This window comes from Leuciscus leuciscus (assembly GCF_965113295.1).
Source record: "Leuciscus leuciscus genome assembly, chromosome: 17".
Taxonomy (NCBI): domain Eukaryota; kingdom Metazoa; phylum Chordata; class Actinopteri; order Cypriniformes; family Leuciscidae; genus Leuciscus; species Leuciscus leuciscus.
Genome location: NC_138741.1, coordinates 39,367,455 through 39,511,633, shown reverse-complemented (window position 1 = coordinate 39,511,633; position 144,179 = coordinate 39,367,455). Strand labels below are relative to the sequence as shown.

Here is a 144,179-nt window from a genome sequence, read left to right as displayed (position 1 = left end):
TCTCCCCTTGTCATTCCTGACAATACTTTTTATAGTCCACACTCCCTCCGCACAGATTCAGTCCTTCACAGACGATCTATCCAATCCGAAGTCTTGAACTGTCCTCAGTTCTGGAAACCCCCTTACAAACTTCATATATAAATATCTTTCCTTTGTTCTCCTTTGCTTGCTGGCTCTGGATCCTCTGCCTTTCTCCTGCGCCTCATGCTCCTCATCAAACAGGTAATGCTTGCATTTTTTCTTCTTTCTTTGGCACAGCTCTTTCTAATACATTTTCAATTTCTCTCTACTCTGCTATAATAAATAAATGCTTACAACATTAAGTGTGGTATTTTTTTTTTTTATATAAATATCAATTAATGACTTTTCCACAAATGGTTTACAGTGTCTTTTTCTTTAACCAATCAGATTTATCAATAAAACAATGTCAAATAAAAACACGTCTCAGTGTCTTTACTATAAACCAATAATAAAGATTTCCATTATCAGAAATCTATTACAGTGTTTTCCTTTAAATAACGATTTCCCTCATAAGAAATCTATTACAGTGTTTTCCTTTACATAAAGGCATTATTATGACCGCCGCTAGCGTAGATAGCGAAAGCGGTCATATAGGGATTGTCAAAGTTTTTTTTTTTTTTTTTTTTTGTCACCTTACTGAATTTTTCGTCAACGATACCAGGGACACCGAAGCACCGGGGAACATGAAATTTGGTGGGCATGTAGCCCCACTAGACTTCTAAGGAAAAATTTCGTTTGGTCCCCGGGGGCCACTTCCCCCCCCGCGCTGGGGCCCCCTTAAATTTTTCGTCAACGATACCAGGGACACCGAAACACCGGGGAACATGAAATTTGGTGGGCATGTAGCCCCACTAGACTTCTAAGGAAAAATTTCGTTTGGTCCCCGGGGGCCACTCCCCCCCCGCGCTGGGCCCCCCCAAACCCAAAAAAATTCAGTTTTTTCTAAATAACTACCTGAACCGTGGCACCGAGGATGAAGAAATTTTTATGGTATGTTGGTATTCTAGACTTTTACGGAAAAATTTCGTTTGGTCCCCGGAGGCCACTTCCCCCCCCGCGCTGGGGCCCCCGTAAATTTTTCGTCAACGATACCAGGGACACCGAAGCACCGGGGAACATGAAATTTGGTGGGCATGTAGCCCCACTAGACTTCTACGGAAAAATTTCGTTTGGTCCCCGGGGGCCACTCCCCCCCCCGCGCTGGGCCCCCCCAAAACCAAAAAAATGCAGTTTTTCCTAAATAACTACCTGAACCGTGGCACCGAGGATGAAGAAATTTTTATGGTATGTTGGTCTACTAGACTTTTACGGAAAAATTTCATTTGGTCCCCGGGGGCCACTTCCCCCCCCCGCGCTGGGGCCCCCGTAAATTTTTCGTCAACGATACCAGGGACACCGAAGCACCGGGGAACATGAAATTTGGTGGGCATGTAGCCCCACTACACTTCTACGGAAAAATTTCGTTTGGTCCCTGGGGGCCACTCCCCCCCCGCGCTGGGCCCCCCCAAACCCAAAAAAATGCAGTTTTTCCTAAATAACTACCTGAACCGTGGCACCGAGGATGAAGACATTTTTATGGTATGTTGGTCTACTAGACTTTTACGGAAAAATTTCGTTTGGTCCCCGGGGGCCACTTCCCCCCCCTGCGCTGGGGCCCCCGTAAATTTTTCGTCAACGATACCAGGGACACCGAAACACCGGGGAACATGAAATTTGGTGGGCATGTAGCCCCACTAGACTTCTACGGAAAAATTTCGTTTGGTCCCCGGGGGCCATTCCAAGCCCTCCCCCTCCCCGCGCTGGGCCCCCCCAAACCCCAAAAAATGCAGTTTTTCCTAAATAACTACCTGAACCGTGGCACCGAGGATGAAGAAATTTTTATGGTATGTTGCTCTTAAGGGCCCACATCAACCTAGCCCATAATCACTCATTTGTGATTTGCGCCCCTCCCATAAAAAATGAAAATGCAATATTATTCTGCTTTAATCGCCCCTATCTGCAGTGGAGATGTTCAGAACTGCACCATATTTAATGTGTATGATTAACTTGACATCCTCTGGGGGTATCCTCTGCTAAGTTTTGTAGAATTTCATCCATGGGGGGGTATAAAATAAATTCATTTATGTGCACATTTAGTGACTGTACACTCATCGGCCTGTAGATGGTGCTGTTGAGCGAAAGGTTGCTGGTTTAGGATGATACTGTCACACACACACATGCAGGAATACAAACAAACGCAAGCATGCACACACACTGACATCCACACGCACAGACACACACCCATACACACACATACAAATCCACATGCACAGACACACACACACAAACACACACGCGCACACATGTACGCACACATACATACACACACACACAGACACACACATACACAACACACACACACACACACACACACACACACACACACACACACACACACACACACACACACACACACAGACATGCACATACTATTACTTTTTTTAGGTATATACATAAACACGCAATACAGCCAAATTACTCCACGTCATTTATTTTTGTGGAAAGCCAGTGCAGGCCTGAGCGGCGGTCATATTTTGTACCGCGATGCGGTACATCTAGTTATAGCCAATATAAGCCAGTTTATGTGAGTCATAACAGAATCAATTGCATGTTTCACACAACAATAGTAAAAAGGTTAAAACCCTATTATGGTTTTTCAAGCATTCCCTTTCATGCAGTGTGTAATACGGCTGTTTGTGAATGTAAACGTTCTGCAAAGTTGTAAAGTGGAAAGTGCATGATAAATGAAGTGGTCTCCCAAAAGAAAGAATCGAGTCAGAACTGCCTAAACGAGTCGTCAGTAACTCCAGTCTCACTGTCGTGACCTGCATATGTAACAGTGTAACACATTTGCATAATTAACGCCTATGGTCTTCATTGGCTGCCGGCGAACAACTTCTACTTTGCCCCGCCCTCAAAAGCTGTAGCTGTTCGTGTTCATGTTGTGTTCATGTCGAGAAGACCCTGTTTTCTGCTCTGCAACAGCAAACTGTCACATTTTGCTGATAAGAACCCAAGTGCAGACAGTACTTTCATAAAACACGGTTTATTTACAAACGGAAAACAAGGACCCACGATGGGGCAAACAAACATAAATAAACGGAACTAGTAACTTGACGATGACAAACAGGAACTCTGACGATAACTAGACTTGACAATAAATATGAACTGGAACTCACAGACAGATTACAAAGCTCACAGAACCAGATGATAACAAGACGAACAAGCCCTGAGAAACAAACACAGGGATCTTACATAGGACACATAATCACAAGAGTACAGGTGACACTGATGAACATCAATGGCAAGGCAAGGCAAGTTTATTTATAGTCAATGCTAACGAGGGACCAAGGGGTGTGGTAAGGACACATAATCACAAGTCACAGGTGACACTAATAAAACATTAACTGACAAGGAAACAAGGTAAGGACACAACACATAGCCCAAAACAACCGGCCATGTGCTTGCACACAAAACAAGAGATAAGTACATGACATAAAGTAAATTACCTTATTTTTGGGAGGGACAGGTCGGGGAAAAACAGAAACAGGGGTAATCGGGGAAACAACAGGGGACAAAACAGATGTTGCTGCAGCTAGCAGAGGAGACGAAACAGAACCCAAAACTGGGGGCGTTGCAGCCCGCAACGGAACTGGGACAGGGGGTACAACAGACGACTCAGCATGGACAGTCCTAGACTGCTTAGCTGGGACAGGGCTGGACTTGGTCACTCTCCCATCTAATTCAGCAAGGACAGGACTGACAGCAGCGGCCTGGAGAATCGGCACAGAGCCGGAAAGGGACTGAGACGGCGGACCTGAAGTTCTCTTCTTTCTCCTCCTTGACCGCGGGGCAGGAGCCATAGCCGGCCCTATGATCGGTACCGTGATCCCCGCAGTGGCCGTTGCTAAAGCCGGAGGACCCTTCGCAGGCGTTGAAGTGGAGAGAACATGGTTGCCAAGCGTTGCCATGGCTAAGACGCGACTCTCCGGGATCACTGGCAATACGGAAGATGGCAATGTCCTCGTGGGGTCCTGCCGCTCCTTTCGACACACATGGTCCACCACTTCACGGAACGGGCGTAGGATCAGCCCCTCCCGTTCAGTCAGCGGAGGAGGTACATTGAGCCCCGCGATGAAGTAGGAGTTTAAGAGGATCTCCGGTGTGAAATTGCTCCTCTCTTCTAGGCCCTGGGCATATCTCTCCAGGGACTTTTCTCCCTGGGGAGGAAACGGAATCTTGCCCCTCCTCATATCCTCGGTAGTCGACTGCCACCATCGTTCATGGTCATCCAACTGGCGTCCGGCGGAAAGAGACATACTGTCTGCTGGGTTCAAAAAATTGGCTTGTTCGTTCTGTCACGTTTTGCTGATAAGAACCCAAGTGCAGACAGTACTTTCATAAAATATGGTTTATTTACAAACGGAAAACAAGGACCCACGATGGGGCAAACAAACATAAATAAACGGAACTAGTAACTTGACGATGACAAACAGGAACTCTGACGATAACTAGACTTGACAATAAATATGAACTGGAACTCACAGACAGATTACAAAGCTCACAGAACCAGATGATAACAAGACAAACAAGCCCTGAAAAATAAACACAGGGATCTTACATAGGACACATAATCACAAGAGTACAGGTGACACTGATGAACATCAATGCTAACGAGGGACCAAGGGGTGTGGTAAGGACACATAATCACAAGTCACAGGTGACACTAATAAAACATTAACTGACAAGGAAACAAGGTAAGGACACAGACCATCTGGACATTTTTACAGCAGAAATGGTAGCAATAATTCTGGCTTTACAATGGGTGGAAGAAGTAAAACCCAATAAGGTGATCATCTGTTCAGACTCAATGTCCTCACTAGCATGCATTCAGAGTGGAAAGTCTACATGTAGACAGGATATACTAGATGAAATTAATCAACTCATTTTTACAATAAACCAACAGAGCATAAGCGTAGGATTTATATGGGTTCCTGCACACAGGGGAGTGAAGGGGAACGAGCAGGCAGACATGCTGGTGAAGGAAGCTGTTACATCAGAACTGGTTGAACTGGATATCAAATTAACCCTCTGAGGTCGGCAAACGCGCCTCCACGTTTTGCTGGATTTTCTTTACATTGTAGCACAATAAACTTAAATTACTCCGTCATTTATGGTTATACAGAAAAAAGAAATATAAAAAAAGAATCTGTGATATTTCTACTTTTGTATGTGTCCACTTACAATCAAATCAAAACATTGTGCTTTTGTAAAATAAAGAAAATAAACAGGGTGTGCGTTCTGCCTCTCCGTCGCGGTGAACTTTTTTTTCTTGAGCACGTCTATAAACTGAAACATAACTCTGCGAATACTTGTCACACATTTATGAGCCATATACCTTTATAAACATTTAAGTGTGTACTTTTAAATGATCGGATTCAAACTGAAAACAAATATTCTATGTTTAAGTAATTTGTATAAAACCAACAGCATGTCCAGTATCTCAAACGCTTGCTAATTATTTTTAATTTGACCACGCCCACTCGTGCAAAAGAGATTCACATGCAAATCTCCACATGGAACGCGAACGCCCTCGTTACCTCAAACACAAAACACCAAAACACTTCACAAGTCTCTGCTTTTCGTCGAGTTTGAAAGACGTGCCGTGAGCTTACATTGGATTTACCCCCAGAAGAAGAAGAACGTGTGTGTGTGTGTGTGTGTGTGTGTGTGTGTGTGTGTGTGTGTGTGTATTCTGTGAATTTTAAAAAGCAATTTTAACCAGAAAAATCTAAAATTTATTCCCAAAATCGTGCAGGCCTAGTTTCTCTTGATACCAGTATGATCACTTTTTTTCTTTTCTTTCAGGGACCAGATACAACTGAGTCCTGCTGACTTCAACATTCACATGAGTCTCTGTACATGAACATGGTAAAGTGAAAATCAAACACCTTGGAAATGAAAGGTATGTACAATGTTTTTAGGAATGGCACAAAGGTCTCTGTCTTTGGATCATTGTTTTCAATGTGCTCTTTTGTCATTTGTTGTGTATCTTTGGATTATGTTGTGTTGTAAATAAATCCAAACAATCTAAAAGCCATTCTTTTTTAAATCTCCTCATTCTTTGTGCAAGGTTGCTCTGAATGACAGGGCCTGATCGCTCCTAATAGGGCCGTTAGGGGAGTGTCTTTGTCTTTCTCAGGTGTTGAAGGCTTACATATTCATGAGATGATCACGCCTCTTCGTATATGGCTTTGTCACACAAAACACGTCTTAGAAATTTTAAATCAATATATTGTCTTATCTGAATGAGCAGTCAGGGTGATTTTCACATAGTTTTGGAGCAAATATTCTAGGCTACGTGATACAATTTTCAAAAGTCTTGTGAAGAAATAATCAGTATGGGTTTCATGGCCTTATTTCAGTGACAATTTTTTTTTGTATTTTCACAAACCACGCATAAATGTCATTATCTCAAAACTACAAACTTTTACACACATGCTGCTGATATATTATTGTAGCAGAGTTTGTGCTGAATACAGTGTAATCAGACTTTAGCCATGACAATGTCACAAGTAACAGAAATAAGCACAAATGTCAGAGCATGTCAGAACACCTCCAGAGCCCAGAAAACAGCTCAGACCCCAGAGGGTTAAGTAGGTCAGAAATTAAAAGTATTATTAAGGACAAAATTAACAGAATGTGGCAGGAGAGATGGGATAAGGAGGGAAAAGGCAGACATTTGTATAACAAACACAAAGAGGTTACAGCTAGTAAAATCAGTGGATTGGAAAGGCAGGAGGAAACATGGTTTACCAGACTGAGGATGAGACATACAAGTTTAAATAGTGGATTACATATTATAGGGAAACATCAGACTGGGGTATGCACAAATTGTGGAGTAATAGAAAATGTAAAACACATACTTCTAGATTGTATACAATACACCAGAGAAAGGGAAAATATGAAGAGAGCGGTAAAGAAAGACTTAACAATGGAAAATTTATTGAGTATAACCAGCACACAGTCTACAGTTAGGGCGGTTATAACTTTTTGTTATAACTTGGGTGACATCACATGCGGTTAGGGGAGGAGCCCTAATGGAGCATTTTGAATGTGTCTAGTCGAAATGGTATAATGATTTATTGTGTGGTGGGACATTGTGGACAAATGACATATAAGTACTTACACACCTTAAGAGTAAGGTGTGTGTTTGTGTGTTTGTGTGTGTGTGTGTGTGTGTGTGTGTGTGTGTGTTCGTGTGTGTGTGTGTGTGTGTGTGTGTGTACACAAGAGTACACACTCCAGTTTATGAAATGTGTTTTGTGTTGTAAGTGTTTGTTGCACATTTTGATGCCTTGATAACAGGGGTAGGGGGCTCCCTACATTACATCTAGTCAGAGCCGATCCTGACCTCCCTGGGGCCCTAAGCAAAAAAAAATTAAGGGGCCCTCCTACCTGACTCACACTAAATAAACAATAAGTAAAATTTACTTCTTTTTTTTTATTTCACACGCATATTTTTTAAGTTAATTTCACATATGGAATTAAGTATACGTTACTTAACTAAGTTAGGTGAAAGTATTTTAACTTGGCTAGTAAAAGGTTGGGTAGTATCAATTTAGTTGAAATTTCCTTTGCATTACATTTCACTCAAACAATATAATATTAAATTATACCACACATTTATGGTATGTGCTTTACTTGGGAAATCCATGTACTTTATACTACAGATATTTTTGCGAGACACCATATCTACATGTCAGATGTTAAGCATAATGTGAATGCAGGGACCTCAATACTTGTACAATACACAATGCCAATAACATTTGATAGAAAATGAACTCCAAATGTCACAAAATGGCAAGTTACTAATCCTGACAACAAAAGCAAAGATAAAACTGGAAATACAGCTGGAAAACAGTGAAGAATTAACCTTGTTAATTAATCAAGGCTCAGTGCATGATTGGAATGCCAATATCAGAATTTGTATTTTATTACGTAGATATTTACGCTTTTGTTTACTTGCTGAGTAATAATATTATAAAGGTAATATAATAAAGGTAATTCCTGATATCAGAAATAGACAGTGTTACTAGTAAAATATTAAGTATTCACACTTCAAATAGAACAAATTGAATTCTTGAAATCACAAATGCATCCTGTGCTGTGAATGAATAAAAGTAGCTAAAATTGCCACAGCATGTCACTGTGTTTTAAATGATAACAGCAATACTTAATACTTGAAGGTTATTATTTACTGAGGGATGTGCATCCATATTGACCAGTATGTCCAGTCAATCAGCATCTTAATTGCAATATAGACTATAAAGCCAATACATTGTTTTCCATCTGGCATGGCAGAGTTGTAACTTAACTTTGACTTGGAGAGTAGATGATCATTGTCTTGTTTTAAAAGTATGTGTGCCTACGCCTACAATGAGGATTGTCACCCCGCTATTGTAGTTTATTTTGGAAAGTGCGCGTTTCATTTCGTGCACGCGCATATGAGCGCATATGAACGCATGTTAACGTGCGACGCGGTTATCTTTTCCCAGCTGCAGTTTATAAACAAGCAAACTCAGTCTACCTGATTGCTGTTCCCACAATTCACTCGCATAGTGTTTTTTCCTCTTTCTTCGTGACCAGAAGGATAGTTCCGCTTCATTTTCTCACGTCTCAACGATGTTGTAATCTTTGATTGACGCGCTTTGACACGAGGGGGAGGCGGGGCCTTGAGTAATTTGCGGGGCCCTACGCAGCTTGCGTAGTGTGCGTATAGGGCGGATCGGCTCTGCATCTAGTTAATGTAACTAGAAAGACTATTAATACAGTATAATATATAATTTAAAATAAAATGAAGAAATACATCTTCATTCCTTCCCATACCCACTAACATTTCCCTTAGTTTCAGATAACGTAAGCTAGCCAAACTGAGCCAAAGCTTCTGCTGGTTGCAAAGTAGTTGTAGAGTTTTTGACTGCATCAATAATAATGTATACGATGGGCTATATATTACATGTTCTAGCCTAAAAAGTCTAGCCTGTTAGACGAGCTTTCTTCCAACTTACCTTCTCCATCACGACGTGTGTTCGCGCGATGTTGTTGGTTACCTAGTAACAAACATACGATGGCCGAGAATGTTCCGTCAACTTCCATGTGTCCCTGCATCGATGTTGCCTGGTAACGAACGCAATCTGGCCGAGATACATGCTGGCAGCAGGAAACTTCAACTTGGTTGGCATTGCCTTTTCAACGTGAGAAATACACGGTGTGGCGTGTGAGCGTGTGAACTGGTTGAATTGCGTGTGTCTCACGGCCAATGCGTGAGACTTGAGAACCCTGAACCTTCTGACGACTGCTTCTAAAATCTCTGTGAGGTCTAAATGAGATTTACAAAACGCAGATGGGTCAGTACCCACTTTATTTGGACCAACTCCTCAGAATCACAACCTGCAAGTATGATTAATTATTGATGCATATATTTTCTACTGGGTGTTCAGAATACATAGCTTTGTGTTTAATATTGTGTAAATTTCCGGCTAACTGGCTAACTTGCGTTATTACAGTCTTACTGAAATACTTCTGCTAATCAGCTGTGGGCCACTATTACCTAAAACGGTGTCTATTAATGCAGATTGTCTGTCGTTCTTACTACTTTGAGTAAAAATAAAGGATGGAGAAAGATTTGTTTTACAAACTTTAATGTTACATCAGTCATTCACGTTAGTGATTAGACCAGAGCAGAGTAGACCAATCACAACAGACTGGGCCATCTGACCAATCAGAGCAGAGTAGACCAGAGTTGACCTAAACAAAATTAGGAACCTTTAAAATAGCATAATAAGGGCACTTTAAACAGTAACACATTGGGCCCTATCTTGCACCCAGCGCAATTGACTTTGTACACCGACGCATGTATCATTCCTATTTTGCACCCGACGCACAGCGGACTTTTCCCTCCACAGCCGCACGTCGTTAAACTAGGAAATGTATGGAAGTAAAATAATGTCAAATGTTTTTGAAATAAAAAGCCTGTTGAATTGCACTACTTGAAAAAAAATTGGCATTGCATTAACCGTGCTTGCATTTTAATGCATTGTATTTTTAGGGCTTGCATTTTTATGGGCTGAAATTCCACATGGTTGAATATTTAAGCTGTGAATATTTCAATTAAAAACATTTCAAACACATTTTCATTATTAAAAATTCAATAATCCATATTCACCTTTCATATTTCACTTCCAAAATATTCAAACTGTTTAAAAATACAACCTATAATATTCAACAGGCAATTTTCGGTCTATTTTATTTCGCTTTGCAAATTCGCTTCCACAAATTCAGTGGTTCAAATTCGACAGTAAATTCAACATTGACATCCAGGAACTGCAGGAAAAGCAGTAGATTGCCGAGCATACTCTCCATCTGCTGTTAGTCAACCTCACCAGCAGATGGTGCAAAAGCGCGTGTTGTTGACGAAGACCAGCAACAGTTAGAGCAAGCCATTCATTCATAAAATGAAAATGATTATCTGTGTCAGTATATATGTGGAAAAGATGATAAAGACACAAAAGCTGTGTTTATGTTTCATTCAATAACTTCATTGTTACTTTCCCTGTGTAGCCTACATGTTATCAGCTTTCTCTACCATGAACAGGATTATAATCGGTTTCCCTCAATATAGGCTTCCTCATACTCGAGGATTCCCTTCCGTCGAGACAAAACGCTTAACGTAGCTTAATGGACTAATACAGTGAGTGATATAAAAGACCAAACTCGCAGGCAAGCAGATGGACTCAGAATATGATCTTAACGCGCAAAGCTTAATGCTGAGCATTTCCCAGTGATAGACTGGCATAAAGATGTCACGTGTCTGTTCTGTCTTGTGCTGCACATGGGTGTTTGTTGTTTTGTGCCATGTGCTCTCCTGTCTATTGTCTAGCCCCTCCCATCTTGTTATCTGATTATTGGTTAATTTGTCCCACCTGTCTGTCTCGTTACCCTCCTTTGTTGTTCCCCTATTTAGCCTCCTTGTGTTTGTAGTCTTGTGCTGGTTCGTTGTCCGAGTTACCTGTCTTTGATGTTCCTGTCTGTTGATTATCTGAGTTCTGAGTTTTCTGTATTTTTGTCTGTGTTTGTTAATTAAATCTCCTCTGCACTTGAATCCTAGTCTCTCGCTCACTCTCCCGTGACAGAACGAACCAGCCAAAATGTGGATTCAGCGGAGCGAGATTTTTTCTTCAGAGGAGAAGGGAAATTCCATTTCCCTATTTGAATATTTCTCCAGATGTGTTCAGAGGACTTTGGAGGAGGAGAGCACCATGTCAGACGGTGATCAGATCGGAGGAGGTGGTCTGGTGGTCCGGAGACGGAGGAGGAGAAGGAAGACCTCCTCTGTGACTATTCCGGTGGTCTCAGTTCCGGTGGTCCCGAGTCCGGTGGTCCCAATTCCGGTGGTCTCAAGACACAGGAGGAGGAGAAGGGTTCCCTCCATAATTGTTCCGGTGGTCCCAGTTCCGGTGGTGCCTGCCGAGCCTGTGTCTTCGGACAAGATGGCCGCCGCCGAGTCTGTTCACGTCACGTCTGCCGGGCCTGTGTCTTCGGACAAGATGGCCGCCGCCGAGTCTGTTCACGTCACGCCTGCCGAGCCTGTGTCCCCTGATAAGATGGCCGCCGCCGAGAGTGTCCACGTCACACCTGTCGAGCCTGTGTCCTCTGTCAAGATGGCCGCCGTCGAGCCTGTGTCTGTTCCTGAGCCTGAGCCGGTGGTGTCTGTTCCTGAGCCGGTGGTGTCTGTTCCTGAGCCTGAGCCGGTGGTGTCTGTTCCTGAGCCTGAGCCGGTGGTGTCTGTTCCTGTTCCTGAGCCGGTGGTGTCTGTTCCTGTTCCTGAGCCGGTGGTGTCTGTTCCTGTTCCTGAGCCGGTGGTGTCTGTTCCTGTTCCTGAGCCGGTGGTGTCTGTTCCTGTTCCTGAGCCGGTGGTGTCTGTTCCTGTTCCTGAGCCTGACCCAGTGTCTGTTCCTGAGCCGGAGCCAGTGTCTGTTCCTGTGTCTGTTCCTGAGCCGGAGCCAGTGTCTGTCCCTGTGTCTGTTCCTGAACCGGAGCTTGTGGTGCCAGTTCCAGTGCCTGAGCCGGTGGTGCCAGTTCCAGTGCCTGAGCCGGTGGTGCCAGTTCCAGTGCCTGAGCCGGTGGTGCCAGTTCCAGTGCCTGAGCCGGTGGTGCCAGTTCCAGTTCCAGTGCCTGAGCCGGTGGTGCCAGTTCCAGTTCCAGTCCCTGAGCCGGTGGTGCCAGTTCCAGTGCCTGAGCCGGTGGTGCCAGTTCCAGTTCCAGTGCCTGAGCCGGTGGTGCCAGTTCCAGTTCCAGTCCCTGAGCCGGTGGTGCCAGTTCCAGTGCCTGAGCCGGTGGTGCCAGTTCCAGTGCCTGTGTCTTTGTCTGTGTCTTTGTCTGTGTCTGTGTCTTTGTCTGTTCCTGAACCGGAGCTTGTGGTGCCAGTTCCAGTGCCTGAGCCGGTGGTGCCAGTTCCAGTGCCTGAGCCGGTGGTGCCAGTTCCAGTGCCTGAGCCGGTGGTGCCAGTTCCAGTGCCTGAGCCGGTGGTGCCAGTTCCAGTGCCTGAGCCGGTGGTGCCAGTTCCAGTGCCTGAGCCGGTGGTGCCAGTTCCAGTTCCAGTGCCTGAGCCGGTGGTGCCGGTTCCAGTGCCTGAGCCGGTGGTGCCGGTTCCAGTGCCTGAGCCGGTGGTGCCGGTTCCAGTGCCTGAGCCGGTGGTGCCGGTTCCAGTGCCTGAGCCGGTGGTGCCGGTTCCAGTGCCTGAGCCTGTGGTGCCGGTTCCAGTGCCTGAGCCGGTGGTGCCAGTTGCAGTGCCTGAGCCGGTGGTGCCAGTTCCAGTGCCTGAGCCGGTGGTTCCAGTTCCTGAGCCGTTGGCGTCTGTTCCAGTTCCTGCGCCGTGGGCGCCCGAGGGAAAGTCTCCGCCCTGGCCGGTCTCCGCCCTGGCCGCCCGAGGGAAAGTCTCCGCCCTGGCCGCCCGAGGGAAAGTCTCCGCCCTGGCCGCCCGAGGGAAAGTCTCCGCCCTGGCCGCCCGAGGGAAAGTCTCCGCCCTGGCCGCCGGATGGACTGTTCGCTTTGCCCCGGCCGCCCGACGGTCTGTTCGCTTCGCCCCGGCCACCCGATGTACTGCTTGTTTCGCCCCGGCCACCAGATGGACTGTTTGCTTCGCCCTGTTCCCCCGATGTACTGTCTGTGTCACCCTGGCCCCTTTGAGTCTGTTACCCCCTGTTTCTGTTTCCCTTCTTGGACCTGGCCCCCCGTCCCTCCCGTCCCGCCCTGGTCTGTCCCTCCCGTCCCTAGTGGAGCGTCTGGTAGCCGCTCCTTAAGGAGGGGGTAATGTCACGTGTCTGTTCTGTCTTGTGCTGCACATGGGTGTTTGTTGTTTTGTGCCATGTGCTCTCCTGTCTATTGTCTAGCCCCTCCCATCTTGTTATCTGATTATTGGTTAATTTGTCCCACCTGTCTGTCTCGTTACCCTCCTTTGTTGTTCCCCTATTTAGCCTCCTTGTGTTTGTAGTCTTGTGCTGGTTCGTTGTCCGAGTTACCTGTCTTTGATGTTCCTGTCTGTTGATTATCTGAGTTCTGAGTTTTCTGTATTTTTGTCTGTGTTTGTTAATTAAATCTCCTCTGCACTTGAATCCTAGTCTCTCGCTCACTCTCCCGTGACAAAAGATGGCTTGACGTTGGACTTTCGCACATTTAGGGACCGTCTCTAAAGTGTATACGACATTGGTATACATGTTTCTAACTTCGATAGCATTTGAATAGAACGACTTACAGTCATAAAAACAACTGTAAAGTGTTCATGTAGTGTCAGGCATAATGCGCACCCTTTGGATTTTTTATATTTATTCAAATAAATTTAAGTTTGCTATTGAAGTTAGAAACGTGTATGCCAAGGTTTTATGCAACTTTAGAGACGGTCCCTAAATGTGCGAATGTCCAATGTCAAGACAATTTTACATTTAGTCATTTAGCAGACGCTTTTATCCAAAGCGATTTTATCCAAAGCGATTAACACACACACACGCGTGTGTATAGAGAGAGAGAGAGAATAGAAGAGAAAGTGTTAGTATTAATTGATCAAGTGTTTATTTTATATGTGAGTATATCACTGGGAAACGCTCAGCATGAAACTTTGCGCGTTAAGTTCATATTCTGAGTCCATCTGCTTTGCCTGTAGCCTATATAGTAGCCTACAGCCTGAGCCTACATCCACAATAAGGTGCGAGTTTGGTCTTTTATATCACTCACTGTATTAGTCCATTAAGCTACGTTAAGCGTTTTGTCTCGACGGAAGGGAATCCTCGAGTATGAGGAAGCCTATATTGAGGGAAACCGATTATAATCCTGTTCATGGTAGAGAAAGCTGATAACATGTAGGCTACACAGGGAATTAAAGTAACAATTAAGTTATTGAATGAAACATAAACACAGCTTTTGTGTCTTTATCATCTTTTCCGCATATATATACTGACACAGATAATCATTTTCATTTTATGAATGAATGGCTTGCTCTAACTGTTGCTGGTCTTCGTCAACAACACGCGCTTTTGCACCCCCTGCTGGTCAGGTTGACTAACAGCAGATGGAGAGTATGCTCGGCAATCTACTGCTTTTCCTGCAGTTCCTGGATGTCTATGTTGAATTTACTGTCGAATTTGAACCACTGAATTTGTGGAAGCGAATTTGCAAAGCGAAATAAAATAGACCGAAAATTGCCTGTTGAATATTATAGGTTGTGTTTTTAAACAGTTTGAATATTTTGGAAGTGAAATATGAAAGGTGAATATGGATTATTGAATTTTTAATAATGGAAATGTGTTTGAAATGTTTTTAATTGAAATATTCACAGCTTAAATATTCAACCAGGTGGAATTTCAGCCCATAAAAATGCAAGCCCTAAAAATACAATGCATTAAAATGCAAGCACGGTTAGTGCAATGCCTATTTTTTTCAAGTAGTGCAATTCAACAGGCTTTTTATTTCAAAAACATTTGACATTATTTTACTTCCATAGAAATGCACTTGCGCTCCCGGGGGCGGTTCAGCGTAAAGAGGAGGCGTGTTCCACCGCACACGTTCCTTGGTGCTATTTTACAGGCTTAGAAAACAATTCCACGTTGCGTATGTTATTCATATGCTATTTTAATGGCGCATGCTTGGCCATAATGTAGCGTGTGCACAACGCGCATACACTTTGCTTCTCTCATTTACACAGACGCAGCAGTTCTCATTTTTAGAAAACCATACATTATTACAAGGAAAAATATTACCACACGAGGGAAATCATTGTTGTGTCCATGAAGATGTGAAAAAATAGGCATAAATCTAGCTTACACATTTACCCAAATTATCATACGCCTGTTTAACCGAAGCTAATTTGGGTGTGTTTCTCCATCCCCAATGTCACTTCTCTGTGTTTTACGGCCCTGACGAGAACGTCGGTCTCCTCGGCTGTGAACCGCTCCTGGCGTGCGTCTGGCAAATCCGCCGTTATAATAGCAACCCGCCATGGAACAAGCGTGCCTGCTCTTAAAGGGAATGTGAGATGACGCTCTGATTGGTTTATTTCACGTTACGCCCAAACCACACCTATGAGTAATGAAGCTACTTCAGACCAATACATTTTAGATTTGCGAGATCCACCCACAAAGTTACTTGCGTTTCGCGCTTGATACTTGCGTTTCAGATCGTTAAAATAGGGCCCACTATGCCAAAGGTGAAAGAAACTCCAGATATAATAAATGTGAGTGAAATACAGTGCTCGAATTGAGGGGGGGCTGGGGGGATCTGGGACCCCCCATAAGGTATTAGGGACCCCCATAAGAAGTAAAAAATAGACTTATGGGGGTCCCTCAGATATTTGTATTTTAGTAAAAATAATAATGACAAATCTGATTAAATGCATGCAATGGTTACTGTAAATTTTGCGAATTAACTATTTACAATACACTTTTGTGGACTTCAAAACAGACACAGCCATTCATTGCCATTATAAAGCTTGGAAGAGCCAGGACAATTTTTATATAACTCCGATTGTATTCGTCTCTAAGAAGAATATCATATACACCTAGGATGACTTGAGGGTGAGTAAATCATGGGCTAATTTTCATTTTTGGGTGAACTATTTCTTTAAGAAGCAACATGGAACCACAGAAGCAAGTAATTTCAAACACGACTGACGTGTATATTCGTAATTTCATATATAGTGATTTTGGAGCAAAACATTATATTAATCTCATAAATTGTCATGTTTGACACTATGCTAAGCAAACATACTAGCTATCCCTGTTGTTTTATTTCTAGTTTTGAAAAGTAAGTCAACGTAAGATCATTTGAATGTTTTTTAAATGGGCAAAAGCAAAGAATGGTAAGTGAGAGGTCTGATCAAAGAAATGTGGGATTAAAATGGTATGAATAAAAAAAGTGCTAGTAAAACAATAAAGTAGGGTATGGCGGGTTAACATGTTAAATGAAATGCTCTTTTTTTTTCGTTCTACCGAAAATGTGCCAGAAGCCCAATGTTGCTATAGTAATGAACTTCACTTTTATATACACTACCGTTCAAAAGTTTGGGGTCAGTAAGATTTTTTAATGTTTTTAGAAGAAGTATCTTCTGCTCACCAAGGCTGCATTTATTTGATAAAAACCAATAAAAATAAAAAAACAGTAATATTGTGAAATATTATGACAATTTAAAATGACTTTTCTATTTTAATATATTTTAAACTGTAATGTATTCCTGTGATCAAAGCTGAATTTTCAGCATCATTACTCCAGTCTTCAGTGTCACATTTGATGCTCAAGAAACATTCATTATTATTATCAATGTTGAAAACAGTTTTGTACAAATTTTTTTCTAAATGCTTTGATGAATTGAAAGTTCAAAAGAACAGCATTTATTTAAAATAGAATATTTTCTAACATTATAAATGTCCTTACTGTAACTTTTGATCAGTTTAAATGACAATTCCGGTGAAAAATGAACCTAGGGGTAATTAACACAAGAGTTTTATCTCTAAAAACAGATTAGCTTATAACGCTAGTATATGGGGCACAGAGTAAGTGAAAGTAAGGTCGCCCTCTGAGGTCGCCCCGCGTTTTGCTGGATTTTCTTCACATTGTAGCACAATAAACTTAAATTACTCCGTCATTTATGGTCATACAGAAAAAAAGAAATATAAAAAAAGAATCTGTGATATTTCTACTTTTGTATGTGTCCACTTAAAATCAAATCAAAACATTTTACTTTTGTAAAATAAAGAAAAATAAACAGGGTGTGCGTTCTGCCTCTCCATCGCGGTAAACTTTTTTTTCTTGAGCACGTCTATAAACTGAAACAAAACTCAGCGAATACTTGTCACACATTTATGAGCCATATACCTTTATACACATTTAAGTGTGTACTTTTAAATGATCGGATTCAAACTGAAAACAAATATTCTCTGTTTAAGTAATTTGTATAAAACCAACAGGATGTCCAGTATCTCAAACGCTTGCTAATTACTTTTAATTCGACCACGCCCACTCGCGCAAAAGAGATTCACATGCAAATCGTCCACATGGAACGCGAATGCCCTCCTTACCTCAAACACAAAACACCAAAACACTTCACAAGTCTCTGCTTTTCGTCGAGTTTGGAAGACACGCCTGAGCTTACATTGGATTTACCCCCAGAAGAAAAAGAACGCGATTTGAAGACAAGAAAGATGTAAGGTAAGAAATTCTTACTTATTAGTTTATGGTATTGTTGCATAAACTTCACACTGCAGTTGAACTGTTGCTAGATATATGGTGAATATTATACTATTTAGACCCGTGTTTACTGTTAAATACTGTTTGTGGATATCTGCTCAAAAATAGATATGTATAACCATAATGTTTAATATTTTGGAGCGCGATCGCGTTTGAATGTATCATTTTTTGGAGCGCGATCGCGTTTGAATGTATCATATTTTGGAGCGCGAACGCGTTTGAATGTATCATATTTTGGAGCGCGAACGCGTTTGAATGTATCATATTTTGGAGCGCGATCGCGTTTGAATGTATCATATTTTGGAGCGCGCTCTGGGTTTGAATGTATCATATTTTGGAGCGCGAACGCGTTTGAATGTATCATATTTTGGAGCGCGATCGCGTTTTAAAGGAAAAATGCACCAAACATTAGGCTTTATGTTTTTACTATCATGTCATTTCATATCATCATAACGAATGGAAACATTTGAAGTAACATAAGATAATCAATATATTTTTCTCTAGCATTGTTACTGAAATCTTTTGGAAGATTTATAGGCTGCTATAGGTTATTGTTATTATTATTTTATGCAGCACTGCGCATAGCCTATGCCTACAAGGCACAACAAACATGGTGTTCATTATATTATATATTGTTGGAAACATTTGTGTGTGTGTGTGTTTGTATTCTGTGAATTTTAAAAAGCAATTTTAACCAGAAAAATCTAAAATTTATTTCCAAAATCGTGCAGGCATAGTTTCTCTTGATACCAGTATGTTAACTTTTTTTCTTTTCTTTCAGGGACCAGATGCAACTGAGTCCTGCTGACTTCAACATTCACATGAGTCTCTGTATATGAACATGGTAAAGTGAAAATCAAACACCTTGGAAATGAAAGGTATGTACAATGTTTTAGGAATGGCACAAAGGTCTCTGTCTTTGGATCATTGTTTTCAATGTACTCTTTTGTCATTTGTTGTGTATCTTTGGATTATGTTGTGTTGTAAATAAATCCAAACAATCTAAAAGCCATTCTTTTTTAAATCTCCTCATTCTTTGTGCAAGGTTGCTCTGAATGACAGGGCCTGATCGCTCCTAATAGGGCCGTTAGGGGAGTGTCTTTGTCTTTCTCAGGTGTTGAAGGCTTACATATTCATGAGATGATCACGCCTCTTCGCATAAGGCTTTTTCACACAAAACACGTCTTAGAAATTTTAAATCAATATATTGTCTTATCTGAATGAGCGGTCAGGGTGATTTTCACAGTTTTGGAGCAAATATTCTAGGCTACGCGATACAATTTTCAAAAGTCTTGTGAAGAAATAATCAGTATGGGTTTCATGGCCTTATTTCAGTGACAATTTTTTTTTGTATTTTCACAAACCACGCATAAATGTCATTATCTCAAAACTACAAACTTTTACACACATGCTGCTGATATATTATTGTAGCAGAGTTTGTGCTAAATACAGTGTAATAAGACTTTAGCCATGACAATGTCACAAGTAACAGAAATAAGCACAAATATCAGAGCATGTCAGAACACCTCCAGAGCCAGAAAACAGCTCAGACCCCAGAGGGTTAATACCACTAACAAGGCTCAAAATAGCCTCACACTAACACGGTAGCATAATGAGGGTCCCCACATGCAAACCGAAGCATTGAGAACTTTGTAAGTGTACAGACAGTTTAATAAGAAGATACTTTATAAAGACAGTACATTATGCGTTTACAGGCAGTCGTCATCTTGGAAAACAGTCTCGACTAGTCGAGCCACGAACACCGTGCTACGTTAGATTTCACAAACGTAATTCCTATCGACCAGCTCACTTAGCACGGCGTTCGTGGTTCGACTAGTCGAGACTGTTTTCCAAGATGACGCCTGCCTGTAAACGCATAATGTACTGTGTTTATAAAGTATCTTCTTATTAAACTGTCTGTACACTTACAAAGTTCTCAATGCTTCGGTTTCGACGACCGAAAGGTGAGGAGTTTTCATGCCTGAAATCATGCCATCTTATTTCACTGTTGCTAATGTTGAGGTTATTTCAGCTTTGTCCGAATGTTGCTTTGTACATTTAGTTGAACTGCATTGTTAAAGAGGGCAAGCTAATGCATTAAACTCAACTGTGTGCATACATTTTAGACACTTACATTGTTCTTGCTCCATCCATGCAATAACTCCGTCCTTGTATGAGCTGAGTTTTTGATTTACTTCAGGTGCTCGGTGCTCTGGTAATATCAATGGTATGACCAACTTCAATTTAAAATAAGAATATGAGCAAAGCTCACTTACATTCACTAAAACATTGAAACGTTAGAGATACTGATTCAAAACGCGAGTGCCAGTATTGACTGTCAAAGCGCTGTTTGAACGCCCCGCCCACCAGCTGAACTGGAAGTTTTGATTGGTTTTGCACCCGAGTCAGACCTGTCTGTGATTGGCTAAAGCGCTTCAGTCCTGTCTGTGATTGGCTAAAGCGCTTCAGTCCTGTCTGTGATTGGCTCCACCACAGTAGTTTGAAAAGTTTGTAATTAGTTACTTTCCACCTCTGCACATGCATAACGTTAGCCTTTCTAAATTCCTAGGCTAAAGAAAAACTAGGCACACAATGTTAACATTTAGCCTACTTAACTTAAATTTGATGCAATAATAGAAGCCTACATTTGTTTCAGTTCTAAATTTGTACTTGAATTTCAGTATTGTGATAAGGACCTCTGCTTTAGCAGACACCGCCTGTCCCACACGGCTCCTCAGTGACACAGTCAGTCTGCAAAGGACCCTGTGAAGATTCATCTGACCCAGCAACCGAAGTTCAGCATCCTCCAGCCCAGCGTGGCAACAACTACTGGATCGCAACTATGCGCCCTTCCCACTGCCGTCTCTACTGCCAGCATCATCAGTGGAAGACGTCTCTACTGCCAAGCATCATCAGTGGGAGACGTCTCTACTACCAGCATCACCAGTGGAAGACGTCTCTACTACCAGCATCACCAGTGGGAGACGTCTCTACTGCCAGCATCACCAGTGGAAGACGTCTCTACTGCCAGCATCACCAGTGGAAGACGTCTCTACTGCCAGCATCATCAGTGGAAGACGTCTCTACTGCCAGACTGATCACCAGTGGAAGACGTCTCTACTGCCAGCATCACCAGTGGAAGACGTCTCTACTACCAGCATCACCAGTGGGAGACGTCTCTACTACCAGCATCACCAGTGGGAGACGTCTCTACTGCCAACATCATCAGTGGAAGACGTCTCTACTGCCAGCATCACCAGTGGAAGACGTCTCTACTGCCAGACTGATCACCAGTGGAAGACGTCTCTACTGCCAGCATCACCAGTGGAAGACGTCTCTACTGCCAGCATCACCAGTGGAAGACGTCTCTACTACCAGCATCACCACTGGGAGACGTCTCTACGGCCAACATCACCAGTGGAAGACGTCTTTACTGCCAGACTGATCACCCGACTGTGTGGAACGTAAATATAAACTTACCAAACCTCCTCCTAGAGACCTTGGCATTAGTTTATTCCTGCAGAATATGTTTTTCTAACTTACTTAGATAATAGTTACCTGAGGTCAGTTTGTTACAAACAATAGGAATATTATTTGTTTAATGATAAATAAGCTTTTATTTATCACCATTTTGCCAGGTGGTTTTCCAGAAGAAAGATTTCCATAAAATTCTCTTTCATCGCTACATTCAATTCAACAGCATTGCATTCATCCAGTCTGTGTTCGCATCATTTATTGTTTTACTGTTTAATTCTGTACATTCCTTTTTGGTTTTTAGTTTACTGTCCTCTAGCAGTGCATATTCATTATTAGCATTATTAATCTATTTACTCTTGCATATCTACTGGTAATACATTTTATTAATTTTATTACAACTGTCTTCAAAGACTCTACTAGTTGTCCAGACTCTCACAAATCCTTCAGATGAGTCAGCTGACTAACTCCCTTTAGTTTACATTAATTCTAAATTACTGAACTTTTGAACTTTTAGGGTTTTTAAATAGTTAAGATAGTATTCTTGACTGGTGCCCCATATTGCAAAGGGGGAGGGGTCATCTGATACACTCACAACAACACCTTAAAGGGGAACTATGCAGTTTTTTTAGTTTTATTTACCTAAACTGAACAGCTACGGAGTCATTGGAATGGTTATATGACTTTTTTCGGGTTGAATGGTGGCCGTCTCGCTTTCCCCTAGCGCCTGTGAGCGGAAAAAACATCCTTGCAACTTTGGGCCGGCGGGCCCAAAAGAAGCAGAAAGCTAGGAAAGCATTGTCGGAGGAACAGAGAAAGAAGAAACGGCAGACTGACCGAGATGGGAAGGGGGAGAGTCGCCAACAAGTTTTTACGACAGTGTAAAATATCTATTCCGAAGCAGTAGGGGGAGCGCTATAGAGAAACCTGCGAGCAAAAAACGTCTCGGGTTACTATTGTAACCCTCGTTCCCTGAGTGGGGAACGAGACGCTGCATCGATACTTGACGCTTTGGGAATGCCTTCGGCATGAAGCGTCTGAAGTCAACTATGGAATTATTCCAATCTCGATTGGTGTAGCGTCATTACGTCACTCGTGAAGTTGCATGTGACAGTGATCCGGAAGCTATAAAGGGTCACAGGAACCAGGAAATGTTAGCTTCTGATTGGTCAAAGCAAATCGTTCTCAGGAGCGCGAAAAGTGTGGCCGAGGGATGCAGCGTTACAATAGTAACCCGATTTACTCAGGGAACGAGGGTTACAATAGTAACCCGAGACGTTCCCTTTCGTGAGGGAACTCCCGCTGCATCGATACTCGACGCTTTGGGGAACGAATACCCACGCCGCCACACTGAGAGAAATACGCCCTGGTGTGAAGCATCTGGCATACTCACGGACGATAGGAATGAGTAGAGGGCAGATCCAACCTAGCTTGTCATAAGATTTGGTGTAAGAAGGGGAGGTCTGGAGCCAGAGGCTCAACTGACCCCATGGATGAGAACCCCAGACAGTAGAAAATATTAGATGAGGGGTGAAGGCAAAACGCACCTCGTACTTCAGATATGAGAGGTTTCTGCAGATAACCAACTGTCTAATTGATAAAGGGGAATAGCTCTTAACCCTTGATGCATAACTAGATGGATTGACTCCTCCCAGCCCAAGGCCTAACATAGGGACCTCCAAGGCTATGACCTTGACCATCCGACACATGCGATAGAGGATGGAATACCTGAATAATCATGATATTGCCTACAGGCACCTCAGTGCCGGGGCAAAAATAAGGTAGAGTGGCTCCCACACAAACAAGTAAGAGGGGGCAGCACCACCTCTCTTCCAGGGAGTAAGACGAGCAGGAAGCAGACTCAATAGATTCTTATATATACTGATATCTCATATATCTTATATATCTCATCCACAGGACATGATGGGTGCCAGGGATAACCCGTCAGCCTAATGCCAATAGGCTGGATGACAGGATTCATCCTCCAATCTACAGGAACATGGAGTTTTTGTGGGAATGTCCCTACGTGCTCACCCTTATAGGCTTGTGGAGGGCACCGGGGCTGCCACAGAGGCCCTAAGCATGAATGGGAGGTCCCGTTAGAGAACAGGATGGAACGCCAGTACTGAAGCCAGTGGGCAGTATTTAACTGGGTTCAATGCCGTCCCTAACAAATGTTTAGTTCCTAGTAGAGTGGGGTTCTAGAATGGGTGACCTAACCAGCTCGGTGGAAAGGGCAACCTATTTATGGGTTGGTCCCCCTCAGGGGCCAGACCCATAGTCTCCATAACTCCGGCCGTGGATGAAATATTGTACCACCGGCCTGTGAAAGAAGATCTCTCCTAATAGGGACTCGCCAGGGAGGACTCTCCAAGAGACTAATAAGGTCCGAGAACCAAATTCGAGCCGGCCAGTACGGAGCTACAAGTAGTAAGCTCACACCGTACCTCCTGACCCTTTCCAAAACCCCAGGGAGCAGAGCGATCGGGGGAAAGGCGTACAGACGTGACCTCGGCCACATCTGTACCATGGCATCCAGGCCCAAAGGAGCTGGATGTGAGAGAGAGTACCAGAGTGAGCAGTGAGAGTTCTCATGAGAAGCGAACAGGTCAACCTCTGCCCCGCCAAACTCTCTCCATATGAGCTCAACTACTTCAGGGTGGAGCCGCCATTCCCCGGGCCTCAGCCCCTGCCTCGACAGGATGTCTGCTCCCACATTATCAACCCCAGGAATATAAATGGATCTAACAGAGAGAAATTTATCCTGGGACCAAAGAAGAATCTGATGCGCCAGTCTAAAAAGAGGGCGCGATCTCAAGCCTCCTTGGCGGTTAATATAAGAGACCACCGACATATTGTCTGTCCTAATAAGAACATGATGGCCTCTGAGGTTTACAAGGAAATGCCTCAGGGCAAAAAATATGGCCAACATCTCCAAGCGATTAATATGCCATGAGAGATGATGGTCTTTCCAAGTACCTCAGGTGTAACGGCCCTCCATAACCGCACCCGAGCCCGTGAGGGACGCATCCATAGTCAAAGTCTTTCTCTGACATGGTGCTCCCAGAACCAGGCCTTGAGACCATGGTTTCTTCAACATGATGAGAGAACGAAGGCATCTGCGCGTAACTCTGATCATGCGAAAGGGGTTCCCCAGCGGAGAAAACCCCTTGGTCCTGAGCCACCACTGCGAGGCCCTCATATGGAGCAGACCAAAAGGCACTATGGTGGAAGCTGCAGCCATAAGGCTCAAAACTCTTTGAAAGTGTTTGACAGTGATGGCCTGGCCTAACCTAATACTCTTCATTGTGTTTAACCCTCTGAGGTCGAGAAACGCGCCCACGCGTTTTGCTGGATTTTTTTCACATAGCAGCAACATAAACTTAAAAAAATCCGTCATTTATGGTCATATAAATAAAATAAATACATGATTATAAACTATAGAGGGTCTTCTTATTTTTGTGTACACTCACATTAACATCAAAACCTTGTTTTTATTTTTAAATAAATAAAATAAACAGGGTGCGCTTTCAGCTCACTCTGTCTCCGCAAAAATCTTTCTGAAACAAGTCTGGAAAACTCAGCGAATACTTATCACACAACCATGAAACATGCGTCTAAAGAAAGCTTTAAATTTCTACTTTAAAATAAAACAGTTCACATTCAAAACAAATATTCTCCTGCAATGTAATCTGTATGAAACTAAAGAGAAGTACAGTTTCTCCCGTCTCATCTAATTATCTGTAATTAGTTCACGCCCTCTCGCAGAGCGCGCTATTCATAAGATAATGTGCTGAGGTGATATGCAAAATAAGGTAAACGCCCCCTGAAATGAGTTCACAACCACTCGCAGAGCGCGCTATTCATAAGATAATGTGCTGAGGTGATCTATGCAAAATAAGGTAAAAAGCCCCCTGAAATGCCTTAAAACCAGCAAGTTTCTTTCACTCACTTTCCTGCGCCGTTGGAAGATGACACACAGCCCTTCAGCTCGTCCTGGATAGCAATGAAGAGTTCACTTTTTCCTCAGAAGAAGAACAGGACGTTTGTATTTTTGAAGAGCGACTTGATCCAGCCGTGGATATTTCGGATGAGTAAGTCTTTTTAAATTTACTTGCATTAGTTGACAAGCTATTTTGTATAAACGTAGGCTACATATTTTACTGGTTGGACCATTTCCATACTTGTCATTCAGAGTAATTATATTTAAATTGTCTAGGCTATGCTTTATAAAGTAGGAGAGAGGCTTCATGCAGTCTGTTTTCTTTCGTTTTTAATAGTTTTGCTTAAAATAACACATTTCGAGCTTTCTATATATTTCTCTGGTATTTTAGGCAAAGCTTATGAGTTTGGGTTCATTTATGAGGCCTCCAGTTCCTGCTATTTTTAATTCTTATGTTTTAAATACAGGCATTTGGTTGATGAAACAACTATTAAAATTAAGATACAATTAATACAAAACGAAATTCACTTTAAAGAAAGGCTTTATACAAAAAATAAACTTAATGAAATGGTCAAAATCTTCTCTGCCCACTCCATTTGTCTCGCGATTGCGCATGATCTGACTCATGCTTTTCACTTTTCATATAATCAACATAAATGAAAAAATAAATAAAAAATGATTTTATTTAAACCTAAATATGAACTAAATTGTTTTATTTAATTTTAATGACTAGGCTACAACACGTAGGCCAATTAGCCTACAGTACAGAGAAATTAGTTGACAAGCTATTTTAAATAAACGTAGGCTACAGATTTTACTGGTTGGACCATTTCCATACTTTCCATTCAGAGTAATTTATATTTAAATGAAGAGTGCTTGCAAATATCTATTGCAAATGTGTGTATGTGCTGAAATGTGTAAATATGCCCAGCTGATGAATTGCAAATGTGTTAATGTTTGCGTTGTGCTATCTCCGGTAATGGCCCATTACACACAATATATGCCTACAGCACGTGTCTACAATTATTTGCATCAGTTATTCATATAGACTAATGGTAATATACTTTGAAATATTTATGTTATAATAGTTTTCAACTTTTTTTAAAACAGGAATGCTGCATCTCCTTCATCTGCAACTCGGAGGGCGCGAAGCAACACAGTTGAACGTCAGAAAGAGTAAGTACATATTTACCAATGTTTGTGCAATTTTGTTTATATACTTATTACAATATGAGCCTGTATGAGTTTATTTATTTTTGGAGGTTGGTTGATAATGTTACATATTTTTTCTTTGTGCTATCTTATCAGCATGCTAATGCCCATCAGTTGTGCATGTGCTGGAATAGTACTCTATATGATAATAATAGTTTTCAACTTTTTTTGAAAGGAATGATGTAGGTTGCTCACTCTCACCTCTCACTGCAACTCGCACTAAGAGGGCACGCAGCAACACAGACAGAAATCAGAAGGAGTAAGTACATATTTACCCACTATTTTACAGATGTTAGACCAATTTTGTTTATATACTTAGTTATGCTACAAATGTACATGTGCCTGCCTGTGTGGATTGCCAGACACAATTGCAAAACACAATTACCAGACACAATTGCAAAAATTGTGGTGTTATGTATGCACAATATTACAATTAGTGATTGGTAATGTTAGTATAAAAGAGCTTATTTTTGTTGTTTTACCAAAATGCTGACTGTCCATCAGTTATGCATGTGCTGGCATAGTACTTTGTTCAACCTTTATTAATATTAATATTATTATTTTTATAGGAATGTGGTAGCATCACTCTCACCCTCACCTGCAACTCGCACTGGGAGGGCACGCGACAGGTGTCGTTCAGTTTTGAGAACAACTGAAAAGTAAGTACACTTATTCCCTTTCTTTCAGATATTAGTATAATTCTGTTTACATATTCTGGTTTTACATAGTCCATACAAACATTATGTGTCTGTATGGCTTTGCATCTGGCCAATGTTACTTATAATGATTGAAATGCAGTTGTTATATTTTGTGTAATAAACATGCTCACAGTTGTTTGTTTGTTTTACAGCTATAAAGGTGATGGTGATCATCAGACACCTGTTGCAAAGAGGGCCAAGACAAACATTCAGACAAGCAACAAGCAGTCTACTCTGTCATGGAAAACAGAGACTGACATTGATATGGTTCCACAGACTCTGAGATTCCTGCCTGCACGGGAACCTGGACCACAGCTGAGTTTAAAACATTGCAAATTTAAAACATTTAGTTCCTCCTCATAGAGGAATTACAATAAAACAGTGAAAAACAAAACCTTTGAATCTCCTCTTTGTTCAGGCTGCCTCTCTTGATGGCCCATTAGTCATTGGGGGAGTGTCTATGTCACACCCCTGGTCTGAATCTCATTAATATTGATGAGCGATTACCCCTCCCACGCATAAACCTCTTCTGACAAAAAAAACTGTTTTACAATGTTTAAATCAATGTATTGTTTTAAGAGAACGATCAGGCAGGATGAATTTCACATCATTTTGAAGCCAGAACTAGAAACGACAACATATATTAGTCAAGAGTCTTGTGGGCACATATTTAGAATGTGTTTTGTGTTCTTAAAAAAAGAAAGTTGCTGAATTTTTTTTTAAATAACCACGCATAAACATTATTCTCTTAAAAATACAAAGATTTACAAGCATGTTGATCAGATATTATGCTAGCCCTGTTTGTGTTATATAGAGTGAATTTACACTTTTGCCATTAACATGTTTATAAATAACTGAAAAAAAAACAAATGTCAGAGCATGTCAGAACACCTCCAGGGCCCCAAAAACACCTCAGACCTCAGAGGGTTAAGATAGTATTTATACGAGCAGGAGACAATTGTGCCCGCATCGTGACTGAGTCCCACTCTACTCCCAGGAACGTAGTCTTCTGAAGAGGAGTTAAGGAACTTTTCTTCACATTGAGTCTCAACCCCAAGCACCTCAGATGACGCAAAACAACATCTCGATGTTGAATTGCTTCTTCTTCCGACTGAGCCAGAATGAGCCAGTCATCTATATAATTTAAGATACGGACCCCCTGAAGTCTCAGTGGAGCAAGGGCCGCGTCCATACATTTAGTGAAGGTGCGAGGGGATAAGGCTAGGCCGAAAGGAAGAACTCTATATTGATAAGCTTTTCCCCCAAAAGCGAATCTAAGGAACTTCCTATGATGTGGGATGATGGAAATATGAAAATATGCATCCTTAAGATCTATCGTTACAAACCAGTCCTCGGATCTGATTTGTTGAACGATCATAGGTATAGTTAGCATTTTGAACTTGAATCTCCTCAAAGATTTGTTCAATACCCTAAGATCTATAATGGGATGCAGCCCACCATCCTTTTTTGGAACTATGAAGTAACGGCTGTAGAACCCGGACTCCCTCTGGTGGGGGGGGGGCACATATTCTATGGCCCCTTTAGCTAAGAAGGTCTGGACTTCATGTTCCATCACCTGATCCTGGTCAGGAGATACCAGCGTGTGAGTAACACCACTAAATCTAGGTGGTCTATACTGGAACTGGATTCTATATCCTTTCTCAACTATATTCAGGACCCACTGAGATATATTTTGAAGACCCTTCCAGGTGTCTGAATAGTCTACTAGGGGGATCAGTCTCTCAGGGCTGATCTCAGGTGTTGTATTTATTTCTTCGGTGACCTGAAGCAATTTTCTGGCAGGAACTAACCGAATAATTTTTTTCTACAGGCCTCGTGAGAGGTAGCGAATGTGTCAGGGCCATAGATGTTGGAGGAACACTGTGTGCAATACATTCGCTGGAAGTCGATGCGTCCCGAGGCGTACTTGATGGCGGGAAGCTACATCGATTTCCTGAGGGCTCCGCGGAGCGAAGTTTTATAATACCCACGCGGAAGGGGACGCCCTCAGAGGCCTGCGCATCATGTCAAGGCCTCTCAGCCGGAGCATTCCTCGCCTGAATAACAGTCCTCAGATCTGTTTTCGGCTTAGAAGGCTTCGACTGAGGGTGTTGCCTCTGGCTCCAGGCTCTTTGTGGGGGAGCACGAGAGGCAACACTCTCCTTCTGCCTCAGCAGGTGTGAGGAGCTGGCGGCGGCCTCATGGGACTGCCCCCTGGCAGCAGACCCACGAGACCTGGAACGATGGCGGGGGATGAGCTCTTTAAATGCATCTGACTGTCATTTCGCCCTCCTGAAACCTATCGACAACGTTATTGACTCCGTCGCCGAAAAGGCCAGACGGTGAAACTGGGGCATCGAGGAGACGAGCCCTGTCCTTTTCCCCGATGCCCGACAGGTTCAGCCACAGGTGTCTCTCCGTGGCTACCAGTGCTGCCATGGAGCGGCCGATGGCACGGGTCGTCTCCTTGGTAGCACGGAGAGACAAGTCAACCACTCGACGCATCTCGCGGATGTCGTCGAAGGCAACCTCCCCGCTATGATCCACCTCTTTGAGGAGGTCGGCCTGGTATGCCTGCAACAGCCCCATCATATGCAGACAGCTACCAGCCCGACCTGCCACCATATATGCCTTCCCAACCAAGACCGATGTTGTATGGCAGGGCTTGGTGGTAAGTGCCGGAGCCCGCATGGATGATGCAGCGTCAGGGGAGAGATGTGAAGCGAATGACTCTTCAACCCTGGGCATCATCCCATAGCCCTCCTCCCTGGCACCCATTATATTAGAATATAAATGTACATTGGGGCCAGATATTCTTGAGGAGAAGGGCTATTTCCACGATCTCGACACCTCGGTGTGGAGATCGGGAAAAAATGGCAGACTCCGGCGTAGAGGCTGTGACCGAGTCTGCAGGAAGCGCTCATCAAGCTTACTTTTCTGGTGGCTAATCGAGTCACCACCTCTAGCAGCTCCTCAAAGGCAGGGGAATGGGGTGGCGAATTTTCACATTCCCCTGCCTCGATGCCCAAAATATCCAGCTCCTCGGAACCGGATAATTCGAGCATCGGTTCCGTTTCAAGGGCGGAAGAAGCCGCAACGCGGGCTTCCGCACCCTGAACGGAACCTCATGGAGCTAGCTTCAGAATTTTGAGAAAGGGCAGAAGCCGTCTCAACATCATCTGCTAGCTCCCTTTGCGATCCCCATGAATGCAGACAAGCGCGAGCCTGACCAGTCTCATCAAACATGGCCCGGCGGGAGCGGAGCGTTCTTAGGGGCATTTGTTCACAGTTAGCACAGACAGCGCCCTCGAGCGCTGCCTGTGCATGCTCCGCTCCCAGACAAACTACACAAAGCGAGTGTGTGTCACCCTCACTTAAATAACGCGGGCAAGGGGACGCACACTTCCTGAACAGTTTCTCTTTATTCGTCATTTATTTTTTATTTTCAGAGTGACAGACAACACCAAATAAGACAAACAGGTTGACATAGAATGCTTGCTGAAGACCAGAAGCTAACATTTCCTGGTTCCTGTGACCCTTTATAGCTTCCGGATCACCGTCACATGCGACGTCACTCAGACGCTTCATGCCGAAGGCATTCCCAAAGCGTTGAGTATCGATGCAGCGGGAGTTCCCTTATGAAAGGGAACAGTATGTGTGTGTGTGTGTGTTCACAACTCACTGAATGTTTGTGCACTAATTCTGAGTATGGGTTCCCTTCACATGTCACTTTCACTTACATGTGAAACAAGAGACATTTGTCTTACCTTATATGATGAAACCACTTCAATGATGGGTCTGACTGTGTGATTGACGTGTTTCTGTGAAGTAAAGCACTCTATACACACAGGCTGTTTGTCCTCCAGACAGAAGAGTTTGAGTTTCTCACTGTGTAAACTGCAGATCTCCTCAGATCCTGATGAACGCGTCTCATTTCTCTCCTTCAGGATTGACTCACACAAGTTTTTTAATGCCAGATTAAAAGGAGGTTGTTCTTTTGAGGATCTTCTCCTGCAGACAGGACACTCCTGAGTTTTTTTGGTTCTCCAGAACTGTTGAAGACACTCTTTACAGAAACTGTGACTACATGATAAAACAACAGGAGCCCTGAAGATTTCAAAGCACACGGGACAAGAAAGCTCTTCAGCAGAGACATTTAGTGAAGCCATTTTCACCGTTTGAGCTCCAGCAACATAAACTTTACTTTCACTTTCTGAACAACGGGTTTAAAAGTGAATCTCCTTTTCATCACAACAATCTGCTGTCTGTTCAGAAACAAATGTCTCAAAAATCCTTCTTGGAAGTATTTCTCTTCATTCTCCACTGATCGCTGCTTCTTTATTGCTTTTGTCGAGAGAGAAGAGAGTCGCTGACAGAAAAGAGAAATAAGTCAGTCTCTTCCTGGTAAGTGTTGAAAAAGGGTCAAGTTTATGATCACCTTTGGTTCAAAGACCAACATCAGGATTTCTTCAGGTTAAATTTTAACAAAACTTGCATTGAAACTTTCTCAGGTATAATGCTACAAAACCTTGAATCAAACACTAAAGAACAGGAAAAAACACAAATATTAACAATAAAAATATACTCAAAGAAACTTTATTTCTGTTTTATTTATTGCTCTTTATTTGTACATAGTTTATGTATTCAAGTATCCAATGACTTATCTGAGTTTTGTTTGTTTAATCAATCCTTTTGTTATTTAATCCGTTTTGTAACTCTTCATCATCATTATCATTGGACTAAACTGTTACATGTCAATTCACAGCTGCTCTTGTTTCACTTTTTTTACTGTTATACTGTGTTTTTACAGTGCAATTGTAGTTGATTTACAGTACTCTTTAATTTACAGGCTTGCTGGCAACCATAATTTAAAAATGCTGTACATTTTAAAGTATTTATTTTTCCACTTTATCCAATCAAACAAGTGGATAAAGTGAAATTTTAGAACGATTAGTATAACAAACATCTCGGTTATGTATGTAACCCTCGTTCCCTGAAGGAGCGAACAGAGACGCCACATCGGACTTACCGACAAATTGTAATCTCGCTAGAGAGGCCAATCTACTTCGAGTGTAACTAAAACGAGCCAATGCACATTGGCATGTGATAATTGCATCAGCTGCGCTGCATCACTGTGCGCGCATATAATGAGCAGGAGGTGCACCGCATCTTCAGGTTTTCGCTGAGGAGCTGAGCCGGTGACCTGCGGGAGTTAGCAGATGTGGCGACGGGACGTTCCCTCCGTCAGGGAATGAGGGTTACATACGTAACCGAGACATTCCCTTTCAGTCGGTCACGTTCAACTCTACGTTGAACTGACCGATGAATAGGAATCCCTACCAAAAGCACCACATCTGCTGATCCCATCTAGCGCCCTGTGTATACCTCCTATTCCCTCTTACCTGATGGGACAGGGCTTACACAGAGAGGTCCATCATGGCTGTTCCGACTCAGTGAGACTATTGGATAACACTGGGAAAGCGTGCCCTTTCCATTGGAAAAGGAATGCTGCGGATGCCATATCCTTTCCTGAAGGAGTCATGTGGAGATAACATATGGACTAACCTCGTGGGGTTGTTTGCACATGGAATTACTTGGGTGACACCAATCTCCTAAGAAGATGGGTTCTCCCAAGGGAAAGACACAGGCTTCTGTTTAGGAGCAACGGTGGAAAAAAGCAACATATATGGGATCCCCGCAGGATTGCACATATGGCACCAGCCTAGACCCGGTTCTCAGGGATTCAGCGCCAGACACTCCGCCACATTCAGCTGCCAAAGGGTGACGGATCAGATGGTGGACCTGCGCGTAGACATGATCACAATGCATTTCTGAAGTGTACATTTAGTCAAGCACATCTTTGTCCTAAAGCGGCCTTTTTAGATGGCTCAGAGCAAGACGTACTGCAAGAAACTTGAGGCAGTTGATGTGCCAATGCAGGTGGGGACCTGTCCAAACCCCAGCAACTGCATGCCCGTTGCACGTGGCCCCCCAGCCGGTGGTGGAGGCATCCGGGAAAACCACAGCATGCCTGGACACTCAGACACTCCTGCTATCAGAGACCATGCAATCGGGACCAAAAGGACTGTAGGCGTACCTGCAGTGGGGCAGCGAGGTGGAACGCAGGGACCCGGCCGGGAAAGGCTCTCTCTTCGAGGCGGCCCACAGCAGGTTCTGAGAGTGCCGTGCAACACTTACCTGATTCCACGGTTGGGCAGAGGGTGTGTGAGAAGGCTTGGTGGCGTCCTCAAACCGCCCGCTGGCAATAGAAGAGCTGGATGAGAGTGGTAAGGTTTTTGGCTTTCCACTGCCCTTTGAGACCTCTTGGGACCCAGAGATAGAGAAAAACAGCTCTTTTATTGAGAATTTGGGTGCCACTGATTGCGGGGCCAGCGGTGGAACAGAAACAAAATGGAACACAAGATTCTCCACCTGGCGGAGGGCCAGGTGGAGAATCTTGTGTTCCGTTTTGTTTCTGTTCCGGGGGAAGGAGTGGTGCGGTCACTGTCTCCTGAAGAGCAATCGCCTCCATCTCTGGGGTTGCGCGTCCCAGGGACTTCCTTGCACTTACCGGTTGGTATGGCGTGGGGCTCAGCTGGCGGGGCGCCCTGTCTACGGGACAACCAGACTGAGGTGCTGCGGCCGGGTGGAAGCAGCAGTGGACCGCCGGGGCAGGATGTGGGAAATGGCATCAGTCTGCTTCTTCTCAACGGCATCGCCGAAGAGGCCAAACTCGGACAAGGTGGGCATTAAGAAACCTGACCTTGTCGGTTTCCCTCATGTCGGCCAGAAACAGCCAGAGATGGCATTCCTGGACCACTAATGTGGACATTGCATGATACAGTGACCGCACTGTAACCTTTGTAGCACGAAATGCGAATTTAGAAGAACTTCTTGGTCATGACCACCCTCGTACAGGTCCTTCAGTGCCTAGTGAGCTCCTCATGCACCTTCGGAAGTAAAGGTACCGGGCTGGGACGCTGAGAACCAGTGCAAGGCCGCCCGAGAAACCAATTGTCCAGCCTCGAGGGCTCGGGACACGGTTGTGGGTTCCACACAAGACCCTCTCAGTGGCCCGGGAAAGCATAGCCATCATCTCCGGATCTTACTGAAATCTGACTTTGGTTCCCAAAGGAGGCAACATAGCTGAATCGTCATCTCCACATTGAGTCTGGCTCACCCTCTGATGCAGCGAGTGAGGGTTCTTACACACAACACTTTAACCTTCTATAAAATAATCATTCATATAGTTTGAAAAGGTTGAAGCGAATTACAAGGGTGTTTGCAGTGGGCTGTTTACATTAATCTCGCGTCATAAAAGCATTCACACGATCCTTCGTGAGCATTTGAGCGTGCAGTTAAAACATCTGCTCAACACCTGTGTCAGCAGACGCTGAAGGCCTGCACACCTGCTTATTCCTCTGTGCTTTCAGTTACACTGATCGCTGAGGCTCCACATATACTCAAACCTTTCTGTCAGCATAAGTCAAGTATACTCAAGTGAAATTTTAGGTTTATTTCTGAGAAGTACATAAAGTATATTTCTGAGAAGTATATCAAAAGTTGACTCAAAGTATACTTTCTTATTTTTAGTTTAAAAGAAATATACTAATAGCACACTTAAATAAACGTATTTTTCATAAGGGTCTGCGTCACATTACTACACACTACTGTGACAGCATGTTGGAGATGTATATGATTTTGTAACGGGGGTGGGCCCCAATAAGACAATTTAAATCAACAATTCAATGCCATGTCATGTTTTAACTCATTGTTCGGGCACCAGACAGGAGTAGGCCTGTCAAAAATAAACCCAGGATAGCATATATCAACCACCGGTTACATATAACAATAAAAAATTGACATAGTCTGGGGTTTTCTTCCCATAAATTCTTTAATGGGCACAAAAACTAAAACTAAAACGTTTAAACAATACAATTTCCAGTGTCAAAAGTTAATGAGCAATTAAATTATAAAAAAAAATAAATAAAAAAAAAAATAAAAAAACATCAACTCCAAATATGTATCTGTTCAGATGGAGAGAAAAAAACAATAATAAACAAAAACAACAATATTAGACCACACTACTTCTTTTTGGTACTTTTTTCACACATACATGGAAATATATAAGCTGCAAACCCGTGCAGATACGTCACATCTAACAGCCTTTTCGCAACAGTAGATTCACAGGTCCATATTAATTCCCAAATTTGTCCATGCACAAAAAACACAATAAATATCTATAGTAAATATATAGTAAATATATATCAGTCAAATAGACACATCAAAAGTGAGTGTTTGAATAGTCAGTGCGTGCGTGTAATTGAGTATGACGTGCGTCTCTGAGAGAGCGTGTGTTGGAATGTTTGTGAGGAAGAATGGCTTTGCGGCACTGACCCAAATGTAGCAGAACGCAAAGTCTCTGAAGAGTGTCTGGGGACTGCCGTGGACTCTGAGATGATCCTTTATCCGACCGCGCTCTCCTATTCGGACAGCTGAATGAAGACGCTACGTGAAGGTGTGTTGCGCCAGTTCACGGACTCAATGAAGACAGTATGTCTGGAAGCGTCAAGCGACAGGAACACGAGTCCCACTCCACACGGCAACTCAAACTGTTTTACTCCTCTCTGACAACCCTCTCACGAGAACTTTCCAGTGCAACTTGATAGTTCAGAGGACCTAACTGTTGAATTATGTGATATGGTCCCTTCCACTTTGGTGCCAGCTTAGCAGTAAAATTGGGTTGTAAACTGGATTGAGGGAAGTTTCTGATCCATATACGATCCTTCTCCCAGAAGGTGACATCCCTTCTGTTCTTGTTATAACATCTCAATTGTCTCATTTGGGCTTTTTTGCAGTTTTCCATTCCTTTCTCTGTCATTGAGACAACTGATGAACGACATCATATGAAGGACCAGAGGGTGAAAGGTTTTGTCCATGCAACAATTTGTCCAACGGACTGTGAAGTTTTCTGCCCAGATGGAGCTCAGCGGGTGACATTCCAATAGTCTCCTGAACAGCGGGATTAAGTGCAAAACGAAACTCGGGAAGGTAGTGGTCCCAACTTTCATGATTATCTTCCACAAAGGAAGCCATCATGCACTTCAGAGTACGGTTGACTCTTTCCGTCATATTTGTCTGCGGGTGGTAAGCAGCGGTTAGCTTGTGTGTCACACTCCACTTCACACACAATTCAGTGAATAATGCAGATACAAATTGTGTTCCTCTGTCGGACAGAATGTAATCAGGCACAACCCATCGAGTCAACACTTCTCTTCGCAAGATTTCTGCAATATTCTGAGCAGTGGCTTGGGCCATCGAGAAAAATAGTCCACAAAGACGAGTAAATACTCATGTTGTTTTGTGCTTTTTGGCAGGGGGTCCATTACATCCACTCCTAGCCTTTCATTGGGTCGTGATGTAGTAATAGGTTGAAGTTTTCCTGCTGGTTTTTTGTTGTCACTTTTGAGAGTTTGATATTTTACACACCTTTTGACATGTTTCTTGATGTGTGTCCACATGCCCGGCCAGTAGGCAACGTCTTGTATTCTTGTATATGTCTTGAAAATTCCAAGATGCCCACTCATGGGACTGGAATGGTAGTATTGGAGAATTTTGGCCACAAGGCTGCTGGGAATGACAACACGATAGTGGACTTGATTGTCGGTCAGGTGAGTGGTATGATACAATTTGTCTTCCAATACTACATATTGTTCCTTCTCTGTGAGTTCGGCCTTTGCAAGTGCCTGAAATATTTTACTGATTTCAGGATCATGATGTCGTTCATCCCAGATGTTTTCAGGGGTGATTAGAAACTAAGACTCCTCTTTTTGACTGGTGTACACACTACATCCAGGAATGTGGTACATTTGTGAAAGAGCATCAGGCGCTACATTTAACTTTCCTTTCCTGTACTCCATCACAAAGTCAAACCTTGTGGTCGGAGAGCCCATCTCATGAGTCGGCTGGTTGTCTTTGTGGAACTCATCACCCACTGCAATGAGGAATGGTCCGTGATTACTGTGAACAGTCGGGGTTCTAAGTAATGCTGCCATTTGTCCAGTGCCCACACCATTGCAAGACATTCCTTTTCTGTGGTGGAATAGTTCATCTCAGCTTTACTTATTTTTTGTGCCCATTAAAGAATTGATGGGAAGAAAACCCCAGACTATGTCAATATTTTATTGTTATATGTAACCGGTGGTTGATATATGCTATCCCGGGTTTATTTTTGACAGGCCTACTCCTGTCTGGTGCCCGTACAATGAGTTAAAACATGACATGGCATTGAATGGTTGATTTAAATTGTCTTTGGGGCCCACCACTGTTACAGAGTGGCGCCCGAAAAGGGACTCAATTGCGCCAGTTCACGGACTCAATGAAGACAGTATGTCTGGAAGCGTCAAGTGTCAGAAATACTGAAATGATTTATATGTTTTGATTGAACAAGTTTACCATCTTGTTTTCTTAATTCAAACAGTGGCATCATACATTATATGTGTGGCAACACTTCACACTCACAGTGAGGTTTTGTTTAACAAGAGTAGGAACCTATACATGTTTCTCCTACACCCATGATGCTTTCCATGAATTCCATTAAACCATAAACAATCAGCGAAGGTTTATTCTCTAAATGAAATATAGTGTGAGCAGCGATGATGGCCCAAGCACACACCGCCTTCTGCTGGCTCAGGGAAACACTGCAGCTGGACACACACATTTATAAGAGGACTATATGAAAGTCACAGTAAAAGGTGGCCAATTTGCCAAGTTATATTGAGATTCATGCCAGTGCTTGTGGAGAAAGTCCAGCATTATTATGACCGCCGCTAGCGTAGCTAGCCGGTCATATAGGGATTGTCAAAGTTTCCCCCCCCGCCACTTCCCCCCCCCGCGCTGGGGCCCCCTTAAATTTTTCGTCAACGATACCAGGGACACCGAAACACCGGGGAACATGAAATTTGGTGGGCATGTAGCCCCACTAGACTTCTAAGGAAAAATTTCGTTTGGTCCCCGGGGGCCACTCCCCCCCCGCGCTGGGCCCCCCCAAACCCAAAAAAATCCAGTTTTTCCTAAATAACTACCTGAACCGTGGCACCGAGGATGAAGAAATTTTTGTGGTATGTTGGTCTACTAGACTTTTACGGAAAAATTTAATTTGGTCCCCGGGGGCCACTTCCCCCCCCCCCCGCGCTGGGGCCCCCGTAGATTTTTCGTCAACCATACCAGGGACACCGAAACACCGGGGAACATGAAATTTGGTGGGCATGTAGCCCCACTAGACTTCTAAGGAAAAATTTCGTTTGGTCCCCGGGGGCCACTCCCCCCCCGCGCTGGGCCCCCCCAAACCCAAAAAAATGCCGTTTTTCCTAAATAACTACCTGAACCGTGGCACCGAGGATGAAGACATTTTTATGGTATGTTGGTCTACTAGACTTTTACGGAAAAATTTCGTTTGGTCCCCGGGGGCCACTTCCCCCCCCGCGCTGGGGCCCCCTTAAATTTTTCGTCAACGATACCAGGGACACCGAAACACCGGGGAACATGAAATTTGGTGGGTATGTAGCCCCACTAGACTTCTAAGGAAAAATTTCGTTTGGTCCCCGGGGGCCACTCCCCCCCCGCGCTGGGCCCCCCCAAACCCCCAAAAATGCAGTTTTTCCTAAATAACTACCTGAACCGTGGCACCGAGGATGAAGAAATTTTTATGGCACATCAACCTAGCCCATAATCACTCATTTGTGATTTGCGCCCCTCCCATAAAAAATGAAAATGCAATATTATTCTGCTTTAATCGCCCCTATCTTCAGTGGAGATGTTCAGAACTGCACCATATTTCATGTGTATGATTAACTTGACAACCTCTGGGGGTATCCTCTGCTAAGTTTTGTAGAATTTCATCCATGGGGGGGTATAAAATAAATTAATTTATGTGCACATTTAGTGACTGTACACTCATCGGCCTGTAGATGGTGCTGTTGAGCGAAGGGTTGCTGGTTTAGGATGATACTGTCACACACACACATGCAGGAATACAAACAAACGCAAGCATGCACACACACTGACATCCACACGCACAGACACACACCCATACACACACATACAAATCCACATGCACAGACACACACACACACAAACACACACGCGCACACATGTACGCACACATACATACACGCACAGACACACACACACACACACAGACACACACATACACAAATACACACACATACACACACACACACACACACACACACACACACAGACAGACATGCACATACTATTACTTTTTTTAGGTATATACATAAACACGCAATACAGCCAAATTACTCCACGTCATTTATTTTTGTGGAAAGCCAGTGCAGGCCTGAGCGGCGGTCATATTTTGTACCGCGATGCGGTACATCTAGTTGATTAGTGTTCTTTTTAGAGTGGCTACATTTATGCTGGTATATATTCTGCATTTGATATTTATTCATTTATATATTTATTGTGTTATTGGGCAGTTGTGGCCTAATGGTTAGAGAGTCAGACTTGTAACCCGAAGGTCGCAAGTTCGAGTCTCAGTACTGCAGGAAATGTAGGTGTGGGAGTGAATGAACAGCGCTCTCTTCCACTCTCATTACCCACGACTGAAGTGCCCTTGAGCAAGACACCAAACCCCAATCGCTCCCCGGGCCAGGTGTGTGTTCACAGTGTGTGTGCACTTGATGGGTGAAATGCAGAGCACATATTCCAGATGTGGGACACCATATTTGTGTACACGTCTCATCATGCAGCGTCCTTCGGCAAACCGTTTGCCAATCACGTCTAGCAATCGGCAAAGCAAACTGTGGTACACACCATTCACCAACAAGCGATGGGTAACTCGAAAAGCACAATGTTCCTTCCCGTTTTCCCAGCACGATACCATAGAACCAGTTAAAACATGTCAAAGTTAAAGTTCCCGCAAACAGGTATTAATAGACAAGTTTTAGTCAAATATTGATGGTTTATTGCTGAATCCAGTGTTAAAGCAGAACGCAAATAATCTGCCGGTTATATTTGGAACATTATTAATCCAATGTGTACTGTCACTTCCGCGTATTTGTCCGGGGGCTAAAGAACACGGTGGAAGCTTTTGATCTAGAGAAGATGAGTTTTTATACTCGCTGCTTACATGAACTCCTCCGGATTACAATAAATGACGTTTGTCACATTGTTGAGGGTGTCAGCTGACACACCGTCAAGTAAAATAGAAGTGCTTCAAACTATATGTTGAAGACATTTCCACAACTTGGACAGCAAATGCAACACATAAGGCTGGATTCCACTGTATTTCATCTTTTAAATAGAGTTTAACTTCAAACTGCATTCACCTCAACACATCTCTACACACAGCAATAAGAGCTCTTTTAGTTTACATCTGTCATGTTGCCCTGAAATGCAGGTTTGAAACGATTTTCGTAAACATTCAAATTGTATTTTAGGTTTTTTGATTGTCATGTAACATATTCCCCCTTTAGTTCTAGCTGTGACAAGGCATATTTAACTTTCAGTGTTTCATTTATATATCTATATATAAGTTTTTGCTTGACTAGTTGTTATGTAACAGACGTGTATGTTCTCCGTTTCCAGTAAGGATCAGATGACAGAAGGTCATTGTGAGGACGATATTTCAGAATTATGATGAAGTCAGCGAAGCGAAAAGTTTAAAAGCAGGATCCAAAGGATAGCTGGGACCTAAAGCTTTTATTGTTCACATTTTATATAGCCCAGTTTTTTAGAGATCACATGCATAGTTATGTACAATAAAAAGTACAGTACAATAAAACACGATAATAAGAAAAATCAGAGAAGGTCCTTTGAAATATCGCTGAGCACTTGTGTTGGTATGGTGGTCATTTTAAATAGACCATTAATTATTAATGCATGTAAAACAGTTTTAAAAGCAACAATGTATAAAAAAAGGCATTGTTTGACATACTTTAATATATATATATATATATATATATATATATATTACCTGACAATTACTGTATCAGTTACATATATTACACAGTTTCATTATACTGTATTTATAGAATAGAAAACCTTTATTGCACAGCTTCGAAGCTCTATAGTATCAGTACACACATAGCCTACAAACAGGTCGAGTGCACATGTAAACACATATTTACAGAATTATGTGAAGTGAAATATTTACATTATTTCAGTTACATTGCAATCTGTAAAAATAAAACAAATATATATATATATATATATATATATATATATATATATATATATATATATATATATATATATATTGTGCTAATTCATTGGGTCGTGATGTAATAATAGGTTGAAGTTTTCCTGCTGTTTTTTTGTTGTCACTTTTGAGAGTTTGACATTTTACACACCTTTTGACATGTTTCTTGATGTCTGTCCACATGCCCGGCCAGTAGGCAACGTCTTGTATTCTTTTATATGTCTTGAAAATTCCAAGATATCCACTCATGGGACTGGAATGGTAGTATTGGAGAATTTTGGGCACAAGGCTGCTGGGAATGACAACACGATAGTGGACTTGACTGTCGGTCAGGTGAGTGGTATGATACAGTTTGTCTTCCAATACTACATATTGTTCCTTCTCTGTGAGTTTGTTATTTGCAAGTGTCTGAAATATTTTACTGATTTCAGGATCATGATGTTGTTCATCCCAGATGTTTTCAGGGGTGATTAGAAACTCAGACTCCTCTTTTTGACTGGTGTACACACTACATCCAGGAATGTGGTACATTCGTGAAAGAGCATCAGGCGCTACATTTAACTTTCCTTTCCTGTACTCCATCAAAGTCAAACCTTTGTAGTCGGAGAGCCCATCTCATGAGTCGGCTGGTTGTCTTTGTGGACCTCATCACCCACTGCAATGAGGAATGGTCCGTGATTACTGTGAACAGTCGGGTTCTAAGTAATGCTGCCATTTGTCCAGTGCCCACACCCACATAAATTATTTATTTATTTATATATTTATTGTGTTATTGGGCAATTGTGGCCTAATGGTTAGAGAGTCAGACTTGTAACCCGAAGGTCGCAGGTTCGAGTCTCAGTACTGCAGGAAATGTAGTTGTGGGAGTGAATGAACAGCGTTCTCTTCCACTCTCATTACCCACGACTGAAGTGCCCTTGAGCAAGACACCAAATCCCAATCGCTCTCTGGGCCAGGTGTGTGTTCAATATGTGGGACACCATATTTGTATACACGTCTCATCATGCAGCGTCCTTCAGGAGGAGTCACAGAGGTCAGGGTATATTCTGGCAAACCGTTTGCCTATCACGTCTAGCAATCGCAAAGCAAACTTGTTGGTACATGCCATTTACCAACAAGCGATGGGTAACTCGCAAAGCACAATGTTCCTTCCCGTTTCCCCAGCACGATACCATAGAACGGCATAAAGTAAGAGGGTTGAGAAATAAGAGGCGGGCACCAGTTAAAACATGTCAAAGTTAACCCCCTGAGGTCTACGGTATCGCCGGCGATACCAGCTCGCTTTTTTTTTTATCAATGTAAAAGAAACTCATAAATACTCTGTTGACTTTGATTTTCCATAGGAGTTTCATACATCAATCGATTCTGTTAAATGTGTATTATTTTTGTGTATACTCACAATAAAAACAAAGTGTTGTGCTTTTTGCCAAATAAAGAAAAATAAACACGAAGCGAGTTCTGTCTTCTCTCTGCCAGTGAAGTCCATTCTGAAACGCGTCCGAAAATGAACAATAACTGAGCGAATACTCAGTCAAACAGACATACAGACACACAGGCATGAAGCTTGAATTCTCTTCTTTTAAATGAAGTAATTTATATAAAAAACAAATATTCTCATCTTGTGAAATCTGTATTAAAAGAGAGCGATTCCAGTCGAGCTCATCTCATCTCATTACGTTATAATCGGCCACGCCCACGGAGAGCGCGCGCTATTCAAACGCAAATGACTGAGACGATCCCATACAAACTGTGAACGCCCACATATCAGCTCGAGAAAACACATCAAGTTTATTCAGATAAGTGTAGTTGTCTACACTGTCTCGCAGCGCTGTGAGGAATAATAATAATGGAAAACTTACCTCAGAAGTGCTGGTATTTCGAGGAGCAACGGATGGAATAATGTAGTAAGTTTTTTTTTTCATTCTCAAGTAAATCGCGTTTCTGTGTGAATGAATGAACGGCAGAGATGTGCTGTTTACCACAACTCGCAAAAAGACGGTTTAAATTTGAATTGCGTTTCTGTGTGTGAATAAATGATCTGCTTTTAGCAAACTATTTTGCTATACTGAGTAAAATCGATTGAAATATGTTGAAATAAAATGTATTTGTATAAGCAACGTATTAAACTGCAAATTAACATTTATATTCCTTATAATAAAAACGAAAGACCTATGTTACAGACAAATGAAAGACAACATTTCATTGATTAGTTTTGGATAGATTACACATTTTTACTGTAAAATATCTGCCACCTCAAATAAGCTTTTGTTTGCCAATTTTTGCTAATATGTTAAATATAGTATGTTTTGTCAATGTAGGCTATATTCGAAGTTTGAAATATGTATGATAAAATGTATACTTTAGTTTTTACAAAGAAAGATTACACTTCAATTGTTGTTGTAATTGTAACCTTTTTAATAAAAAAATATATATTTACAAGGTAGATGTAAACAAATTTTAAAAGGTAAATATAGCCTAAGCATTTTCTTTAAATAATTTTTATTGTGTTTTATTATTGACAAATTTGGGGAGAGGATACAGTATGAGAATTAACTGCACAATTAATAGACATGTTTTCCTTGGATATTATACAATTTGCAAGCAAAATTTGTGGAAAAAAAAAAAAATTGACATGCTTCCAACTGTGAACCAATTTGGTAGAATATATATATATATATATATATATATATATATATATATATATATATATATATATATATATATATATACTGTATATATATTGCTCTTGCATTCTTTCTTGTGGCTATAGGTGACACACCTGAATGAATGGCTCATTAAGTATGCGGGCCCCATTGTCTCCTAAGGTGTGAACCACTACATATGCATGATGCTGTTGAATGGTTGACACCCCTTGCGCATATTGCCTTTACAAACAAAAAGTGTTTTACAAGATTTAAATCAATGTATTGTGTTATGTGAATGATAAGGGCAGGATGATTTTCACATCATTTTGAAGAAAAAACTCTAGGCAAAGACATCAATTAGTCAAAAGTCTTATTGACACGTATTTAGTATGTGTTTTGTGGCCTTATTTCAGAAACTTTAGTTTTTAGTTTTTTCAATAACCATGCATAAACATTATTCTCTCAAAAATACAAACATGTACATGCATGTTGCTCACATATTATGGTAGCCCTGTTTGTGCTAAATAGAGTGTAATTATACCTTTGCCATTAATATGTTTATAAGCAACTGAAAAAAGCACAAATGTCAGGGCATGTCAGAACATCTCAAGGACCCCAAAAAACCCCTCAGACCTCAGAGGGTTAAAGTTCACGCAAACAGGTATTAATAGACAAGTTTTAGTCAAATTGTAACACTCCGCTGCTATTTAAACAACTGAGCTTTGATTACATGTGTGTGTGTGTGTGTGTGTGTGTGTTCTCGAACTGTCTTATATTCCAGCGTGTATATACAAAGTTAGGATCAGCCTCACCGGTAACAATGTCAAGTCCGAGAGCGTGATCAATGAAGTGGAAAACTGTCCTAAGTCTGGCAGCGAGCCCACTGAAATACTCCCAGGAGGAGCGGCGACCCGGCGCTTCCAAGACAGTCAACCACGGGATAATCCACATACCGTCAGGTTTGTGAATGAGAAGACGCTTCTCCTGAAGACCGGCATACCGGTTCCTTTTATGGCAAAACTCATAGTCATTTCCTGTTTACTGGGCAAAACCTACGTGATGAGAAGTCATGCGCAGATCTCGCGTGAACAATAATGAGGTTCCCAATACACAATAGTAGAGGCATATACAGCGTACAGAGGAAAGACGACAAGGTAATACATAAAGTGACACAACATACTTAGTTATATGGCACTAACCTTATTTAAAAACGTCCCTTTATGTGGCCACGCTACATAGATGTAGCCTTCGGCATAGGAGGAGAACGTCCGTACCAGTGTTTTAACCCTCTGGGGTCTGAGGGGTTTTTGGGGTCCTTGAGATGTTCTGACATGCCCTGACATTTGTGCTTTTTTCAGTTGCTTATAAACATATTAATGGCAAAGGTATAATTACACTCTATTTAGCACAAACAGGGCTACCATAATATGTGAGCAACATGCATGTACATGTTTGTATTTTTGAGAGAATAATGTTTATGCATGGTTATTGAAAAAACTAAAAACTAAAGTTTCTGAAATAAGGCCACAAAACACATACTAAATATGTGTCAATAAGACTTTTGACTAATGGATGTCGTTGCCTAGAGTTTTTTCTTCAAAATGATGTGAACATCATCCTACCTAATCATTCACATAACACAATACATTGATTTAAATCTTGTAAAACACTTTTTGTTTGTAAAGGCAATATGCGCAAAGGGCGTCAACGATTCAACAGCATCATGCATATGTAGTGGTTCACACCTGAGGAGACAATGGGGCCCGCATACTTAATGAGCAATTCATTCAGGTGTGTCACCTATATCCACAAGAAAGAATGCAAGAGCAATATATATATATATATATATATATATATATATATAAATGTGTAATCTATCCAAAACTAATCAATGAAATGTTGTCTTTCATTTGTCTGTAACATATGTCTTTCGTTTTTATTATAAGGAATATAAATGTTAATTTGCAGTTTAATACGTTGCTTATACAAATACATTTTATTTCAACATATTTCAGTCGATTTTTACTCAGTATAGCAAAATAGTTTGCTAAAAGCAGATCATTCATTCACATACAGAAACGCAATTCAAATTTAAACCGTCTTTTTGCGAGTTGTGGTAAACAGCGCATCTCTGCCGTTCATTCATTCATACACAGAAACGCGATTTACTTGAGAATGAAAAAACTTACTACAGTATTCCATCCGTTGCTCCTCGAAATACCAGCTCTTCTGAGGTACATTTTCCATTATTATTATTCCTCACAGCGCTGCGAGACAGTGTAAACAAGTAATGATCTGAATAAACTTGATGTGTTTTCTCGAGCTGATATGTGGGCGTTCACAGTTTGTATGGGATCGTCTCAGTCATTTGCGTTTGAATAGCGCGCGCTCTCCGTGGGCGTGGCAGATTAAAACGTAATGAGCTGAGATGAGAACGACTGACATCTCTCTCTTTTCATAAAGATTACATAAACAGAGAATATTTTTTTTATATATAAATAACTTAATTTAAAAGAAGAGAATTCAAGCTTCATGTCTGTGTGTCTGTATGCCTGTTTGACTGAGTATTCGCTGAGTTATTGTTCATTTTTCGGACGCGTTTTCAGAATGGACTTCACTGACAGAGAGAAGGCAGAACTCGCTTCGTGTTTATTTTTCTTTATTTGGCGAAAAGCACAACACTTTGTTTTTATTGTGAGTATACACAAAAATAATACACATTTAACAGAATCGATTGATGTATGAAACTTGTTTGTAATAAAAAAAACTTGTAGTCCATTATAACATCTACAAAGACAGCCTGCATGCTTTCAATATGGAACTAGGCAAGGCTAGACAGACTTTCTTCTCAAATGTTATAAACAGCAATTTAAACAACACACGCACTCTTTTTGCTACTGTAGAGAGACTGACAAACCCCCCAAGCCAGATTCCCAGTGAAATGCTCTCAGATAGCAAGTGCAGTGAGTTTGCTTCTTTCTTCTCTGAGAAAATCAATAATATCAGAAAGGTGATCAGCACATCCTTGAGTTGCGCTGGGGTCAGACAGATCAGACCACCTGAGAAAGTAGTTACTATGTCTGACTTCAAAGAAATTGATGGCAAAATTTTGGAAGAAACCGTACAACACCTCAAAACATCAACCTGCGCTCTTGACACACTTCCCACATCTTTTTTCAAAAGTGTGCTAAACAGTTTAGAAGCAGATCTTCTAGAAGTGGTAAATGCCTCACTTCTCTCTGGGAGTTTTCCAAACTCCCTTAAAACTGCAGTTGTCAAGCCCCTCCTGAAAAAGAGCAATCTGGATAAGACCATATTAAGCAACTATAGACCGATCTCAAATCTTCCTTTCATAGGCAAGATCATAGAAAAAGTTGTCTTCAATCAGCTGAACAAATTCTTAAGCTCGAATGGATACTTTGACTATTTTCAATCTGGTTTCCGACCGCATCACAGCACAGAGACAGCGCTCATAAAGATAATAAACGATATTCGCTTAACCCTCTGGGGACCAAGCTGTTTTTGGGGCCCTTGAGATGTTCTGACATGCTCTGACATTTGTGCTTTTTTCAGTTATTTATAAACATGTTAATGGCAAAGGTGTAAATTCACTCTATATAGCACAAACAGGCCTACCATAATATGCGAGCAACATGTATGTAGATGTTTGTATTTTTAAGAGAATAATGTTTATGCGTGGTTATTTAAAAAAATAAAAATGAAAGTTGCTGAAATAAGACCACAAAACTCATACAAAATATGTGCCCACAAGACTTTTGACTAATGGATGTTGTCCCTTTCAGTTCTAGCTTCAAAATTATGTGAAAATAGTCTTGCTTTATCGTTCACAAAAAAAAAATACATTGATTTAAATGGTGTAAAACAGGTTTTGCTTGGAAAGCCAATATGCGAGGGGGAGGAGTAGTTTACACCTTAGTCCCACCCACTCTGCATAATGACTCTGCATAATTAGCCATTCATTCAGGTGTGACACTGACTGAGCCACAATGCAAGGACAAAATTTTGAAGAAGACTTATATTGACCATTTAAGATTTTGCTTACATCTATCTTGTAAATATGTTTTGCTATTTTATTAAAAAGGTTACAATTACAACAATAATTACAATTTCAGCAATATTTCTGCAAAAAAGTACTCTTTCTTTGTAAAAAAAAAAAAAAAAAGATTATAGGCCTACATTTTATCATAGCCTATGTATTCATTAGTTTGAATATAGCCAACATTGGAACATCTTAGTCTATGACTTTATTTTTGACAAAATAGTATTTTATATATATGAGCAGAAAAGCTTATTTCAATTTCAATTTATTAATGGATAGCCCCTTGAGATGCAACATCTCATTTTCAAGAGGGTCCAAGTACACACAGACATAAAACAACAACAAAAACAAAAAACAAACAAAAAACAAAACAAAAAAACACACAAACAAGCAAAAAACAAATGCTCAAAACCATTGAGTTACTAGGCAGCCTACACCATTACCCTAAACCTAAGACACATCATAGCTCTGACATGTTATAACTGTCTCAAAAAACACATCACATTTACCTCATTATACAATTGGAACAATAATGCAAGAAATTCAATAAACAAAAGGATGTCACATAAGAAGGACCAAGGTTGAATCCACAGGAGGTAGATCAATTCAACAATTACATGAAACAAAAGACAATACCAAGCATTACTATTCAGTCCAACATCAGTAGCATGCACACACATTGTTCAAATATTGGAATAAAGTTAACTTGAATCTATGAAAAGATAAGATGGACCTCAAAGAAAGAGGAAGATTATTCCAATCACTAGTAGCTTTGTAGTGAAAAGTTTTACGACCAATGGCTGAAAAGATTCCTGGTACAGTAAAGGCGAGAGATTGCATATCTCTAAGGGGATACAAAGAACTACGTGGGACCAAGAGTTCTCTCAGATATGAAGGACATTCGAAGTAGGCACATTTAAAAATAAAAATAAACCAATGAAAGTCTCTTCTTGAATTCAGCTGAAGCCAATTCAATGATGCATACATTACGCAATGATGTGTTTTAAAAGGACACCTCAGAACAAATCTACATAGAGAGTTAGCTTATTTGATGTGACAGTATATTCTACAGTAAAAACTGTACCCAAATCTAGTCAACAAAATGTTGTCTTTCATACTTCGCCTGACTGTAACGCAGTAACTGTAACTGTAAAAGCAGTTTATTCTTTCACACACAGACGCGCGATTCATATTTAGGCTAAACACTCTTTACAAATAGACGCGCGATTCATAGAAACGCGATTCATCTTTTTGTTTACATAAGCCTACAACGTTATTCCATAACGTTATTCCACATTAACACTTGAGAAAGGATAACTTAGCCTACCTCACTCCTCAGCGGGATCTGCTCCTCATATCAGCACGGAAAATTTTCTCCATAAGGTAGGCTATATTATGCCTCTTTGTTTACAGCTGATGTGGGGGCGTTTCACAGACTGAAATGGTTCTCAGAATTTGCGTTTGAATAGCACACGCTCTCCGGGGCGTGGTCAAATTACTTTTGAATGGCTCCTAATGAGCTCGACTGGAGTCGCTCTCTTTTTATACAGATTACAGAAGCTGATAATATTTGTTTTTTATATAAATTACTTCATTTAAAAGCTGCGATCTCAAGCTTTATGCCCGTGGGTCTGTTTGCCTGTTTGACTGAATTTTCGCGGAGTTATAGATAATTTTCGAACGCGTTTCAAATGGGAGTTTACTGACAGAGAGAAGGCAGAAATAGCATCATGTTAGTTTTTCTTTATTTGTCAAAAAGCAAAACACTTTATTTGTATTGTGAGTATACAGAAAAAAAATAGAAACTGAACAGGATCGATTGATGTATTACACGAAAATGAAAGATCAAAATTAACAGAGCATTTTGTGTTTATTTTTCATTGCTAAAAAAAAAAACGAGCAAAACGCGCGGGCGCGTTTTTGGTCCCCAGAGGGTTAAATACTGATTCAGGAAAATTATCAGTGCTGGTACTACTCGACCTCAGTGCTGCATTTGACACTGTCGATCATAACATACTTCTTGACAGGCTGGAAAACTGGGTGGGGCTTTCTGGGATAGTCCTAAAATGGTTCAGGTCATACTTAGATGGGAGAGGTTATTATGTTAGTATAGGAGACCATAAGTCTGAGTGGACATCCATGACATGCGGAGTCCCTCAAGGGTCAATCCTTGCACCACTCCTGTTCAACCTGTATATGCTCCCAATGAGCCAAATAATGAGAAAGAACCAAATTGCTTACCACAGCTATGCAGACGACACACAGCTGTACTTAGCCCTATCGCCTAACGATTACAGCCCAATTGACTCCCTGTGCCGATGCATTGATGAAGTCAACAGTTGGATGTGTCAAAACTTTCTTCAATTAAACAAAGACAAAACTGAAGTTATTGCGTTTGGAAACAAAGATGAAGTTCTCAAAGTGAACGCATACCTTCACTCCAGGGGTCAAACAACTAAACATCAAGTCAGGAATCTTGGTGTGACACTAGAGTCAGACCTTAGTTTCAGTAGTCATGTCAAAGCAATAACTAAATCAGCATACTATCATCTGAAAAATATTGCAAGAATTAGATGCTTTGTTTCCAGACAAGACTTAGAGAAACTTGTGCATGCTTTCATCACCAGCAGGGTGGATTATTGTAATGGACTCCTCACTGGCCTTCCCAAAAAGACCATAAGACAGTTGCAGCTCATACAGAACGCTGCCGCTAGGATTCTGAGCAGAACCAGAAAATATGAACATATCACACCAGTCCTCAGGTCTTTACACTGGCTCCCAGTTAGATTTAGGATTGATTTTAAAGTATTATTACTGGTATATAAATCATTCAATGGCCTAGGACCTCAATACATTGCAGATATGCTCACTGAATATAAACCCAACAGATCACTCAGATCATTAGGATCATTAGGATCATATCAGCTAGAAATACCAAGGGTTCACTCTAAACATGGTGAGTCTGCTTTTAGCTATTATGCCAGCCACAGCTGGAACCAGCTTCCAGAAGAGATCAGATGTGCTCCTACAGTGGTCACATTCAAATCCAGACTCAAAACACTTCTGTTTAGCTATGCATTTACTGAATGAGCACTGTGCCGCTGTTCGTCCGACTGTTTTTACTGTACTGTATTTTATTCTATTTTTCTAAACTGTTTTAATTATTCTTATTTCTTTTAATTATTTTAATTTCTCCTATGTCAGCAGGGCATTTAGCCCGTAACTGTAAATGCCCACTCAGAAGGTGATAATGTGAAAGTGACGTGTATTAATGTGGGTCTGAAAGTAGAACAGTATTTAAATGTCGATATTAAAGTTTTCGTCTGAGAAAGAATGTGAACGCAGTGCTAAAGAAAGTAAAAAGAACGTGTGAGTAAATGAGGGAGAAAAGAAAGTTAAAGGAAAGTTGATAGATGGAAGTCGTAAGAAGATTGAAGGTTAAAAGAAAGTTGAAAGATTTAAGTCTTAAGGGATTCCTTTGAAGGAAAGATTTATAATAATATTCTTCTTTTTTAAGTACTGTATTTTATTTTATTTTTCTAAACTGTTTTAATTATTCTTATTTCTTTTCATTATTTTAATTTCTTCTATGTAAAGCACTTTGAATTGCCATTGTGTATGAAATGTGCTATATAAATAAACTTGCCTTGCCTTGCCTTGCCTAATATCAAAGTCAACAGAGCAAAATGAATCTCTTTTGAACTGATAAAAAAAAAGCGAGCTGACCCCAGGGGGTTAAGTTCACCACATTTACATTGTCTGTTTTAAGTGTAATGCCCCAACTCACAGTGTAATTTACTGGACCCATTCTTTTTATTACTTCAGCTGGACCCTCCCACTTGGGCGCTAGCTTGGCAGAAAATCTACTGGACCCATTCTTTTTATTACTTCAGCTGGACCCTCCCACTTGGGCGCTAGCTTGGCAGAAAATCTACTGGAGGCCGACGAGAGAGGGTGAGTCTTAATCCAGACTAGATCTCCCGGCTTGAATTGCGCATCCTTCCGTCGGGCATTATAATACCTAGCTTGTCTGGTTTGTTGTACCCCTACTCTAGGTTTTACCTCCTCTGCCATGTTGTTTTGACGTTCGACTAGATTATATGAAGCTTGGTCAGGCGTGGGGGGTCTAAGGATCAACCTCTCCAGAGGTCCATGAAGCTGACGACCCAGCATTAACTCAGCCGGAGCTCTACCGGTGGTCTCTTGGTGAGCTGTATTGATGGCGAACCTTATCTCCGGTAACCACTGATCCCACGTCTGATGATATTGTCCTACAAAGGACGCAATCATGGTTTTTACAGTCTTGTTAACTCTTTCAGTCAGGTTGGTTTGCGGGTGATAGCTGGTGGTGAGTTTCTGGATGCTTCCCCAAGACCTGCATAGTTCAGATAGCACTTTGGATGTGAATTGTGCTCCCCGGTCCGACAACAGGTATTTCGGCACTCCCCATCTGGTGAATATTTGCTCTCTAAGAATTTTAACTATTTTCTTTGTCTTACTATCTCGCAAGGGGAACAGCTCTACCCACTTTGTGAAATAGTCGACAATCACCAGAAGGTATGTGTTTTGTTTTTTACTCAGCGGAAACGGTCCCATGAAATCCATCCCTAAAGTGTGTCCCGGTTCATGAACTTGGGTATGCCATAGACGTATTGCCATACGGACAGATGACCACCATGCTACTTCCAATAGCCGCAACAAGGTTTTTAGTCGGCCCAGATGTCCTCCTAATGGGCTATCATGGAAGTAATGCAAAAAACCTGGTATCATCTCCTGAGGCACTACCAACTGGAATCTCTCTCCGGTATTCTTGACAGGTATCCGCCGATATACCACCCCTGGTGTTCTTCGAAGGTGATCCGTTGATCTTGAGCCTTACGGGTTTGGTGGGATCCCCGCAGGAGAGCAATGGCATTGTCTCGACTTTGGGCCTGCGAGATTTCTCCTAGAGTGTGAGGTATGTCTGAAGCACATTTGGGTGTGGTCATGGTCATACAGGGCACACTATCTCTCTCCAACGGCTCGCAAGCTCTAGACAAGGCATCTGGACCTAGATTGAGACATCCTCTATGATGATGTACCTGGAAAGTGAACTATTGCAGTCTCAACGTCCATCGGGTTAACCGTGAAGAGGTTTTGGGGCAATTGAAAGCCAAAATGTCAAAAGGCCTTACTTCCAGATAATGTCTCCATTTTTCCACTGCCCAGACCACTGCTAGACACTCTTTTTCAGATGTAGAATAGTTAAACTCTGGTCCTCTCAAGGTTCTGGACGCATAGGCTACTACCCTTTCCCCCTCTGGAGTAAGTTGGGAGATAATAGCCCTTAGTCCAACATCACTGGCATTGGTGTGTACCTGAAAGGGTTGACTGAGGTCTGGTTGCATTAAGACGGGTGGATCTTGCAATCTCAGCTTGATAGTCTCCAGACTGATTTGGCACTCAGAAGTCCATTCCCATTTTACCCCTTTCTTCTTTAAATGGTTTAAAGGAGCAGTGATGTCAGCAAAGCGAGGAATGAACTTGTGGTACCAACCCGCCAATCCCAAGAAGCGTTGGAGTGCTTTAACCCCCTGGGGTCGGCGGTATCGCCGGCGATACCAGCTCGCTTTTTTTTTTTAATCAGTGTAAAAGAGACTCATAAATACTCTGTTGACTTTGATTTTCCATAGGAGTTTCATACATCAATCGATCCTGTTAAGTCTGTATTTTTTTTGTATACTCACAATAAAAACAAAGTGTTGTGCTTTTTGCCAAATAAAGAAAAATAAACACGAAGCGAGTTCTGCTTTCTCTCTGTCAGTTAAGTCCATTCTGAAACCATAACTCAGCGAATACTCAGTCAAACAGGCATACAGACACACAGGCATGAAGCTTGAACTCTCTTCTTTTAAATGAAGTAATTTTTATAAAAAAACAAATATTCTCAGTTTATGCAATCTGTATGAAAAGAGAGAGATGTCAGTCGTTCTCATCTCAGCTAATTATTTTTAATGTGACCCCGCCCAAACAGAATAAGCTTTTGTTTGCCAATTTTTGCTCATATGTTAAATATAGTATGTTTTGTCAAAAATAAAGTAATCAAATAATATGTTATAGGCTAGTGTTTATTCCAATGTAGCCTAGGCTATATTCAAGTAATGAATCCTTAACTTTGAAATATGTATGATAAAATGTATACTTTAGTTTTTACAAAGAAAGATTACACTTGAATTGTTGTTTTTATTGTAACCTTTTTAATAAAAAAAATATATATTTACAAGGTAGATGTAAACAAACTATTAAAAGGTAAATATAAGCCTTTTCTTTAAATCATTTTTATTGTGTTTTATTAGTGACAAATTTGGGGAGAGGATACATATTCCAAAACTGAAAATACAGTATGAGAATTAACTGCACAATTACTAGACATGTTTTCCTTGGGTATTATAGGCCAATTTGCAAGCACAATTTGTGGAAAAATTAAAAAAATTGAGATGCTTCCAACTGTTGCTCTTGCATTCTTTCTTGTGGCAGTGACACACCTGAATGAATGGCTCATTAAGTATGCGGGCCCCATTGTCTCCTCAGGTGTGAACCACTAAATATGCATGGGCGTTGACGCCCACTCGCATATTGCCTTTCCAAACTAAAAGTGTTTCACAAAATTTAAATCAATGTATTGTTTTATGTGAATGATAAGGGCAGGATGATTTTCACATCATTTTGAAGAAAAAACTCTAGGCGACAACATCCATTAGTCAAAAGTCTTATTGACACATATTTAGTATGTGTTTTGTGGCCTTATTTCAAAAACTTTAGTTTTTAGTTTTTTCAATAACCATGCATAAACATTATTCTCTCAAAAATGCAAACATGTACATTCATGTTGCTCACATATTATGGTAGCCCTGTTTGTGCTATATAGAGTGTAATTACACCTTTGTGTAATTACACCTTACAGTTACGTAGCTATTACAGACTATAGGGTAAGATCCCAGTAATTCCATGGAAATAAAAAGGCTTCCTTTTACAGTACAGTTTCACTTTACTTACTGAGTAAATTGTCATGTTTTCCTTGGTAACGTTGCAGAACATACGAGGTAAAAAATTGTGACTATATGGAAAAGGGAACGATCAGGTTATATGGTACAATTCCAGTAATACCATGGAAATAAACAAGGCTTCATTTTACAGTACAGTTGCACTTTACTTACTGAGTAAATTGTAAAAACATCTGCAAGAACATACCCAGTATTTAAGATGTGCCATGACATTAGGGAAAACTGTTCCTGCGGGGTAGTTACCAGGTAAGTGTAAGGTCAATTATTTGATAAACCCTCTATAAATGGGTGTAGCAATCAACAACAACTATGTAAGACAAGGTAATTTATTGGAAACTACCGTCTTAATTTCAAGATAATAATAAATAAACATGGACTGTTACCAACATAACCCTAGGATAACTACAAACCTAACTTGAATTGATGGGTAATACTGGAGGTGTTTCTAAAAATTGGCTGCCTACATTCTGAGGAAGTACACAATTAAATCTGAGTTATTACCAACCTAAACAGGTAACAAGTACACAGTACTTTGTTGTGTTGATATTTAACATTGGTGTTTTTTTTCCCCTGGTAGTTTCTCTGTAATTGCATACTAATCACCTTAAGTAATTACACACTAAAATACTATAATTTACCATATGCTTACCAGGTAAATACTTAGTAATTAGTTTGTAGTTTCTCTGCATTTACATACTTGTTACCTGTGGTAATTACCAATAACCAACTATAACTTACCATATATTTACCCGGTAAATACCTAGTAATTAGTTTGTAGTTTCTCTGCATTTACATACTTGTTACCTGTGGTAATTACCAATAACAAGCTATAACTTACCATATATTTACCAGGTAAATACCTAGTAATTAGGGGACTGTAAAAGGAAGGGTTACCTAAATGGTAATGTCGTCAATATATACAAAGCAAATCTTCCCCCTCAATTCCACTAGGATCTTCTCCATCAGCCTCTGGAAAGTGCCTGCGGCATTCCTGAGACCATACGGCATAGAGTGGAATTGGTAGAGCCCCTGGGTAGTGATAAAGGCAGTTTTACTCTTACTAGCCTCCTCCATTTCCACTTGCCAATATCCTGACCTCAAGTCCAATGTACTGAACCAGGAGGAGCCTTCCATGGATTCAAGTATACAAGGGAAAAAACAACAACTTTGAGGGGACTTCACATCCACATGGGAAAGATGAAGTGTGGTGGTGGTAGCCTGATGCAACCTTGCACTGCTCTGGTAAGGGCAGGTCAGACAAATGGGATCCAAGGCCGGGTTGACAACCACAGTGCCAACGGGCCCAATGTTGCAGAGGTAGAGCAGGAGGAAAGGAAGGAGGAGGAAGAAAGGGAGGTTGATTTACCCCAAGAAGTGAACCCAGTAGCACCCCCGAGTGACTCAAGAACAGAGTTGAGCCAGGGGCCCAGGAACCTGAAGAACCCACTCCGAAGGAATAAGATCAAGTGGCCAAAGGCCAACGAAGCTGAGGAGTGGAGAAAGTTGGACGAACATCTGAGCGGGCTGCTGCAAAAAGCTCTGCGCGGGTCAGTGGTAGCCAAGCTAAATCTGTTCGGAGAAATCCTGTATGAAGAATGCAGCAACAGGTATGGCGAAGTGACCATCAGAGAAGCCGCAATAAGATCAAAGGGCAGGAGAGAGAAAGAGATCGATGACCTGGTGGCAAGCAGAAGGCAGCTTCGCAAACGTTGGAGGAAGGCAGAGGAGTCTGAGAAGGAGGGCCTGAAAGCTCTCTTGGATGAGATCAGAAGACGCCTTGCTAACCTCCGGAGGGCAGAACGTATTAGAAGACGGAGAAAAAGGAAGGAGAAGGAAAGATCGAGTTTCTTCAGGAATCCATTTCGGCATGCACACAGGCTCCTGGAGGAGAAGACAAGTGGAACCCTGGATATCTCTAAAGAAGAACTACAGGAGCACATTCGCACTCAGTACAGTGACCCAGCAAGAAACAACCCCCTAGGCTCGCCAGGGTATGTGCCTAGACCCTCAGAACCATCAGCCCTGTTTGACGTATCACCACCCAAGCTCAGCGAGGTCAGGAAGGTGATCCAGCGGGCAAGATCTGCTTCAGCACCAGGCCCGAACGGAATACCGTACAAGTTGTATAAGAACTGCCCAGGAGTGCTGAAACTGCTATGGACCCTGATGAGAATCACCTGGACTAAACAGACCATACCATCCGAGTGGCAGAGGGCAGTGGCAGTCTCTATTCCCAAACAACAGAACGCCAAGACCATCGAGCAGTTCAGGAGCATAGCTCTACTGAATGTGGAGGGGAAAATCTTCTTCTCCGTGATGGCAAGGAAAATGTCCATCTACCTCATGGAGAACAACTACATTGATACCAGCTGCCAGAAAGCCGGGATTCCAGGTTTTCCTGGCTGTGTGGAGCATGCTTCCATGATTTGGGAACAGATCCAGACCACTAAGAGGGAGAAGAAAGATCTGCACGTCATATGGCTAGATCTAGCCAATGCCTATGGGTCAGTGCCACACCTGCTCATAGCCTACGCTTTGGAATTCTTCTACATCCCAGACAACATCAGGACCATGATCATGAACTACTTCCAGGACATGCACATGTGCTTTGCACTGAAGAAGTTCACCACTTGCTGGCAACAACTGGAAGTAGGGATCGCAATGGGATGCTCCATTTCCCCCATCCTCTTCGTGGCAGCATTTGAGGTCATCCTGATTGGGGCAAGGCAGGTGGTGGGTGGGGTCCGGTTGTCTGCAGGCCAGAGGCTCCCGCCCCTAAGGAGCTATATGGATGACATCACCTGCCTCTTACGAACTGCCCCATGCACATCTAGGCTACTTAAGAGGCTGGATGAGCTGATCACCTGGGCCAGGATGAAGTTCAAGCCGCAGAAGTCAAGGAGCCTCTCATTGCGAAAGGGGGAGAGAAATGACAGACTCACCTTCACCATTAGCGGGGAAGACATCCCCCGCATCGTGGATCAGCCCATCCGAAGCCTAGGAAGACCTTATACATCTGGTCTCTCAGACAAGGATATGGGGAAAATCATCCTTCTGCAGCTGTCAGAAGGCCTATCCAAGATTGACGCAAGCCAGTTACCCGGAAAGTACAAGGTGTGGTGTTATCACTTCACCCTGTACCCAAGGGTGATGTGGCCTCTGAAGCTGTGCGAAGTCACCTCATCAGCCGTAAGCCGGATGGAGGCAAAAGCCAACTCCTTCATCCGTAAATGGCTTGGCCTACCACGGTGCTTTTCAGCTGCTGGCCTGTATGGATTGAACTTACTCCAGCTACCCCTGAAATCCATCACCCTGGGCTATAGGCAGGAGAAAGCAAGGCTGGTGATGGAATTAAGGGACTCCTCCGACAGGACAGTGGCTGATGCAAATGCCAGAGTTGAGACTGGAAGGAAGTGGAGGGCCAAGGAGGAGGTGCAGAAGGTGATGGTAAGACTGCAACATCAACAAGTCGTGGGCATGGTCCAGACAGGGCGGGCAGGCCTTGGATGGAGCAAGCCACCCATCCCATGGTCCAAGGCAAGTAGGAAGGAGAGGAAGGACCTTGTTGTTGCAGAGGTCACCAGGATTGAGCAGGAGGAGATCAGAGTTAGGTCAGTGGTACAGGGGCAGCAGGGGCGGTGGACAACTTGGGAGGGTGTTGCGAGCCGAGCAATCAGCTGGGCAGAGTTCTGGAAACTGCCACAGGCTCGGCTCAGTTTCCTCATTAGGGCAACATACGACACCCTCCCGAGCCCAAAAAACCTCCACCAATGGCTTGGAACAGAGCAATCCTGTGACCTCTGTGGGACCATCAATGCCTCACTCCAGCATATTCTGTCGGGCTGTAAAACAGCACTGACACAGGGTCGGCTCAGATGGCGGCATGACCAAGTGCTCAGGAAGCTGGCAGAGGTGCTGGAGGAAAGTCGACAGGAGGCAAACAACCAGAGTCCATCAGGGAGCCAATGCAGGATCCACTTCATTAGGCAGGGGGAACACGCAATGCATACCATCAAGAGACAACCTGCCAAGCTATTAACACCAGGGGCGGTGTGGAAGATGGAAGTAGACTTGGGAAGGCAGCTCCAGTTCCCACAGGAGATATGCAGCACCACCCTAAGACCAGACGTGGTGCTGTGGTCTGCAGCTGTGAAGTCAGTAATACTGATCAAGCTGACAGTGCCATGGGAGGAGGGACTGGAAGCTGCCTATGAAAGAAAGAAGGCAAAGTATGCAGATCTGGTTGCGGAGTGCAGGGAAAGTGGATGGAGTGTGAGGCTGTACCCGGTGGAGGTGGGAGCCAGAGGCTTTGTGGGCAGATCAACATCACGTCTGCTCAAGGACCTGGGACTACGGGGAGCCACATTGAGCAGATCCACCAAAGAGCTCTCTGAGGAAGCTGAGAAAGCAAGCCACTGGCTCTGGCTGAAGCGACGAGACAAGGCTTGGGGTGTAAGATCTAATTAGGTTTTGCTGCAGGGGGTGGCAGCGAGACGTCCCTGTTCACTGCCCCGCCACCATGAGACGTTCTGGGTTAAGGGGCGAAACGTCAATGAGCGGTGGTTCCCAGCTGAAGACCCTGCAGCAAAAACCGCGTGGTATGCGGACAGGTTTAGGCCTGCCTCAGAGAAGAGGACGCCTCTGCCATGCATAGTCCACCAAAGGCACCGTTGGAGGTGCGACAGGCCTAAGGCCCAGCAGAAAGACCATCTCGCTGTAATGAATAATGGATTAGTGACATTGGATATGCGTCAGGTAAGGTTGTACTATTAACACTAGAAGTGCCAAAATTCCATAACTACTAGAACTGCCGCAAGCGGTCATTTTGACCGCTAGATTCCAAACTCTATATTTCTTTCTTTATTTCTTTCTTTTATTTCAAGGATAACCCCTTGAGATGCACCATCTCATTTTCGAGGGGGTCCTTTCTTCTTTATATCTTTAATGATAAATACCCAATTGAGAGATTAATGCATTTATTGTATTAGGATATCTTTTAAAAACAAAACAACACCAAACTGTACATTTAAACAAGTTTAATTATACATTTATGAATAAATAATATCCGTAGATGTCCTGAACAAAATGACGGAGTAGCCTATGTTTTCATGTTTCCACTGTTCGATCGCGCCCGCGCCTTACACACACACACACACACACACACACACACACACACACACACACACACACACACACACACACACCATATTCTAGCATTGCAATCTTGACATTGCAGCCTGTTCATTATAGCCATAATAAAATATAATAATAAAATAGTCAACCTAACATATACAAATTCCACTGCTGTTTATATAGGCAGTAGTACAATTCGTACCATTTTGCGCATGTGAAGAGGATGATTTTTTCCGTTGATATTGGAACGTGAGTGAAGTACAAAGCCTATAATAAAGAATAGTTTACCATCCAAATACATTGCAAATGTTGAAACATTTTGATTCTAATTAGAGAGTTACGTGAGCCCAACACCGCTTACTTTCACTTTCGCTTTAAAGTATTTCATTTTGGCTTGTTTATAGTTATTTTTTCATTCTTGTTCTGTTCTGAATATCATTACATGTAAATGATTTGTTGTGGAATGTGTTTTGTGTATTTTTTACCACATTTTATTGTTGTGTATATTGGTATATGTATAATAATACCACGAAATTCAGTGCGGTCAATATGACCGTCTATGGCTGAAATAGGTAAATATGTTCATTTGTTTTTTTTTTCCTTATGTGTAATTTATATGAAAAACATTTTAAATGAAAATACAGACACTTTTAGGAAAAGTCAGGTACCAGCAGGATTTTAGTTATTGCAACAAAGTTATTGCAGATATATTATTTATATGTGTCATGGCACTTCTAGTGTTAAGCTTCCTATAGTCAACGCAGAACCTGTAAATCCCATTCGTTTTGGGGACCAGGACTACGGGTGATGCCCATGGAGAGAAAGAGGGTTCGATGATGTTGTCACTTAGCATTTGTTCGACTTGCTCGTCTATTATTTTTTTCTTGAATGGAGAAACTCTGTAAGTCAAGTCAAGTCAAGTTTATTTGTATAGCGCTTTTCACAATACAGATTGTATCAAAGCAGCTTCACAGTATTAAGTTAAAATAATACAACAAAGTTTGTTTCAAGAGGAATTTATTGATTGATCAAATTAAATTAAATATCCCCAAAATATCCCCAACTGAGCAAGCCAAAGGCAACAGTGGCAAGGAACCGAAAAACTCCATCAAGTGACCTAATGGTGTCCTAAAACTCCATCAGGTGACCTAATGGAGAAAAAAAACCTTGGGAGAACCCAGGCTCAGTCGGGGACCAGTTCTCCTCTGGCATTTATGAGCTAGAGGCCGGATTGTAGTTTGAACTGTAGGATTATATGAATGCCTGGCTGAACAGATGCGACTTTAATCTAGTTTTAAACTGGGAGAGCGAGTCTGAGCAACGAACAGTATCAGGAAGACTATTCCAGAGTTTTGGAGCCAAATGTGAAAATGCTCTCCCTCCTTTGGTGGTTCTGGATATCCTAGGTATGACCAAAAGCCTTGAATTTAGTGATCTTAAAGAGCGCGATGGATTATAGGGCGATAGAAGATCCGTTAAATAGACTGGAGCTAAGCCGTTTAGGGCTTTATAAGTCAGTAGCAATACCTTGTAATTAATACAGAGCTTTATAGGTAACCAATGCAGTGATGATAAAATCAGTGTTATATGATCATATTTTCTTGATCTCGTAAGAACTCTAGCGGCGGCATTTTGGACTAACTGTAGCTTGTTTATTGAGGATGCAGGACAACCAGCTAATAAAGCATTACAGTAATCCAGTCTCGAGGTCATGAATGCATGAACTAACTTTTCTGCATCAGAAACTGATAGCATATTACGTAGCTTAGCAATGTTTCTAAGGTGGAAAAAGGCTGTTTTTGTAACATATGAAATATGATTTTCAAAAGACAGGTTGCAATCGAGTATAACACCCAGGTCTTTTACTGTAGAGGATAAAGTAACAGGACATCCTATGATGTTAAAGTTGTATTGTGCGAGGATTTGTGGGCGGTTTTTTGAACCGATAAGTATTACCTCTGTCTTGTCTGGATTTAATAAAAGAAAATTACGCGTCATCCAATCTTTTATATCTTTAACACACTCTGTCAATTTGGAAAATTTAGCGTTTTCATCCGGCCGTGATGAAATATAAATTTGAGTGTCATCAGCATAACAATGGAAACTAATTCCATGTTTCCTTATAATATTTCCAAGTGGCATCATATATATTGAAAATAACAGAGGGCCTAATACAGATCCCTGCGGCACTCCATAGTTTACTGGAGTTATGATCGATTTTTCTCCATTTAAATAGACAAAATGGTAGCGGTCAGATAGGTATGATTTGAACCAGCTTAGTGCTTGTCCTTGAACACCAGTATAATTTTGTAGTCGATCTAAGAGTATTGTGTGATCTATAGTATCGAACGCAGCACTAAGATCAAGTAAAACTAGTATTGAGATACAGCCTTGGTCAGAAGCTAAAAGTAAATCATTTGTGATTTTAACGAGTGCAGTTTCAGTGCTATGATGCGGTCTGAATCCAGACTGAAACTTTTCATAGATATCATTTTGTTGCAAGAAAGAGCCCAGTTGAGCGGACACCACTTTTTCTAATATTTTAGACATAAATGGAAGATTTGAAATGGGTCTATAATTTGCTAGATTATTATGATCTAATTGTGGTTTCTTAATGAGAGGTTTTATAACTGCCAGTTTAAATGTTCTTGGAACATGACCTAAAGATAAAGACGAGTTAATAATATTGAGGAGAGGCTCTTCCACTACAGGTAACACTTCTTTCAGTAGTTTAGTTGGTATAGGATCTAATAAACATGTTGTTGTTTTAGATGAAGTGATAAGTTTATTTAACTCTTTTTGTTCTATAGTTGTAAAGCACTGTAATTGTTCTTTCGGGGTGATAATTGAAGCTGAATTATAAGGCGCGATTGAAGATTGAACGTTTACAATTGTGGTTCTGATGCTTTCTATTTTCTCAGTGAAGAAGTTCATGAAATCATTACTACTGAACTGTAACGGGATATTTTGTTCGGGTGACGTCTGTTTATTTGTTAGTCTAGCCACGGTGTTAAATAAAAACCTTGGATTGTTTTGGTTGTTTTCTATTAGTTTGCGGAGGTGCTCAGCCCTGGCCGCTTTTAGGGCCTTTTTATAACGTGACATACTGTCTTTCCACGCGATTCTAAAGACCTCTAAATTAGTTTGTTTCCATTTACGCTCTAAAATACGGGTTTCTCTCTTTAAAACATGCGTAGTATTGTTATACCATGGTGCTTTATTTTTCTCTCTGACCTTTTTTAATTTAATAGGTGCAACCACATCCAATGTTCTAGAGAGAATGGTGCTCATAGTGCTAGTTAGTTCTTCTAGTTCATCTGTTTGTTTGGGTTCAGGCAGCAGCTGAGACAGATTAGATAAGCAATTTGAGAAATTATCTATGGTGGATGGGAGGATTGTGAAAGTGAAAGTGAAAGTGAAAGTGAAAGTGACACGTGACGGCCAAGTATGGTAACCCATACTTGGAATTTGACCTCTGCATTTAACCCATCCAAGTTAATGCACACACATTAGGAGCAGAGTAGTGAGTAGTTAACACACACATACACTGCAAACGTGGATACACACACCCAGAGCAGCGGGCAGCCTTTGTGTGGCGCCCGGGGAGCGATTAGGGGTTAGGTGCCTTGCTCAAGGGCACCTCAGTCATTTCCCACCGGGGCACCTGCCTGGTGGCCTTGTTCTGCCTGGTTGATAACGCGACGCCGCATGACATATTACAGCAGTACGTAATATGCAAGTTACCATGTAGTGATCAGTGACTTCATCACTTTGTGGAATGATATCTATATCGGTTGGATCGGTTCCATGTGATATTATTAAATCGAGTGTATGATTAAGACGATGTGTTGGTCCGGTGACGTTTTGCTTGACCCCAAATGAATTTAATAAATCTGTAAACGCAGCTCCTAACGCATCATTCACGCAAAAAAAAAAAAATAACCAGCTCCTCAACACCACCAAAACGAAGGAGCTCATCGTGGACTTCAGGAAAGTGTCAAGAGGCACACACGACACCATCCACATCAATGGAATGGCTGTTGAGCGTGTCTCCAGTTTCAAGTTCCTGGGGACCCACATCTCGGCGGACATGACCTGGACAACCAACACCTCCAGCCTGGTCAAGAAGGCTCACCAGCGCCTTTTCTTCCTGAGGACACTGAGGAAGAATCAGCTTTCCTCCACTATCCTGGTGAACTTCTATCGCTGTGCAATAGAAAGCATCCTGACCAACTGTGCTACAGTGTGGTATGGGAGCTGTTCTGTTGCAGAGCGCAAGGCACTGCAGCGGGTGGTGAAAACCGCCCAGCACATCACTGGGACTCCACTACCTGCCATCGAGCACATCCAGAGGAAACGCTGTCTGCATCGAGCGCGCAGCATCCTTAAGGACTCCTCTCACCCAGCCCACAGACTGTTTTCTCTCCTGCCCTCCGGCAGGCGTTTCAGGTGCCTCCGGACCAGGACCAGCAGACTAAAGAACAGTTTTTTCCCCAGAGCTGTCTCTTTATTAAACTCTAACCCTCATTGATCCCACTCCCCTCATATACTGATTGACTCTCCTCTCCCTCCTCACACCTGCCTCCATTTTGTTATTTGCAATACTATAATGTTCATTTGCACTGCTGACTGTTATTACAGAAACAACTGTTTACATATGCATCTTGCACTACTACCTTGACTGGAATATGCTCAATTTGCACTGCCGACTGTTTATTTACAGTACCGACTGTTTACATATACATTTGCAATACCATACTTTAACTGTAATATGCAATTACTTCCACTGCACTTTCACTCGGATAGCTTCTGTCCAAACTTTATTTGCACTACTTTAAATCCATTGTTATACTGCTCATTTTAGCCTAACTTATACATATATCTATTTGTAAAATTCTGTTTATAGTAATAGCCATCTGTATATTATGCTCACATTCTGTTTATAGTAACACCCATCTGTATATATATATTCATAGTACATATCTATCTGTAAAATTCTGTTTATAGTAATAGCCATCTGTATATTATGCTCACATTCTGTTTATAGTAACACCCATCTGTATATATATTCAGTACATATCTATCTGTAAAAATTCTGTTTATAGTAATAGCCATCTGTATATTATATTCAGTACATATCTAGCTGTAAATTCTGTTCACAGTAATAGTTATCTGTATATTATATTCATAGGACAAATCTATCTGTAAATTTTTGTTTATAATAGTATTCAACTCTATATTTATTCAGTACATATCCATGTTCTGCACTTATGGAACCACTGTATATCCTGCACTTGCTGCTATTGCACTTCTGGTTAGACCTAAACTGCATTTCGTTGCCTTGTACCTGTACTTGTGTAATGACAATAAAGTTGAATCTAATCTAATCTAATCTAATCATTTGGATTATCTACGTGTATGTTAAAATCTCCAACAATTAATGCTTTATCGACATTGACTAATAGGTCTGAGAGAAAATCTGCAAACTCTTTTAGGAAATCAGCGTAAGGCCCTGGCGGTCTATATACGGTAGCCAAGGCTAGAGATAATAGGGATGTTTTTCTAACATCTAAGAGCGTAACATTTAGTACAAGTACTTCAAATGAAATAAACGTATAACCCGTTTTCTGAGTAACATTTAGAATATCTTTATAAATGGTTGCAACACCTCCGCCACGACCAATCAGACGGGGCTCATGCTTATAACAGTATCCAGGAGGAGTAGACTCATTAATACCGAAATAATCATTTGGTTTAAGCCAGGTTTCAGTAAGGCAAAGTACATCTAAGCTATTATCTGTGACTATTTCATTTACAATAACTGCCTTAGGTGTGAGTGATCTAATGTTTAGAAGACCTAGCTTTAGAAATAGTTTTTGTTTACTAATAGCAACATTTTCTGTTTTAATAACAATTAGATTTTTCCTAGATCCTGCATTAGATTTATTATTTGATCTCACTAAACGAGGAATAGACACGGTTTCTATGCAATGTTCTACACTAGTATTTATATAAGTTGAATTGGTGCAGCAGAGACTATGATTTGGACTTTTGGTTACTAGTCAAAGGGTATTTAACATTTTGGAGATGTTATCTGACAGAAGATCCGCTCCGAATCTGCTTGGGTGTAAGCCATCAGCACGGAAAAGCCTAGGACGCTCCCAAAACAGATTCCAATTATTTACAAAGAGCAGTTTCTGCTCATTGCACCATGACATTAACCATTCATTTAGCGCAAATAATCTGCTGAACTTTTCATGCCCTAGTCGGTACGTGGGAAGCGGTCCTGACACAATGATCGTTGTTTCAGGCGATGTGCTGCGTACCGTATCGATTAGATTCCTGAAGTCTTTCTTCAGAATCTCCGTCTGGCGCAGCCTGATGTCATTCACTCCCGCGTGCAGGACCACAGTTCCGACGCGCTCGTCACCGTTCAGGATCTCGGGAACGCGAGCAGCGATTTCAGAAACACGAGCACCAGGAAAGCAGTGACTTTGCACCTTACTTTTACCTAACGTAGCGTGTACGTGCCGAACGATGGAATCGCCGATGATCACAGCATCACGTTCTGTTTCGCGTAGAGGGGAGAAGCGGTTTTGTGTGGATAACTCGAAAACCGGGAGGGTCGGAGAAAGTCTTGGTCTAAACCTGACTCGCGTCTTCCGCTGCGGAACCACCCAGGCTTCGTGGTGGCGTGTTGGAGCCGGAGTGAACGAGACCATGGCTGATTGCGACCGATGCTGAGGAACGCACGGAGTAGACGCGGTCGGAGTCAGCGGGTTAGTAACGTTAAACACTTGATTTGTGTGCATCGGCACGTGATGTTTCAAGAGCCAAACACCGGTCTCTCAGCTCGGCCTGTCTCAATAAAAGGTTGTGGATCTGTTTCTCAACAGCTTCCAGCTCAGACTGCAGTGCGTGCAGCTCAAATGTGTCCTCACCTGCACCAAACGGTAGACTACTTACATCTGATATATTCGCCATTTTAACAGATGGACAGTGAGTTAGCAACGAAGCTACCAGTGATGCTATCAATATTAATACTAATTTATATTATAAGTTTGTTTGTAAGTGAGTGTGGAGAAGACGCGTTCAGCCGTGATCCACGGACATAACCTTTAAGAGTATGCAGCGTTGGATCACTAATAGGCTTGAGACGCGTCTGCTCAACAGTCCGCGTTGTAACTATGAGGTTTTTTAGGTTTTTTAGTGGTAGGGGTGTAGAGTAGACGCACGATAGGCGAAAAAAAATGTTTGTTTATAAGTGAGTGTGGAGAAGACGCGTTCAGCCGTGATCCACGGACGTAACCTTTAAGAATATGCAGCGTTGGATCACTAATAGGCTTGAGACGTGTCTGCTCAACAGTCTGCGTTGTAACAATGAGGTTTGAACAGTAGTGCTTCTCAGTGAGGAAAAGTAGAAAATGTTGTAAGCGAGTTTAAAGAGAAAAATCAAGAATTATAAATCAAATCGATAGAGCTCCAAAAACAACAACGCATTCAGACGCAACGCATGATAATAACAGGACAAGACATTACTCACCGTGTTTGTTGAGTGTTTCTTACTCACCTGAGCTTTTATGAACTCAAAGGCGCGAGCGCGCGAGAGAAAATAAATAAATAAAAATAGCTGAGCGCACGGGTGGCGCGTTAACAGGCTAGCGAATTACTAGCGTGTTGTGCTAGTAGTAACGGAAGCTAGCGATGTCAGGGTTGGGTAAGCTGTATTTAGTAGTAATATAAACAACTAGAAATTGTAGTAAATGATGGTTCAAAACAAGGAAATACGAGGCTAAGACGGAGCTTACAGCACCGAAGCAAACACACTCACAGCAGGCAGCGAGAAAAATCAAGAATTATAAATCAAATCGATAGAGCTCCAAAAACAACAACGCATTCAGACGCGACGCATGATAATAACAGGACAAGACATTACTCACCGTGTTTGTTGAGTGATTCTTACTCACCTGAGCTTTTATGAACTCAAAGGCGCGAGAGAAAATAAATAAATAAAAATAGCTGAGCGCACGGGTGGCGCGTTAACAGGCTAGCGAATTACTAGCGTGTTGTGCTAGTAGTAACGGAAGCTAGCGATGTTGGGTAAGCTGTATTTAGTAGTAGTATAAACAACTAGAAATTGTAATAAATGATGGTTCAAAACAAGGAAATACGAGGCTAAGACGGAGCTTACAGCACCGAAGCAAACACACTCACAGCAGGCAGCGAGGCAGACAGTAAGCCCTAGATTTCACAGGCATTTCATCACATAAGAGGATCTTGTGTTGTTCTACAGATGTTTTCTCGAGCAGCTTGGAAGTGGTATGAGGCCAGGTCTCGATCAGCTTCCGTAACTTCTCCTGGTTGTCGGAGTCCCAGTTGGGAGTAATTTCAGCGACCGGCGAAGCGAGAGATGGCTGCCATGTTGAAGGTAAGGCGTAATAAAGACTCACTGTAGCGGAAGTGTGTCCTCTTTCCCCTACCGGAATCGTAGCCACTCCTGGATTTATGGTAGCCGTTATAAAAGAGTGATACATATAACCTTTGCCCACTTTCACCCCATATCTACCTTGGCCTACATCCACGATAGCTTCAGTGGCTCTGAGGAAATCCAAGCCTGCTATCAAGGGAAACACCAGCTGAGCATCCTTCATGATATATGTATCCACCCCACATACTTTCTCATGCCAGTTGTAACAGATGGTTTTCTTATTGAAAGCTTGATGTACCTTCCCGTCTGCCATAATGAACCGTTTAAGGGAGACTGGATGGTCAGCAGGGTGTACGTGCTCCCTATATCCAGTACAGCCTTCACCTCTTGGCCCCTTATCGTTACCGGCACTACCAGAAGGGAACTTATAGGATGCGGTTGTGCGATCAATAAGCCAGCCAGATTTTTAGAGGTTTACGTTCATTTGGTCTCTTATGGGTCTTTTCTCTCCCATTCTGACTGTCCACCTTCTGCTAGTAATCCTTAGCTCCCATGCAGTCTTTTTCCACCATTGAACCCACTTTTACCAGTTGTTCCACTGTTTTCACTGTTCCCCACAAACAGCCTGCAACCCTGGGGTTGGTGTTGTTGAGGATGCGGCTCACCATCTCTTCCTCAGACATATCAGGCTTCCACTTAAGACAGAGGGCTCGGTAATCATAGGCAAAATCTCTTAGGCGTTGACGTGGCTGCTGAACCAGAGACCTTAGCTTATCTTCCACTTCGGCAAGATAATCATCTGGTAAAAATGCATCCATAAACGCCTATTTGAAAGATTGCCAATCTGTTACCTTACTCCTCTCTGCTTTCCACCAGCTCAGCGCGGGTCCTTTCAGAACCGTGCTCAGGGTGCCGACCAGTTCCACACTGGGAAGGGGCCTGATGTCGAGATAGTTATCACACTGTTCGATGAAGTTGAGCACATCTGCAGTCTCACAGGACTCACCAAAAGAAGGAAACTCCAACCGAATCGGAGGCCGACCGCAGAAGGATGAGATATTGGGAACAACTGGAGGGGTAGGCACAATAGTTGGAACAGACCTTACAGGAGTTATATCATACATAGCATTGCTTGTCTTAGAAGGAGGAAATTCGACTGTAGATGCCGACATGAAAGTTCTATAATCATGACCCGATGTTACGGCAGTAGCTGGAGTGGAGTGTAGGGCTGTAATCTAGAAAGAGAAGGGCTACTGGTGAATCGCAGTTTTTTCCTTTGAGTCTCCCATCTTGCATCTCATCTCAGGAAACAATCAGCAGCCGCTCTCTCCAACTTTTCTATTGATCGGTGGAAATGATCTTCTAAATCTGCCAAACCAGCGTCCACTGCCACACGGAAACTTGTCTCACGATTAAGTGCACTTTCAACTGACTGTTTAAAATCATGTTCATTTGTCTGTACTTTAGCACTAAGGGCCAATAAATCCACTTTGAGTTTGTGAATCTCAGTTTGCATTGTTTGAACAACATTTCCATTCAACACACAGCTTTCAGAATCAGAATCAGAATCAGAATCAGAAAGAGCTTTATTGCCAAGTATGCTTGCGCATACGAGGAATTTGTCTTGGTGACAGTAGCTTCCAGTACACATACAATATAAAGTGACAAGACAAGTGACAAGTAACATAGGTATAAATAAAAAATAGAAAAAAAATAAAAAGATTTTAAATTATAAATATATATAAAGTTATAAGGTGCTATAATGAAATGTCTGAGGGAAGTATTGCACATGTTTGTTCCACAGTAGGGGAACATTTAAGTGTTCATGAGGTAGATGGCCTGGGGAAAGAAACTTTTCCTGTGTCTGGTTGTTTTTGTGCTCGGTGCTCTGTAGCGTCGACCAGACGGTAACAGTTCAAACAGAAAGTGTGCTGGGTGTGACGGGTCCAGAGTGATTTTGCGAGCCCTTTTACTCACTCTGGATGAGTACAGTACTTTGAGTGTGGGAAGGGTAGTGCCAGTGATTCGCTCAGCAGTCCGAACTATCCGCTGTAGTCTACGGAGGTTGGTTTTGGTAGCAGAGCCGAACCAGACGGTGATGGAAGTGCAGAGGATGGACTGGATGACAGCTGAGTAGAACTGTACGAGCAGCTCCTGTGGCAGGTTGAATTTCCTCAGCTGACACAGGAAGTACAGTCTCTGTTGGGCTTTCTTCACAATAGAGTCTATGTGAGTGTCCCACTTCAGATCCTGAGAGATGGTGGTGCCCAGGAACCTGAATGACTCTACTGCAGTCACAGTGCTGTCCATGATGGTGAGTGAAGGGAGTGCAGGGGGGTTTCTCCTGAAGTCCACGATCATCTCCACTGTTTTGAGCGTGTTCAGCTCCAGGTTGTTATAACTGCACCAAAGAGCCAGCTGCTCCACCTCCTGTCTGTACGCAGACTCGCCACCGTTCCGGATGAGTCCGATAACAGTAGTGTCGTCCGCAAACTTCAGGAGCTTGACAGAGGTGTCTTTAGAGGTGCAGTCATTTGTGTACAGGGAGAAGAGCAGTGGTGAGAGAACACATCCCTATGGAGCACCGGTGCTGATGGTGCGGCTGTCGGACGTGATTTTGCCCATTCTGACTAGCTGTTGTCTGTCTGTCAGAAAGCTGGTGATCCATTGACAGACGGGGCTACGGACAGAGAGCTGGGTCAGTTTGGTCTGGAGCAGTGATGGGACGATGGTGTTGAAGGCAGAACTAAAGTCCACGAACAGAATACTTGCATAGGTCCCTGGTTTGTCCAGATGTTGTAGGGTGTAATGCAGTCCCATATTGACCACATCATCCACAGACCGGTTTGCTCTGTAGGCAAACTGCAGGGGGTCCAGCAAGGGTCCAGTGATGTCCTTCAGATATGCTAACACCAGTCTTTCGAATGACTTCATGGCCACAGATGTTAAGGCAACAGGTCTGTAGTCATTGAGTCCTGTGATCTTTGGTTTCTTCGGGATTGGGATGATGGTGGAGCGTTTAAAGCAGAAAGGGACTTTGCACTACTCCAGTGATCTGTTGAAGATCAGTGAGAAGATAGAGGCCAGCTGGTCAGCGCAGGTTTTCAGACAGGCTTTCATCTTCATCATCATCATCATCATCCGATTTTCCCTCATCATCGGAAATATACAGTACAACGAACTGAGCATAGATGTTATTTCCCCGGTAGGATTACGTCTAGTTACGAATGGACGTGCAGTGAAATCTGCAACTTGTGTCTCATTCAAACCCCTTCTCGATACCGGTACATTATAATCAGGGTTATCTGTATTTACAGTCTGAGTATGGGTGTCATCATCATTTACATTCTGAATAATTCTCTCATCATTCACATTTGTATTTCCCTCCATAATTATGGACATACAAGAAAACAATATATGTAGAGATGGAACTCTGGATTGTTCGGATAGTCCTTGAAGACTGGTGACTCCGGTAAGAGAGTAAGGGCTCGGAGAGTTACATTCAAAACTTTAATATGCTGGGCACATAAATTACATGTATGTGTGTGTGTGTGTGTGGTCTGAAACAAAGGATAGTAGTACAAATTAGACATAAAATAATATTACAGTCATTGTCAAATTGCTACAGATATTATGCATTTTCATACTGAACATAAGATAAACAATCAACAATTTACAAGCAATTCCACAATTATAATAGTGTAGCATGTCAAATAACTGTAAAATGGCAACAGATCGACATTTTAAATGTTAATATGACAACTCATTATAACATGTCTGAGGAACTAGCACATTAGCTTTCTGACATAGATTATCAAATAACGTTATCTGGTGCATATACAAACTCGCAAGATTAATACACCATAATAATAATAATAATAATATATCAACAACATTATTCACGTGCACGTTTCTACATGAAATGAGAAATAAACTCACTTTTCGGCACGAACGCACACAGCTTTGAAGTTTACATGCTCATCGTGACCCAGCGCGTGTGGTGTATAAAGCGCATGATCTTAAAGGGGAAGTTGTATGGTTGTCAGTAAAGTGAAAGACATGTGCCCTCTAGTGTTGAAACATGAAAGTGCAGTTAAAGGGATAGACTTTTCTACAATATATCACAATGAAACAGTACGTCCCCGTACGGGCCACCACTATGTAACACTCCGCTGCTATTTAAACAACTGAGTGCCCACTGTAAATTGGAACGCCTGTTCCCATTGTCTAGTCCACATACAAATCACAGATTCACAAGAGATCACAAATATCACAAAGAGATTAGTTTAGCAAACAACCTCAGTGTATTAACAACTTCACAGAACATATACAGACAGCTTTGATTACGTGTGTGTGTTCTCGAACTGTCTTATATTCCAGCGTGTATATACAAAGTTAGGTTCAGCCTCACCGGTAACAATGTCAAGTCCGATGAAGTGGAAAACTGTCCTAAGTCCTCTGAACAAAGTAATCCTGGCAGCGAGCCCACTGAAATACTCCCAGGAGGAGCGGTGAGCCGGCGCTTCCAAGACAGTCAACCACGGGATAATCCACATACACACCGTCAGGTTTGTGAATGAGAAGACGCTTCTCCCGAAGACCGGCATACCGGTTCCTTTTATGGCAAAACTCCATAAACTCCATATGTTATTTCCTGTTTACTGGGCAAAACCCACGTGATGAGAAGTCATGCGCAGATCTCGCGTGAACAATAATGAGGTTCCCAATACACAATAGTAGAGGCATATACAGCGTACAGAGGAAAGCCGACAAGGTAATACATAAAGTGACACAACATACTTAGTTATATGGCACTAACCTTATTTAAAAACATCCCTTTATGTGGCCATGCTACAAAATATTGATGGTTTATTGCTGAATCCAGTGTTAAAGCAGAACGCAAATAATCTGCCGGTTATATTTGGAACATTATTAATCCAATGTGTACGGTCACTTCCGCATATTCGTCCGGGGGCTAAAGAACACGGTGGAAGCTTTTGATCAAGAGAAGATGAGTCTTTATATTCGCTGCTTACATGAACTTCTCTGGATTACAATAAATGACGTTTGTCACATTGTTGAGGGTGTCAGCTGATGTAGCACCCTGACCGCCTGGTTAGGGAGATAATGGTCAATAAAAAGACACCGGACACGGAGCTGCTGCAATGTCTTCAGAGTCTCTGTATTGTCTGAGCAGCGCGCGCGCCCCTCCCCCAGCAGGTGAAAGTCCCAAGGCAAAAGCAATCAAATGATCGCTAATCAATAAGCAAGGGATACCAAACTCATACATACTGTGCAATAAACACATTCAGATTATTTTTCAATGACAACATTCTGATGACACTAATTATTATTATTAGTTTTCTTTCCTTTTTTTCTTTATATATATTTGTATATTTTTATAACCACCACACTCTCCCCGTCAAAAATAAATGTCGTCCCGACATTACTCTCCTAAATTACTTCAACTCAAAATAAAAATAATCCTGAAACAATTTCCTGATAATGTTGTTTTATCTCAATGTCCTAACTGTTTGTATGCAATGTCTCACTACCTATGTGTACTGCAGGCTAACTGGGAATAAAGGCATGTTTTGGAAACTGCATCGTCTTCCTTCTTCACATCCCATTCCTTTTCTCCATTTCCTCAGCCTCAGTATGCATACAAGTATACTGGTTGATAGTGCTGCACTGGATAAGTCCATGGAGGTAAGTTCTGCATCTCGTATGACATGGGTTGAAATGTTGCTGTGTTTATAGGCTCTACATTATAACATGCTGGAGTACCCAAGTGATCATAAGTAAATGTCTTTGGTGGTCTCCTTTCTCTCTTAGGCCATCTGTATTCCTGTCCAATTTCCCTGTCATTCTCACCCAGTCTTACAGGTACATCTTCCATTTCATCAGGTCTTTCTACATATTGTTCCTCCTCCATCACATCAACTTCCTGTTGAGGTATCTCCTCATTTTGCATTACAACTTCTGTTCCACGATCCCTTGCTCCCTCTTGACCAATTTCTTCCCTTTCCTTTTCAGGTTCACTGTGCCGGATAACTGGTAAGTTTCCACTTTGTAACTCTCCGTTTTCTTCCCCAGGTAACTGAAACTGGACCTCAGGTACGTATTCATCCCGACAGTTTTCACGCCCAGATTGCTGATGATGGACCGCAGGTATGTAATTATAGTAAGGATAATCTTCATCCTCATCCTCCTCTTCTTCCGGACCTGGTACACATCTCTTTACTGGTTTTGGTCTTTCCACTGGTCCCTTTGTTTTTTCTTCCTTTCCAAGATCAGTCTCCAATGGTAGAAAATCACAGGGCATCAAGAGGTTACGGTGGAGAACACGTGATCTTCCTTTACCATGTTCTGGTTTCACTTCAAAAACCGAGCCTTTTTCTACTACTTGACGAACTACAGTGTGTACAACATCTTCCCAATGGTTTCGAAGCTTCCCAGTTCCACCTCTAGGTGTCAAGTTCCTCACTAAGACGCGATCTCCAGGACATAACATGGAACCCCTCACTTTTACGTCATAGTTCCTCTTGTTTCTATCTGCCACCTTCTTTGCAGTCTGTCTGGTGATTTCCAATGCTTCCTGCATTTCTTGTCTCCATCTCTTCACATACTCTTTATAACCAGTAGTTTCGGTTTCAGATGTCAAACTGAACAGTAGATCAATGGGCAATCTCGGGGACCTTCCGAACAGTAAGTAGAATGGTGAAAATCCTGTCACTTCACATCGTGTGCTGTTGTATGCAAAGATGAGTTTGTTGAGTGACTCTTTCCAGTTAGTTTTCTGCTGTTCCGTCAATGTCTTCAACATCTGAAGTAACGTTCTGTTGAAACGTTCAACTTGCCCGTTTCCCTGGGGGTGATATGGCGTAGTTCTTGATCCAGCAACAAATCTTCTTCAACTGAGCAACTAGCTGGTTTTCAAACTCCCCTCCTTGGTCATGATGAATTCTTTGTGGGAATCCAAACTTCAGAGCGTAGTCATTAAACAACTTGTCAACAACAGTTTTAGCCGATTTTGAGGTAGTTGCGTAGGCTTGGGCAAATCGTGTGAAGTGGTCGACTACAATCAGAATATACTCATATCCTCCTCTACATTTATCTAGGTGTAAGAAGTCAATGGAAACCAGCTCGAACGGGTGAGTGGTAACGATATTCTGGAGCGGTGCTCTGGCCTCCCTGCATGGTTTCTTCTGTTTCAGGCAAACGCAACTCTTGGTGACATAGTGATCAACATCATTGAGCATTTGTGGCCAATAGAACCTTTCCCTGATTAAAGATAATGTTCGATCGAGACCTTGATGACCCATATTATCATGCAATTCTCTCAACACACGCTGCTTGTACCTTGCGGGTAAGACTAGCTGTCTCTGGGTGTTCGTCTTTCTACGAAGGATGCCATCGTCTCCCAGGAAAAGTTTGTCCCAACTGCGCAGTAAGCATTTACTTTGTGCACTCAAGGTCTTAAACAGGTGTCCTGTCGGCTTTTCATTGGACAGCTTAAACTGTAGAACAGGTCCAATGTGGTCATCGGTTTGCTGTGCTTGCCTGATCTCCTCCACAGGTAATGGCTCACATGCATGTTCAGATGCCATGGTGTCATCTAGAGAAATCATTGCAGTACAGAAGATACTGAAGTGTGGTGCCTCAACAGATTGGATGGTCGCTTCGACACAGTCAGATGGCAATTCCTCTGTGCATTCCTTCATTACTCTCTCAATGTTTAGTGGCATCCGGGATAGGGTATCTGCATCCCCGTTTTCTTTGCCAGGCCGGTACTTGATGTTAAAATGGAAATCTGCGAGCTCCGCTACCCATCTACATCCTGTCGCATTCAGCTTTGCACTGGTTAAGACGTAAGTAAGTGGATTATTATCACTATACACCGTGAATGTGGGAGCATAGTATAGATAGTCCTTAAATTTTTCAGTGACAGCCCACTTCAGGGCAAGGAACTCCAATTTCCCTGAGTGGAGGTGATACTTCTTTTCCGCGACTGTCAGGGTTCGGGACCCATAAGCTATAACTCTTAGCTTTCCCTCTTGCTTTTGACATAGAACTGCCCCGAGGCCCTGATTCGATGCATCAGTATGAAGTATGAACGGCTGTGAGAAGTCCGGTAACGCAAGTACTGGTGGTTCAACTAGACAATCGATCAGTCCCTCCACGATCTCTTGGTGCTTGTCCGTCCACACAATTGGCCTGTGAGAAGGCACTCCCCTTTTCTTTCCTTTAGACTGTCGATTACGTATCTCCTTGCATTCTTCCTTTGCTGTCTCGGTTTCTTTCAGCAGGTCGTACAGCGGACTCGCAATTCTGGAGAAATATTTTATATACTGTCGATAGTAGCTCAACAGACCCATGACTGCTCTCAACTGTCCAACTGTGCTTGGTCTTTTATCTTTCAGACTTCTCACGGCAGCTGTATCAGCCGGGTCCATCTTACTCCCTTCCGCCGAGACAATCCTTTCAAAGTATCGCACCTCACGTTTGAATAGTTCACATTTGCCAGGTTTTAGTTTGATTCCATACTGTCTCAATCTTCGCAGGATTTTCCTTACATCAGCCACGTGGTCTTCAAAGGTTTTACTGAAGACTAACGTGTCGTCCAGATAAGGAACACATATGTTGTCTCTCAGCTCACCCAGACACTCCTCCATGCAGCGTTGAAAAGCTGAAGGAGCATTCATCAGACCGAAAGGTATCCTAATCCACTCATATAAACCCCACGGTGTCACAAAGGCTGTTAACGGTCTGCTCTCTTTGGCCATGAGGCCCTGATGATATGCTTTTCCTTGATCTAGAAGCGAAAACAAGGAGTTCCCTCCCAAACTGGCGCTGTGCCTATTACTATCTTGCCGGCTAACAGTAGGTCATGATCTGTAGGGTTCTGAACACTGACAACTATGTGTACCGATGTATGTTTGGGCACATGAACATTTTCTTTTTTTGTTGTGACGGTATATTCACATGGTGTTTCAGCGTGGATTTGTTTGATGAACGCTTGAACTTTTTCTGTTTCGGCACTCGGATAGACTGATCTCTGGAATTCACTTGTGATTGGCTGTGTTATTCTCTCTGTGTTCACCATTTGCTCGATGACATTATATCCGACGATGGGATGACGAAGCTGACTACCCCTCATCACCAACACAGGTATGACAAGTTCATCTGTTTCCACTTCCTTTAATGCCAAACCAAAACTTACTTCCATCCACCCAATATAAGGTATTTCCTGTCCGTTTGCTGCAACTAGATGAAGTCCTTCAGGTGCATCAATTACCTCTGCCACATTTCTCAATCTGATGTTTGGTAAATGCTCACTTTTCCAGTGTTCATCTACTATACAAACTTGAGATCCTGTATCCCACAATGCATCAACAAGGAGCCCTTGAAGGTAACATGGCACTAGACACTGTTTTCCTACAAAGGCGGCACGTGTAGACTTGTCGGCTTCACATTTCTTCCTGTGCATTGCAGAATTCGTGTGTACTCTTGCTGTCTGATTGCATTGTTTCATATGGACTGTCCAGTGATTAGCTTGACATGCTTTAGAGCAATACAGTGTTTGTTTACAGGCAGCACATTGTTGCAGTCTAAAGTTCGAACCGGTGTTACCACACTGTGCGCATCTCTGTGGGGACATCGTTGAATACCTGGTCACTCCTCGTCCCGCAGTCATGACCCGTCCCGTTTAACGACTGCTCTCTGTACATTGTTGATCCTCGTGCTCTACAACCAGCCACAAAATGATCGCTACTGCCACACCGATAGCAGTGAGTACAGTATACATCCAATCCGCTTTGCTGACATGCCAGACATTTTCTCACACGAGTTGAGGGAGGATGATAGCGTTGTGCAGGTAGCCACTGTGGCTGCTGATATGCCCCCATTCTCCTGTCATATTGCTGCACATAACGTTGAGGTGGGTACTGAGGCTGGGGTGGTGGCATGTTAGTTTGATCCCTCAGATTGGCAGAAAACTGTGTGGACATGATCTGAGGTTGTAGAATGGATTCTTTAATTTGAGACACCTCCGCACTGAGATCCTTCAACAGTGCCATGTCAGACCGCATTTCCTTTAACTCACTCAAAATGTCAGGTTCAACTTTCTCTGTGTTTTTGTGACACTGTGTCTTTCCTTTCTTTTCAACAGCAACTTCATTAACCTGCACTGGATTCACTTTTGTGTGTTGATATATCAGCTTCTTCTTGTTTTGTCGCTCGGTTTCATTTGCACAAGCAACATTGACTTTATCAAAAAGAACTTCATCACTCACATTAATGATTGTCAAGTAAGGTTGCAGATCACTTCTGATACTGTCATTTTGCAGGCCAGTAAGGACAGTGTGAAGAAACATGCTCTGAACTAGATTCGGGTCATATTTCAAACTGGATTCCGCTTCCTGGGATGCAAACAGGATCTTTTGCCTCAAATCAAGACACCGAACGAGGAAACTTTGTGGGGTTTCTTTACTACTTTGCGCCTCGGAGGTAAGCTGTTTGTACAATTCAGTTGCTCCTCTTTCTTGATAATGCGCTCTCAGTATACGTCTCAGCACAGGGAGGGTTAAATTTGGTTTTCCTTCCAGGTAACTACGCAGCTGCATGCCTGGTGCGATTGCTCTTATTACGGAATCCACTATTTCAAGCTCTGACACTCCCCTGCTCAATCCATGTTCGATTTGATGCGCCATACTTGAAAAGGTGAGTTTATCTTTTTGTCCAGGTTCACCTATCTGTCCTGATATCTTGAATTCTCTGTTCCAGGGAGGCATGACTGGTCTGTGTGTCATTAACTGCAGATCGGAGCTCGTGTCTGGCTGTACCTTTGGACTTGGCAATGTGGTCTACGAGGTCCTGACTCTCTGTGGTCATTAAAAATCCCAGGATGTCTTTCGAAAGAGTAGGGGTGTAACCCCGGTGTCCTGGCCAAATTTGCCCAGTGGCCTCTGTCCATCATGGCCTCCTAATCATCCCCATATACTGATTGGCTTCATCACTGTCTCCTCTCCACCAGTAAGCTGGTGTGTGGTGAGCGTTCTGGCGCAATATGGCTGCCGTCGCATCATCCAAGTGGATGCTGCACATTGGTGGTGGTTGAGGAGATTCCCCCCTTCTATGTAAAGCGCTTTGAGTGTCGAGAAAAGCGCTATATAAATGTAATGAATTATTATTATTATTATTATTATTAATGTGGAATAACTCTGTTCAGTACTTATATTATGTTGTGTACCTGTCTGTTTCGGTGTGTGATTAGCTGCTCTCTGTTTTTGCACTATTAACTTCTGTAATGCTGATTGTAATTTGTCAATTTCTTTTTGCAGTTTTTCCTGTTCTGTGATTTCTGCTTCTGGATTTACATTCACTCTCTTAGTGGTTGATGCTATTTGCCTATCTGAATCACTGTTTGCATTAACTCTTTGAATTTCACAGATTTTGTCTTTTATACACAAAAGCTCTGCCATACCCTCATCTTCAAGCTCTTCTAATGCCTCTCTCTCAATGTGTTTCACAATCACAGAAACAAAAAATGACCGGCTTATGCTACTGACATTTTCACACTTAATTCCTAGGAATTCACACAGTTCGATCAAATTTTCTTGTGAGAGAGCATATACTGCTCCTATCACCTCAAGCTTCAGATCCTCTACGTGATCCATGAGTTACTCAGTCTGGATGTGTGCAAAGTGATAGAAGAAATGCCCTTAGCAGGCTGGAATCCTGCAGCGCTCCTGGTATCGAAAATAAACCTCAGATTGCTTGCACTTTCCTTCCTGGCTCGACACGGACACCGAACGTCTTCACTGCACTGGTCACCTGGGCTGAGTAGAAGGCTGAATGTCACTGGAGGAGGGCTGTCGTCACTGGAAGCCAACTCGCACTGCATTCATCCTCGCTGGGGCCTCCAAAATGTTGCACCCTGACCGCCTGGTTAGGGAGATAATGGTCAATAAAAAGACACCGGACACGGAGCTGCTGCAATGTCTTCAGAGTCTCTGTATTGTCTGAGCAGCGCGCGCGCCCCCTCCCCCAGCAGGTGAAAGTCCCAAGGCAAAAGCAATCAAATGATCGCTAATCAATAAGCAAGGGATACCAAACTCATACATACTGTGCAATAAACACATTCAGATTATTTTTCAATGACAACATTCTGATGACACTAATTATTATTATTAGTTTTCTTTCCTTTTTTTCTTTATATATATTTATATATTTTTATAACCACCACACTGACACACCGTCAAGTAAAATAGAAGCGCTTCAAACTATACTGTATGTTGAAGACATTTCCACAACTTGGACAGCAAATGCAACACATAAGGCTGGATTCCACTGTATTTCATCTTTTAAATAGAGTTTAACTTCAAACTGCATTCACCTCAACACATCTCTACACACAGCAATAAGAGCTCTTTTAGTTTACATCTGTCATGTTGCCCTGAAATGCAGGTTTGAAACGATTTTCTTAAACATTCAAATTGTATTTTAGGTTTTTTGATTGTCATGTAACATATTCCCCCTTTAGTTCTAGCTGTGACAAGGCATATTTAACTTTCAGTGTTTCATTTATATATCTATATATAAGTTTTTGCTTGACTAGTTGTTATGTAACAGACGTGTATGTTCTCCGTTTCCAGTAAGGATCAGATGACAGAAGGTCATTGTGAGGACGATATTTCAGAATTATGATGAAGTCAGCGAAGCGAAAAGTTTAAAAGCAGGATCCAAAGGATAGCTGGGACCTAAAGCTTTTATTGTTCACATTTTATATAGCCCAGTTTTTTAGAGATCACATGCATAGTTATGTACAATAAAAAGTACAGTACAATAAAACACGATAATAAGAAAAATCAGAGAAGGTCCTTTGAAATATCGCTGAGCACTTGTGTTGGTATGGTGGTCATTTTAAATAGACCATTAATTATTAATGCATGTAAAACAGTTTTAAAAGCAACAATGTATAAAAAAGGCATTGGTTGACATACTGTAAAAAAATATATTTTACCTGACAATTACTGTATCAGTTACATATATTACACAGTTTCATTATACTGTATTTATAGAATAGAAAACCTTTATTGCACAGCTTCGAAGCTCTATAGTATCAGTACACACATAGCCTACAAACAGGTTGAGTGCACATGTAAACACATATTTACAGAATTATGTGAAGTGAAATATTTACATTATTTCAGTTACATTGCAATCTGTACAAATAAAACAAATAAATATATATGTTGTGCTATATCTAATCCTTAGCATCAGCTAATCCACTGCTTTGACCAATGTGCCTTTCTTCAGTAGCTGATGTGCTGGCTCGATCACTGATGACAGTATATAGGCTAGGCTACTGTAGTATCAGGGTTGAAGTTCAAATCCTTGCGTGTTGTAGGCTACTGTAATCCATGTGTGTGAAACTCAGAACACAGTCAAATCCCTAAGAAGCTTCAATGCCTGCAGGAGCCATTGCTTCACGTCGGAGGTAGCCGATTTTAATGCTGAAGAAGTTCTCATAACTAATTAGGCCACGTTTTGTATTAAAGCACTGTTGCATGTGTAATATTGGCTATTATAACGATAAAATGTATTTTACCAATATCACTTGCTAATTCCCCAAAGATGACGCTGGTAAAGCACATTTGCTACAGCTGAACTGAAGCCGCTGTTCTGAAATATTCGGTGTCTGAGATTTTCGGTGTCTCTGGGCGGAGCTTACATTCACAAGTTTCCAGTTTCGTGTTAAAGCGACACTGAGAATATTAGATTAGCTCCTCGGCTTACATAAGGGTAATTAGCTCATGTTTCAGCGTTAAACGAAGTTAAGCTCATATTCTAACTGTTATCTCTGCACTATAGTTTATATGTATATTGTGTTATGTCGTGTCGTTTGTTAGCTAGGTTTGATATTCTGCAAGCCAATGATTTACCAAACAAGCCAATAGCGTTCAAGTAGCCTTTTTTATTATGTTTCTGTTTTACCTTGAGGGTCTTTAAAGCGGATCAAGTTTGCCGAAATGTATGGTAGCATAATAATATTAATGAACTCCTGTGGTGAAGCCAGCATGTCATAGTTAGCAGAAGCACTTCTAATCTGGGTAGACTTGAATTTCTTGTGTTATCCTATGTTTCCAAAATTGCACACAAGCATGAAAACATATTAATGTACTTTAAATATTTGTATTATCTTGATGGGCCATGATGAAGCATGTGATAAACAAATATACTGTATAATATAACCTTGATTCTTTTCCAAGCAAGATTGTGCCAATAAATATCCCTGGACACCAGACAAAGCAGACACTTTTATTTTTCACTTTGTTTTGAACATGAGATTTGATTTATCTCCCGTTTTCCAACTCCTAAAACGCTGACGGTATGCTTCAGGGACTAACTCATATGTTTTCAGTACAGCCGTTTTAACCTTGTCATAATCACCGCTGTCTTCCAGAGACAACGAGGAAAAAATCTCCTGAGCACGCCCTGTTAACACACAATGAACAAAACTATACGGTCTGAATCAACCCAGCCCCTCGCGTCTGCAATACGCTCAAACAAAGTGAAGAATACATCAACGTCTTTCTCACTAAATTTAGGCACCAAGCGCAAACTATTCAAAATATCACGTGAATTATCGCTGCCCCGAGCCAATTCTTCATTCCTTGAGAAGTCATATAATTTACCCTCTTTAACTAACCTCAGTCTTTCACTTTCTGCCTCATTTTTTCTACTTCCAACACTTTATCAGCTTCTGCTTGCTGCCGCATTTGCTCCAACTCTACCTCCTTCTCCTTCTCTAACTTCATCCGCAATATCAACATTTCTTTTTGCTGTTCAAAATTTAAAGCTACACCAGGAGACATATCCTGAGAAAACCCATCCAAAGCCAAATTAGTAGGACTATGTAATTTTTGTACAGGTGTCAAAACACCCATATCATACAAATGTGCCCTTATAATAGATCTAACATTTTCCTTTAACCTCCTGTCACCCACGCTGATTTTATAATGATCAGCTATCTTTAACAACTGATCCCTAGTACACTGATCCAAAAATTCCTCCGAAGGAATAGCAATGAAATTATCTACTCCTGCCATGATTAACACCACCTGACCAATGCACAACAGCAATCAAAAAAATTTACGCACCAAAACCCAGTAGTTTGGTTAAGCGACCAGCAAGCTGGCAACTTCGCCACAACCATGGACGTGCTCGCGAGACAACCACTCTAACCACTTTCAACACTCACTACATTCAAATGCACACGAATCCTAAAGAGGAAAACGCGCTGTGCCTGCAGGGGAATTAGCTCAATATATACATTTGCACAAAAAAAAAGGTCAACACTTACCTTCCTTGTCCCGTGACTAGACAGAAACCAACTTGCACCTGGTTAAATCCCTTACGTAGGTTTCCACAAAAAAAAAATAAACTAACTAAGGGAATCCCAGACTAGACGTCACCATCCGGAAAAAAAACCAATTTACTACGTCACCCTCCTGCCGACATCCAAGGAAGGCACGAATTTACCATAGCGCGCTCTCACTCACCGTTTTAACGGCAAAAAACATCAATTAACCTCTGTTAACAGCATCATTTCCAAGTTTTGATGAGCCCCCAATTTGTTATGGCCCGGCTCAAAGGCCACAACAAATAGAGGAAACCATGCTCGAGGGATTACCAGGAAAGGATGTTTATTCACAAAAGTAAATTAATTAAACGAATATATAGCAAATCATTTCTTTTTCAAGCTTAACAAATGTGACTGGCAAAACATAATACCAGGTTAACTAAGCACTAAACAAACAAAACACAGCAAAGAAAAACGCCATCGTGCTGGGGACCAGGAGGAAACAAACAGCCAAGCCCGCAACAATCGGAAAGGGCCGGGATTTATGCCATCTGGAGACAGAAGACAGCACAAGACGACGTTCACTTGCAGAGCGCAAGTTTCTGGATGGCACATAAGTCTGAAGTAATGAGTTTAGGCAGGAGTGAGCAGAGCCAGTGGATGTTCTGTTATTAATGAACCCTCTCTTAAGGTGTACTCACACTAGGCACGGTTGCCATGAACCGGGCCCGAGTACGATTGTCCCCCCTCCCCACTCCCCCTCTGGCCTGCACTCACATAGGGTTTCAGCATTCGTGCCGGAGCACGCTTACTTCATTATGGTGCGACGGTTTCGGGATAAACAGGAAGAGCGGCGCTCTCACTGAACACAATGGAGTCCAGCACGGTTAGCGCTCACACTGCATGCGAACCGCGCCCGAGTCCAACTGAACCGTGCTCTGGCCCACCTCTTCCAAGCGGGCCAGGGCCGGCTAATCGAGCCGCGCCCGGGCACGGTTCGGAGCACTCACACTAGTCAAACGAACCGCGCTTTGGTGGTCAAACGCACTCGGGCACGGTTCAAACTGGCTAGTGTGAGTACACCCTTATGCTGCGTTCACACCGGACGCGAATAGCGCGTCAAATTCGCGTCTACCGCGTCTAGTTTGACGCTTGACCACATGTGTACATTCGCGTGTCAAGAGCGAGATTGACGCGCGTAAAAACAAAAGTTTGAAGCGAAATTTACGCGCGTCAGAGGCGAAAGTTTCGAAACCCGTTGACGGCCATCTTTTTTAGATGTTTATCGAGCATTAGCATTAATCGAGAGAGTCACCGCTCGTATATGCTCTGGAGAGCAGAAACAGCTGCGTAGGGGACATCGTCGCTGTACTCGGGTCCACCAGACTCTCCGGAGGGTTTCAGGAGTTTCACAATTTGGTCCAGGACCTAGGTTTGGTGGACCTAACGGTGAGGACGCTGACGAGGACAGCGTAGGCCGTATAAGGCCTCGGCCTCGAGTGGTCGCTGCCTGACGAGCCCGCGCTGTACAGCCCGGCGCGAGGTTCACCCTCGCCCGCACCCACCTAATCTGTCATTTATTTTTGTTTTGATAATAAATGGAGCCAGCCTCCAAAAGTGAAACCTGTCCTGTGATTTTTTGTTTTGTTTGTATACACTAAATTGTATTTGTTGTCTTCACATTAGATAATAATGTTTCATATAGATATGGAATAAATTGCATTCAATACAAAATGAGTATCTCTCATATATTGAAATCGAGTTTTTATGTGAAAGATTTGCTTTGTTGTGCATTTTAGTCATATTACAAAATAATTTATTGAGGCCAAACATAAAATAACATTATAAACTGTCACTTCACCACGTGACAGCAGCAAGCAGGCTCCTGATTGGTTAACGCGGCGCGAATTGACGCAGAAGTTCAGATTTTTCAACTCGGGCGGCAGACGCGAATTCGCGTCAAACACGAGAATGCACAAAAAGCACTACATAAAACATTCGCGCGTAACGCGCTTAACGCGCCAGACGCTCAATTCGCGCCACGCTCAACGCCTCATTCGCGCTGCAGGAATTTTTTACGCGCGTAACGCGTCTTTGCATTGACTTAACATTGAAATCACTCGCGCCTGACGCGCAATTCGCGTCCGGTGTGAACGCACCATTAGGATAGGAGGAACTTGTGACTTCATTAAAACAATCCCACAGTGACACCTAGTGGCCATAGTGACATTGCAGTTTTAATGAATTGTTCTTGAGTTGCAGTAGTGAGTGTTGCATCAGAAGAAACTCGACAGAACCCTGTATTTCCCTGCCATGCAGTTTCATGTTACAAAGGCTTTGAAAACATATGTCTGTGAGTATTTAGTGAAGTATTTTTGATTGTTAATATAGTAAAATACAAGTATAATTGTATTTCTAAAGAAGATAAGATTGCAGAGCTGATTTGTTTGGCCATCTGTATAGAAATGTACACCTTCATTATGTTATAATCTGAATGTAACAATTGATTTATGATGTAAAGACACATTATTTGACATTTTCTTTATTGTATGTTCAGTTTTACAGAGCTTCCTCTTCCAGTAAATCCCACTCAAACGAAGTCTGGCATCTGAGTCTTTCTTGGAGGAACCTGTTAGCGATCTGCCAAGCTAGTCAGGCTCGAGCACTTCTGCAATCATCCTAACAGCGGCAGAATAGTCTTCATGTGTATTCCAGTGAGTGTTGAGAGCAGTCAGTGAGAGAACATTTATCTGCAATGTCTACATCCTCTACTGTGTTGATTAACTGTGATGTTGCTGGACCCAGTAGAGCCAGAGACTCCTGGTCTTCCAGTCCCAGTGCTGTGTGGAAGGATAAGCAGAGATGGGAGGAGTGTGGGAGAGGGAGGGAAAACACACACACACACACACACACACACACACACACACACACACACACACACACACACACACACACACACACACACACACACACACACATGTGCTTTGGGTTTGTAATTAACTCTACAGTAGAGGAGAACACATATGACAATAACCCTAATGATGACATGTAGATACATTTGAACTTAACTGTACATTAGGTCATAATTATTAATAATTATTAATTAGGTCCACTATAATTGTTTCATAAGCGCATATTTATTCAACACCAGAATGAGGCAAAGCCTAGCGCAAGCAGTGATCGAGATAATGATGACACTCATACGGGACTGCTTATATTATTCCACCATCTGTACACACATGTAAGTAGTGTGTGTGTGTGTGTGTGTGTGTGTGTGTGTGTGTGTGTGTGTGTGTGTGTGTGTGTGTGTGTGTGTGGTGATGTGGGCTGGTGTGGCTTCAGTTTGTCCCAGTCCGCCCCTGGTTAAAGGTATATTTCAAGTATAAAAAATGAATACCTAAATAGGAACATAGCAGTGTACTTAAAGTGCAAAAATAATATATAAATAGTAAACTATAAGTATGATATAATGTTCACTTATAGAAAACTTGCTTAGTATAGTAAACCAGTAGTGTAAGCAGCCAAGACAGTGTGTGTTAATGGATGCGCACACCGGGTTATTATTCACTGTAATGTCCACACACAAGTTAATATGCTTACAGTCGTAGGTTTATTTTACCGTGACTGGTCTTCATCTCAAGTAAGCAAGAATCCAAGCAAACAGTCAACAAATACACAGTTCCAGTCCTTCACCAGTATGATCTCCTACTTGCATAGCATAACTTAACGTAGTGGTCAAACCCTGTGTTCTCCTTCCCTGCAGCAACACCTGTTCCCTGAAAGAAGGGTTCCACCTATATTCTAGAACCAGTTACCCAAGAGAGACCCCTACTGGACACACACGTACATGACAGAGTTTACAATACAGACACAATGGCTCTTACAAGTAGTTTACTGAGAGTATACTTCAAACTGTACTTGCATAAACTCTTTATTTTTACTACTAGTATTAAAATAGTAAACTAGTAGTATACTTATGAGTTCACTTGTAGTACAGATGCAGTACTAATGAGAAACGTAGTTGTGAACTAGTTGTGCACTTAAAGTTTACTACTGTTCCACTTATAGTAGTGGAGAGCGGCACAAGCTAACGCGGGGGCTAGTCGTAACACCCTTGTTTTAAATACTTCCACACATGCTAGCATGACGAAACTTACTGTATTTACTACATGCCATATCAACACTATAGAGAAAACATTGTGCCAGAATTAAGAAATCTCTGGAAGATATCACTGAACATTTATATAACCATAGCAAAACTACATTTCTTATTTTAAATTTTTTTTTATCTCTATTTTTGGTGTTTATTTTAAATGAGACAAATCTGATATTGTTTTAATCTCCAATATGTTCTTTAACAGTTGATTTGGTTCTTTAATGCTTCGCTAACTAGCAGAAGACACTAGCAGGGTTTAAACCCCAGTTGTGCAGGCGGGGCATGTTGTCACACTGCGTTACAATGAGCCTCTATTAGAACTATGATATTCTATTCTATACTTTTATGAATTCTATTGAGAAAACGAGAAAAAGGTGAATAAAAAATTAGAGTCAATGTTCAGAAATTATTCATTATTATTATGTTTTGAACTATTTTGTATAGCTGTGTTTTCCTGTGTGTTCGTTGTCAAACTCAAAAATTATTTTATTTTTTAATTATTAAAAAATGCCATTATTTTAAATGAAAATGTTAATAATTGTATTTTATTGAGAAACTATTTTAGTTTGTCTTGTATATTTTTTTTATTAGATCAGAGAGCATTTTAAGCTGTGATGTGGTCATGTTATAATGTACTCCACCTATGGGGCATGTTGTCACATTTCACTTCCATTCTTTCGGGGTATAGCAAGAAAAAAGTATACACTGTATTAATAAAACAAAACCACATAATTGTACTAGATGTGGGAAATAAATGTGGGAAAACATAAATACTCTGAACCCAAAGTAGATTTACACAAACTGAGAAAGTCACAAAGTGTTAGGTTGTGCCCCGCTCTCCCCCATATGGAAAAGGTTTGCTAAAAACACCTGTGATTCTTATATGTTCCAACAGAATATTGTAAGGGACACATATGCTGCAAAAAACACATATATAAATTGTATAATATTAGTATATTTTTAATCATATTATGTCATATATGTCCAGGCTTGGGAGGGTTACTTTAAAAAATGTATTCCGTTACAGTTACAAATTACTTCATAAAAAAAAGTATTCAGTAACGTAATCCAAGTACTATAATATGAAAGTAATGTAACTGATTACTTTTGGATTACTTCAAGGTCACGTATATAAATAAAGTCAAGCAAGAATAAATATTATTAAAAAAATATAAATAAACTTATTTATTAAGAATTTGGTCTAGTATACAATATTTGCAAAATATACACACAGGCCTGAATATATATTTATGTAAAGGGCTATACAGACATCTAGTGGCTAATGTATGGTATTACAGATTATTTTGTTTTATTTTTAACTAATTTTTTACAAAAAAATAAAAACACAACATTTAACATTTTTACACAATCTACATATTAGTTTATTTTAAAATAGGCCAACATGTTGACTAAAGCCGTGATCTTTCTTAATTTGCCTGACTGAACTTGGGGCGTTGGCAGTGGGAGTTCCCCTACGTTACCTAGACAGCGAACATCCCGTTACGCGAGAAAAGATTAAGGACGGACATTTTGGGTACTAAAAAAGCTACTCTCCTAATTTCTACAAAATAGCAGCAGAATTTCCATGAATTAAAAGCGATTTTACCCCCAGGCAGCATCGTTTCTACTAGCAGCAGTGATTCAATCTGCGTCTAAGGAGATTGTAGAAAGCTGTTATTTGCACATGCACCAGCGGGTGGCACACGTGAGTCATTACTGGCAACAGAACCAGGAACTACTGTATAATCAAGCAGCGCTTAATATAGTGTTATTATGCCAAAATACTTATTTATTTAGTTTTAAATGAAACTATTGTAATCCTGAAAGTATTTCCCCTTTTTTCAAAATGTAACTATAATCTGATTACTACGTTTTTTGACGTAACTGTAACGGATTACAGATACTGGATTTTTGTATCCTGATTACATAACGCCGTTACATGTATTCCGTTACTCCCCAACCCTGTATATGTCCTACATACAACTGAAGCATAGAGATTTTCATGATGTAAAAACATAGGAAAATAATGCTAATTTAATATGAATGTCCAGCATGGACGTGTATAAAACAGTGCAGTTTACCAGTCAGTATAAGGCTGTACTTCACTCATGCTTGTTCTTATCTTGTCCTAAGTCGAGCCCTATGCCTGTAGTCAATCATGGTTACTGTATATACTGTATAATCAGCCTTAGATGAAACACAACATTTAAACTACACACACAAGCACACATTTATTAGAGTGTGTTCTACAAGATACAGTTGCATATTTCACATATCAATAGTTTTCATTTTAAATCCTGCATCACCAGATTTCATTTTCATTTGTGACAATTTCTCTAAACTTTATCACAGTACTACTATGGTATACTACAGTTCTATTCTTAACCTACAAACATAAAACTTTCCTAAATGTTGAAGTGATTCGTATGCTTATCACTCTAAAAAATAATTCAGTGGCTTAGTAAATATCACATTAATAATTAACTTTATTAACTTAATAAAATCTCTGAATATCATTTACTTGATAGTTTGAGTTGAACATACCGGAATAATTGACTAAAACTCCAACAATTAATTTTGTCTGACATTTACAGTTATATCTAAGTTTGAAGTTTTTCACTAAAATAATTTAGTATTTGACTAACCAATTATTTATTTAAAATACACTTAGCTAATATATTTGAGAAATTTCCATCACAATATTTGAGAATGGATAATTAAACTGATCTGTTTCAAGAACCACAAATATTACTTAGATAAAATCAATATTATTAATATTTAACACGCATAAGAAATTGATTAAGTTTACTCAATTAAAACAATGCACCCCTCCCCCACCCTCTGACGTGACGACGACAGCTCAACGGTTGAGTGAGCGCGCGCTGTATGAACTCTCTCTCACTCTCTCCAGTCCAGCACAGTTCTCCTCTTCTCCAGTCCAGCACAGTTCTCCTCTTCTCCAGTCCAGCACAGTTCTCCTCTTCTCCAGTCCAGCACAGTTCTCCTCTTCTCCAGTCCAGCACAGTTCTCCTCTTCTCCAGTCCAGCACAGTTCTCCTCTCCTCTTCTCCAGTCCAGCACAGTTCTCCGAGTCCTCTTCTCAGCGGCGCAGAATTGGTGCATTTCCTCTGTGAAATTCAGGTGTGTGTATGTCTTATTTTATTTTATCTGTATAATCATTAATGTGCTTTAAATCATTTTATTTAATGCGAAAGAACAGAACAGAGATGCAATGTTACTCACGAGTTAAACGAGTGTCGACTCGCGTCTGCCTTTTCGCGTGATTGTAATGCCTTGCATAAAAAACACACGACTATATTCCTAAAGATAATGAATATAACTAATTTGGATGATAAAATGTCCTCAGAACTGTGCACTGTGTGTTTATTGGCAGGTTATGGAGTCATTCGCGTCGCAGCATCTCTCGGCCGTGAGTGACGCAGGACGGCGGTGTAAAGTTAGAGGATACCCCGCAGAGGCGAGCCCATCTCCGGCACGGGAACCAGCGCTGATCCGGTGGATACTGCATAACAGACCGGTTGATTACACTTGAATGTTTAGGCCTAAATGTTTAATTTTTACTTCGAAAATGTTTGTTACATGAGTTTAAATGTAGGCAATATTGTATACGTGTAAAAAACAGTGTAAAATATGCTGTATTGCTGTAGGCTACTCATCGACAATAAAGGCCAATGTCATGTAGTTATACATGGTTGTATGGAATATTTTTTACAAAGGTTTAGAGGAAATAAAAAAGTTAATATTACTGGCATATAAACACAGTTAATATTACTCAGAAACTATTATTTCTACTCAATTGTATTTGTTAATGTACCAAATGCAGTTACTCAGATCTATTTAATTAGTTTCACTTACATTTACTCAGTTAATACAGTGTATGTAATTTATTTCACTGCTTAAAAATCTAATCAATTCTAAGTGTAAAAATGTTTCACCAAAAAAATTGAGTAAATCATATTAAAAGTTTTTAGAGTGCATCACCACCAGAGTTCATGTCACATATACAAAAACATATTCCAGCCAATTTTCAACATTTTAATCACTGTTCTAGAAACATATTTGACTCAACTTTGTTCATTTGCAATAATATGTTCACAAACAACAGGCCCAGACAGTTCACAACTAATGTAAATACACGGTCTTACAATGTCATTGCTTTATAACTGCTCTTTCAAATCCTGTAGGAAAATTAACAGTCTTCATAAAGGTTTGTCATCATATATTCACCCTCATGTTGTTTCAAACCTGTATGAATTTCTTTCTTCTGCTGAACAGAAAGGAAGATAATATTATTTAGAAGAATGTCAGTAACCAGACAGTTTCTGGTCCCATTGACTTCCATATTAAGAAAAAAATATACTATGGAAGTCAACGAGACCAGAAACTGTCTGGTTACTGACATTCTTCTAAATAATATTATCTTCCTTTCTGTTCAGCAGAAGAAAGAAATTCATACAGGTTTGAAACAACATGAGGGTGAGTATCCCTTTAAAAATGTGCCAACTGCATATAAGTGAATCAGATGTTGGTCATCAAAACATGAAATCTGTATGAAACACATAAACAAATAACACAAAATGTGTATAAATTCTATATGACTTTAATTTGACTAGTATATGATTCAATATAATAACTTTAAATGATTTATATATGAATTTTATATGAGTTTTATATGTTTCTACTAGTACCATACACTTTTCCATACTTTTGTCATGTAAAACTCATATAAGTCTTTTAACAGTATTCATATATGACGCAAAAATCCCCTATAAGTTATATGTGTGCTATTTAGTATGAAATGGGCCATAATCGGTCTGATTTTGTATAGGACATGTATTGGCCTTATATGAAACACAGAAGGTAATTCTGGCTGATTTAAGTAAGGAAGATATATGGTTGCAGTATATGAACCATGCAGGTTTTTTTCATATGGGCCTCTACACTTAAACTCATACTTTTATATACTAAACCGAGCAGTGTTGAAATAGTACACTTACAAGTTTATTACTAGTACACTGACATTAGAATACTCACTGCATAAAGTATAATTGAAAGTTACTTAAAATGAACAATCCGTAAGGGATATCAGTCATGTGATCATCACGGCCCAATCACAGCCAGCGTACTGATACTCAGATCAACAGCACTCTTACTCATGAGATATGGATTAAATATTGGAAACATGATGAAAGCAGGAAGATCCAGATCTACAGGAGTGACGTTTACTGAATATTGACCGGTAAGATCCTCAGAGAGTCAGAACTACAGAAGAATGGAAAGAGTGTGTGAGTGAAGGTGGTTGTGAATGTGTGTAGATGTGTGTTAGTTACAGGATCAGAGAACGACACCGTTCCTCCGTCATAGTCCAGATTCACTCTCACACGATCAAGCTTCTGTTTAACAAGAAAACCTAGAGTCCATCTGTACGTCACACTCCAGACATCAGTGTTGAAGAAAACACCTCCCTTCCTCTGGTTTGATGCTGTAGTTACTCCAAGAGTCCAGCGTTTACTCTCTTTAACCTCCACATCCCAGCAGTGTGTTCCTGAGTTAAAACCCTCTGAACCCAGAACACAGAGACAGTTAAATCTCTCTGGATTATCAGGAAGAGTTTGATAGATCCCGCTGAGTCTCACACTGGTCAGATCATCAGACACGACGAGATCTGGACTCGCAGTGTTTGGATCCAGAATCACAGGAGCTGATGAGACACAATCAACAGATGCTTTTATTCTGATCCTCATATAATGATCAACAGTGAACCCAACACAGATTATTATGAATTATGACTCTCGTCCTGTTGATCAAACACATTTTCCTCTGATCACTGTCAGTGCTGTTATTAGTTTCACACTCGTTTTATCATCAGTGTTTAACGGCATCAACTACAAACATTAAATATGAGATTCAGACATTTGTGTCCATCAGGAGAAACTGATACTTTGGGAAAGTTAAAATAATAAATCAATGAGATGTGTTGAGATTTCTGCTGTAGATGAAGAACTGTAAGTGTGTGTGTGATCTTCATCAGCATCTGATCATCTTCATTTTATTGCCTCTTATAGTCTGTGTATCAGTTTAAAACAGTTTATTCTGACAGTCTGTTGTGTTTGACTGACTAATTATGTTGGATTGAGAAATTTTGTGAGCTTTATCTTTTATTAGCAAAATAAATTTATTATGTAAAATTGGGCGAAAAATCCCTTAGATTTAACATTGAGACAACTTTGTAGAAACATGTAATTTACCACATTTGAAGAGGCTGGCAGGCTCTGTAAGAACACACCTCACAATGGGGTAATAGTGTCGCCCCTGGGGGGCAGGAGCTGCTCAAAGTTGCCCCATAGACACACTATGGCGAAGGACGGCCCATGAAACGCATGTGTTTCTCCTACTATGGTAAATTGCAGAGGGATTTTGTATTGAACTCTGGATCACAGTGTCATAGAGACAAGGGGGCGGGCTCATATTACTCAGACGACCAATCAGTCTCTCAGGATCATTGTGAAGCTATAAAACCATGCCCTAGCAACCATTTAGAGCACCATAGCAACAAGTCCCATAGACTTCCATTGAAAGAAATCAAAGGGATATATTTGAGTAGAAGTGTCATAGAAACATGAGGATGGGTGCGTTTGACTCGGGGCAGCAAACAGCCAATCATAAATCACCTTGAACACTTCCTAGCCACGCCCTAGCAACCACTGTCGAGCACCCTGGCAACCCAAATTCATAGAAGGATATCTTTACATCTGAATATCAGGAGTTGCGGTTGGTTTATATCATTTATACTGCCAAGCAACCTTTGCTGTATCATCATTGGCAGTTACCAAGCCACTCCCTAGCAACCAAACAGAGTAGCCTAGCAACTGTTAAAGGGATACTTCACCGTTTTTTCATATTAAACTATGTTATTCCCTTAACTAAGACGAGTTGATACATACCTCTCTCGTCTCAGTGCGTGCACTAAATCCCTCTGTCTTGCGGCGAAACTTTGTTAGCCCAGTTCATTTAATATGGGCCAAGCAGAGAAGCTACCAAACACCTCCACGTTTTCCCTATTTAAATACAGTTACTCGCGAAGTGTAACTCGACCTAGGACGGTGACACAAAACAAAACGTTGCGCTTTTCTAAGCGTGTAAAATGGATAACTATTTTGTATGGCGGAATACCATAGCAAGTGCTTGTAAGCACTTCGACTTGGCGTAGTAATATCTTCACTCGTGAAAAATCCTCTCACCGGCCCCCGCTCCCTCTAGTGAAGATATTACTGCGCCAAGTCGAAGTGCTTACAAGCACTTGCTATGGTATTCCGCCATACAAAATAGTTATCCATTTTACACGCTTAGAAAAGCGCAACGTTTTGTTTTGTGTCACCGTCCTAGGTCGAGTTACACTTCGCGAGTAACTGTATTTAAATAGGGAAAACGTGGAGGTGTTTGGTATCTTCTCTGCTTGGCCCATATTAAATGAACTGGGCTAACAAAGTTTCGCCGCAAGACAGAGGGATTTAGTGCACGCACTGAGACGAGAGAGGTATGTATCAACTCGTCTTAGTTAAGGGAATAACATAGTTTAATATGAAAAAACGGTGAAGTATCCCTTTAAGCAAGATGATTGATGATTGGCTCTTTTGACTAATGATAGAAAACAGGACTTCCATCATGCTACACATGCTAGCAGTGAATAGCTACATGCTAATAGCGATTATCTAAGTGTTAAAACGTCAATAATGCTAACTAAAATGCAGTAGCAGCATGTTTATCAAGTTAACACAATGCTAACAACATGTTAATCATGCTAGCATCATGGTAATCATGTTAGCATCTTGTTAAACATGCAAGGAACATGGTGATTGTGTTAGGATCATGCTAGCTACATGCCTATAATGTTAGCATCTTGTTTAGCAACATGCTAATCATGTTAGCATCATGCTTGCAACATGTTAATCATGCTAGCATCATGGCAATCATGTAAGAATCTTGTTAAAACATGCAAGCAACATGGTGATTATGTTAGCATACAGGGTTCTTGCAGGTTTCAGCAAGTCAAATTTAAGACCTTTTTAAGACATTTTACGACCATAAAGTTTGAAATTTAAGACCTACCAAAAAAAAAATTCAAATCAAAGAATTCATTTTATTTCAATGAATTAAGTAATTGAAAAAACATTAATTTAATTTACAGATAAAACGATTAGTAACCTTCCACACCCAACAACGTGTGTCAAATTGTACTATGCATATTATACTGTAAAAAACACATAATTAGTTGATTTTAGTTGATCATAACTAGAGATGAAATGGCATGAACATTTCATTTCAATGATTATAGTGACAAAAATGACCACGGTGATCACAGAATCCTGTTCAAAAAGTACTAATACTACACAATGTCGAAAACCAGCAAATAACAAATAAAATTAGCATCAATATGCACTTTTTGTTTACATAAACATTAAAATAATACCATTAAAAATGATAGCCACATTTTAAAAGTGTCTTGCAACATGTTATATACTAACATGTACAAGTTCAAATAAAGTTTAGACAAAAAAGTTGTTTTTATAAAAAGATAAACCTCACATATTTCAGACTTTAAATAATTTTTTATAAAAAGATAAATTACTGACATTTACAATGCACTTTAGCTTATCTTTTATTATTAATAGTAAAATTCGGTCTGATTTTCCCGTGGCGTCTGTCGTTGCAATGCAACCTTGCACTGTGCTCTCCACAATGCAGGCATGAAAACAGGTCAGGGGTAAAAAAGGAGAGAAGGATGCGGCAGCAAAAAATCCAATCCAATCAACTTATATATATATAGTGCTTTTTAAATGTTAAATTCATCAATCTGGTGCAAATTAAACAAAGAAAAATTATTTTAGTTACAGTGTCTGTCTACATTACTACTACATAATAATAGTTACAATATTAATCCCATGATAGTAATAGCCATATATTGTAAAACAAATGCACTGAAAAATAAAGGAAACTTTCATAATTAGTTTTGTACTAATTTCTATACTTGAAAGAGTATATTTCTATACTTCACATTAAAGGTGTGATTGGGCTAGCCCAGTGTCAATCAAGAAAAGAACCAAATGGGCCGCTGATCTACGTGTTTCATGGGGTGTCAGAAAAAAAAAAAACTAACGCTGACTTTTTATTGACCAATGCATTACACACTAATTACACACTAACCCAGCGCCGCCAATTAAGCAAAACAAAACGAATGGGCCGCCGATGTACCAGTTTTAAGGGCCGTTAAGACAAAAAACGAAACAAAAAAGTATGAGATGTATCGGCCCAAAAAGCTCCCGGTAGTCCCTATGGCATGGCATTAGCCTACATGCCTGGACACAAAACAAAATCCTACCTGTAGCCTTTCACCATCCACTTATTTAGCTGCTGTTGCATCAATTGACATGCCATCTCCTTTTCTCTCTTTCTTTTTCTATGTTTAGCCCCCGACAGCTTTTTTGCATTATCCATCTTTTTCGACGACAACTCACTAACGTTACTGGTTCCTGCTCGCTCAGCGCTCAAGGCGCCCGCGCCCGCTCGCGATATTATCCCGCCCACTTCTATGTCAAAATTAAAAATAATGACATTGGCAACATCGCTGTCTGTATCTGACAGGACAATTAACATTGTAAGCTAACTTACCTCAGGCTTGCTTTCCGACGTGCGGTTCTTTGTTCGGCAGTGTGTCATCAGACTCGCGGTGTTAAAGACTTTGAAAACAATTCTGCCCTACTCTGACTCGGATTGGCTGTCAGGTTTCTGCATTAGGAATGATGATTGGTTTTTTAAAGCTGCTAAGTTTATGGTAACTATAGAGATATAGCGGGTAAATGCTGGCCACGACCACGACCCCCTCCCCTCCCACCCCATAAATATTTTCTGCACAAATCACGTAGGTGACCCATTTTGGTTTTAAAACGGCGAATTTCGCCGAAAGGTGAGAAGTTTTCATGCCTGTCAATGACAAAGAAGTTTTAGTGGCTACTGGATTTCCACCGGCGAGAAACGCTTGCTGTAGCTCTGCTACAAGATTCATTTACGGAGAAGAGAAAAACACCCGTAGTGTTTGGGTGCACCCGCATCCTTCCAGTTGAGTGAGCTTTCAATGTTGTTACGGAAAGGGGCGAAGCTGATAGGTTGGTTCTTGTCACATGACCTGCGGTGCGTTTGCGGCATTCTGAAGAGTTGAGATTTTTTTTTATCTCGCTGCGCCTGGAAAAAAACGAGTGCGTCGCTTCAATTATGAGCGCGCGCGCGCCTACATTTGAACGAACTTGAGCGCGCAAAAGATGTGATATGTGAACGGCCTGTTGGCGAGACCTTTTTTAGACCTGACTAAATGAAATTTAAGACCACGGATCAAAATCTGGCTGTTTTTAAGACATTTTAAGGCCTTAAATTTAAAGTTCAGAATTTTAGACTTTTTAAGACTTTTTAAGACCCCGCGGGAACCCTGAGCATAATGCTAGCAACATGTTTATCATGCTAACACCATGTTAATCATGTTAACCTGTTAAGCTGCAACGCCACTTTTGAAAAATCCCCAGAAATGACATACCCAAACTGAAACACATACAGTTCATGAACCCTTTGCACTAAAAGCACAAGTATGATCTCATTTGAAAGCTGACACCTGGTAGTTTATTGTAAATGTAGAATTAATTATTGTCATAATGAAAATATTTTTTTTAAATAGCTTCAAAGTTTTGTAAAGTTATTAGAAATTATTTTTTTATGAAACATCTTCATAAAAATTAAATTGAAGTTGGCCCTGTAGCAATCTAGAAATGCACTGCAGCTAAAGCCATATGTGTGACCATGTTATATTTAAAATCTGAAAATGATAAGTCTAAAACTCTGTATTTAGTTAAAGGTGCCGTAGAATGGATTATTTTATTATTTTATAATGTTTCCTGGGGTGCCCTTATAATGTTAGTATGTTTTTTAGATCAAAATTGGTTATAATTTAGAAATAAAAGGCATATTTCCTAGCCTGATTTCATCTATTGATTTGAACACTCTGTTTGAAGGGGCGTGTCTGCTGTGAGACTTCAGTGTTGTTGCCCACTGCTGTGATTGGCTGACATGCTTGCATATGAAATATCTGGCATTACATGTAGAGATATCTGGAAAACTTTTACTATTACAGCTTTTATACGTTTTTACTATTACAGCTATCGGGATTAACGTATCATGAGAAGTTTTTTAAGTATTTAGATCTATTCCCATCACATAAAAGGTTGCAGATGTGCATTGAGCAGATGACAGCCTGTTGATCGCGTGAATGAAGATCTTATCACTGCAACACGATTTACTGATGCATAAACAGTGTTGAACGACTTTGAGAGAAAGATTATCTGTCTTTGAACTTGAACAATTACGCATCAGAAATTCACAGAACCCACTGGTTCTCCAGAGGCTCGGATGAAGGAGCTAAAAAAATATTTTTGTGTTCATTTGTACATCCAAACACTGAGCAACTGCCATGCTTCGTTCGCTCGTTTGCAAGCCACGATGTCTCTCGAGGAAAAAACAATATCGCGCTGGATCTAGATAACACAGTGTAAATTATCGTTAATAAAATCACTACTTACCGCTTGCGGGAATATAACGTTAGTTGAAATCGCCCCCTTCGTCAGTATGAGACGCCGAGAGAAGCCTGGCTGCTTGATATTGTTCCAGGTTAGAAAAACAGTCCGTGGTGAAATGGGCAGAGCAACTAACAACTTCGAATTAAACTGTAGCGGTATCCGATTATAGATAGATCTGCCATTTCCCCTATGATCCTCCTCCTGCTTGTTTCTTCACCTGCAGAACTTCTGATGATTCGGCTGCGCAGTTCCGCCTGGCACTGAGCATGGGCTAGCATATGCAAATTTTTAGAGGCGTACATATTAATGATCCCGACTGTTGCGTCACAGTTGGTGTTATGTGGAGATTCGCCTGTTTTTCAAAAACGAGATTTAAATAAGAAAGAGAAAACTATGGTGTTTGAGACTCACTGTATGTCATGTCCATGTACTGAACTCTTGTTATTTAACTATGCCAAGATAAATTCAATTTCACATTCTAGGGCACCTTTAAATGTTTTTCAAGATCATGTCAAATTACTTTATTTTGATTAGACTCTAAAAATGCTACTGATGTTTAGTCATCATCTAAGTCATCTATTCAGTCTATTGTCTCTATTGTTTTGTGGTGCAAACGAGCCCCATTCAGTCTCAGTCTCCCCAGTACACATTCACACACCTCTCCAGCCTGGTTATGGATCTAAATATGCATATCTTTTGTCTGCATTATAGTTACTAACGACTGGCTATTCACAGGCTATTCATAGGGTTTCAATCCCTAATTTATTTTATCAAAGTTCTCACTTACATTTGAAACTGTATCAAATGCACTAAAACATTTCAGAAAAGCATTACTATTTAGAAAAAAAAACCCATAAAAGAATAACTTCTAGGTGACAGGTGCACCTGAGCTAGCTAGCATGTTAGCTTAGCACACCATCAATACACGACCATTTATGAGATTAAAACTATGTTTGTGCTTCAAACTTATTTTATAACGCAAGTCGATTGTTTTAAATAATCTTCTGTGATCTAATTTGGCTTCAGATAAAAAAAAATCAGAAAGAAAATATATTATTTATAGTATGCACGATGATAAAGTCTATATCGATTAGCATTACATTATAAATATAATCTATTATTATAAAAATACCTGGCATTGCTTGAAGAACACTCAAATATCAAATATCATTTGCAATCATGTTTATTGTCTTCAAAACGTCTATATCTGCATATTACAGCGATCTCTGTGTTAGCTTTGTGTGTAGCTGCTATCAGTGACGTCCTTGAAGGTCACATGATTATGTTCTTCTTCATGTTCCATATGGAGTATTATTGTGCATATAGCGCCCTCAGGCTATTGGTATGAATTGAAAACACAGCACATCTCAGTAAGAAGCGCTCATAATGATTACATCGACGCATTTGGGTATAAATTCAATAAATATTATTCCTGTCTATAGAAATATGATGTGAATCTATGAGGATATATCAATATTTCTCCAAGTCTGCACATTTTTGAGCTAAAAGCCCTGAGGGACGTTGTTTTGTGAAGCACTGTCATGACGACAGCACGGAGTTTTTTTTTCTGAATGGACCAGCTGACGGTCATAATTCATATTAAAGTAGGGTGACCAAACGTCCTGTTTTCCCAGGACATGTCCTGTTTTCACGTCCTGTCCTGGCCGTCCTGTCTGTTTTTTATAAAGTGATGAAAATGTCCTGGTTTTCATTATTTTTCATTGGGCCATTAAGCGTGTACTTTAAATACATGCTTGCCTTTGCACACAAAACATATGAAAGCACGTTCCTCAATCCGCAGCGGCAAGCAGAGAGCACGTCAGAATACAGAGGCCTGTGTGTGTGTGTGTGCAGGGCCGGCGCGTGCACTTCTGCCGCTCTAGGCGAAAAACATTTGTGCCGCCCCTAGGGCTGGTCCGAATACCATTTTTTGAGCTTCGAAGCTTCGGTAGTAATGAACATCGAATATTCAAAGCTTCGAGAGGGTGCTGAACATCTTCTCTAAAAAAGGCAGGAATCTCTATGTGTCTATAGCCTATGTCCGTTTGCATTTTGATTATTTCGAGAACCGTTCATCCAATCGACTTCACAAGGGAGTGCAGTGTAGCATTTGGTGGTGCAATATAGATGGACACACGAGACACGACACGTTCAGAATTAATAAACTTTTAGTAAACTACAGAACACCGCGAGCGGGAAGCGGCGCACCTCAAGCGGGCAGGGCTTATATAGCCTACTTGACGCGCGCTGCACTAGCAATATAAAACGCACACACACGTCTAAATTAAGCAATACTGTAAGGTAGTCTATATTTTTCTGACTAACAAATTACTGACACAGTAAAGGGTAGATTTAAATTAAGAAAAACAAAATTTCAATAAAGAAAAACAAAATTTCAATAAAGAAAAACAAAATTTCAATAAAGAAAAAAACTAAATGTAAAATTTAAATAAAGAAAAAACGAAATTTAAATAAAGAAAAAACAAAATTTAAAATTTAAATAAAGAAAAAACGAAATTTAAATAAAGTAAAACGAAATTTAAATAAAGAAAAAAGAAATTAAGTTAAATTAAAATCGAGATTAATTTAGATTTATAATAACGGGTAAAAAGGCTAATAGCCAGGGGCGTTTCTAGGTTTTAAAAACACCAGGGGCTGAGCCAAAAACATCAGGGGCTGGGTAACAAGATAACATGATTCGATACAGAGAATAATGTATATTTTAGGCCTATATGCAGGGGGCAGACTGGTTAAAAAATTCAGTCCAGGCCATATTACCACACAGACACTCACATTCAAATGTGATGTAGTTAGGGGGGTTCGGGGGCATGCTCCCCCGAGAAAATTTTGATTTCTCAGACCTACATATGTGCATTTTAAGGTGTTTGAAGGCCAACATTTTTTGATAACAATAGCTTTAAAAGCATGTCAGTGGGCAGTAGCATAAATTATTTGTCAAGCAGATAACAGATTCTTAAACATGAGAATGAGGATAAATGTTGAAATGAATGATCCACAGAGCCGATCCTGACCTCCCTGGGGCCCTAAGCAAAATTCTGTTTAGGGGCCCTCATACCTGACCCGTGAGCCATGAACCATTTGCCATTGCCACACAGTCACACCTGACACCCCAGTGTTCCCACTACAATCCCTCCTTTAACTAGTTGTAGTGAAAATGTAATTCCTGATATCAGAAGACATTGTTACAAGTAAAAAGTTCATTCTTAATATCAAGAATTCACATTTTAAATAGTACAAATTTAATTATTGATATCAAAAATGCATAATTATCCTGTGAATGAATAAAAGCTAAAATGGCATCATAGCATGTCACTGTGTTTTAAATGATAAAAGTAATTCTTGATACTCTTGATTCTTGATGGTTATTATTTACTGAGGGATGTGCATCCATATTGACCAGAATCTCCAGCCAATCAACATTTTAAATTCAATGGAGCCTATCACCTAACCCCTAATCGCTCCCCGGGCGCCACACAAAGGCTGCCCGCTGCTCTGGGTGTGTGTATCCACGTTTGCAGTGTGTGTGTGTTAACTACTCACTACTCTGCTCCTAATGTGTGTGCATTAACTTGGATGGGTTAAATGCAGAGGTCAAATTCCAAGTATGGGTTACCATACTTGGCCGTCACGTGTCACTTTCACTTTTCACTTTCACTTTCAATAGTCAATGTCAATACATTGCTTTCCATATTGCATTAGAGCAGAGTTGTAACTAAACCTTGACTGAGCGACTAGATAATCATCGTCTTGTTTTAAATATAATGAGGAGTGCCATCACGCCCGTATTGTACTGGTCCCGACTCACAACAGATGTTTCTGCTGGAAAGTGCGCGTTTCATTTCATGCACGTTCATATGATCGCATGTTAACGTGCGACGCGGTTATCTTTTCCGAGCTGCAGTTTATAAACAAACACCGTTGTCCTTTGTCGTTTATTAAACATAATAAATCAACTCACATCAACTTAACTTTAGCCTACTGTTCTTTGCTGACATCAAACTTTGAGAGGAGAGCACACAAGTCTGCCTGATAACTGTTCCTGCAATGAACTCTTATGGTGTTTTTTTCTCTCTCTTTTCGTGACCAGAAAGATAGTTCCGCTTCATTTTCTCATCGATATTGTAAACATTGATTGACGCGCTTTGACACGAGAGGGAGGCGGGGCCTTGAGTAATTTGCGGGGCCCTACGCACTTTGCGTAGTGTGCGTATAGGGCTGATCGGCTCCACACTATATAATGGAAATGCAAAATGTTTCTGCTTATTGTTGACAATGCCCAATCACATATTCCAAACAGGAATGGCCTTAAATGAGAAATCTTTCAAGAATAATTTTGCATTGATGTAAACAGTAAACTGCATTTGCGTGATTGAAGAGTGCGCGCCGCGAGCAAACGGCTGGCACGACGCAAGTTCGTTTTTCTGAGTTTTACTGACATATAGCCTGACAACATCTGGTGTGACTGAAGACTGTGCGGCGGTGCTGACTGCGTTATTTTTTTTAAACCGGTGCGGCGCGTGCAAGTTCGCTAAGTTCATCCGTGAGAAACTTGAAACCGGTGCTTGAACTTGAATTCAGGTCACTCATTAACACTCGCGCTACTGTCCACGCCCTGCTCTCACGGCTCGTGGACTCGTGCTGCTTGCCACTTTGCCTAATAATAATTATCAATAAATTAAATGTTTTGAGATCCGGGGCTATAAAAAAAACATCGTCTAACGACGCGCCTGCTAATAGCCTATATTTTGTTTCTATTGTTATATTTTCCACAATGTCAAAGCAACGCAGCTTAACCCAAAACACAAGCTCAGGCATGCACTTCTGTCCATACAAACTCCGCTGTTCTGCGCTCTAGCCAGAGAACACTCCCGTTGCAGGAACACTTTAGGCCAAGAGGAAGCAAATATATACATATACTATAGGTGGATGTGATCGGGGATTTTGGCTGTGTAACATTTAAAGCCACTTAAATTAACGAAATGACTCAAATAAAGATTCGTTCATTTTTATGAACGAGATCGAACAAGAGAGTCAGTAAAATTATCCGAACTTCCCATCACTCAGTCATGAGTCATACTCGTGAGAGCAGGGGGCGGGGCGGCGCGGGGCGGCGCAGCGGCAGCTCAGCAAATCATATAGCCTATTTTGTGAATTGTTCATTCCCGATTGGCACACATTTTGCCGCCCTTACAAAAGTGCCGCTCTAGGCAATTGCCTAGTTCGCCTATGTGGACGCGCCGGCCCTGTGTGTGTGTGTGTGTGTGTGTGTGTGTGTGTGTGTGTGTGTGTGTGTGTGTGTGTGTGTTCATCTCAGCCTCATTGGTCTGTCACACTGCTCGTCAATGTCAGAATATTTGAAATGACCAATCAAATCAAAGTAGGCGGACTTTACGTTCACAGACACTAAATTTTAGCAGCGTGACTCGACCAGGACTCGACGGTCGACGCTTCAGTTTACGGTCAAGTGCGAGATAAGATGTAAGTGGCTAACAGCAAAAAAAAAAAAAAAAAGAAAAAGCCCAAATGTAAATTCACAGATAATTTACAGAGACAATTCCCGTTTTTTTCGTTTCGGTCGGGATCCGTGTAAAGCAGAATGCATGAACTGCAAAGCTGGAACGTACGTGTCAGTGTCAAATAAAGGTGCTAGCGAAGTAGAAGCCCACATAAAGAAAGTATAGGCTACAAGAGAACATCAGGAGGATTGAAATTGTTTTTTTACTGAAATAGTGTAGTAGATTTTTTTTTTTTTTTTTTGTGTAGATTTTTAACCTGCTATGGCCATGAAAAGAAATATTGTAAAAGGTGTTGAAAGCTAAACTTTTTTTTTAATAGAAGGCTATTCTATTGTTGCGGGCCAAACATTGAATGGAAAGGATGTATTACTTTATGTATTAAAGCACAATAACATATTTGCAAGTTTGTGAATGCATTTGTCAAGTATTTTTTGATGCATTCATCCCAACCACGCCCCCACCTCTTAACCACGCCTCCCAAACCACGCCCCCGTCCTGTTTTCTGAAAACTAAAATATGGTCACCCTATATTAAAGGTATCAACGCATTTTTTCATTTCATAACTCCAGACACAAATTAAGACATAACTGTCACTATAAGTTTCTCAGAATACAATAGTGGTCAAATACTGAAACTTGAGTCTTATATCTATCTAAAAATTACAGAAACGTCTGTCTGTCTGTGTGTGTGTATGTCTGTTAACCACATATCTCTCGAACCGTTAGTCCGATGAATTTGAAATTTGACAGGTGTCTTGCCACGGGAACGAGAAAGTGCAGTGCCAAGTTTGACGTTGTTTGGGTGAGAAATGCTAAAGATATCGTTAAATATATCATTTTTAAAAGGTTGTGGTTTAAAAATAAACATAAACATTCTGACATAATGGGCTGTGGTTTAAAAATAAACAAACACACACTCTCTGGATGTTAACTGAATCGGTAAGTCACACTGTTTATAATGTTTATTTAAAGCTACGCTGTTTACTTCTTTATTACTGTGCCATGCGCGATGAAGTTAGCCTGTGACTATGTGATGTTTAATATGTTAAATAGTAGTAGTAACGTTAGTAGTAACGTTAGTAGGAATGGCTATGCAGGCTTAAACGAGGTTAACTATCTTACCGATCGAACGGCAAATCTCCATCAGCTCAGCTGCGTGGCGTGTCCGTTTTTATTTCGGCTCCCATGTGAACAGGTTAGAGTTTGCACACTGCCTGCGTTTATTTCGGCTCCCATGTGAACAGGTTAGAGTTTGCACACTGCCTGCGTGAGACGCTCGGCTCCCGTGTGAAAAGGTTAGAGTTTGCACACTGCCTGCGTGAGACGCTCGGCTCCTGTGTGAACAGGTTAGAGTTTGCACACTGCCTGCGTGAGACGCTCGCGTCTCAGACGCGGCTCTTTAAATAGTAGTAGTAACGTTAGTAGGAATGGCTATGCAGGCTTAAACGAGGTTAACTATCTTACCGATCGAACGGCAAATCTCCATCAGCTCAGCTGCGTTGCGTGTCCGTTTTTATTTCGGCTCCCATGTGAACAGGTTAGAGTTTGCACACTGCCTGCGTGAGACGCTCACGTCTCAGACGCGGCTCGAGACAAATGCAGATAATATTATCGATTTTCAAAATATTGCACCTGTCAATACAAAACGAAATATTCTGTAGCCTTTTGCCGTCAATGCCGACGTTGTCTTTGCTGCTATAAGTTATATTTATGTGTTTAACATGAAGTATAGGCCTTCCACAACTCTCTACCCATATGTCGAATATATCACCAATGAGGCTTATCACGAAGCTTTATCATTATCTTATTACATAATAATAACAAAACAAAATATTCTGTAGCCTTTTGCCGTCAATGCCGACGTTGTCTTTGCTGCTATAAGTTATATTTATGTGTTTAACATGAAGTATAGGCCTTCCACAACTCTCTACCCATATGTCGAATATATCACCAATGAGGCTTATCACGAAGCTTTATCATTATCTTATTACATAATAATAATTATCGATATTCAAATATTGCACCTGTCAATACAGAATGAAATATTCTGTAGCCTATTTTGTCAGTACTGCCGACGTAGTCTTTGCTGTATCAGTAGGCTATATATTTATGTTTAACATGAATTATAGGCCTCCACAACTCTCTCCCCTATATTTCTAACACTCCTATATTTCTATATTTCTAACTCTACTCCTGAAATAGCCCTAATTGTAGCAGCACCGCATCAGACACGCTTCTGTGCAAAAACATAGAAAACGCCACGCAGCTCACGCCACGCGGCTGTGGCTGTGCATTGATCTGCATAAATTATTATAATTCAAATGAACTATTAGTTATGATAATTCAAATGAACTATTAGTTATGAACATCAGCCAAATTAATTATATTACCACATTTCTGCCCATATCCTGGGCATCTGATCTTTTGCAGACCACCTGATTGTGACCTACTGTTACACCACCTTTGCTGATGCTAAGATGACGAAAGATAGTCGTACCAACAGAGAGAGGCAAGGCAATGCGTCATGCACGTAATGCTCAGTCAGTCGAAGCCCGAGATGCTCGGCTGGCAAGTGACGCTGCACGTCAAGAAAGGCGCCGTGAAGCTGAGGAAGAGGACGAACGACGTGCTCGGCTGGCAAGCGACGCTGCTCACCATGCTAACATGAGAGATAAGGAGACACCTGAGATACGAGCGGATCGCCAGATGCATGACTGTCAACGACACAACCTTCTGAGAGAGGAGGAGACCCCTCAGCAGCAAGAGGAACGACGAGCAAGGGATGCCACGTGCCATCAGAAGATGCGTCTTGCCCGTCTGGAAAAGGCACGAAAAGACAATCGCAACCTTGCTCGGTGTGACGATACAGACTTCTTCCAAGAGGAACTTCATGGTGATTATAGGCACATGCTGAGCAAGACCTCACTGTTTGAATGTCCTACATGCACACATTGTGGTGCCTATGTATGGAAAGAGGAGAGAAAAGGATTCTGTTGCAACTCCGGTAAGATTAACCTTACATATAACGCCACAAATCCCAAGCCTGGCTCAATCCCACCACAGCCTCCAGATGCTATTAAGGACCTTTTCCTTGATCAAAGTTTTGTGAAGCAAGCAAAACAATACAACAATGCGCTGGCAATGGCAAGTATTGGTATTAAAGAGATAGCTATGCCTGGCTTCAACCCAGGTGTGCGTATACAAGGCAAAGTTTATCATTACATTGCCGGCCCCCTTCCTGAACAAGGTCGCACACCACTCTTTGCTCAGATCTATTTTCACGATCCTGCTCATGAGCTGGAAAACCGTCGAGCCCATGCCTCAAACAGTGATCTGAATGAAGATTTTTTACTGAGGACGCAAGAGTCCATTCACCTGTGCAATCCATACGTGCAACAGTTTAAGTCAGCCATTGAGTATGTGACCCAAAATGACAATGCCAATGAATTGAAAATTGTCCTAACAGCTCGCACACGACGTCATGACCTTCATCGTGGCACTGTGAATCTTCCATCACTGAATAGTGACGTGGCTGTCATTGCTCCAGGAGTAACAACTACACAGCAGTTTGGGAAACTGGCTGTCACTCTTCATCTCAGAGGAGGAAGGCTTAAGACAATCGACGCCATGCATCCAGCATATGACCCATTGTCATATGTGCTTCTTCTGCCTCTGGGTTCCCAAGGATACCACACTGAGTTGGCAGGTATCACACCAACATGCTTCTACCGTTACCATCTTCAAGTGCGTGACATTGCTCAACACTTCAATTTGCTGCTTCGTGGTGGGAGACTGACACAGCAATATGTATGTGATATGATGGCAAAAATTGAGTCACACCGCCTCAACTGGATCCGCCACAACCAGAAATCTATCAAGGCTGAAAAGTATAAAATCATTGTTGATGCCCTGAAGTCACTCTGAGATCATTCCTGGACGCCTAACCATCCTGCCACCCACAATTTACGGATCACCCCGATGGTACGCCAAGGAGTTCCAAGATGCCATGGCCTTGGTACGAATTAAAGGAAAACCTGACTTCTTCCTCACCTTCACTTGCAACCCGAACTGGCCTGAAATCACAGGGTCACTTTTTGAGGGTCAACAGACCAATCAGAGACCAGACATCATTGCTAGAGTATTTCACATGAAGGTGGAAGCACTCCTCACAGACCTCCTCAAGCGTGACATCATGGGACACATTGATGCATATGTGATGGTGAAGGAAACACAAAAGAGGCATCTTCCACATATACACATGCTCATGACCATGGTAGCCCGTGACAAACCCAGGACCGCCAGCGATATTGACCGTGTGGTGTCTGCAGAGATTCCTGACAAAAACACAAATATGGAACTACATCGCATTGTAACATCACACATGATTCACGGTCCATGTGGACAATGGAACAGTGCCAGCACCTGCATGGTAGACAAAAAGTGCACCAAAGACTATCCCAAACAATTGAGACAGAACACAAGCTTTTCAGACAACTCCTATCCACTGTACCGAAGACGAACAGAAGGAGCACCTGGTTCCCCCATCATCAAGACCATCAGAGGTGGCATCAATGTACCTGTCAATAATACATGGGTTGTGCCATACAATCCGTACCTCCTGCTCCGATACAATGCGCATATTAACGTTGAAATTGTGTGTGCAGTCTCCAGTGTCAAATATCTGTATAAATATTTGGAGAAGGGACCTGATCAGTGCATGGTGAGACTGGATGTGCCTGATGATGAGACCCGTGAGATACTACGACGTGATGAGGTGACACGTTATGAGTTAGGGCGTTACATTACTGCATCTGAGGGATACTGGCGCATATACGACTTCCCCATTCAGAAGAAACAGCCACCAGTAAAGATGCTTGCAATTCATCTAGAGGATGAACAGGTCATCATGTTCAATGATGAAGGGGCTGCCCAGAACCTGTTGGACTCAGGGCCACCTGCCACCACACTGACCGCCTTTTTTGAAGCAATGTCTCTTCATCCACACATGCGACACATTGTGTACCTAGATGTGTTTCAACTCTTCACATACACACGGAAGAAATTTCAATTGCGTAAAAAAAGACTGAGTTCTCACGATGACCGCATGGCTGACACCGTTGGACGAATTCCAATGATTGCCTTCAACCCTCACACTGCTGAACTATTCTATCTCCGTATCCTTTTGTACCGCGTGCCAGGGCCAACATGCTTCAAAGACCTCCGACGAGTTGGAGATGTGGTCATGGACACCTATCTGGCAGCTTGCATTGCGCATGGCATTGTTGACAATGACCAAGAAGTAGATTCTGTTATGGAGGAGGCTGCAAATGTGACATTTGGCTCAGCACTGCGTGAGGTATTCGCCAACATGCTAATGTTTGTTCTTAGAGGGGAACACTTGCAGTTCTGGGATAGGCACAAGCATGTGCTGTGTGAAGATTTCATGCACAGGGCCAATGTGAATGAGCCAGATGAATTTATCGTGACTCAAGTGCTACTTGACCTTAAGGACCATGTTGAAAAACATGGTTTTACTTTAAATGGGAACTTTGGCCTCCCTGAGCCTGATCCACTTCACGTCCGCAGTCAAATTCCCCGCATCATCCAGCATGAAACTGAGCACAACATAGAGGAACTTCAAACTATCATTACTGACACAGAAAACTGCCTCAATGACGAACAGCAAAAAGTTGTCAAAACAGTGATGGAAAGTGTGGAACAGGGACTTGGAAAAATGATATCCCTTGATGCAAGTGGTGGAACTGGGAAAACATTCATATTGTGCCACATCCTTAACAAAGTGCGTGCACAGGGCAAAGTAGCTCTTGCAACAGCTGCAAGTGGCATTGCAGCTACCCTACTGCCAAAAGGCACAACCTTTCACAGTAGGACAAAATGTCCTCTCATTCTCACCGACGAGTCCACTTGCAGTATGAGTGAACATGACAGCACTGCAACACTCATTAGAATGACGCATCTCATGGTTGTGGATGAAGTGTCAATGATGGATCGCCGTGCATTAGAAGCAGCAGATCGTACATTCCAGTGGCTTAGAGGTTCAGACAAGCCATTTGGTGGCATCACAATGGTTTTCAGCGGTGACTGGAGGCAAATCCTTACTGTTGTCCCACATGGTAGCCAAACCCAGATCATAGGCAGGTGTTTCAAGAGCTCACACCTATGGAAAAATGTTGAGATTCTTCGTCTAACAGAAAACATGAGGATCACTCAAGCTGCTGGAGATCAACAAACAGAAGCAGATTTTGCCAAATTCCTTTTGAACCTTGGTGAGGGAAAATTCCTGTGGTTCCAGAAGAGGGTGAATTTGCAATTGAGCTCAATGAATCACTAACAATTTCTGGCGAGAAACTCAAGGACATTGTCAATTGGGTATATGATGACATGGCAGTCAACATTTCCAATCCAAAGTGGCTATGTGAACGTGTCATACTGTGCCCAACCAACTCTGAAGTTGATAAAGTGAATGAATATATGACAAAGAATTTTCCTGGAGAAGAGCATGTTTGCAACAGTGTGGATACTGCAGAATCTGAGGGTCACCATATGTACCCAACTGAGTTTCTAAATACCCTCTGCCCATCTGGTATGCCTCCCCATCGCATCACTTTAAAGGTGGGAATGGTGATCATGCTACTTCGAAATTTCGACCAACAAAATGGACACTGCAATGGATCGAGATACATCATTGAACAAATCCTGCCTCATCTTTTGGTTGCGACTTCTGTGATCGGTGTCAATGCTGGACGCACATTACTCATTCCACGCATCACCCTCATCCCATCTGACAACATATTTCCATTCACCCTGCGACGTAAGCAGTTTCCGGTGAGACCCTGCTTTGCCATGACAGTGAATAAGTCACAAGGCCAGTCTTTGCAACGTGTTGGTGTCTTCTGCACAAGAGACTTCTTCAGTCATGGTCAATTCTACGTTGCAGCCAGCAGAGTTGGCAGATCAAGCAGACTTCGTATTCTTGCTCAAGATGATGAAACAAACAAAAAGCGCCACTTTCTGAGCAATGTTGTCTATAAAGAGGTGCTGACACAATAACAACATGCAATCTTCAAGAACAGCCAGTCTGCACTAACAAAACACAAATATCCACTCTAAATAAATATATACTCCAATGCATCATTATGTCAGTATCAGTATTTGCTTTCTACCATGCACAAATAAAAATATCACTGACCTTTTGCTGTGTAATTGTAACAATGAGCACTCAAATACACCAAACCAACAATTACTAAAAACACATACAAAAACTGCTTTTGCACGTGTATATTATATATTATATTTCATACTGGTGCGCTTAACGTTATCGCTACTGTGTAATAGTAGCCTATGCTATTCACCAACTAAACATATCCTATTCAATGCGTTCACAGTCTCTTTCATGGGCACCAAACCAACCATTACTAAAAACACACACAAAAACTGATTTTGCACGGGCATTTTGCACTAGTCTTTTTAATGATGTATAGTTTGTCAAGGTAAAACATTTAATCTGATTTAACTTTGAACTAAATAAATAAAAAAAACGCTTCAGTGCGCCGACGCACTGGTGAAGCTTAACAGGTTAACATCTTGTTAAAACATGCAAGCAATAGCCTATGTTAACCATGTTAGCATCATGCTAGCAACATGCATCTATCAGTTTGTGTCATGAAGAACCTTTAACTCTCCAGCTCAGATCTTCTGCTGTCAGACTCACTGTTTTGGACGATGTCCTGCATCTTCTTCCAGACTCTGAACGGCAGGTTGCCCAAGTATCGTGGCACATGAATCAAAGCTCCAGAAGCCATCTGTGGATCCGGCTGTGAGCTCTGGACTCTGGAAGAACATTCAGGAGTCAGAACTGCAGTGGCTTTGGATCAGAACCAGAGAGACCAGAGACAGGAGCAGATCACTCACCTTTCCATTGAGACTGGAAACTCCTGCAGAACAAACACACCATTTATCATCAAGAACTCAATCAATCAACCAATGATCAACCAATGATCTGAAATCAGACCTTCAGAAAGCAGACGTCACTGGCTTTCATCATCTCCTCCATGTCTTTGATTGTGTGTGAAAGAGCAGAGATGTGTGTGTTCATCTCCTCCAGCTTCTCCTTCATCATCTGCTTCTTCTGCTCCTCTTCCTCCCTCAGTGCAGTGACTGTAGCTTCTTCTTCATCTCTGAGAAACTGATGAAGCTTCTCAAACTGCTGTTTAATCTGACGCTCTGTGTGCTCAGCTTGAGACTGAAATCACATCACATTCACTTCAATCATCTCAATCGACACACATCTACACTTCACATCATTCATATCAGAGATAAACTCAGATACCCGACATAGAACAGATCCAGAAGCAGATTGATCTCGTCATTTACAGAAATAATCAACTATAATCCATTATATTAAATCATAACTGAATACAGTGATAGTATACATGACTCCTGATTCTGTTTCCTCACCTTGATGTGTTGAACTGTTTTCTCAAACTCTCCTTTAATGTTTTCTCTGTGTTTAAGTTTCTCTTGTAAGGTCTTCAGTGCTGTATTGAGCTCCTCCTAGCATTGAACAAAATTAAAACACCAGATTACAGTGAAGAGAAGAAGAGAACACAATACAGTGATATGATCAATGATTGAAAAATGATTTGCCCCCGTCCTGATTTCTTCTATTTTTGTGCACATCTCATACTAAATTCAGAATACTAGATACAAAAATTAAAACCTACTATAAAACAAAGGCAGCTTAAGTAAACACAAAGTACAGTTTGTAAAAGACAATGTTATTTATTGAAGTAAAAAGTTATCCAATAGCAACAAACCCTGCGTGAAATTGTATTTGCCCCCGTAGTGACTAATCCCTCAAATCTATGAAATGTATTTATAATGTGGTTCAGCTGGACTAAACACAACCAGTCCTGATTACTGCAGTCATGTTCAATCAAATCAACACTTAAATAGGACTTTTCCAACAGCATCAAGCTGGATAAATGTCTTAAAGTGCCTCTATTATGTTTTTCCCCCGAACATTCCCTTTCAGAATCTCAGATCTTCAGTCTGTAAGTTGAAGCTCAAGCAGCAAAAAAGTGATTCAAAGCACAGGAGTAAATCAGCCTCTGAACGGCTCAAGAAAGTAGTTCAAGTTTAGTTTATCCTGGTCAAAGTCCTGACTTGAACCCAATTGAGATGATGTGGCAGAACCTTAAACAGGCAGTTCATGCTTGAAAACCCTCCAATATGGCTGAACTAAAGCAGTTCTGCAAAGAAAAGACAGTTATCTCAAGCGTCCGGCTGCAGTTATTGCTGCTAAAGGGGGTGATTAGTTTTTCACATGGGTGATAGGTGTTGAAAACTGTGTTCTTTGTTTACTCAGTTTGCCTGTGTTTTATGTTGTCACGGCCCCTCCTCTGCCTTGCAGGGGTGGTTCCTCCTGCAGGCAGAAGAGGGTCGTTAGTGATTGGAGCCACCTGGGCTCAGGGTATTTAAACTGCTTCACTAACCTCTCTCTCTCTCTCTCTCTCTCTCTCTCTCTCTCTGTGTAGTTATGACTTAGTTTTTCACTCAGTCATGTACACACACAGATTCACGCACCCATGCATTTTACATACACCTTACATTATGACATTCTCACACCTCATTTCCTTTTCTTTGTTTAAAGTTAATAGTTTTGATTTACAATAATGACAACCTTTTCTGATTGGCCTATACTTGTTGTTAGTGTCCCCTCATTTTTGCCACAGGCCATGAGCCGGCCTGTGACAAATGGGGGCTCGTCCTTAAGTTAGTTAATTGTACTTTAGTTTACTTTAACATTTTTGTCATAGTTGGTTAAAGTTTTTTGTCTAGTTTGTTTTTGTTTTATTATTGATACGTTTGTTTATTTGCAGTTTGGCTTATTTGATTATTGTTTTGTAGTTAACTTGGGTTTGTTTTGTCAGTTTAGTTTAGATTGCCAAATTGTTTTTGAGGGGATGCTTTAGTTGGGCCAATATTGTTGGAGAGAGCGTTGAGAGCCATGTGTTCCTTTGTTTAGTTAGCTTTGTAGCTAAAATTGGTTAGCAATTCACTCCGGGCCTATTCTGGGTTTTTGTTCAGGTGGGAGTCCTCTTCTGTTGAGGCTTATCAGCGAGTGTCAATAGGAGGCTCGTGGTGTTTTTTTTTTTTTTTTTGTAGGTGGCAGTGAACGTGGGTAGAGCTTCCTTTTCCCTTTTTCCCCTACATCGGCTCGGGAGCACCTCCATGGATGTGGGGGGGCCGCCAGTTTCTGGTTGTCTTTTCCACTCCACTGGTTATGTGTGCATAAAACCCCACCATATGTGACTGCACGAAGACCAGGGACCAGTTAGTTATTGCCGACGAGCCAGTTCACGTCACGCCTGCCGAGCCTGGGTCTTCGGACAAGATGGCCGCCGCCGAGCCTGTTCACGTCACGCCTGCCGAGCCTGTGTCTTCCGACAAGATGGCCGCCGCCGAGCCTGTTCACGTCACGCCTGCCGAGCCTGTGTCTTCGGACAAGATGGCCACCGCCGAGCCTGTTCACGTCACGCCTGCCAAGCCTGTGTCCCCTGACAAGATGGCCGCCGTCGAGCCTGTGTCTGTTCCTGAGCCTGAGCCAGTGGTGTCTGTTCCTGAGCCTGAGCCGGTGGCGTCTGTTCCAGTGCCTGAGCCGGTGGCGCCAGTTCCAGTGCCTGAGCCGGTGGCGCCAGTTCCAGTGCCTGAGCCGGTGGTGCCAGTTCCAGTGCCTGAGCCGGTGGTGCCAGTTCCAGTTCCTGTTCCTGAGTCGGTGGTGCCAGTTCCTGTTCCTGAGCCGGTGGTTCCAGTTCCTGAGCCGGTGGTATCTGTTCCTGAGCCGGTGGTGTCTGAGCTGGTGGTGTCTGTTCCTGGGCCGGTGGTATCTGTTCCTGAACCGTTGGTGTCTGAACCGGTGGTGTCTGTTCTTGAGCCGGTGGTATCTGTTCCTGAGCCGGTGGTGTCTGAGCCGGTGGTATCTGTTCCTGAACCGGTGGTGTCTGAACCGGTGGTGTCTGTTCCTGGGCCGGTGGTATCTGTTCCTGAACCGGTGGTGTCTGTTCCTGAGCCGGTGGTATCTGTTCCTGAGCCGGTGGTGTCTGTTCCTGAGTCGGTGCCTGTTCCCTGGCCGCCCGAGGGGTCGTCTCCGCCCTGGCCGCCCGAGGGACTATCGTCTCCGCCCTGGCCGCCCGAGGGGTCGTCTCCGCCCTGGCCGCCCGAGGGGTCGTCTCCGCCCTGGCCGCCCGATGGGTCGTCTCCGCCCTGGCCGCCCGAGGGGTCGTCTCCGCCCTGGCCGCCCGAGGGGTCGTCTCCGCCCTGGCCGCCCGAGGGGTCGTCTCCGCCCTGGCCGCCCGAGGGACTGTCGTCTCCGCCCTGGCCGCCTGAGGGACTGTCGTCTCCGCCCTGGCCGCCCGAGGGACTGTCGTCGAGGGACTGTCGTCTCCGCCCTGGACTCCCGAACTTTGTGTGCCTCCCTGAACTGTCCATTCCCCTTGTCCCGCCCTGGTCTGTCCCTCCCTTCCCGCCCTGGTCTGTCCCTCCCGTCCCGCCCTGGTCTTATGGAGCGTCTGGTAGCCGCTCCGTAGGGAGGGGGTAATGGTAAATGGTAAATGGACTGCATTTATATAGCGCTTTCACAGACCTATGGCCACCAAAGCGCTTTACATAGCCTCACATTCACCCATTCACTCATTCACTCACTCATTCATACACCGACGTGTATGAATGAGTGTCACATGCCATGTGACAGGCATGTATGTAATGTCACATGCCTGTCCTGTCTCGTGCTGCACATGGGTGTTTTGTTATTTTGGGCCATGTGCTCGTGTCTATTGTCTAGCCCCTCCCATCTTATTATCTGATTATTGGTTAATTTGTCCCACCTGTCTGTCTCGTTTCCCTCCGTTGTTTGTTCCCCTATTTAGCCTCCTTGTGTTTGTAGTCTTGTGCTGGTTCGTTGTCTAATGTTTCTTGTTCCCCGTGTTCCTGCAGTAAGTTTCCTGCAGTAAGCATTTACTAGTTATGTTTTCCCCCCTCGTGGGTTTTGTTTTGTGTTTGTTTTTCTTTATTGTTAATAAATATTCATTCTCCTGCACTTGAGTCCTCGCACCTTTTTGCACTCACCCCAACCGTGACACGAGAGTCCAAATAACCTGTTAACTTAGATTTTACAAACCAGTTTCATACATCAATCGATCCTGTTAAGTGTGTATTATTTTTGTGTATACTCACAATAAAAACAAAGTGTTGTGCTTTTTGCCAAATAAAGAAAAATAAACATGATGTGAGTTCTGCTTTCTCTCTGTCAGTGAAGTCAATTCTGAAACGCGTCCGAAAATGAACCATAACTCAGCGAATACTCAGTCAAACAGGCATACAGACACACAGGCATGAAGCCTGAATTCTCTTCTTTTAAATGAAGTATTTTTTATAAAAAAACAAATATTCTCAGTTTATGTAATCTGTATGAAAAGAGCGAGATGTCAGTCGTTCTCATCTCAGCTAATTCTTTTTAATGTGACTCCGCCCACGGAGAGCGCGCGCTATTCAAACGCAAATGACTGAGACGATCCCATACGAACTGTGAACGCCCACATATCAGCTCGAGAAAACACATCAAGTTTATTCAGATCATTGTACTTGTTTACACTGTCTCGCAGCGCTGTGAGGAATAATAATAATAATGGAAAATGTACCTCAGAAGTGCTGGTATTTCGAGGAGCAACGGATCCTGAGAATACTGTAGTACGTTTTTTTCATTCTCAAGTGAATCGCGTTTCTGTGTGTGAATGAATGAACGGCAGAGATGCGCTGTTTACCACAGCTCGCAAAAAGACGGTTTAAATTTGAATTGCGTTTCTGTGTGTGAATGAATGATCCGCTTTTAGCAAACTATACTGAGATGAGTAAAAATCGACTGAAATATGTTGAAATAAAATGTATTTGTATAAGCAACGTATTAAACTGCAAATTAACATTTATATTTCTTATATAAACGAAAGACCTATGTTACAGACATATGAAAGACAACATTTCGTTGACTAGTTTTGGATAGATTATACATTTTTACTGTAAAATATTTGCCACCTCAAATAAGCTTTTGTCTGCCAATTTTGTTAAATATAGTATGTTTTGTCAAAAATAAAGTAATCAAATAATCAATCAAATCCTTAACTTTGAAATATGTATGATAAAATGTATACTTTAGTTTTTACAAAGAAAGATTACACTTGAATTGTTGTTGTAATTGTAAGCTTTTTAATAAAAAATATATATTTACAAGGTAGATGTAAACAAACTATTAAAAAAAACAAACCATGCTGGTGGAACGCTCTCCCCACCCTCATCCGGAATGCAGAATCCCTGACAACATTCAAAAGACAGCTGAAAACCAATCTCTTCCGTGAGCACTTAACCTTATAGAAAAAAAAAAAAAAGTTTTCCTTTCCCTTTGTAACATCACTTATCAGGCTTATGCTACTCTGAATAATACCTGAACTTCGTACTTTGAGCACTTCTTGCGTTGTTGTTGCTTTTGCCTCTTTATGATGACTCGCTGAATTTTGTCCTAATCTGTAAGTCGCTTTGGAGAAAGGCGTCTGCTAAATGACTAAATGTAAATGTAAAATGTAAATGTAAAAGGTAAATATCCCTAAAAAGCCTTTTCTTTAAATAATTTTTATTGTGTTTTATTAGTGACAAATTTGGGGAGAGGATACATATTCCAAAACTGAAAATATGAGAATTAACTGCACAATTACTAGACATGTTTTCCTTGGATATTATACAATTTGCAAGCACAATTTGTGGAAAATAAATAAATAAATGAGATGCCTTGTGGCTCAGTGACACACCTGAATGAATGGCTCATTAAGTATGCGGGCCCCATTGTCTCCTCAGGTGCGAACCACTAAATATTCATGATGGTGTTGGATCGTTGACGCCCACTCGCATATTGCCTTTCCAAACAGAAAGTGTTTTGCAAAATTTAAATCAATGTATTGTTTTATGTGAATGATTAGGGAGGATGATTTTCACATAATTTTGAAGAAAAAACTCTAGGCGACAACATCCATTAGTCAAAAGTCTTATTGACACATATTTAGTATGTGTTTTGTGGCCTTATTTCAGAAACTTTAGTTTTTAGTTTTTTCAATAACCATGCATAAACATTATTCTCTCAAAAATACAAACATGTACATTCATGTTGCTCACATATTATGTTAGCCCTGTTTGTGCTAAATAGAGTGTAATTATACCTTTGCCATTAATATGTTTATAAGCAACTGAAAAAAGCACAAATGTCAGGGCATGTCAGAACATCTCAAGGACCCCAAAAACCCCTTAGACCCCAGAGGGTTAAAGTTAAACACAACAAATCTACTGCGTTCCATGCCCAGAGCCAGGGAGTTTTGGAACGTTTTCATCAAACGTTAAAATCCTTGCATGTTGTTCAAATTGGGCTTTACCCTGTCTTATGGTCAAAAAGTCTGATTCCACTTTCAGACCCTGCATTGATTATAGAAAAGTAAATAATGTTACTAAAGCAGACCTTTACCCTCTTCATAGGATGGAGGACTGTACTGATCAAGTTGGGTCAGCAAAGTATGTTAGCAAATTTGATCTTTTAAAGGGATATTGGCAAGTACCCCTTACCAAAAGAGCTTGTGAGATTGCTGCCTTTATAACTCCATCGGGTTTGTTCTCTTATACAGTTATGCCTTTTGGCTTGCGGAATGCTCCAGCCACCTTCCAGAGGCTGATGAATCGGGTGGTCTCAGGTCTGGAAGGGTGTGCCGTGTATTTGGACGACGTGGTCGTCTACTCTGACTCCTGGGATGAGCATGTCCAGAGGGCACAAGCCCTGTTCGAAAGACTGGTGTGGGCCAGGTTGACTATCAATTTGGCAAAGTGTGAGTTTGCCAAAGCTACAGTCACATACCTAGGCAAGGTTGTTGGTCAGGGTTTTGTCTGCCTTGTGGAAGCCAAGGTTCAGGCTGTGAAGCAGTTCCCACAGCCCTCAACAAAAAAAGAACTGATGCGCTTCCTGGGAATGGCGGGGTACTACTGTGCGTTTTGTAAAAACTTTTCGGTAGAAGTATCCCCACTGACCAATCTGTTGAAGGCCAAGGCTGAATTTATCTGGTCCACCCAGTGTCAAGAGGCATTTGATGCAGTTAAGGCTCTTTTGTGTTTGGCACCCGTGTTGGCAGCACCACATTTTGTGGGGGGGGGGATTTTGTTTTGTTTTAAATGTGTTGGGCCAAATTTTGGGCTGAGGGTGGGACCCTCATTTAAAGGAGGGGGGTGTCACGGCCCCTCCTCTGCCTTGCAGGGGTGGTTCCTCCTGCAGGCAGAGGAGGGTTGTTAGTGATTGGAGCCACCTGGGCTCAGGGTATTTAAACTGCTTCACTAACCTCTCTCTCTCTCTCTCTCTCTCTCTCTCTCTCTCTCTGCTCCTCCAGGTATGATCCTGTCTTGTTTGTTCCTTTGTCGTTATGACTTAGTTTTTCACTCAGTCATGTACACACACAGATTCACGCACCCATGCATTTTACATACACCTTACATTATGACATTCTCACACCTCATTTCCTTTTCTTTGTTTAAAGTTAATAGTTTTGATTTACAATAAAGACAACCTTTTCTGATTGGCCTATACTTGTTGTTAGTGTCCCCTCATTTTTGCCACAGGCCATGAGCCGGCCTGTGACAATGTTGTATTTTGTTTTAAGTTTTAAATTATTTAATTATAAAAATGATTTAAATTAGTATGAGACACAAAAACAGAAGAAATCAGGATACGGGTAAATACTTTTTCACAGCACAGTAAATGTTATATGAAGTTGAGTAAAATGGCAGAGAGAAATATTGAGTGCATGGATGTAATATTTGTGTTTATGATTAAGTATTGTTCTTTACAAGTTAAAGTAAAGGGAAGTCGTGAAGGAAAGTTGTGGCCTAATGGTTAAAGAGTCAGACTGGTTACCGGAAGGTTGCAGGTTTGATTCTCAATACTGGCAGGAAATGACTGAGGATCCTCTGAGCCACAATCACTAGTGTGTGTGTGTGTGTGTGTGTGTGTGTGTGTGTGTGTGTGTGTGTGTGTGTGTGTGTGTGTGTGTGTGTGTGTGTGCTACTCACTGAATGTGTGTGCATTAACACTAACTTTCACTTACATGTGAAACGAGACATTTGTCTTACCTTATATGATGAAACCACTTCACTGATGGGTCTGAATTTATGATTGTCGTGTTGTTTTGAATCTCTGCACACTATACACACAGGCTGTTTGTCCTCCAGACAGAAGAGTTTGAGTTTCTCACTGTGTAAACTGCAGATCTCCTCAGATCCTGATGAACGCGTCTCATTTCTCTCCTTCTGGATTGACTCACACAAGTTTTTTAACGCCAGATTATATGGAGGTTTTTCTTTTGAGGATCTTCTCCTGCAGACAGGACACTCCTGAGTTTTCTTGGTTCTCCAGAACTGTTGAAGACACTCTTTACAGAAACTGTGACTACATGATAAAACAACAGGTGCCTTGAAGATTTCACAGCACACGGGACAAGAAAGCTCTTCAGCAGAGACATTTAGTGAAGCCATTTTCACCGTTTGAGCTCCAGCAACACAAACTTTACTTTCACTTTCTAAACGACGGTTTTAAAAATGAATCACTCAGAGAATCACTACGATCTGCTGTCTGTTCAGAAACAAATGTCTCACTTTTTCAAGAAATCCTTCTTGAAAGTGTTTCTCTTCATTCTCCACTGATCGCTGCTTCTTTATTGCGTTTGTCGAGAGAGAGGAGAGTCAGCATGACAGAAAAGAGAAATAAGTCAGTCTCTTCCTGGTAAGTGTTGAAAGAGGGTGGAGTTTATGAGGGTTAAAGAAAACTGCAAAAACAAGTGTGTATGTGTGTGTGTGTGTGTGTGTGTGTGTGTGTGTGTGTGTGTGTGTGTGTGTGTGTGTGTGTGTGAGTGTGTTAATGTTTGTTCATTACTCACTCATCCTAAATGTGTGTGCACTAATTCTGAGTATGGGTTCAGGATTTCTTCAGGTTAAATTTCAACAAAACTTGCATTGAAACTTTCTCAGGTATAATGGTATAAAACCTTGAATCAAACACTAAAGAACAATGAAAAAACACAAATATTGACAATAAAAATACTCAAAGACACTTTATTTGTGTTTTATTTGTTGCTCTTTATTTGTACACAGTTTAAGTATCCAATGACTTATCCGAGTTTTATTTGTTTAATAAATCCTTTTTTTTTTAATTTAATCCATTTTGTAACTCTTCATCATCATCATTGGACTAAACTGTTACATGTCAATTCACAGCTGCTCTTGTTTCACTGTGTTTACAGTTATGCTGTGTTTTATTGTAGTTGTAGTTGTAGTTGATTTACAGTACTCTTGTTAATTTACAGGCTTGCTGGCAACCAAAATTTATTGTACATTTTACAGCAATTTTTTACAATGTGGTATCATATTTTTATTTGGATACAAGTACTTAAATAGTTTGTGGTGGTCAACAATCAAGTGCTTCAAATAAACCATCATGCCATGAGTGAGACGAGGCAAAGAGAAAACATTCAATATTTGAAGTAAAAACAACAACAAAACCCTCTAGTTTTTGTGTCCTGGAGGAACAATGTCAGCAAACAACAGTGGGAGATTTTTCAAGTGAAACCAGTGCCAGTAACAGCACTCACCGAAATAACCTTTGTGGGACGTTTTTTACGCTATAAAAATCCATAATCAAAGTAATACATTCTAGAAAGCAAATCCTGTTCTGATATAAAGTTTTGTGTGAAGAGAAGACCATGCTATATATCGAATGAGGAGTTATTGCAAACATGAAACTGAGACGACTTACGCCACTGAACAGAGCAAAGCAAATGAAGCTTCGCCTCCTCAGAAGAGGAAAAAGGAGTGGGACAGAAAGAGTGAAGCACGACCACCTGAGAGCAGAATGACGTGGACAAAACATTGGGGACATAACCAGGTCTGGGTCACAGAAACACCTTTAGAAGACCCGGGGCAAACTCCATGTAAGGCTTACTCATAGAAAGAGCCTGCAGATCCCCCACACACTTGAGAAAAGCCAATGCTAACAAAAGTGCCACCTTGATAGTCAGAATCCAGTCTGGAGCTGACTCCAAGGGTTCAAAGGGAGGCTCCAATGGCCCCTCCAAAACAACCGATAAATCCCAGGTGGGGACACTAATAGGACGTGCAGGCCTCAAGCGTCTAACTCCACGCATAAACGAAGAGACAGATGGTGTCTACCTAGGGGGACCTCGTCTGACTCCCGATAGCCAGTGATAGCTGTGACATAAACCCTCAAAGTAGTTGTAGCCACTCCAGCCACAAACTTATCCTGCAGGAATTCCAGCACTGAACCGACCGGGCAACCATCTGACTGGGTCCACTGCATGAGTCGAACACCAAGACTCAAAGTTATCAATGGTCTCCTGAACATTTGCAGAAAGACCAGACACCACTGTCGCTAGCGATTGCCCCTGATCTGCCACGCCCACAGCCTCCATATCTAGGGTTGAGGGTGCCAAATCAGGCCCTGGAGCTGAGACAACAGATCTCTCTTGATAGGAGTCTTCCAAGGGGACCCCTCCACCAGGGAGCTCAGTTCCTAAAAACCATGTCTGGGACGGGCAGAATAGGGCTAACCAGAAGGAGGCGGATTCCACACTCCCTCACTCTGCAAAGGACAGCAGGGATTAGCTTGACCAGAGGGAATGCATACAGTCTCAAATCCGGCCACAGATGAGCGAGTCGGATGAGACAGGGAGACCCAGAGGGGGCACTGCATCGAGCCCTGCGACACAAAGAGGTCCACTTCCTCGTCGAACATGCTCCAAATTTGAGCCACTGTTTGGTGGTGCAACATCCACTTCTCCAACCTGAGCTTCTGTCTCAACAGGAGGTCCGCTGCAACGTTCAAGTCTCCTGGAACGTGAACTGCTCTCAGTGAAAGAAACCTGTCTTGAGCCCAAAGGAGGAGCTGGACATGCCTGTCCAGGGTACGCGACCGCGAGCCTGCCTGGCGATTTACATGGGACACCACTGCCATGTTGTCCGTCCTGACAATGACATGACAGCACATTAGAGCAGGAAGGAAGCGATCCAGGGCCAGAGAGACGGCTTGCAACTCTCTGCAATTTATGTGCCGCGAGAGAGGCTCGCCCGTCCAAACACCATAAGCCGGTTTTCCCTCGAAGATCACATCCCAATCACTCAAAGAGGCATCAGTCGTGACAACCTGGCGATGGCAGACAACGCCCATCTTGACCCCTTGAAGCAAAAAGGGGGTGTCTTTCCACCTCCAAAGAGCACGAAGGTAAGTGCTCGACACTCTTAATAGGTGGAAGGCAGACCAAGAGTTTCATCCACCACAAGAATGGTCTCACATGAAGGAGACCCAAAGGCAGCACAGGAGAGACTGCTGCCATGAGCCCCAGAAGCCTGCGACATACGACCACCGCAACATGATGGCCGAGCCTGAAACGGGCCAAGCACGCACGGAGACTGGAAATTGGAGCAGGGGCCAGACGGGCCTGCATCGAGAGAGAATCGAGTTGTACACACAGGAAAGTCTGCTGAGAAGGAGTTAAGACATTTTTTCTGAGCATTTAACCTAAAATCAAGAGACAGGAGGTAGTGGAGAAGGACATCCTTGTGACGACACACCAACTCTCTGGAATGAGCCAGAATGAGCTAGTCATCTAGATAATTTAACACACGGATGCCCTGGAGCCTCAAGGGGGACAGAGCTGCATCCATGCACTTGGAGAACGTCCGCGGAGCCAAAGCTGGACCAAATGGACGGACCCGATACTGGTGTGAGACAGTGTGACACGCCTGGCAGAAGTCTCTGACTGTGAAGATTGGCCCACAGGGGTCACTGAGGAGGTCTCTTTCATTCCGGGGTCTAGCATAGAGACTGGAGCATTCGACACCGGGAGAAATCCAGATGAGTCTCCTTCCATGGTTGAAACAGCTCGAGTGAGAAGTTGTATTGAGTGGAGATAGCCTGGAGCGTCTCCGTCCTTCAACATAGAAAGATGCTTTTGGCAGGCTGACTCTGTATCCCCCAATGTGCGCGAAGTGGTCTCTGGGCGTGGGGGCAGAAGTGGGAGGTTCACAAGCCCTCCTAGGCATAAACTGCTTAAGGGCAGCCGGTTGCGTCTTAGCAGTTCAGAACCTGACTGGGAGATTAGTGCATCCAGTAGGAAGTCCTTCTCTTTTTCACGGATTTTGGTGAGATCTAGCCATAGGTGGCGCTCAACAGCCACCAAACCCGCCATGGTGCACTCAACCGTGCATGCAGTGTGCTTAATTGCACGCAGCGCCTGGTCGGTAGCTCTGCGGAGCTCCTTGACCACTTCTTGTGTAAGGCCCCCATCCTTGTCCATTTCCTTAAGGACGTTCGCTTGGTAGGCCTGAAGAATGGCCATGATATAAAGCGCCATACCTGCCTGGCCAGCCGTCGTGTAGGATTTGCCTACAAGAATGGAAGCAGTCCTACAGAGCTTAGAAGGAAGAAGAGGGCGGGACTTCCAGGAAGGAGCAGAGGAAGGTGAAAAGTGAGTGGCCAATGTGTCCTCAATCACTGGGATGCATGTTTAGCCCTGCTCCACAGAACCAACCAGCCGCCACCGCTTTAGTCAGCCGAGCTGAGAAAGGCTGCTTCCAGGGCCTTGAAATCTCACAGTGAAGATCGCTGAAATTTATTTATTTTCTAATGGGGCGCAAAGTGGAATGCCCACTCAGAAAACGCTCATCAAGCTTGGAGGACTGAGAATTGCGAGGCTCGTCAGCTTCTCAGTAGCACGAGTTAACACATCCACAAGCTCAGTGTAGGGCGCTGGACGAGAGAGCGTCGGCGCCCAGAAATCCTCAGAATCAGACGCCGCTGTGGGTAAAATATCATCTCGGTTACGTATGTAACCCTTGATCCCTGAGGATGGAACGGAGACGTTACGTCAGTGATTGACGAATGGGGTTTCGCTTAGAAAGCCTATTACCTTCGAGTTCTTACAAAATGAGCCAATGGCAAGGAAATGCTATAGGTCTGACGAATTTGCATAGCGCAGCTCCGCCCCATTGCTTGGGTATAAAAGGAGGGATGCTGGCAATCTCGCATTATGTTTTCCTGCTGAGGAGCTGAGACTGAACTCGGCTGAAAGGCGGTTCCAGCGGTACAGCGGAAGTGGCAGGGAGACGTAACGTCTCCGTTCCCTCCTCCCGAGTGGAGTGTGCCCGAACCCCAAGGGGACATGGTCGACCTTGCTGCTGGTGTGCCAAAGCTATGGCGTCCACTATACAGTGAGACGACCTTTGCTTGGAGAGAGCCTTTCCCTTCAGCTTCCCACCATAACAGACAAAGAGCTGGTCTGAGGTCCTGAAACACTGTGTTCTGTCTACGGGTGCGTACTGGACAGAGAAGTGCCATGGCTGGGCCTGCCTCCTCCAACGGCAGTGCTTGCAGGTTCACCACCTGATCTTGAAAGGGAGTGGTGGGAACCTTGGGCACGTATCTAGGCCGGGGTCTCAGGATCACGTGAGAATTAGCGGGCCCGAATTCTAGGCACGCTTCGTCAACCGAAAATGCCTGCAGGTCCCCTACCCTCTTGATGGAGGCCAATACAACCAGGAGTGCTGTCTTCATAGACAGGAACTTAAGCTCAACTGATTGCAAATGATCAAAGAGAGCTCTCTGCAGGGCAGATAAGACCACTGCAATGTCCCAAGAGGGTACGAGGGGAGTGCGAGGAGGATTTAATCTCCTGGCTCCCCTCAGGAACCTGATGACCAGGTCATGCTGACCTACTGTAACTGGTACTCCGAGCGTGCCCGGTTGCCATGCCCATCTTGGGACTCGATCATGAAGCCAGTGCTGAAGCGGTCTCATATGAAGCAGTCGAAGCGGGGCTGACCCTGTGGACGTCATATGCCCCAGGAGCCTCTGAAAAAACTTCAGTGGAACCGCACTCTTGCTCTGGAATTGACTCAGGCAAGTCAGCAGTGACTGCGCGCGCTCGCTCATAAGCTGTGCGCACATGGCGACCGACCATACCGAGAAAAGAGATCCTCTGTAAGGGGGAGAGTTTGCTCTTTGCTCTGCAACCACTTCCTGGAAAGAACCGCAACCCATCTCTGAGCTGCCCGTAATGGCGTTCGGAAGGCTGTGAGGCTGGTACGGGCTGGGGGAACCTTCCTGCATCTACCTCCACGGCGCGGCCCAGGTGAAGGCTGCTGCTGGGGCTGGGCGGGAGGGGCAGAAGTCACAGGAGGGCATCCTCGGCGGTGAGCGGACTGAGGCGTCTGAGCCGGCGGCTGGGTGGGAGCAGCTGGCCACGTGGTCAGAACATGTTTGATCGCCTCAGTCTGCTTCTGGGCGGCCGAGAACTGTTGAGTCAGCCAGGTTTAGCCAGAGGTGTCTTTTCTGGACCACGCATGTGGACATCACCTGACCCAGGGAGTGTGCAGTCACCTTCGTCGGCCATAGAGCGAGGTCGATGGCGGTATGCAGCTCTTCCATGAGCCCTGGATCAGTCCTATCCTAGTGCATGTCAGTGAGCACCCTGGCCTGGTAGTCCTGAAGGATGGCCATAGCATGCAGTGAGGCGGCAGCCTACCCCGCAGCTCTATAGGTCTCTGCCACCAGAGTAGCTAAAAACCTACAGGCTTTGGAGGGGTGCTTAGGGTCGCCACACCAGGTGGAGGCGCTGTGGGGACATAGTTGTGTTGCCCCAGAATACTCCACAGGGGGGAACCCCAATAGAGAAGGCAGAAGAGGCTGCTGAGCAGTCGCGAAAAGTCAAAGGAGACTTCCACGATCTCATGACCTCTTCATGCACTTCCGGGAAGAAAGGAATTGAGTGGTGTCAGCACGTGCTGCCCCCAAAAACCAATCATCAAGCCTTGAGCGCTCTGGACATGGCGGAGGGTTCCACACAAGCCCAATGCTCGCGGCCCCAAAGGAGGCAGCACAGCCGAGTCTTCATCTCCAGATGACTAAAGCCCACTTTGCGATGGATCATAGACATGATTTCATCTGCCGGGGCGCCGAATAAAATGCTGGGCTCGCCGGCGACCTCTGGCCGAGACTGGTCAGCGACCCCATCCAGAAACATCACGGGTTGTGACACACCAGCAGCCTCAGATCACCCTGACCACCAGCCAAAGTATCCCCTCTCGTGGAGAGAATAGATTGGGGTGTGGCAGAGGGGACTCTACCTCTAAGGAGGTCATTGAGTCTCAATCACAACATTGCGATGGTCATTTTCCAGCAATGAAAACATGACACATCCACGAATGGTGCCTGAGCATGATTTAAGCCTAAACACGCCAGGCAGCGTTCGTGCCCATCAGCAGAATTAATCTGTCTACCGCACCCAGAAATACACGGGTGAGACATCTATAAAAAGACTACTGTACAGCTTCTTCACACTAGAAGCCCTGCTGAGGGAAACACGGATCTCCGTCTCGTATCGGCATCGGCATCCTCAGAAACATCCGCTCTCAAAGTTACGAACAAAGTAACAGTAATAGATCGATCGTTCAGAGTTACTCTGGTCTTTCTCGAAACATTATTAATGGAGCATTTTACTCTGGAATGTTTCAGTTGGTTGTTTGTTTTTAAATGTAACGTTTCGTAACGTAAATGTTTCTACTTGTTTCAGAACGTTCAGATTCAAAAGTAACGTTCCATAATGTGTGAAGAATGATACAATGTTACTGTTCCCGTAACGTTCACAGAACCAAGAAGAAACGCTTTTAAAACATTTTGAACTGAATGGGATCGTTAACAAACGAGCAGAACATGTATTTTTGATCAGCTGGGGCGTGTAGCGTGCTGCTCTTTTAGAGAGGATAGAACTCAACAGCAGTGCTGAAGCGCCCAGGGAGAAACACACACTTGTTGGCAGATCACTGCACAGACCAGCAGCAGGAATGAGATCTTGCTGGAACACACCGTCACACCAACACCGCTGAAGAGTTGCTAGTCTCGTATCTAGAACTCATAGACAGCTTGCAGTGGAGAGGAGTGAAGAAAACACTTGGCTTCGAAGCAAAAACATAATGCGAGATTGCCAGCATCCCTCCAAATACCCATGCGGTGGGGTGGAGCTGCACTATGCAAATTCCACAGACCCATGGCATTTCCTTGCCATTGGCTCGTTTTGTAAGAACTCGAAGGTGATAGGCTTTCTAAGTGAAACCCCATTTCCAAAGGAAACAGCATTGCGATCCCCAGGCCTCGGCTTCATGAGGGGCCTCAGCCGCATCATTGACAGCAGAGCGTCGGGGGAGAGCGGGCGGATCTTTATCAAAGCTAGCAAGCCTTGCATGGAGAGTTTTAAGCCTAAAATTCTCACAAAACTTGCAGCAAAAAATAGCCTCGCGAGCATGTGACAAGCCGAGACATTTCACACACTTACCGTGCAGGTCGTCGCTTGCATTGAAGCTACAGAGGCTGGCAATGACGCCATTGTGCTTCACCGAGAGGAGAACGAGAAAGTTCCACAGAATGCGGTCGCTGAAGCACGAAGAGGAAAATACGACAGAAGAATGCTAACTAGCACGGACCAGATAAAACTGGGTTATCCCTCACCACAGATCGTCCGAAAACACGAAATATCCCCTCGGCCCACCGTCTAATAGGCTAGATACAAGTGATTTGAATACTACTTACCATTAATGTGACTTTTGGTGCTGGTTTTGTGCAGTGCTTTGTAGTCAATTAACATCCATTGTTTCAGATTCAGTTTGAAAACCTGAAAATTACCGCTCCATTTCACATTGTCCAATGAAATTTAAACTACAGGGTGGGCCATTTATATGGATACACCGCAACAACATGGGAATGGCTGGTGAGTCACCAAAGTCCCGTTTGTGGCACACCAGTACATGTGATGGGGCAAACTCCTCAAGATGGGTGGTGACCATGACATATACTAATGTGCCACAAACAGGAACTCAATATCACCAACCACTCCCATGCCACCACGGTGTATCCATATAAATGGCCCACCCTGTAGTTGTGCCAGATGACGATTGGTCGGTGTATTATACATGACAAACAGGCATTAATTAAATATGTTATATTTAAAAATATATGATATGTGGACTTTTAATTGAATCAACACACTACCTTTGATTATTGAAAAAAGGTGTTTTTTTATATGTAACCGCTACGCTTTTCAACAAAGCAAATAAAAATTGTTGCCACTCACATACTTTTTGTCCATTACTATAATATCGGTAACTTTCTCCAGGTTATTTTCCCGGCGAATAGAGCAGGCAGCTACGTGTGGGGTCTGACATGCATGACATATTTGTTGCCTTCATCCAATAGCATGCCTGGATAGTGTCGGTGTTGGTTACGCGTTTGTCAACACACTGGCGCTCTGTGTTATCCGTTTAACTTGTTAACTAATTTTACCCACTTATGCTACATATTCAGTTTGACACAAAATGTGAATGTAGAGGTAACGTTATCCATTCTTACTGTTTTCATTTTATATAACCATCTTTTGTCATACGACGTCCTGTCATTTAGTTGTAATATTTTATAAATACACCGTTCTGATTTCACACATTTGCTCTATATTGCTTGGAAACACAACGTCATAGAAAGAGCCAGACAATATTTTTTTCCAGCACGTTTACTGGGTAGAAATGGCAAAACATGAAGTGCTGCATGCATATTTGAGGGAAGTGGACCCACCATTCCCTTTACAGACATAAGTTGGGACAAATTCATTAAATCAGTGTTTCTGTGGAAAGACCTTGAGTGCAGAGAAAGTATAGCAGAAGAGAAAGTACATGCATACAAGTTACAAAGCCATGAACCTACAAACCAGTTAGTCAAACCAGCTAACACTGGCTACCACAGGGAGTGCTACAGCCATTTCACATATATCACGAAGATAAAACGAGCACAAAGGAGAAGAGAGAAGGCAGTATTAGTTGAAGAAACTGCAAAGGAAGGTTGGTATTAATTATATTGTATAGACAGGCGGTGCAATATAAGACATACAGTGCAGTGTAGACAGTAGTATACAGTTAAGATAGTATGGTTTGCAGTAATATAAATTAAATATAATAATGATAATGACAGTGACACGTGACGGCCAAGTATGGTAACCCATACTTGGAATTTGACCTCTGCATTTAACCCATCCAAGTTAATGCACACACATTAGGAGCAGAGTAGTGAGTAGTTAACACACACACACACTGCAAACGTGGATACACACACCCAGAGCAGCGGGCAGCCTTTGTGTGGCGCCCGGGGAGCAATTAGGGGTTAGGTGCCTTGCTCAAGGGCACCTCAGTCATTTCCCACCGGTTCTGGAATCGAACCAGCAACCTTTGGGTTACCAGTTCAACTCCCTAACCACTAGGCCATGACTGCCCCGCAAAACGTAGTCCTAAATGTGCAATGTATGAGCAGTAGCCTTATAAGAGCAGAATAGATATGGATATGCAGATATGAGTAGTACAAATAATAAGAGTAGTACAAATAATTTAGATAATATACAGTGCATTAACAGTAATATAATAAAAACACCCTGCAAACATTTACCCTTCCAATTATGGCATCATTAACATCAACAAGGCCGGACACCTGAATGCTGTGAAACTGGTTATTACCCATGTTAAGGGAACAGGTGGAACCAATATATGGAGCATGAGTTTTCCCCTGCTGAAAGTTACACATTTTTCCTTAATCAGTGATGTGGGGAAGGGTGCAGAACCTAGATCTATTGTTTTGCACTTTTTTTAGTGGTAGAGGCAGAGGATGGTGAGGCAACTTCAGTAAAAACACGGGCTCTGAGGTCTTGCGCCTGTGATCTCTACACGTCCAGCTCCAGAGGCCATACTGGAACTTGTGCACTGCTCGTGTAAAAAAACAAATTGTGTTAAGGGTAGATGCACATGTAATCAACATGTAATTTGATTAAATCAAATATGTAATCGCATGATGCTAGCTACTGCTAGATAGCCAGCTGAAACTACCCTACTTAAACTGTGTGTGGTGTTCATATTTTTGTTATTCAGCCAGTGTTCGTGGGTCTGGTGGACCCGCTGCATGTTTGGGTTTTTAATTCAACACAATCAAAAAATGTATGTTAAAATACTCAACAGATGTTTACTTCATCACAATTACAAGCAATATAAACTGCATAATATGGTTAATATTTTCTCTTTACCTTTGTTAGATCACATTAAAGAATTGCAACCCTGTGCAGGAACGGCAGGGGTAGAAACACAAAACTCACTCTTGCACTCACACTCTCTCACACTTGCACACAAACACACCTCACTCACTCACTCACTCACTCACTCATTCAGATATGTGGTTTACGGGGACTCTCCATAGGCGTAATGGTTTTTCTAATGTACAAACTGTATAATCTATCCCCCTACACTAACCCTACCCCTAAACCTACCAATCACAGAAAACTTTTGGCATTTTTTGAATATGGTCAATGTGCCGCCGCCGCAGCTGCTGCTCGTGTCCGATAGCTGAATCATACGTGTAACAGCAGTTCTAAATAAGCTACATCTGATTGGTTAATAATAATCCTATGTCAGTATCTTGCCGCACTATTGGCTCGACTGATATAGTAGGCAACCGCGTTTGCCTGCATATTTACGGGTCATGCAATATGATTTCGGGAGAAAATGTGTAATAAATGGGAGTGGCAACACTTTTCATATCGTTGAGAATAAAACAACCGTCCCAACTTTACAAATTCAGGTTCTCCCTCCATGGGGATCATCCATTTCGAAAAGTAAAGCAGATACGGACCCTCGGCCCACCGTCATGTATATTGATACACATTTACCATTTGATCAAACCATCCTAGTTATATGAAGCCCAGGCGCCACCTACAGGCCTAATGTGTGAAGTGTAGAATGACAAGAACAAGCCAAATGGTGACATGAAATGACATTGTTATTTCTACATTTCTGATAATTATGCAGCATTAGTATATAATAGTATGTACAGTACCGGTTAAAATTTGGACAAATTACTGGTTTTTAAAATGTTTTTTAAAGAAGTCTCTTATGCTCATCAAGTCTGCATTTATTTGATCAAAAATACAGAAAACAATTATTACAAATTAAAATAATGGTTTTCTATTTTAATATACTTTACAATATAATTTGTTTCTGTGATGCAAAGCTGAATTTTCAACAGCCATACTGCTTAATATTTTTTGGGAAACTGTAGTACTTAAGTAAAAAAAAGAAATTATTTTATAAGTCTTTACTGTCCATTTTTATCAATTTATGACATTGCTGAAAAGTATTAATATTTTTCAACAAAAAGAAAAGAAAAAGAAAATGACTGACCCCAAACTTTTGAACGGTAGTATATGTGTCATGTCTTGTTTTGGTTCATGTTTTATGTCTTGTCATGTGATTCCCTCGCCCTCATGTGATCCTGCCATGTGCATTACTGTTTTTTCTGTATTTTGATCAAATAAATGCAGGCTTGATGTCTTGTGTTCTTAATTCAAACAGCAGAGATATTAATTGTTCATGCACAAGTGGCATCATACATTATATGTGTGGCAACACTTCACACTCACAGTGAGGTTTTGTTTAACAAGAGTAGGAACCTAAACGCCTTTTTCCTACACCCATGATGCTTTCCATGAATTCCATTAAACCATAAACAATCAGCAAAGGTTTATTCTCTAAGTGAAGAGAAATGATTTTGAAATATAGTGTGAGCAGCGATGACGGCCCAAGCACACACCGCCTCCTGCTGGCTCTGGGAAACACTGCAGCTGGACACACACATTTATAAGAGGACTATATGAAAGTCACAGTGTGTGTCAGACCTCCTGCCGCCAGCTGGTGGCGCTGTGAATCTGAGTAAACCTGAGCAATATTAGAACTGATCCACACTTCAAAAATACACTGGAAAAGTAGATCACCTGAGCACATACACATACTGGCCCTCATTTATCATTCTTGCGTAGAAACGGGCGTATATGTTGGCGTAAGATTATGCTTACACTCCTCTCACCGCCTGATTTATGAAGCTGTGCGTACCTTTGAAATCCAGGTGTACGCAATACCTGCCCTTGATAAATGCCGCGGCTGAAAACGATCGTCATTAGAATAACACGCCCCTATATATTCAAGTCTCCGCTTCCCCCACGCCCTCATTTTACGCCATGGACACACGGAAGACGGCAAAGAAGAGAAACTTCTCCGACGTGGAGATCGAGACCATCACCAGGGAAGTGGAAAGAAACAAAATTTTTTTATTTGGGACTTTAAAGAGTTTTAAAATAGCTGTTTGGATGAGCAAATCACAAAGCATTATTTTACAGCACGTGTTTTGAAACAATTAGCATTTAATTTCGTATCACGTCACATGTATTGGGGTGTACAATAGTGATGATGATGTGATGTGGAGTACCATTCATTCACATTAATAATTGCATGACAATTTTGTAATATTCTTCCTATGATTATTATTATTATGATTTTTATTATTAATGACGCTTATTGTTATTTAGAAGAAGAATGTCGTTATTATTATTATTTGTATTATTATTATTATTTAAAAGAAGAATGTTATTTTTATTATTTTGTCAGTCTGAATTATTTTTTGGTCATTGAAAGCCTTTCATTACTGAACCCAGTCGTGCGCACCTGCCGGGCCTAACCCTGAAACATGAGGTAAAGCGCACAGGCTCGCAACTGAAGGAATACATATGCCTACAGATCAAATGCTTTGGTAAAGTCACTCAAATTAAACACTGAAGTCCATGTTGCACAAAAATAAACACTGAAGTTTATAATTACTATGTTGTTGTTTTTTACAGTGGGTCATAATATATAATATCTTAGTTTGTCAGTGCGTTTTGTGGTGTTAGGAATAGTTTTTCTGCACATTTCCGCACTAACTCAAAACGTGCGTACATGTACACCACCTCCTGAGCTGGCGTAGGATTAGAGCGTGCGTACATGTACACCACCTCCTGAGCTGGCGTAGGATTAGAGCGTGCGTACATGTACACCACCTCCTGAGCTGGCGTAGGATTAGAGCGTGCGTACATGTACACCACCTCCTGAGCTGGCGTAGGATTAGAGCGTGCGTACATGTACACCACCTCCTGAGCTGGCGTAGGATTAGAGCGTGCGTACATGTACACCACCTCCTGAGCTGGCGTAGGATTAGAGCGTGCGTACATGTACACCACCTCCTGAGCTGGCGTAGGATTAGAGCGTGCGTACATGTACACCTCCTCCTGAGCTGGCGGAGGATTAGAGCGTGCGTACATGTACACCACCTCCTGAGCTGGCGTAGGATTAGAGCGTGCGTACATCTACACCACCTCCTGAGCTGGCGTAGGATTAGAGCGTGCGTACATGTACACCACCTCCTGAGCTGGCGTAGGATTAGAGCGTGCGTACATGTACACCACCTCCTGAGCTGGCGTAGGATTAGAGCGTGCGTACATGTACACCACCTCCTGAGCTGGTGTAGGATTTGAGCGTGCGTACATGTACACCACCTCCTGAGCTGGTGTAGGATTTGAGCGTGCGTACATGTACACCACCTCCTGAGCTGGCGTAGGGTTAGAGCGTGCGTACATGTACACCACCTCCTGAGCTGGCGTAGGATTAGAGCGTGCGTACATGTACACCACCTCCTGAGCCGGCGTAGGATTAGAGCGTGCGTACATGTACACCACCTCCTGAGCTGGCGTAGGATTAGAGCGTGCGTACATGTACATCTACACCACCTCCTGAGCTGGCGTAGGATTAGAGCGTGCGTACATGTACACCACCTCCTGAGCTGGCGGAGGATTAGAGCGTGCGTACATCTACACCACCTCCTGAGCTGGCGTAGGATTAGAGCGTGCGTACATGTACACCACCTCCTGAGCTGGCGTAGGGTTAGAGCGTGCATACATGTACACCACCTCCTGAGCTGGCGTAGGGTTAGAGCGTGCGTACATGTACACCACCTCCTGAGCTGGCGTAGGGTTAGAGCGTGCGTACATGTACACCACCTCCTGAGCTGGCGTAGGATTAGAGTGTGCGTACATGTACACCACCTCCTGAGCCGGCGTAGGATTAGAGCGTGCGTACATGTACACCACCTCCTGAGCTGGCGTAGGATTAGAGCGTGCGTACATGTACACCACCTCCTGAGCTGGCGGAGGATTAGAGCGTGCGTACATCTACACCACCTCCTGAGCTGGCGTAGGGTTAGAGCGTGCGTACATGTACACCACCTCCTGAGCTGGCGTAGGGTTAGAGCGTGCATACATGTACACCACCTCCTGAGCTGGCGTAGGATTAGAGCGTGCGTACATGTACACCACCTCCTGAGCTGGCGTAGGATTAGAGCGTGCGTACATGTACACCACCTCCTGAGCTGGCATAGGATTAGAGCGTGCGTACATGTACACCACCTCCTGAGCTGGCGGAGGATTAGAGCGTGCGTACATCTACACCACCTCCTGAGCTGGCGTAGGATTAGAGCGTGCGTACATGTACACCACCTCCTGAGCTGGCGTAGGATTAGAGCGTGCGTACATGTACACCACCTCCTGAGCTGGCGTAGGATTAGAGCGTGCGTACATGTACACCACCTCCTGAGCTGGCGTAGGATTAGAGCGTGCGTACATGTACACCACCTCCTGAGCTGGCGGAGGATTAGAGCGTGCGTACATCTACACCACCTCCTGAGCTGGTGTAGGATTAGAGCGTGCGTACATGTACACCACCTCCTGAGCTGGCGTAGGATTAGAGCGTGCGTACATGTACACCACCTCCTGAGCTGGTGTAGGATTAGGGCGTGCGTACATGTACACCACCTCCTGAGCTGGCGTAGGATTAGAGCGTGCGTACATGTACACCACCTCCTGAGCTGGTGTAGGATTAGAGCGTGCGTACATGTACACCACCTCCTGAGCTGGCGTAGGATTAGAGCGTGCGTACATGTACACCACCTCCTGAGCTGGCGTAGGATTAGAGCGTGCGTACATGTACACCACCTCCTGAGCTGGCGTAGGATTAGAGCGTGCGTACATGTACACCACCTCCTGAGCTGGCGTAGGGTTAGAGCGTGCCGTACATGTACACCACCTCCTGAGCTGGTGTAGGATTAGAGCGTGCATACATGTACACCACCTCCTGAGCTGGCGTAGGATTAGAGCGTGCGTACATGTACACCACCTCCTGAGCTGGTGTAGGATTTGAGCGTGCGTACATGTACACCACCTCCTGAGCTGGTGTAGGATTAGAGCGTGCGTACATGTACACCACCTCCTGAGCTGGCGTAGGATTAGAGCGTGCGTACATGTACACCACCTCCTGAGCTGGCGTAGGATTAGAGCGTGCGTACATGTACACCACCTCCTGAGCTGGCGTAGGATTAGAGCGTGCGTACATGTACACCACCTCCTGAGCTGGCGTAGGATTAGAGCGTGCGTACATGTACACCACCTCCTGAGCTGGCGTAGGATTAGAGCGTGCGTACATGTACACCACCTCCTGAGCTGGCGGAGGATTAGAGCGTGCGTACATGTACACCACCTCCTGAGCTGGCGTAGGATTAGAGCGTGCGTACATGTACACCACCTCCTGAGCCGGCGTAGGATTAGAGCGTGCGTACATGTACACCACCTCCTGAGCTGGCGTAGGATTAGAGCGTGCGTACATGTACACCACCTCCTGAGCTGGCGGAGGATTAGAGCGTGCGTACATCTACACCACCTCCTGAGCTGGTGTAGGATTAGAGCGTGCGTACATGTACACCACCTCCTGAGCTGGTGTAGGATTAGAGCGTGCGTACATGTACACCACCTCCTGAGCTGGTGTAGGATTAGAGCGTGCGTACATGTACACCACCTCCTGAGCTGGCGTAGGGTTAGAGCGTGCGTACATGTACACCACCTCCTGAGCTGGCGTAGGATTAGAGCGTGCGTACATGTACACCACCTCCTGAGCTGGCGTAGGATTAGAGCGTGCGTACATGTACACCACCTCCTGAGCTGGCGTAGGATTAGAGCGTGCGTACATGTACACCACCTCCTGAGCTGGCGTAGGGTTAGACCGTGCGTACATGTACACCACCTCCTGAGCTGGCGTAGGATTAGAGCGTGCGTACATGTACACCACCTCCTGAGCTGGTGTAGGATTTGAGCGTGCCGTACGCCAACGTCCATATTGATAAATCTAAAAGTCACCGTGGTTTTGGGTGTACGCTGGGAATTTGGTGTACGCACTTTTGATAAATGAGGACCATTGTATATATTTTTGATGATTGTTATAATACCCTTATTTTACTAGGAAATCTCTCGGGATTAAAATCATAGTTGTACAGAAAATACATAATTTTTATTAGACCTTATTGAGATTCAGATTCATATATTTTGAGGTCTGAAGATGTTCCTCTCTTCTCATTGGTACCCTCATTGTATTCATGATTATTTTGTTTATTGCTTGATTTTATTATTGTAATTAAATTTTACCCCTTTTTTGTTTCAGGATCCTCGGCAGAGCTTTGGCTCTGTTGTATAGGTTTATTTATGCTTTGCTATTGTTTGTTGATATTGTTTTTGGCAAGTAAAATGTTTATCACAAAAGGGGGGAAACAAAATAGATTTTTCAAGAAAGACCTAAAACATCCACACACACACACACACACACACACACACATACACACACACACACACACACACACACACACACACACACACAAAAAAAAAAAAAAAAAAAAAAAAATCCATAACCATGAACACAATTAAAGACACTCATTTGTGATTTCATGGTTTTCTGAAGATTAATCTAAAAATAAAAAGCGAATTAAACCGCTCTGTCCTCGTGTGACTGATGCACATGAGATATGATCAGGCTATAATACAGATGTGATTGATCAGCTTATACTGTGAGGTATAAAGGCAACAAGACAATGAATGCTTTAACCATAAAGATGAAATACTTAATGTACAGTCGGGGAAGACCATTCAACTCTTGCATATCTACTGATGAAACACTACATTCCAGTGTAAAATATCTCCATAATCCAGGACAAGAAGAAAAGCAGCAGCAACACATTTCTATATAGCAGCCATAGAAACACTTTATTTATTTCTAAACCAGAAGCTGTCCTGATGTCATTTACCACAGCTGTAGAGTCACTGACCCCTTGATGACCTTTACATGACGGTCTCAGAAGAGCTGAGCATCCATGCGTCTGATCATGCACTTCAGATGAAGACTGTGCTTCTTTATGGCTATCAAATACCAGTATAAACCAGTGACAGTGGAAGCGCTGATCCTCTTTCAGCAAGTTAAGCGAACATCTCATTTCCAGCACAACAGGCATTATGGTTTCATGCAAGGCAACAAAGAGAGATAAAAGAAATAAAGTACCAAATCTACTCTTTTAGGAGAGTATTAGCTGACTTCATTCATTTATATTAGATTTTAGACATTTAAAAAACACATAAATGGCAAATAATCTATGTATATAATGTAATATATTGGTAATTATCATGTTATCATGTGGACTGAGGTGTTTATGAGCTCTTATCTATAACATCAGAGGTTTAATCGCGGCTCGTGGTTCTCTCTGACTCTGTTCACTGTCTAATTCAAATGAAGACGAGCAATGCCAACTATACATCTCTAAGAAGAAGAAGAAATGGAGCTAAAATATTTTCTCTGTTTTCAAGGCTTTATCAAGTCAAGTTGCTTTTATTTCTGTAGCGCTTTATCAACGCAGAGAGTTAGTTACAAAGTAGTTTTGTTCATCAATTATGAAATGAGTTCAGTTCAGCTGTAAAGCAGCTCTACAAGTCAATAGTGTCATTATTCACATCAGTTAAGCTCAAGTTTACTTCTCATTCAAGTGTCAGTGCAGTCAAATCAATAATATTACTGAAAGTTAATTATCTTTCCCTGTTCATTGTTCATTCCCTCCAAACCAGTCTAGACTCTTCCCTATCAGACTGTGTATGAACTGGATTTGGAGTAAGCCTGAAAGTCACCATGAAAGGGAAGTTGCATTCGTCTTTTCTTCCCTATTGTGTCGTATATCCGAGTGAAACGAACTAATGTGGGCGGGGCTTGATTGTGTCCGTGGGGAATTGATTGGATGGTTGTGGTTTGCTATTGGCTGATATCATGTGAGTGACAGGTTATAGCCCCGCCCTTGTCATCAGAGAAGAGAAGAGAAGCTACAAGAGGAACTTATTCTGATTCAAGATTATTAACACAATAATGATGTGCACCCATAAATCATTTACTGTACAATAAACACTGCAATACTGTGTGACTTTCATGGTGACTTTAACTTGCTTGTGAGGTCTATAACACATTAACCAGGCAAGTCACTCACTGACTATATCTGTTCATGAAGAACAATTGGCTTCTTCCACACTATCAATGTTCATCTGACTTCCACAGATCACCAAACTAAAACATAACCCTTTTTATTTGAAAAACTAAAGCCGTCTCCGACACAGAAGAAGCTCGACGCCGCTGACCCAGGAGCCTCATTAAAACTTGTTCGGGGACCGTAATTCATCGGCTTCCTTTGCAGAAACTCGACGGCTTTGTTAACTCGAGCTTCACCCAGAAGAGCGCCAGAGGAAAGCTTCTCTTCTGATAAACACACACACACACGCGTCCCACCGGCCCGCGCGTCTGAACGGGGCGCCGCTAAACGCACACTTGTCTGAGACTGGGACTACAAGAGGAAGCGTTTGTCCCTGAGCTGTTCGTCTGAGATCTCTGTGCTGAACGCTGAAAGCCTCTCCAGACGCCGCGGCGGCTTCACAGGAACACACGCTCGCTGTCGGAAGAGGATGAAACAGCCGGGGTGTGTAAAGCAACACATACATGTGGCAGCACACTGTTCTCTTTCAGGTACTCTTCTGGGCTTTGTCATCTTGGGTTTGATTTTTCCAGTTGTTACACTCAAAGGAAGCAGCCGCGACTAATCGCTTCAAAGAGCCGCGATCCGCGCAGACAGAGCGAGTGGAAGTCATCCGAGATCATCACATCTTCTCATTATCCGTCAGAGGGAACCAGTGAGAACAGCAGAACCCAGGGAACGTTCTGCCACGCTTCTCTCAAAGATATGACCAAACGTTACTCCAGAAACCTCAATAGAACGCTTGTTAGAATGTGTTTAAAATCTTAATAATGTTCTCAAAATATTTGCACAAAAATGTTTTCTAAAACGTTTTAGTTGGACGTTCATCTAATTTAAAAAAAAAATTTTATTACTAATATTTTTTAAATGTTTCAGAATGTTCATAGAAAATTTGAAAGTAACGTTACCATAATGTTTGCAAAATTATAAAATATCTATGTTCACTTAACTCTCACATACACTCTAAAAAATAATTCTGTGGCTTAGTAAATATTACAGAAATATTTAACTTTATTAACTTAATAAAATCTCTGAATATCGTTTACTTGATTGTTTGAGTTAAACATACCAAAATAATTGAGTAAAAATCCAACAGTTAATTTTATCTAAAATTTACAGATATATTTAAGTTTTTTTCAATAAAATGATTTAGTATTTGACTAACCAATTATTTCTTTATAATACACTTAAAGGGATAGTTCACTTTGAAATAAATTTTTGGTATGTTTTAGCTTACCTCAAGGGCATCCAAGATGTAGGTGTCTTTTTTTCCGCAGTAGTTTCAATTTTGATATTTTTAGGTCAAACCGTTCTTGTCTGTCAGTCATATAATGCAGGTCTATGGTCACTGTCTCAAAACACAAGCACAGAGTCCAAATTAAAACAATTCCCCGTCGTCCAAATTAAACAATTCCCCATCGTAAGCACACATTGATGGCCTAAGACACGAAACGAGCGGTTTGTGTGAGAAAACGAACAGTATTTATATAGTTTTTACCACTTATACACAGCCATGTCCGAGTGATCTGATCTGACGTGTGCGCAGACTGGTGCATAGATATATACACACTAGATGTCGCCTTGTCTACGGCAGTTCATTGGAACGAATGTCTTTAAGGCGACGTCTAGTGTATATATCTATGCACCAGTCTGCGTACACGTCAGATCAGATCACTTGGACATGGCTGTGTATAAGAGGTCAAAACGATAAAAATACTGTTCGTTTTCTCACACAAACCGCTCGTTTCGTGTCTTAGGCCATCAATGTGTGCTTACGATGGGGAATTGTTTAATTTGGACGACGGGGAATTGTTTTAATTTGGACTCTGTGCTTGTGTTTTGAGACAGTGACCATCGACCTGCATTATATGACTGACAGACAAGAACGGTTTGACCTAAAAATATCAAAATTGAAACTACTGCGGAAAAAAAGACACCTACATCTTGGATGCCCTTGAGGTAAGCTAAAACATACCAAAAATTAATTTCAAAGTGAACTATCCCTTTAATACATTTGTGAAATTTCTATCAAAATATTTGAGAATGTTGAATTAAACTGATCTGTTTCAAGAAACAACAATATTACTTAATTCAAAAAAATATTATTAATATATTTAACACTCTTAAGAAATTGAGTAAGTTTACTCAATTAAAACAATGCACCCCTCCCCCCACCCTCCCCCTAATGACAATCAATATAATTAATTCGGATGATAAACTGTCCTCAGAACTGTCACTGTTTGTTTATTGGCAGGTTATGGAGTCAGTCGCGTCGCAGCATCTCTCGGCTGTGAGTGATGTTCAACCACAGTTCAACCACAGAGCACGAGTCCGTCTCTGGCACGAGAACCAGCGCTGATCCGGTGGATACTGGATAACAGACCGATTGATTACACTTGAATTAGGCTTCCTGAATGTTTAAATGTTTCATTTTTACTTCTAAAATGTTTGTTAAATGAGTTTAAATGTAGGCAATATTGTATACATGTTAAAACAGTGTAAAATGTGCTGTATTGCTGCACTCATCGACAATAAAGGCCAATGTCATGTATACTGGTGGTTGTATGGAATACTATTTTACAAAGGTTTAGAGGAAATAAAAAAAAGTTAATATTACTCATAAATAAAAACAGTTAATATTACTCATAAAAATTGTTTTTTAAATGTTTAAATGTTAAATTATTTCTACTCAATTTTATTTGTTAATGTACCAGATGCAGTTACTCAGATTTACTTAATTTTTTTACTTGCATTTACTCAATTCATACAGTATATTTCATTGATTTCACAGCTTTAAAATTGACTCAATTTTTTTTTGTGTAAAAATGTTTCACCAAAAAATTGAGTAAATAATAGTTAAACTTTTTACAGTGTGCATACATTCAGAAATAACGCTTTCAAATGGGAACTTTTAGCAAAAGATTGTAAGACTGTACTTGTGTATGCAGCTGTGTTCAGTGAATGTGTGAGACTTCTGTATGGAAATAACTAGAAGAATAACAATCTGCTCTACAAACTGGTGTGTTTATGGTTGTGATAATAAATTAAAATATGTTAATAAATACCAGTTTGCAGTATCAAGCACAAGCAGCATAACAGACTTTGTACTGGTAAAATAACTGACACGAGTTACAAATGGCCACAACTGCTCTTATATCAGAATAAGGTTCACGTGTGTGTGTTTGTGGCCAAACGCTGCACTTCACGTGTTGTTGCGGGCCGAGAGCCGAGAGGGTCCTGTTGAAGCTCTCTGTGGGTTGTGTATGTGCCATTGATGA

The 144,179-nt window shown here is 42.1% G+C and overlaps 2 protein-coding genes and 3 long non-coding RNA genes across 6 annotated transcripts in view; 3 read left to right on the top strand and 2 right to left on the bottom strand.

The window, feature by feature from the left end:
• The window catches only part of LOC309479416 (nuclear factor 7, ovary-like), a 79,678-nt gene extending 48,255 nt beyond the window's left edge, over window positions 1–31,423 (bottom strand). The window contains exon 1 of the mRNA XM_082143544.1: window positions 30,951–31,423. Within this exon, the coding sequence (XP_081999670.1) occupies window positions 30,951–31,352 (402 nt within the window). The 5' untranslated portion in view covers window positions 31,353–31,423. The remainder of the gene's footprint in view (window positions 1–30,950) is intronic.
• LOC309479499 lies at window positions 25,381–27,577 on the top strand. The gene is made up of 2 exons (XR_014199235.1): window positions 25,381–27,144; window positions 27,336–27,577. It is a non-coding gene; the product is annotated as an uncharacterized lncRNA (long non-coding RNA).
• A 59,803-nt stretch (window positions 31,424–91,226) lies between the features above and the next one.
• Window positions 91,227–93,524, top strand: LOC309479545. Its single transcript, XR_014199290.1, has 2 exons — window positions 91,227–91,382; window positions 91,636–93,524. It is a non-coding gene; the product is annotated as an uncharacterized lncRNA (long non-coding RNA).
• On the bottom strand, window positions 92,767–122,310 carry LOC309479427 (nuclear factor 7, ovary-like). Its single transcript, XM_082143560.1, has 6 exons — window positions 121,644–122,310; window positions 113,895–113,990; window positions 113,449–113,679; window positions 113,349–113,371; window positions 113,149–113,267; window positions 92,767–93,963 (listed from the first exon to the last, which is right to left on the bottom strand). Exons 1-6 carry the CDS (start codon window positions 122,043–122,045, stop codon window positions 93,485–93,487), a joined length of 1,350 nt encoding a protein of 449 aa, XP_081999686.1. The 5' UTR covers window positions 122,046–122,310; the 3' UTR covers window positions 92,767–93,484.
• An 18,578-nt stretch (window positions 122,311–140,888) lies between these two features.
• LOC309479526 lies at window positions 140,889–143,671 on the top strand. 2 transcript variants are annotated; one of them, XR_014199268.1, is made up of 2 exons: window positions 140,889–141,345; window positions 143,156–143,671. It is a non-coding gene; the product is annotated as an uncharacterized lncRNA (long non-coding RNA). The 2 variants fall into 2 exon arrangements; XR_014199269.1 differs by having other exon boundaries at window positions 140,889–141,392.
• Window positions 143,672–144,179: the final 508 nt, after the last annotated feature.

Bases quoted from the DNA above. Each gene is read 5' to 3' on its own strand.
- LOC309479427 (XM_082143560.1), bottom strand. From the start codon at position 122,045: ATGGCTTCACTAAATGTCTCTGCTGAAGAGCTTTCTTGTCCCGTGTGC. The intron at 113,268-113,348 runs GTGAGTGATCTG...ATGTTCTTCCAG, and splicing joins TTTCCAGTCTCAATGGAAAG to AGTCCAGAGCTCACAGCCGG. The intron at 93,964-113,148 runs GTGAGTCTGACA...GTGTCTCATCAG, and splicing joins GCAGGACATCGTCCAAAACA to CTCCTGTGATTCTGGATCCA.